The following is a 144,179-nucleotide window of genomic DNA, read 5'->3' as shown; positions in this document are numbered from 1 at the left end:
TAATTGTTTTGATAAATTACATGTGACAAATGTAATATCTCAACTTCACAAATATTTCAAAAAATTAATGGTCAAAATTAACAATCAAAATAAAAAGAGACATTTATAAAATGTGCAATAACTCACACCACAAAATAGAAAAGAACATCCCCATCTTAATCAACCTCATTTAAACTAGTGACTCGCATCTTCCTCAAAACATCATCAAAAGCACTCTTAAGCTCATCCATCTTTTGCTCAAACATAGACGCATCACCACAAAGATGATTCCAATCCAACCATTCAATTGTCAGCTCAATTGCATTCTCCAACGATCTATTCTCCTCCTTATTAAGCCTATCGCGATATCGTCTTGCCATCAACCTAACCTCCTCGATGTAATTCTCTAAGTCGGTCTTAGCTTTTACCGCCCTTTTGAACTCATCGTCATGAGCTTTGTACATCTCACCCTCTTTCACCATCCTATCGATCTCGTCCTTTGTTAGTCTTCCGCTATGCTCGGTGATAGTAATCTGGTCCTTGTTATTGGCGCCGATCAGGTTAGCTGACACGGTCAGGAGACCATTAGCATCGATCTCGAAGCAGACTTTGAACTTAGAGGCGCGTTCGGGTCCTGGTGGTATATTGTACAAATTGAACACGCCCAAGAAATTGTTGTCTTTGGCTATGTGTCTTTCACCCTCATAGACAGGAAAACTCATTGCAGTCTGGTTATCATATGCTGTTTCTAATTTCCCAAACATCTTAGTTGGGATTGTTGTGTTTCGAGGAATAATAACAGTCATCGATTTATCATAAAGCTCAATGCCAAGTGATAAAGGAGTAACGTCGACAAGCACGGTATCCTTTAGATCACCAGCACCAACTATAATTGCAGCATGAGAAGCGGCTCCATAGGCAACCGCCTCATCCGGGTTGATACTCTCACAAAGTTCTTTACCAAAGAAGTAATCTCGCAACAATTGTTGAACCTTTGGGATCCGGGTGGACCCTCCGACCAGGACTATATCATGCACATCAGTTTTTCCCATTTTCGCGTCCTTTAAACATTTTTCCACGGGGATTAGACATTTTTCGAATAAATCAAGATTTAGCATCTCAAACCGTGCACGTGTTACCGTTGAACAAAAGTCTATCCCATCGAAGAGACAATCAATCTCGATTGATGTTTCAGTAATCGAAGAAAGGTTCCTCTTAGCCCTCTCACATGCGGCTCTTAACCTTCCAAGGGCCCTCGGATTGTCGCCCATTGTCTTCTTGTGTTTCCTCTCAAATTCGGCCACAAGGTAGACCACCAATCGCGTGTCAAAATCACCTCCACCAAGGTGGGTATCACCACTCACTGCTTTAACCTCAAATGCATCTTTTCTGACCGACACTAAAGAGACATCGAAGGTCCCGCCACCAAGATCAAACACCAAAATGTTTTTTGCCACCTTATTTTTGTAGCCAGTAAGCTCCTTGTCAAGACCATAGGCAATTGCAGCAGCGGTGGGCTCATTAATAATGCGTAGAACATTGAGCCCAGCAATTACTCCGGCGTCTTTAGTCGCTTGGCGTTGTGCATCATTGAAATAAGCAGGAACGGTAACAACAGCATCCTCAACTTCTTTACCTAGGTAGGTTTCGGCAATCTTTTTCATCTTCTCTAGAATCATTGACGATATTTGTTCTGGGGAAAATTGCTTCTCTTCATCCTTATAGGTCACCAAAATTACAGGGTTGTTACCATTATTAGTATCATTAGGCTCGGAAATGACTTTAAATGGCCAATACTTCATATCATCCTGAACTATAGGGTCATCAAATTTTCTTCCAATTAGTCTCTTTGCATCTGTCATTCATTCATACGAATGATTAATCATCAAGGTTATAATATGAAAAATTTAGGGCTCGTTTAGAATGGGGGTGATGATTAAAGGAGTAATGAAGGGTAAAATTTGAACAAATGGGACGAGATTGGTAGTTAGTGGTGGTTGTGACTTGTGAGGGTGGAAATAGAAGGTAAGGGAGGAATTATTATTAACTCCGGAGCTAGGGAACTATTATTCCCCTTATGGAAGGACTATTACCCTATCTTCCCCCATTCCTATCTACAACGATACTACCATCACTTTCCTTCTTTTTTTTAGTTCATTTAAGCTCCATTTACTCACGTAATTATTTCTCCATCCCAAACAAGCCCTTAGGTTTACATTTTAAGTGAGAAAGACTTCTCAGGGCCAAGGTTTGCAGCAGCAAGAGCGGTGTCGCTCATACTAGTGTGAACAACAAAAACTAGGGTGTACAACGGTAAAGCAAAGCAAAAGGCTTAATCAACATAAGCTAGTCCTTAATCGATTGCATTCTCGCTTTCCTATTTGACACGGTAGAATGAAAAATTACCGAATGACTCTGTGAGGTGGTTAGCTGAAAGCGAAAGATTAACTCAAAATGGAGAAGGGGTGCCCCCACAGGGATAAGTGTTGAGCTCTATTCCCATGTGGGGGGAAAAGTCACACATCGACGGATTAATTAGTGAGAAGACATGTTTATAAGTTAGTAGGCTACTCCTGTTATCACCAAGAAGCTCAGTTGCTTGTGGGTCTGTGTCTCACTTGTTCAGTAATCCCGTTGTGAAGGACGTCAATAAGTGGTATCAGAGCCGATGGTTCGGCTTGGGCGACACCTATGTCAGGTGATGATATGACAATGATGCCTCCCCTTGGGTTAACCAGAGATGATGCGGATCGAGTAGACTGGTTAGCCGGGTGCGGAATAACTATCGAGTGAGGAGGTGTTTACCAACACACATGGGGCAAAAGTCGCACATCGACGGATTAATAGTGATGAACATGTTTGTAAGCTAGTGGAACCCCACTTGCTAGTGGACTTGTCCGTCTCCTCCGGCCTTTTAAATTGGTATGTATTGTAGAGAGTTTGACCAAATTTGGTATTGAACCCCATTTATATTGTCCCTTGGACTAAAAAGTTGGACACTTCTTTCATCCCATGCATTAACAGAGACAATTAAAAAGCATCGATAAAACATACTTCACTATTCCGGTCATTAAATTATGCTTGTTTTTGGCCTAAAGACGAAGAACAGAGAAGGGGGTCAATTATTGGATGATAAGTGGGCCAAATTGATTGAGTTTAGAGAATCAAATTGCCTATCAAAGGCATTCCAAAAATAGAAAGGTAAATATTTGATTGAAACTCAAAAATGGAATAGGTAAACAAATGATCGGGACAGAGGGAGTAGTATTTGTCACAAACGAAGGTCTCGGGTTCAAGTCCCGGGAATGCAACAATGTTAAAACTCATGAGGGAGTGCTTTACCGTCCTAGTGGTCCTATCCGGCTCGAATCCGAACTAAAGCGGATGGTATACCAAAAAAAAAAACGAAGGTAAAAAGTGAAAACACGAGATTAAGAACAAACCAAAGATAGTGTTGGTAGGGTTCATGGCGGCCTGGTTTTTTGCAGCTTCGCCAATGAGGCGATGGGTTTGAGTGAAAGCGACCCAAGACGGTGTCGTGCGGTTGCCCAAGTCATTAGTGATGATCTCAACCCGACCGTGTTGCCATACCCCGACACATGAGTAGGTGGTTCCAAGATCGATCCCAATAGCAGGCTGATTTTGGTTTCTTTTGGGAGTTGTCCTCTTATTCCACCAACTCTCATCTTTCTTCTTCGAAGTTGAAACTGACAAACTCATCTCCTTCAACTCAATTTCAATACCCCTTCGTCCCCGTATTGTTTACCTTTTTATTCTGTATGATTGGAATGAACGGAGTAATTGTTTTCTTATCTAGAAATGGAGAGAGTTGCTGGTAAGCTTTTAGAATTTAAGCGTGGGATTGGTATATAAGTTGGATTAGTAGTTGGTTTTCTTTAGACTTTGTCAATTATTTGTCGAAGAATCATATATACTCTGTCTTACCAATTGATTTTAGAGCACCTGGTCTCTAGCAATTTACTCCGTCGAAGAAATCATTAAGATTTATTAATTCATATATTGAATTGGTAGGATAATCCATTAGTAATAAACTCCATAATAACGTCACTAATAACAAGACTAATTCAATAAGAATATGATCTAACTTAGTCTAAGATAATGTTATGCATCAACATGAGACTGATGAACGAGAATAGTCGTCATCTAGCAATAAAACTTAAACTTTTAGTTTGGATTTCATTCTGTGTCGAAATTCGATTCTCATGAGTTTGGGAGATAACCAATACTATATATTAATTCCAGAAATCAAGGGACTTCAATGTAATTAAATAAATCTATACAAATTAATTATACTATATAGTTTTTAATCACTAGCGCCGTGTGATGGACCTGAACAAGGGACTTCAATGTAAATATTATATAGTTTTGGGTTGAAGTATAAATTTAAAGAACATCAGAATATGGTGAGTTTCTTTAAATAAACAGGCTCTACTTATGATATTAATTAGTATAAAGATGTTAATTATTTAACATACACAAATATAATATAAGTCGTTATATTTTGGATATTATTAAAAGGTAAATAAATCATTTTAGATTTCCAAAAAATATAATATTCCAGTAATTCATTAGATTTGTAATTTAATTAGTAAATAATAATTGCTCTTAAATAATATTCTAATCTAATATTTCAGATTTCTTAAAGTATATAACTTTAATACAACTATATAATCATCAACTAATATGATAGTAACCACCCATGTAAGTAGTAAAAGCAACAATAGTAGAAACAGTAGTGAAAGTCATACTATTAGCAACGGGAGTAGTGAAATTAACAGTAATAAATGTGGGAGTTGTGAAAGAAAAAATAATGAGGGCGGGAGTAGTGAAAGTAATAGTAGTCACAGCATATGCAAGTAACAATAGAAACAACGGAGAGAGTATGAAAAATTAATTAACAATTCGATTATTAATTTATTTAAATATATGAGTTTGACAAAACTAACGGATTAACCGTAAAAATAGTAGGTAGTTAAAGAAACAACCGTAACCGAAAAAGTACTGAACGTAATAGTATTAACAGGGGATGTAGTGAAAGTAATAATATTAACAGCGGAAGTGGTAATTGTGTCTCATAATTTGTTGATTAATTTTACATCTCATCATAATTTCAAGATATAAATTGTAAATGTATGTGTTAACAAATTTAGTGAATCATATTTCATATAAAATAAATTTTAAATGGTAAATAAAGGTAGCCCGGGCATAGCCGGGCATCAAACCTAGTGTTATGTATTATGAACGATGTATAGGAATATAAACGTGATTATTAGTGTAAATATGTAAATATTTAATACCGTATCTTTAGTATTATCGTTAGCCACGTATTTAGGAAACGTATATTGATAATATTGTATATTGACAAGTATATATATGAAGTTTAGCTAATCACCCTAATTAGGGGATTACACATTAACATGGTATCAGCTAGGTTATGATAGAAACCCTAGATCGATTGCCTCCTTGCTTCGGCAGTTTTCTTTTTCTTCCCCAAAATCAAACAACCTATTTCGATGGGTGATAAATTAGAAACACCACCAGCCACAAAGCCTCCTCTCCACCCCGTGTTTACTGTCTCCAATATACAGCACAAGATCCGTGTTCTCGACGGAATCAAGGTCACTTATGCGTCATGGGTTCACCTATTTACGCTTCATGCCAAGGCTTAAAAAGTCGTATCTCATATCGACGACACCAAGCCACCCGCTTCTGATGCCGCCGAATACAATGATTGGTGTGAAATTGACGCTCACGTCCTCCAATGGATCTATGGGACGATGAGTGACGACCTTCTTCCCCGAGTCCTTGAAGACGAGTCCACGGCGTATAAGGCATGGTTGCGTGTTCAAGCGATTTTTCTTAGCAACAAGGGTGCTCGGGCCGCTGCTTTGGAAAGCGAGTTTAACAACATCAAACCTGCTAATTTACCTTCCCTTGATGCTTATTGCCAGCGTTTGAAGAATCTTGCTGGCCAATTAAAAGACGTCGGAGCAGCTGTGAACGATCAGCGACTCGTATTGCAGTTAGTCCGAGGTCTCCCTTCTTCTTACGACACCGTCACATCATATATCAACCAGACTCTGCCTACTTTTGAAACGGCCGGAAGTATGCTTGAGTTGGAGTTGCATCGACAAAGTGCTCGTGATGATGTTTCGCCCTCCTCTGAAGCGTTAGTCGTCTCAAATCCGCCCTCCTCTAATTCTTCGGGGTGGGGTGATTCGTCAAAGCCGTCACAACAAGCACCTCGCTCGTCTAATTATCGAGGTAATAATTATGATCCAAATTTTAATAACAATAATTACAATCGTCGCCGTGACAATCGTAATAATAATAATTACAATAAGTCACGGCCTGACCTGGGTCGTCTGTCTCTGCCCCGTCGTGGCCATCTGCCAGCCCCTGGCCGTACCCCTGGAACCTCCCACCATGTCCTTATCCTACTTTTCCAGGTTGGTCGCAGCCATGGTAGACGTGGGGTGCTCCTCGACAACCGCGACAGATGCGACCTGTTGGTCGAGGGAATTCTGGGCAAGCTCATGTCGCTGAAACTGAAGCTCCGCAAATGACTGACATTGGGCAAGCCTTCCAGACTATGGGGTTACAACAGCCGAATGACGGTCCCTGGTTTATGGATACTGGTGCCCCATCCCATCTCACATATGATGCAGGTACAATAACTTCTCCTTCTAGTGCTAGTAATATTCGTTCTATTTTATAAGTCGGCAATGGTAATAGTATTCCAGTTCAAGGCTCGGGGACCGCGACCTTACCTGCCACAGACCGCACTTTATATCTTACCAATGTCCTATACACACCCCATATAATAAAGAATCTGATTTATGTCCGACAATTAACAAAAGATAACAATGTCTCAGTTGAATTTGACCCATTTGGTTTTTCTGTGAAGGACCTTCAGAGTGGGACTACGATTATGAGGAGTGACAGTACTGGCGAGCTTTATCCCGTTTCTTCCGAGTCCACGTCATCCTCCCCTGCCCACGGTTTTAGCTTTATCACTCCTTCCAGCGATGTTTGGCACAGCCGTCTTGGTCATCCCGAGTCAAACATTCTTCAGTTTTTACGGAGTCGGTCTTTCATTAATTGTAATAAAGAGTCAAATAATAATAGTCTTTGTCATTCATGCCAAATAAGTAAGCAAAAACGATTGCCGTTTCATGATTCTAATTCTGTTACTTTTGCTCCATTTGACATTATACATGCTGATTTATGGACGAGTCCAGTTTTGAGTAAAAGTACTTACAAATATTATCTTGTGCTTATCAACAATTTTACACAGTTTGTTTGGGTCTAATCCGTTATCTGCTAAGTCCGAGGTCTACCAAAAATTCACTCAATTTACGTCCTATGTCCGCACACAATTTCAATGCCCTATTAAACAATTTCAATGCGACTTGGGTCGGGAATTTGAAAACAATAAATTTAAAGATTTTGCGCTTAAACATGGCCTCCTCTTTCGTTTTTCATGCCCACAAACTTCCCCTTAAAATGGTAAAGCTGAGCGTATGATCCGTCGTCTCACTGAAATCGTGTTAGCTCTCCTTTATCATGCCTCTATTCCCCCGTCTTATTGGGTAGATGCCCTTCATGCAGCTGTCCATCTACATAATATCCTACCCACAAAATTACTTCACTTCCACTCACCTACTTCCGCTCTCTTTGCTAAGGAACCATCTTATGACCATCTCCGTGTGTTTGGTTGTGCTTGTTACCCGAATTTATCCGCCCAACGTCCACATAAATTAGCTCCTAGGTCCGTCAGGTGTGTCTTTCTTGGATACCCTCCGCAACATCGCGGGAATCGCTGTCTTGACCTATCCACGGGTAAGCTCTACATCTCGCGCCATGTCACTTTTGATGAATCGTCGTTCCCATTTAAGGAGGTCTCTCCAGCTCAACCCAACACCTACTCCTTCCTTGACCCTCCCCTGAACCCAGCCCTGTTCGACGCCTTTACCCCTCCTTCACCCGCACCCAACCAGCCACCCCTGCCACGCAACAACAACCCACACCCCACCAATCTCCTCCCTCGACTCCTTCCCCGAACCGCACCCCTACTACTCCTCCCTCGCCTAACCAGTCATCTGGTCCCTCCACAATCCAGCCACCCGACACCCCTGCCACACCTTAGACAACCTCCCCTCCTCCACCACCACCACCCCCGCCTCCCCCAGCTCCTCCTCGACCATCACACTCCATGACAACCCGTGGCATGAACGGTATTTTCAAGCCAAAGCCGCCCAAATCAGCCCTCATTACCCACGCTATTCCCAGCACCACACCTCTTCCCCCTTTACCTAAATCACCCCACGAGGCTCTCCGGGACCTGAAATGGACTATTGTTATGCAGAACGAATTTCGTGCACTTAAGGAAAATAATACTTGGGACTTAGTACCTCGGCCTCATAATGCAAATGTGATTCGGTGCTTATGGTTATTTCGGCATAAATTTAACAGTGATGGTTCTTTACAATGGTATAAAGATCGTCTTGTAGTCAATGGAAAATCGCAACAGGTTGGTGTCGATTGTGATGAAACTTTTAGCCTTGTTGTTAAACCGACGACAATCCGTACCGTACTTAGCATTGTTGTGTCTCGGTCTTGGCCCATCCACCAACTTGACGTCAAAAATGCATTTCTTCATGGTGATTTGGCCGAGACGGTGTATATGCACCAACCCCCCGGGTTTGTTGATAACTCCGCCCCGTATCATGTCTGTCGCTTGCGAAAGTCTTTATACGGCCTTAAGCAAGCTCCCCATGCCTGGTTTCAACGTTATGCGATATTTGTTATTTCACAGGGTTTTACGCGTAGTGTATGCGATACATCTTTATTTATATATCGTTCCGGTGCTGACACTGCTTATATTTTATTATATGTGGACGACATAATTCTCACTGCCTCTAGTACAGCCCTGTTGCAGCGCATTATTAAATCATTGTCGCAGGAATTTGCTATGACAGATTTGGGGGTTCTTAATCATTTTTTGAGCATTTCTGTTACGAGGACGGGCACTGGTCTTTTCTTGTCTCAGCGGAAATATGCTGAAAACATCCTTACACTACTACAGATACAGGCTATAACAACGGTCAAAAACCGTTGTTATATAAAAAAGCGGACGTTGTTAAAGCGTCCGTTGTAGAAGGTTTTAACAACGGTTAGTTTTCTTAAGGAAACCGTTGTTAAAACTATTAACAACGGTTTTAAGTATAAAAACCCGTTGTGGAAAGTGTGACTCAATTTTGGGGGGAAAGTTATAACAACGGGTTTTAATATACAAAACCGTTGTTATAACTAAAGACAACGGGTTGTTTTAAAATAACCGTTGTTGTTTGTTCTTAAAAAATAAAAAAATAAAAAATTAAATATTACTAGATGCATGCATAATTACGGCCTGTTAAAATTCCGATGCATGCATTATTACTGACATCACTGTACATATGAACGGATAATATGGAATGAGAAGGGTTAGTAATAAGATTTGAAGCAGCATTATTGAGAGATATGATGATGATTATGGCACAACTTCCTAACATATATATTAATTAAAAAGCAAATCAACCCACACATTGCTTAGTATATAAATACATTGCATATCTCAACTAACATTTCCATTATCTCAATATATTCATATCTCCAAACCCTAATCTCTAAAACAAACTCTACTTAATCTTTCAAAACAAACTCAAAAACTCCAACAAAATGAATGATTTCATCCTTAAGACTCTTACCATGATCGAGAACAACAACAACTTCATCCGCCTGCCTCCTCCATATTGAGGAAAGTTTCAGAGCTACCTTGCGGATGCTCGATCCGCACCAAGCACGCCAAAGAAGATGGCTTGACGGAGCAAAGAGCTAGCTTGCGGCTATATGACGATATAGCAACTGCTGAATGGAACCTCCAAATAGCCAAGGAGGAGAGGACGGATACGATAGAGCAGAATAAGATCCTCTATGAATATATAAGAATTGCATTTTTACATATGTAATTTTTTTTTTAATTTATGTATTTATAAATATATATATATATATATTAATTATGTTTATCTTACTTCTTCATCTTGCTTCTTCATTGTTTTACTAACTAATTATGCGAACAATACTTAAACAAATAACATAATGGTCGATACAAACACATACATGCAAAAGAAATAAATAGAAAAAGAAAATAATGACGATGAAACTAACAAAGTGATTTGCGAGATTTACCTGATAAATACAGAACGTAATAGACGATGAAATCACAGTGACGGCGAGAAGATAAAGGGACGATGATAAAGAGAGAAAGAGAGAAAGAGATAAAGAGAGTGTGTATGTGTTTTGTGTTTGTTTGTCTGCTGTATTTGTGTTTGTGTATTAAGGGTTCTGTTTTGTGGCTGCAGCAGACTTCTGTTTGTGTGGTTTATAGTATGGAAAGTATTGACAACGGTTATTAAACAACAACCTTTGTGAAATATGTTTTAACAACGGGTTGTAAAAAACACCCGTTGTTAAATAAGTTTTAACAACGGGTTTCAAAAATAACCGTTGTGATTACTTTTCACTAACTTTGCGCCAAATTATTAACAACGGTTGTGCATGTGTGACCCGTTGTTAAAACTAATAACAACGGTTTTTATAACCATACCCGTTGTAATTTATTTTAGTAAAATTCGCGCCATACATTCTACAACGTCTATTGTGATTTTCGTGAATAATCGTTGTTAAAGGGGCGTTGTAGTTGCCTGGATTTGTAGTAGTGTTAGCCGCGCCTCTATGACATCTTGCAATCCTACGACCACTCCGGTCCAATGTAATTAGGATCGGGATTCTACTTTGAATCGATGGGGATGGTAGGATCGAATCGGTAGAATCGGATCGTAGAATCATAAGATTCTACGAACTCACTAAATATAATTTTTTATTTGATAAAAACATATATTTGAAGATCAAAACACTTATTTAGTAATATTTATTCATAAAATATTGGTAATTAATGATTTTGGTATCATTGTAAAAACATATTTCTACAACTTATATGAAATTTGGGTTTTACGGTGTCATTATATAAAAATATATATTAATATTTTTGTTATGGAATCAGATCGTAGGATCGTAAAATCGTAGGACCGTGTTATGATCCCATCTCTAGAAATTTTCAAATTAATCGGATCGTAAGATTCTACAACCATGATAAAATCGTAGGATTCAGGATCGGTCAAGCATTTTTGGATCGTAAAGTCGTAGAATCGTTGGATCGAATCGCGATTCTGACAACAATGCTCCGGTCGATGTTGGGTCCAAACTAAGTGCCACTGCAGGTCCGCTAATATCTGATCCGTCTTTATACTGCAGCCTGGCCGGAGCCTTGCAATATTTGACTATTACTCGACCTGACATTGCGTATGCCTTTTAGCAAGTTTGTCTATTTATGCATGCCCCGCGTGAGCCGCATCTTCATTTTCTTAAACGATTGCTCCGCTACGTTAAAGGTACACTTGCTTATGGTCTTACTATTTCTAAATCCAAATCATTGACCATCACCGCATACTCTGATGCCGGTTGGAGTGGGTGTCCCGATTCCTGTCGATCGACATCAGGTTACTGTGTTTTTCTAGGAGACAATATTGTTTTTTGGTCCTCTAAACGTCAACCAACCTCTAGTGCTGAGGCCGAATATCGTGGTGTTGCTAATGTCGTTGCTGAGACTAGTTGGCTATGGAACTTGTTATTTGAGCTTCATATTCCCATCGTCCGTGCTACCTTAGTCTACTGTGACAACATTTCTGCTGTTTATTTGGCCGGCAACCTGGTACAACATCAACGCACTAAGCATATTGAGATAGATATTCATTTTGTGCATGAAAAAGTTCAAGTTGGTTCTGTTCGGGTTCTTCATATCCCCTCGGAGTTTCAGTACGCTGACAAATTTACAAAGGGGCTTCCTCGGTTATTATTCAATCGGTTTCGATCCAGCTTGAGCGTCCGACCTCCTCCCGCTCCAACAACGGGGGCGTATTAGTGTAAATATGTAAATATTTAATACCGTATCTTTAGTATTATCGTTAGCCATGTATTTAGGAAACGTATATTGATAATATTGTACATTTGACAAGTATATATATGAAGTTTAGCTAATCACCCTAATTAGGGGATTATATATTAACAGTGATTGTATTGATTTCAGAATTGTGCGTGTTTGTACAAGGTTTAAACTATGCTATATATACATTTGAGAAAATACGGTATTTACGGAAATAAATCAACCAAGGAATAAATCATAGAAGGCAATCCTGCCTTGTAGAGAGATAGAGCCAACGGCTATATGATCTTGAGCTAATACCCCCCACCCCCACCAAGTTGGAGTGTGAAGACTCGAGACATCCAACTTGGAAAGAAGCTTGTCAAATGGAGCACGGCCGAGGGCTTTCATGAAGAGATATGCAAGTTGAGCCTTTAGGTGAACGTAGCTAGGAGCAATGGTGCCTTTTAGTATCTCATAACGAATAAAGTGACAATCGAATTCTATGTGTTTTGTACGCTTGTGGAAGACCGGATTCCGCGCAATGTAAAGTGCGGATTTGATGTCACAAAGAAGTTGTATTGGTTTAGGGTGGGGAATACCGAGTAAATTGAGCAAGCCTTTAAGCCATTTGAATTCACATGCCGTGTATGTTATAGCTCTATAATCGGGTTCGACGGATGATCGAGAAACCGTTGCTTGTTTCTTGGTCTTCCAAGAAATAGGTGAGGAACCCAATAAAACGAGGTATGCAGAGAGTGAGCGACGGCTAGTTGGACATGTGGCATAGGCAGCATCACAATATGCATTAAGAGTTTGTCAACAAATTAAAAATACAATCATTACATTAATAAGTACACATGGGTTTCCGTCTTTGTGAACACGGTGCATGTAATACTCTTCGCCTGAGGATATATGATATTGTGGGAGACAATGAATTGTGTACAATAAATTAAATATAGCAAACAATAAAAAATGTAACGATGAATGTGCTTAATGTTAAAGTTGTACTTACATTTGATCAAAGTCTCTCTAGCGTTCTCAAGTTCATTCTCTGCATAAGATCGAGTTTGGCAACAAATTAAAAATGATCATGTGTATGCAATGATAAGGTAAATGATATATGTATCTTATAACTTGGACATAAGTTGAACAAAGTAGTACTACCTTTACCGAAATACGGGGATGATCGTGTGTTACTTATACGAAGGCTCTCATATTGAGTGTTAGTAGTATCCACTAATTGTGACCGTGACCCTGACCCTTCACATATTAAGGTAAATGTTCAGAATTGAATAAAGATATCTAGCAAAGCAGTGTACAACATCATAGTATCATGTCCGATAATCCGCCGTAACTATTAAAACTACTTGTAGCAAGTATAAGGATGTACATATTAATTAGAACCTGTAGTGTTACTATTTACAATGTACTGTTACCTGGAGTGTAAAGATTTGTAATGTTTGACAGCGGTGATCGTGTGTGACTTATACGAAGGCCGTCATGATCAGCAACTGTTTTAGTAGTATCCAGTAATTGTGAACCTGACCCTGCACATATCAAGGTAAATGTTCAGAATTGACATAGCTCATCTACCTACATAAATGTAGTGGATTAACTTAGTTTACGTATTGCATTTATTTTACCTGGTCGAGAGTTTGTTGTTCGTTGATGTTTCTGATTGGGTACATCTTTCCTGGTGGACATATCCTGCTTTGATTTTAGTTTATCCATGATCAACTTAAGCATGCACAATTTTACCTTTCTGCCAGAAATTAACAATCTCTACCATCTCTACATTAATGAGATTATAAACAGTTATTCTAAACAAATATAACTGTATTAGGGAAGGATAATAATTTTCTTGATTTTTGGCTCAGAAAAGGATAATTGCATTAAAAGTAATAATATTCTGCTGTCATTGTTTAATTTGGTATATTTACAGAATATATCATATGTTAATATGGGGAAGGATAAAGATTTTCGTGATTTTTGGGTGGAAAAGGGTAATAACATTAAACGTAATATTTTTGTGTGTCATTGCTTCATTTGCTATATTTTATTTTATTTTATTGTAAATAGCGTGGATAATGACTTCCTTGATATTTTGGCCCGTGGATAATAATTTCCTTCATATTTACCTCATTAATGTCATGTTTTTTTTAGGATCAAACTGAGGTAATTAGTTGTTAGATGGAGTTAACGGATGAATTTGGAGAATCATGGTTGCTGTTATGAAGGCACATTATTTCATCATAACATAGTCTGATAAATTTCTAAACTCAAAACCGATAACTTTGATAAATCCATGGAAGATCATATAAATTGTGTCACAATAATAAATCTAAAACAGCAAATATCAGACTCATTAACCGAAATGTGGTGATTGGAAATAATCACTTATTAAATTTAAAGTTCTTACTAACTTCTTAAAAACTCTAGACATCCTTTTCGACCTTAACAACAATCCTTGGCATAATGACTGAGCTCTGACCTTCCTCGCCTAGTATATATAGTTCACCGGGGACAACCTCTTATATTCCTCTCTTATGTGGGGTTATGTTGCAGGCGTCGCTTGAATTCATCTCACTATTATCACCAATGACACACACTTTCATTTTCGTTGATGAATGAAATAGTTTGAGACGTTCCAGCAGTAGCAGTAGCAGCATCACTGACATTGTAAAGCTATAGGAGAATAGTAAAATAATTAAAAAGAATAGTTTAAGATGTGACGGTAGCCAAAATATTAATATCTTTCTATAACGAAACCTCTTCTGTTTGTAAGAGGCAAAGTGTGCACCCAACAACTCAGGATCATCGTTTCTGCGAGTCTGCGACTAACCGTGTACACTTTGTAGTTTTTTGATAAGTTATATTCACTAATGTTAAGCTTGAACAGGAACAGTTTCTCCAGAAGGTCATCAAACTTAATATGAAAATGTACCTCCTCGCCATTCTGCACAATTTGAATGATAAAGGTATAAATTATTTAATTATTTTTTTAGTCATGATTTAGAGATAAAGCTTCTGGAGTAAAGGTGTTGGAATAGCAAACCTTGATCAAAGTTTCACGTAATTCTGCAGCCGACCTTTGTATCAATTGTATCATTTCGCGACAAAACATCAGTAAGGATGTTGAACCACTGTCATCTTCAACCTTAAATACAACCTTGTATCTACAATTTTTTCAAATAATTGGATGAATATGTGTAGTGTATTTAATTGGGTAAAAGTGGATTAACATATCATATATGCTTACAGTTTTAGTATTTGTTAAGGTAGTTGATCAAAGATATTTTGAAAGGAAACCATTTAAAACCAAATTTATCAATTCCTGTGGGTGGGCAATATTTTACAGATGTGTTTCTGTTAAAGTTGATCTTCCATTTATTCTTGCGTGTTTTCAACTTGTCATTATTTTCCAGTACCAAAAAATTGGAAATGGTATAAAGTTCACCCTTATGAATGAGAGGTTGATATACTCTAATCAGCTTGTCCTTCACAGATGCCTGAATCTTGTCATTCTGAAGCCATATAAATGATAAGTAGAAATTAATGTATTGAATCAAAAAATGTTGTTTATTGAATAGATATAAGTATTACCTTTTCATCTAGAAGTATCATTTTAATACGACATATCTCTTTGAAATTATTCCATGAAGGTACTTCATATAGTCTAGCTAATTTGACTCTGATTTTCCAGGTTTCCTTGCTATTGTCAATATGACCTATGAGATCGAGAAGTCAGGCTTGAGATGTCATTGGTAGAAGTTGAAAAAATATTGAAAAAGTATTGAGATATGCATGGAGTTGTGGTGGTATTGTTATAGAATTGTGATGGTTATACAGTTATATTAACATATAATAATGTGAATGGAAGACAATTGAATATATAAAACTTGCCTTAGATATAATATAATGATGATATTTTCCTATAATTGATAAAATTAATTGATATGTTGTGACTGAAGATTTTCTGGATTGAGAGTTCCAGAATGGCATATATAATATTGTAAAGTTTTCATAATTCATAGTTTAATTGATATGTTGTAAAGATTGCATAATATATTAGGGGTAAATGATATGATTTTATTTTAAAAATTGCATAATATATTAGGGGTAAATTATGGGTAAATGATATGATGTTATTTTGTTTGGATTTTATCTCTGATGAATTGATATGAGATATTGTATATTGGGGGATAATTTATTGTGATTCGAGATATTGTGATTTGAGATTTTCGAAATAATATTGTTAGCATTGCCATAATTTGTGGGGTAAATTATAGTTTGTTTCCATACATGATTGTATAATTAGAAAAGTCAAAGCATAATTTATTTTCATGTATAAGATTTCAAGAACAACAACTCTCCTATATGACCGTCCTATAGCATATGACTGGCCCAATAAGAGAATAGCCCACACTTAATAGTTAATTATATTTGCATTTTAATTTTATTTTGATAACTCAATATCTTAGGATGAACTCGGACATATTTAAATGTGCAAGTTATCAAAATATAATATTAGGTTATCAAATATATTAATTATTTTAGTTGGGCCTTTTGTAAATGGCCGGACTAGTCTTATTCATAAAATGGTCCTATAGAATAATTTGTGTTTCAAGAATTATCACGTTAGAATGTTAGTAATGATGCCAAATCAATGCAAAATCAATTAGTTTAAGTTGAGGGCCCAACTTAGAATGTGTTTTGTGCTGTTTACAATCCATAAGGCAAACCCATCAAAGTGGGAAGACACATGGGCGGGAAACTTCTAAGAGAATTTTATTCTCTTAGTAGGGGATTTCATATTTTTTTTTTAGATTAATCCTACTTATTAAACCAACAACCACAGAGTCTACGTGGCGCTCTGTGATTGAAAGTCAATGATAAGTCAAAGCATTTTTTTCTTCCTGATTTTCAGGACCACGTTCTATAGATCAATTAATTACACCAGAGTATTGCTATTCTTTTTTTTTATAAAGAGACAGTATTGCTATTCAAGAAGCAACAAAAGGCTAAACTTTTGCAGAAATTTACAATTCATAATGATTGATTTTGTTTTGGTCATTAATGAATTTCATTGATAATAAATTAATAAAAATCTTTATTTAAAAAGATAATGACATTAAAAAAATATAGCAAAATCAACAAACGAAAAATTCCAGTGCTACAATGTAAAAATTACCAGTTAGAAACGAATTGGGTAAACTTTCGGGCCGGCCATATTAATTCTTGTCAATTCAGCTCATGAATATGCTCTGAGTCCTCAATTCATAGATTGTATAGATAGATTACCTCAAAAGATACTTTCTGATTTTTAAGATAAAAATATTAAGAAATCTTTATTATAGGTGATGTATTGGGAAATGTATATATATCACCTATAATATTGGATATATATGGTCATAATTTCCTAAATAATAGAAGTATTAGTGTATTACTAAACTATCAAAGATACTCCGTATATCTAAAGACGTGATACTTTACACTTCTAAATTCCCGCTTAATTTGTGCTTACTTGCATTTCCTTGCAATTCTCCTTGTATAACAAAGGTATGGCAAAAATGGCGGATAAAGCCGTAGGAAACTGGCCTGCTGTAGGAATCGATCTTGGAACCACGTACTCGTGTGTAGCGGTGTGGCAAGATGACCGTGTTGAGATCATTACCAACGACTTGGGCAATCGTACAACACCGTCGTGTGTCGCTTTCATCGAACACCAGCGGCTTATCGGTGAAGGCGCTATTAACAAGGCTACCATAAACCCTACTAACACCATCTATGGTTTGTTTTCTCTTCTTTTATTTAACCTAACCATTGTATTTTACTAAATAGACGTAGTATTCTTCGCTCCGTTTCGTTCCAATTTTATTCCTTTCCATAATAGATTTTATAAGCCGATAAACATATGAAGGAGTCACAAATGTAAACTATTAACTGCGACAGAGGGAGTACTTGAAAACGAGAGTGTAGATGCACCAATTGAACCCCTTGAAAACCCTATAACGCTAGTAGATATTCCGTACTTATTATTACATTGATCTCGTTCAGTTCATTAAGCAATATGTTCACATTTTGAACCGGTACAATTACTTTTTTCGTACCGATCTTATTTCTCGTAAATGTGCGTAGTTTTGCTAATATAATTACTATATGATGATGTTTTGAAATCTCGATATATGTTACCGTACAGTCCAGGTCAATGTTGTTAGGATCGGGATTCTACTTTGAATCGATGGGGAGGGTAGGATCGAATCGGTAGAATCGGATCGTAGAATCGTAAGATTTTACAAATTCACTAAATGTAGTTTTTTATTTGGTAAAAATATATAATTGAAGATCAAAACACTTATTTATACACAAAATATTGATAATTAATAAGTTTAGTATCATTTCATGAACATGTTACTACAAATTACAAGAAATTTAGATTTTACGATGTTTTTATATAAAAATATATTTTAATATGTTTACTACGGAGTCGGATCGTAGGATCGTAAGATTGTAGAATCGTATTATGATCCTACCTCTAGAAAATTTCGAATATATAGGATCGTAAGATTCTACAAACATGATAGAATCGTAGGATCCGGGATCGGTCAAGCATTTTTGGATCGTAAAATCGTAGAATCATAGGATTGAATCGGGATTCTGACAACAATGGTCCAGGTAGCATCATTAATTGGTGTATACTATGAAAATCGTCTTAAACGCACTTACGGGAATATAACTTGCCTTTTTTTTTAATAGATGCAAAGAGGCTCATAGGCCGACAATTTAATGATCAAGTGGTTCAAGATGATATGAAACACTGGCCATTTACAGTCATTGCTCAAGATTTTGGAAACGGCAACAAGAAGCCGATGATTGTGGTTAATTACAAGGATGAGGAGAAGCATTTCTTTCCTGAAGAGATATCGTCTATGATTCTCTCGAAGATGAAGGACATTGCTACAGCGTACCTTGGCACTGAGGTTAAGAATGCTTTTTATTATTCTTGTCCCGCTTATTTCAATAATGCGCAACGTCAAGCTACTAAAGACGCTGGCACCATAGCTGGGTTGAATGTCCTACGCATCATTAATGAACCGACAGCTGCTGCCATAGCATATGGTCTTGACAAAAAGCTTACTAGTGGAGATAGTGAAACGGCGAAGAATGTTTTGGTTTATGACCTCGGTGGTGGAACATTTGATGTTTCTTTAGTCGCTATTGGAAAAGATGCATTCGAAGTGAAAGCTGTCAGTGGAGATACACACCTTGGTGGTGGGGATTTCGATAAACGAATGGTAAGCCACTTTATGTCGGAATTTGAGAGGAAACACAATAAGAGCATGAGTAACAATCCAAGAGCTCTAGGGCGGTTGCGTGCTGCTTGTGAGAGGGCCAAGAGGAACCTCTCCTCGACCCCTGAGACATCTATCGACATTGATTGTCTTTTTGAGGGGATTGATTTCTCGACGACCATAACTCGTGCAAGATTTGAGAAGCTGAATATGGATTTGTTTCAGAGTTGTCTAGAACCCATCGACAGGTGCTTGAAAGATGCAAAGATCGAGAAAAGTGACGTCCATGAAATCGTCCTTGTTGGGGGATCATCTCGAACCCCAATTGTTCGTCGGTTGGTGCAAGACTTCTTCAAAGGAAAGGAGCTCGCCAAGGTATTAACCCCGACGAGGCCGTTGCATACGGGTCGCTTGTCACGCGGCCGTAATAATCGCACAATGGGTTTGAAAAATCATGTACTTAGTGATGTTACTCCTCTTTCTCTTGGCGTTGAGATTTACTCCGGGCACATGAAAGTTATAGTCCCTCGGAACACAACTATACCCACAAAGATGAGTGGTACGATTACCACCGCACTTGATAATCAATTGGCCGTGTTATTTCCGGTGTACGAGGGAGAGAGGCCAATTGCTGTTGAAAACCACTACCTTGGACAGTTTGCACTAAAGGGAATTCCTCCAAGACCGAGGGCGTTCCAAAGTTCGATACTATATTTGATATCGATGTGATGGTATTCTCATTTGTATCAGCTTAGAGGATTTAGACACAAAAATAAGAATCAGGTCACAATAACGAATCACAGCGCGAGATTGCCCAAAAAGGAGATCAATAGGATGGTGAAGGAGGCAAAGAGGTACAAGGTTGATGATGAGGCGTTTAAGGAGGCGGCCGTGGCAAAGAACAAGTTAGAGAATTATGTGGATGAAGTTAAGAAGAAGGCAAGAGAAAATATGTGGAAAATCGATTTGAAGGACAAGAGAAAGATCGATGATGTTATTGAGCAAACAGAGCAATGGCTTGATTGGAACAACATATTTTTTTTTTTGGAATGAAGAGAACTTAAATTAAAAGCCACACACAAGAACAGGGTTTCAGTTTACATCAAGGAGGGGGGTCGGGAGGAAGCGGCTCAATGGCCGTAACAAAGTCAGTAGTACATAAACGAAGAACGAAAGGAGGGGCAACGTCCCAATTAATACAACCATTACTAGGACCACTATCAACTAAACCAAATTTTGCAAGAGCATCCGCGACGGCATTGGCCGACCTCTTCTCAAAAACAATCTTCAACCGGGGGGAGCTTCCCAAGAGGTCCCTACACTCAAGAATAACATTAGCAAATTGGCCACAAGGCTGAGCCTTGCTCAAAATAGTAGTAACCGCATTAAGACAATCCGAGGCAATAATAAAACTATCCATGGACGCAAGGCCAGCTCTTAGACCCTCCCTAATGGCTAAGACTTCACTAACAAAGGGGGAAGGAGCAAGTAACCGACAAGACCAACCCCGAACCCAAGACCCAGAATCATTCCTGACCACACACCCAATACAAGCAAGGGAGGAGAGGGGGGAGAAAGCCGCATCAACGTTGATTTTAAACCAACAAGGCGGGGGAAGGGCCCAACTACAAGAGTAAGAGGCAGAGCTAGTCACGGGAAGGGTGGGTGGTAAGCAATGGGACGAGGCAGAGGTCCAGGAAGAAGCAAGAGAGGCCGTGGCATCTCGAAAGAGGAGGGGCGGTCTGGGAGGGGTAGCTTTAAAGGTGGAGTCACACCGTTGGACCCAAAGACGCCACAAGACGAAGGAGAAAAGGGTAGCCCAAGACGAGTTACGAGAGGTACAATTCTCGTGGATCCAAGGCTGGAGATCAGGGGAGAAGAAAGAATGGTCAACGTTAAAGAGGGACCACACGGAGGTCGCGGCACTACAATCACGAAGGATGTGGATAGAAGATTCCTCAAGGGAAGGATTAGGGCACAAAAGGCAAGACGGGGAGGGGATGATATTCCTTTGGAAAAGAGTCAACTTGTGTGGTAACTTGTCCCACCACACAAGCCAAAGGAAGACTTTGATTTTTGGAAGGGTAGGGAGGTCCCAAATCCACTCAAGGGAAGGAGTGAAGGAAGGGGGGTGGTTGTTCAGGTTAAGGAGGGAGGAGTAAGCAGAACTAATCGAGAATTTATCTTTAGGGGCAAGGGTGGTGGTGAGGAGGTCAGGTTTGCAGGCGGAGGGGAGAGGAATGGCAAGAATGGCGTTAAACACGACAGCAGGGAGGACAAAGTCAAGGCTATCAAGATTCCAAGCGCCATTAGAGATGATAGAATCCAGTTTAGCAATGGAAGAAGAGGAGGTGAGGGGGCCATGGATAACCGCACGGAGGGGTCCAAGGGAGGACCAACAATCAGTCCAGAGGCAAATGGAAGCACCATCGCCAATGGACCAAATGATGTGGTCACGAAGGAGGGGGAAACCTACGCCCACATTTTTCCAGATGTGGGAGCCTTTACGAAAGGAATAGGGAGAAGGAGTCGGGTACTTGCTTCGAATAGCAACGGAGGCCACGGAGTTCTTGTTCAGAAGGAGGTTCCAACTAAGTTTAATAGAATAGGCATCGCTGAGAGGCCGAGCAGCCTTGACACCAAGGCCCCCATGGGTCAGGGGAAGGGTCACCAGGTCCCAATTGGAGAGGTGAAGTTTTTTGGAGGAGGATCCCGACCAAAGGAAGGACCTAGTAATCTTATCAATATCACTGAGGATGGAGGAGGGGAGGCGGACACATTGCATGGAGTGGGAGGGAATGGCGTTAATAGTGGAATTGATGAGGCAAAGCCTCCCAGCTTTAGATAGGAAGTTGGCTTTCCAGTTAGAAAGTTTGGATTGGATCGCATCAATAATGTGTCTGAGATCAGCTTTTTTAGGTTTGGTCCCTTTGAGAGGGAAGCCCAAGTAGGTGCCCAGATTAGAGGTTGCTTTAATTCCAAGGGCAGTTTCAAACATGTTAATATGATCGGTTGAGGTGTGCTTGGAGAAAAGGAGTTTGCTTTTGGAGAAATTGATTTTTTGTCCTGAGGAAGAGCAGAAGGTGTGGAGAGTGTCCTGAACGGCACAAAGGTTCTTTTCGGAAGCCCGTCCAAAGAGGAGGATATCGTCAGCAAAGAGAAGATGGGAGAAAGAGGCTCCACCTTTGCCCAGGGGGAAAGGGGACCAATCCAAATCGTCACAGGACTGATGAATGAGAGTTGAGAGTGCTTCCATGCACAAAATGAAGAGATAAGGGGAGAGGGGGTCCCCTTGCCTAATGCCCCTGGAGGGGGAAAAACTCGAAAGGAGAGTCCCGTTAAGAGCCACCTGGGTAGAGGAGGAGGAGATACAGTGCATGATAAGAGAGATAGTATCATTATCAATCCTAGCATTGGAAAGACAAAGGCGTATGAAGTCCCATTCAAGGCGGTCAAAGGCCTTTTCAAGGTCAAGCTTGAGGGCAAACCAACCAAGTTTGCATTTGGAAATGTGCATAGAATGGAGGATTTCGGAAGCAATGATGAAATTAGTGTCAGTACCGCGGCCGGGAATGGAGCTACCTTGATTGGGGGAGATAATTTTGTGCATGAGAGGTTTGAGACGGTTGACAATGATTTTGGTGATGATTTTGTAGGAGGTATTACAGAGGCTAATGGGTCGGAAGTTCTTGATGGTTTGGGGTGAGGGAATCTTGGGGATAAGGGAGATGGCCGTTCTGTTGATGCACTCAGGGACGCATTTATTGAGGAAGACACGTTGAATGAAGGGGATGAGATCAATTTTGATAATATGCCAGCAGCTTTTGTAAAAGCCCGCGTGAAAACCATCGGGTCCAGGAGCCTTTTTGGATCCGAGAGTGAAGAGGGCGAGGCGTATTTCATCCTCAGAAGGAACATAGTGGACAGTGATGGGAGTGGGAGAGGTGTGGATGACACGGGTGGTGAGAGTTTTCCCAGTGGTGTAAAGGGAAGTAAAGAACTCAGTGATGTGAACAGCGAGGCCATCATGGCCAGAGATGGTATGGCCGACCTCATCAACTAAGGAGATGATACGGTTAAAGCTACGCCGAAGAGTAACCGACTTTTGGAAGAAAGCAGTGTTTCTGTCGCCGTCAATGAGCCAGTTAATACGGGCTCTATCTTGCCAGTACGAATTTTCAGTGTCAAGAACCCGGTTGAGTTCCTGGGTGAATGTTTGAGCAGAAAATTCAAAGGTTGGTTAAAATTTCTGAGCCTATTTTTAAGAAGATGCGTAAGAGTGATGATGACACAGAGATTGAAATATTGGAGCTTGATTGAGTTATAATTTGTTCTTTGATGGTTGTGGTTATTGTTGTTTGTTAGAGATATTACGGTATATCATATTATACCGATATCGGAATAATATATTAGTATTTATAGTATAGTATCTCGGTTACTAAATATGGAAGATTCAAGATATATTATTAGTATTATATGATCTACTATATATAGTCTCATATGTAATCGATAGAAGTTACGAACAATTATCAATAACATTACAAACGCTTTATGAATTCCTCCCCACTCTATTTCTAATATTGTTACATTAACTTCGCAACTTTGAGGATATTCGGGAATATATCTTTAGTGTAAAACCTCAAGTTAATTATTTTGAATATATCCCTAAAGTAACCACCAATAACAAGTTGTTTATTAATTTTACATAAGACTCTTTCAAATATAAACTTTATATATACATTGCATCCATTACACGAATTTATACTAGTTTCTTTTACACGGTATTAAAGTCCTCCAAATTTAATACATTAGGACCTTCTCCATTTCTTTTAGAAAACGAAAAAATCTATTTCCTCTCCCATAGTCCCATGCATATTCGTTTAATAACATTTTTCATTTTAACTTCCATTATTCGTTTAATTTTATACATAAATTTAGAACCGCTATATGTTGTCAGAATGCGATCTCAACAGAATTTGTAATATACGAAATAATAGACCCAAGATCAAATGAACCTGAACTGTTTCAACCTGAATTATTTTAATCAGAACCGAAATATACCTGGACCGATTTTAACCCGTGTATTAATGACTGAAACCCAACATTGAAACCCAAAATGACCCGAACGTATCTAGGCGTCACCATCCTGGGTGTCTTTTTATACATGAGTGTCACCCATTTGACATCTCTGAATTAATATTATATCTTAGTTATAAAAAAACATTGTATATTAATTAATACATAAAATTGTTTGTATTATATCCGAAGTTTTGAATAAAGACCTAATCCCTTGACATCCGATCCGAATATGACCCGATTCAAATCTCATCTGCTCTTAGATTGGCCCGACTCGAACCTTATTTGCTCCGATATTGACCCGACTCAAACCTGCATCGACTCGAAATATCTACAACCGATTAAAAGTTGAAACTGAATTCAACTTGAATTGAACCGAACTACAATCGAAAATAAAGGTCCACCGAAACAATCCGATCTGAAAGAAACCCAACCGAAACTGATCTGATAGACCTGTTTGCCACCTTTACGCTCTTCTAATTAGAGCTAGCAAGTCTGACCCGACCCGAGTAATCCGACCAGAACTCGAGCAAACCCGACCCGATGGAGCTTGAGAATTTTGCGACTCGAAACAGACACGACCCGATAAGCAGTGACCCAAACCCGAACCACATCCAACCCGATTTTGACTCGACCCAATATTGACCTGAGTAAATTGATGACCCGATAATTATTAAGCTTAATATTGATAAAAATGAAAGTGATTTAGTGTTTGGATTGATAGATTTGACTTAATACTGATGTAACTAAACAAAATAATGGTGTAAAACTTAATTTAATGGTAAGAAATTGAATTAATGCGATAAAGTAACCGGACCCGATAATGACCCAACCCAAACCCGAGCCGATAAATCATTTGACCCAAAATGAGCCGCAACCGACCCGAAAAAGTAGGCTGACCCGATATAACCCGAATCTGATATGACCCGAGCCGACTTGACCCTGACCCAAACCCGACCCGACTGATCCAATTGCCACCTCTACTTCTAGTTCTTGAAACCATGGTCAACATTCAGATCGGACGAATTGATTCAGGTCAATTTCGGTCATAGGTCACGTTCGGGTCATCAATTCATAGATTGTAAACTACATCAAAACTCAAAAAATACTTGCTCATTTTTAAGATATTTTTAAGATATAATAATATTCGTAAACAATCTAAAGACGTGATACATTGCACTTTAAAATTCTCCGTATATCTAAAGACGAGATACATTGACCCTTTTAAATTCTAAACTCCCCCCACATAATTTGTCCTATACTCGCAGTTCTTCGCAATTCTCTGTGTATACCAAAGGTATGGCAAAAATGGCGGATAAAGCAGTAGGAAATTGGCCTGCTGTAGGAATCGATCTTGGAACCACATACTCGTGTGTTGCGGTGTGGCAAGATGACCGTGTTGAGATCATCACCAACGACTTAGGCAACCGTACGACGCCGTCTTGTGTCGCTTTCACCCAACACCAGCGGCTTATTGGCGAAGGTGCTATCAACCAGGCTTCCTTGAACCCTACTAACACTATCTTTGGTTTGTTTTCTATCCTTAGTTTAAATTTTCTTAATAGGATAATAAGAAAACAAATGAATGAGTTGTTTAATCGAAGGCAAACAAATGATTGTGACGGAGGGAGTACTAAACATACCTAGTATTCTAAACTCCGTCTCGTTCCATTTTTACCTTCATTTTCCTTTCTGTATGGATCAATTAAAAACGATAAATGAATGAGTCATAGAGGCAATTCCAAGATTTAGTTGGCTAGGGGCGTTTATTAAATGTTTGAAATGACGGATCTAAGTTTCCGATGATGAATTTCGAGTTCATAAATTACAAAGATTTCCGATAATTGAACCAAATGACCTCCTAATCATATATACTATCCGCAAACACTTATTTTTGAAAATGGAGGCGCAGATGCGCCAGGTGAACCCTTTAGAAATGGCCATGACGCTAGTAGATACTCCGTACTTATTACTCCGTATTATTTTTATCTCGAAGCCCTAATAATTTCAGTAATTGGTGAAATTGTCCCGCTAATTTTGTACTCCGTATTCAGTTATACTCAATTTAGAACTATGTTCATAATTTGGAACCGATACATCAATTACTTTTTTATGTAAATACTGTCTTATTTCTTGAAATCTTGGTAAATGTTACGCCGTAACTATTATTATGTTGACCTTATAATCAAAGTAGCATCATTAATTGGAGTATATTATTATGAACTATGATGACTATGATGATCTCTGCATAAGTAAGTATTACATGTGTGCTAGATCCGGTAATGACTTGCTTTTTTCTTTTGACAGATGCAAAGAGGCTCATAGGTCGAAAATTTAACGATCAAGTGGTGCAAGATGATATGAAGCTCTGGCCATTTACAGTCATTGCTCAAGAGGTTGAAAACGGCAACAAGAAGCCGATGATTGTGGTTAATTACAAGGATGAGGAGAAGCATTTCGCCCCTGAAGAGATATCGTCCATGATTCTCTCGAAGATGAAGGACATTGCAACAGCGTATCTTGGCACTGAGGTCAAGAATGCTGTTGTCACTGTCCCGGCTTATTTCAATAATGCGCAACGTCAAGCTACTAAAGACGCTGGCACCATAGCTGGGTTGAATGTTCTGCGCATTATTAATGAGCCGACGGCTGCTGCCATAGCGTACGGTCTTGACAAAAAGCTTACTAGTGGTGACAGTGAAACGGCGAAGAATGTTTTGGTGTTCGACCTCGGTGGTGGAACATTTGATGTTTCCTTAGTCGCTATTGGAAAAGATGCATTCGAGGTGAAAGCTGTTAGTGGTGACACACACCTTGGTGGCGGAGATTTTGACAAACGGATGGTAAATTATTTCATTGCCGAGTTTGAGAGGAAACACAATAAGAACATGAGTGATAATCCAAAAGCATTAGGCAGGTTGCGAGCAGCTTGTGAGAGGGCGAAGAGGAACCTCTCCTCGACTCCTGAGACATCTATCGACATTGATTGTCTTTTTGATGGGATTGATTTCTCGACGACCATAACTCGTGCACGATTTGAGAAGTTGAATATGGATTTGTTTCAGAATTGTCTAGAACCCATCGATAAGTGCTTGAAGGATGCAAAGATCGAGAAAAGCGAGGTCCTTGAAATCGTCCTTGTTGGGGGATCATCTAGAACCCCAATTGTTCGTCGGTTGGTGCAAGACTTCTTCAATGGAAAGGAGCTCTGCCAAGGTATTAATCAAGACGAGGCTGTTGCATATGGCGCTGCCTGTCACGCGGCCGTATTAACTGGCACAATGGGTACGAAAAATCATGTACTTAGTGATGTAACTCCTCTTTCTCTTGGTGTTGAGGTTCACTCTGGTGATATGTTGGTTATAATCCCTCGGAATACACCTATACCGACAAAGATGAGTAGAATAACTAGAACAGCGAGTGAGAACCAATTGTCCGCGTCATTTATGGTGTACGAGGGCGAGAGGCGAATTGCTGTCGAAAACCACTACCTTGGAGAGTTTACATTAGAAGGAATTCCACCAGCACCAGTGGGAGTTGCTAAGTTCGACACAGTATTTGAGATCGATGCTGATGGTATTCTGAATGTATCAGCCGAGGATATAGTTACAAAAAATAAGAATCAGGTCACAATAACGAATCACAGCGCGAGATTGCCCAAAAAGGAGATCAATAGGATGGCGAAAGAAGCTAAGAGGTACAAGGTTAATGATGAGGCGTTTAAGAAGGCGGCAGTGGCAAAGAACAAGTTAGAGAATTATGTGGACGAAGTTAAGAAGAAGGCAAGAGAAAATATGTGGAAAATCGATTTGAAGGACAAGAGAAAGATTGACGATGTTATCGAGCAAACAGAGCAATGGCTTGATTGGAACAACATATTTGGTAAAGCTAGAATGTTTGAGCAGAAAATTCGAAGGTTGGTGAAGATTTCTGAGCCTATTTTTAAGAAGATGCGTAAGAGTGATGATGACGAGATTCAAGTATTGGAGCTTGATTGAGATTTAATTCGTTCTGTTAAGATAACATCTTGATGTTTTAATGGAGAAAACTTGATTAGTTTCTTCTTTGATATTTGTGGTTCTTGCTCTTACTTTAGCAAACATGCACCAAATCAATGCTCATGATTGGTAGGGATTGAATATACACAAATTGAATTGACAATGATAAAACCACACCGAATTGACTTCACTTCCTTAATAGAACAATTCGACCTTTATATTAGTGCCTGGTTTATTCCGAATTTTCTATTGAGATAAGACGGTGTCCTCGGTTTTTGGCACAAAAATGGAGATGTAATTTAGAAGTGTTTGTATGTAATTTGTTAATTTTGTTCAAGATGCAGAAAATGATTGATGTTTTTCTTGTTTTTAATCTTCTGATCTCATGTCTATTTATATAGACAAGGAAGAGGGAACAGGGGAGTCTATGGTGAACGAAAACTATACCGTCAATAGTAAATAATTTTGCAAGCGCACACTCCATACTTCCCGAACTTGCATAATATTTTATCGAATTTACCCATCTATGAACCAAACCCCTAGTTACGCTAAATAAACCGATAATTACACTTAAATCACCAACAATGATGAGAGTTTATAAAGCGGTCATGGAAAAGAACAAGTTGTGAACGCATACAAGCAAACTAAGAAATCATAAGTGCAAATCCAGTAGAACAATTAATACGCGTACATATATTCCAATCCTTAGTTCGAGAGATTAATTACCGGTTACATATTAGTGAGACTTGATGTGTCCGCTGAACGACGTTGAGTCCTTAGTTGTCCGGCCACACCATAGTCGTCAAAATCCAAACAAATAATACGCGTACATATCTTCGAGAGATAAATTACTAAAATTAACGATCAAAGTAAACAGTAAAACGACAATAATTTCGAGGAAAAATTACCAGAGAGTAATGTATAGTAAAGAGGTGTGGAGCACAGACAACAAAATGGAAAAGAACACGGACATCTTAATCAACCTCATATACGTCAGTGATTCCAATCCTACGCATATTTACCAAAACATAATCAAAAACTCTCCGAAGCTCGTTCTTCTTCTCCTCAAACATAGATGCGTCACCACAATGATTATTCCAATTCAACCACCCCGTTGTCCGCTCAATTGCATCCTCCACCGATCTCTTGTCTTCCTCATTGATTGTATCGCGACAACGTCTGACTATCGACCTAACCTTCTCTATGTAATTCTCTAAGGCAGTTTTAGCTTTTACGGCCTTTTTTTTTTTTGGAACGAAAGAACATAAATTAAATAGAAGTCAAGTTTAAGAGAGATACATCAAGGGGGCGGGTCGGGGGGAAGCGGCTCAATGGCCGAAACAAAGTCCTTAGTACACAAACTACTAACAAAAGAAGGGGCTAAGTCCCAAATAAAACATCCATTACAAGAGGTGGTATCATATAAAGAATACTTGGCAAGAGCATCCGCAACTTCATTAGCTGACATTTTCTCAAACATTAGCTTCAAATGAGGAGAGCCTTCCAAAAGATCCCTACACTCAAGGACAATGTTAGTAAAAGGACCACAAGGTGGGGCACTACTCAAGATGTTATTGACCGCAATAAGACAATCCGAGGCGATAATACACTTATCCAAAGATTGAGCGCAAAACCGGAGACCCTCCCGAATGGCAAGGATCTCACAAACAAATGGGTTAGGGGCAAACAAACGAGACGACCAACCCTTAACCCAAGACCCAATATCATTCCTGACAATACACCCAATACCAGCTAAGGAGGAGGAAGGGGAGAAGGCCGCATCCACGTTGACCTTAAGCCAACTATGCGGAGGGAGAGCCCAGCTACAAGGGTAGCAAAAGGCGGAAGGAGGGGCACATACCGGGACTGGTGGGCCAGAGTTGGCCGCGGTCCAGGCAGCAGACAGAGCAGAGGTGGATCCACAGACGACGTGGCAAGGGGTGGGCGAGGGGGTCGAGAACAAAGAATCGCACCTCCTGGTCCAAAGACGCCAAAGGAGGAAAGAGAAGTTGGTGGGCCAAGAAGGGTTATAAGAAGTACAGTTCGAATGAATCCAAGGCTGAAGGTCAAGGGAAAAAAAAGAGGGCAAGACATCAAACTGGGCCCAAACAGATAAGGCAAAACTACAATCGCGAAGGAGATGGAGAGTAGATTCCTCAAGAGAAGGGCTAGAGCAAGTGGAGCAGGAAGGAGAAAGGATAATGCAGCGTTTGAAGAGATTAAGGTTTTGTGGAAGTTTGTCCCCCCAAGCAAGCCAGAGGAAGAACTTGATTTTTGGGAGGGTGGGGAGGTCCCAGAGCCATCCCAAGTCGGGCGTGACAGAGGGCGGGCAAGGGGAATGGCTGCAAAGGGTGGAGTACGTGGAACCAATAGAAAATTTATTTTTGGGGGCGAGAGAGGTAGTGAGAATGTCAAGACGACCGGGGGAGGGGAGGGGAATAACTAAAATGAAATTCATGATATCACAGGGAAGGACAAAATCAAGGTTCTCAAAGCTCCACGACCCATTGGAAATAATGGAGCAAAGTCTGGCATCACTAGAACTCTCATTGAGGGGGCCATGGATGACACTCCTTAACGGTCCAAGAGAAGACCACCCATCGGTCCAGAGAGAAATAGAAGTCCCATCTCCAATGGACCAGATGAGATGGCTTTGGAGATTAGGAGCACCAATGCCCACATTTTTCCAAATGTGGGACCCGATCCTAAAGGAGGTCAGGCGGGGGAAAGTGTATTTACTACACAAAGCACTGGAGGCAAAGGAAGTTTTATCAAAAAGGATTTTCCAAGTCAGCTTGGCGGAGTAAGCATCATTAAGGGGGCGGGCGACTTTAATCCCAAGACCTCCAAGAATCAAAGGTTTGGTAACCAGATCCCAATTAGAGAGGTGAAGTTTTCGAGAGGAAGTGCCCGACCAGAGGAAAGTACGAACACATTTATCAATGTCGTTAAGGGCGAGGGCAGGGAGGCGGATACATTGCATGATATGAGAGGGGATGGCATTTAAAGTAGATTTAATAAGGCAAAGTCTGCCTGCCTTAGACAGGAAGCGGGTTTTCCAATTTGCTAACTTGGAATGGATATTATCTAAGATGAATCTGAGATCAGACTTCTTGGGTTTGGTTCCTTTAAGGGGAAAACCAAGGTAATTACCGAGGTTGGAGGTGGTCTTGATTCCGAGGGAAGTCTCAAACATATTTATATTCTCCACAGAAGTGTGTTTAGAAAAGATGAGTTTGCTTTTAGAACAGTTAATTTTCTGTCCCGAGGAGGAACAAAAGCTCAGGAGAGTGTCTTGGAGGGCGCAAAGGTTGTTCTCAGAAGCACACCCAAAAAGCAGAATGTCATCCGCAAAAAGGAGATGTGAGAAAGAAGCACCCCCCTTGCCAAGGGGAAACGGGGTCCAATCATGATCAGAGCAGGACTGATGAATGAGGGTGGAAAGGGCCTCCATACAGATAATGAAGAGGTAGGGAGAAAGGAGGTCACCTTGTCTAATGCCTCTGGAGGGGGAAAAGCTAGGCAGAAGCGTCCCATTGAAGGAGACCCGGGTGGAGGGGGAGGAGATGCAGCTCATAATAAGGGAGATCATGTCTCTATCAATCTGAGCCTGAGAGAGACAAGAGAGGATAAAGTCCCATTCGAGACGATCAAAGGCCTTTTCAAGGTCAAGTTTGAGAGCGAACCAACCCTGTTTGTTTTTTGAGGTGTGCATAGAGTGAAGAATTTCAGTAGCAATGATATAGTTAGTATCCGTTCCCCTTCCAAGGATAGAGCTACCTTGATTGGGAGAGATTATCTTGTGCATCAAGGGTTTCACCCGGTTGACAATGATTTTGGTGACGGTTTTGTAGGTGGTGTTACACAGGCTGATGGGCCGGAAGTTGGTAATGGTTTGGGGGGAGGGGATTTTTGGGGATGAGAGTAATGGCAGTTTTACGGCCTTTTTGAACTCCTTGTCGTGAGTCTTGTATATCTCACCCTCTTTAATCATTCTACCGATATTATCCTTTGTTAGCCTTCCATTGTGCTCGGTAATAGTAATATGGTTAGGAAAACTATATAAGAGGATTGTATTGTTGCGTGAATTTACAGAATAAGGCAAGTAACCATTTAGGAAATTAGGAAACTTTCTTTAAGTTAGTATTTAAACTAGTGTAGATCCCGTATTATAATACGATATTTTTTAGATTTTCTATTTATATAGAGACGTCGGTAGAAAAAAGAAAGATTACTACAATAATAAGACATTTTAAGTTGGGTTATTTTTATCTTAACCTATTACTATTATTAAAAATAATGTTATATAATTACATCCAACTAATTGTACTTTTTCAGATACGCATTTTACTCTTTCACATACGTCTTTTACAATTAATATAGAGGTAACTTAATGGGAGAGATTTTTAATGATATATTTCTCCTTATTTTTATAATTATATCATATGACTGTATACAAAATTTAAGAAGAAAAAAATATCATAAAAAAGAGTGATTTTTTTAATTATTTATTGATGTTACTCCCTCCCTCTCGATCAATAGTTATCTATTACTTTTGACACAAAGATTAAGGAAATATATGAGAATGTTTTTGGACTATACAAATTATTTATCTCTCACTTGCACCTGGAGAGACGCACAAAAATATGCTAAAAGTGAAAATAGATAACTATCGACTGATACACCAAAAAAATAGATAACTATTGACCAGAACTGAGGGAGTAGTTTTGAAGACAATAGAACTAACTGAAGAGAACTACGTAAAAGAAATGTTTGATAGCAGATTAATGAAAACTAGTATAGACCCCGTGCAATGTATGCGCTATATTTATAACGTTTTACTTTTCAGTTATTATTTGGGAAATTTAAATTGACAATTCATCATTTTTTCATGTTTCTCATCATTGTATTTTGATTTGAGAATTAAAAAATTAAATAGTAAGAAGTCATTAAATGAGTATTTTTTTTCAATTTTTTTTACCGAGAAATCAATGACGTTACTTTACAAATATTTACTAATAACAAATTTTTTTAAGCGGCAACTTTTTATCATAAATAATCAATGAATTTTTATCATAAAGTTCTTAAGAAAAAAATAAATAATTTCTTTATCATAGAAAGATCGGAGATAAATTTATGCAGAATGTGAAATATTGAATGTTATAAATATTCAAATCTAAAAGATTATACTCATTTATAACCCGTCATGTAAATACCAATAGTATATGCTAAAAATACAAATCTCTATTCTAGGAAACATGTTTTAGGCGGGAAAATTTGGAGTTTCGCCTATTCATTTAGTAAATAGGGGATTATTGTTATTGATAGATGAACCAACTCAACCAAAATCTTAAGGTGATGGTTGAGGCTCAACTATTATAAATATTCCTATTACGCTCCCTCACTCAAATGCCCGTTGGGCTTGAAGAGTGGTTAGTTGTGCATCGGCTCCCCCGTACCGTATGCTAGGTTTCCATGATAGATGAACCAACTCAACCAAAACCTTAAGGTGATGGTTGAGGCCAACTATTATAAATATTCCTATTAAATAAATCAACTCAATTTGCTCAGGAAAACTATATAAGAGGATTGTATTAGGTTATTTTCCATTCAGTCAAGAAATAAGAAAAAGCTAACGTTGCTTGCAAACTGTGTTCCGAATTCGACGCGTTCTCGATCCAAATTTCAGGTTAGTGTTTGACGCGATCAAACTATTAATGGTAATAGGTCTTACGAATTGATCATCATTGAACAATCGATCTATAGGTCTAGATTGCTCAAATATCCCTCTGTTTCGTTATTGTTTTTAGTTGTAGACTCGTGTTACTGTTGCTGCTGCGTTATTGTTTGTTGTTCTCGTTAATACTATTAATATCATTGTTATTGGGTTGTTGCGTTGCGGTTTTCTGTCATTGCTATTGTGGTTTGAGCCTGGTAGAATGGCTTTTTATCTCTACCAGTAGGTCTGTTAAGAGACCGCCCCACAAATTTAGTGGGGGACATAACGATGTGAAAGGATATAAAAACTACGTCTTCTATGGCTTTATGTAGTTCTCTACGGCCATCTTAACTTTTATCGCCCATCTGAACTCCTCGTCGTGAGCTTTGTACATCTCACCCTCTTTCACCATTCTATCGATCTCGCCCTTCGATAACCTGCCTTTGTTCTCGGTAATAGTGATCTGGTCCTCGTTATTAGATATTAGATTTTTTATTTTTTTGAAGGGAAGACCCAGAGGTCTACTGCATTAAACGAGAATAAAAAATAACAGCATTGTTTGCACTCGGTGGTAGCTCCTCCAACCACACCGACCTACCAACTAATCTAGGAAATAAATGAGCTAAAACATGTGCTACGCTATTGTTCTCGCGACTAGTAAACGACCAAACAACAGAAATAAAAGAATTACACAAGTTTAAAATATCCGACAACACCAAAGCTAGCATATTTTTTCCAATGGCCTTCTTCCTGAGCGCTTCCACGATCACCAAGCAGTCACTCTCCATGACGATCTCTTCATGCCCCCGTCTTGCAGCCTCCTTCACCCCTTCCAACACCGCTACCGCTTCCGCGATCTGAGGCTCCCAATACTGGTCCTGAACCTGCGCAAAACCCCACAAAACACTCCCCGAACTGTCTCGACATACTGCTCCCCAGCTCACTCCTTCCCCTTCCTTTGCCCCCGCGTCTACGTTAATCTTGACAACCCCGACCTTAGGTGGCTCCCATCCTCTCGTCTCTACAACCCTCACTGTCCTCCTACTCGTCTTATCCCTCTTATCCACCACGAAGCCCCCTCCTTCCGTTTCCTCCATAACATCCAAGGCACGTTTAACCACCCGCCAATGATCCACCTCCCATCCATCGAAAATCACCTTATTTCGGTGTTCCCACAAGGCCCAGCAACACACCATAAACAAAGCTTGTTCCCTACCCCCTAGGCTTCTCCATCTAGCTTCCACCCATTCCCTCACACAAGCTCCCCCATTCTCCTCCTCACCGAGACCCACTTCTTCCCAGACCCGCTTAACAATGGCACAATCACGAAATAAATGCAAACTAGACTCAACGAAAGAATTACATAAAGAACAAAAGGCAGGCTCACCTCGAACTCGATTAGCAATGTTTGCTCTTGTTGCCAATGCCTCGCTGCACAGTTGCCAGAAGAAAAGCTTCACTCGGGGCCACACCGGGATTTTCCAGAGCCTATTCCATAACCATTTTTCCTTCCCCCAATCCGACACCCCCCCAGCTCCAACGTCTCCCTATCCCCAGCCAAACGTCGATAAGCGGACTTAACTGTGAACACACCATCTTTCTCCCCCACCCAGAACCAGTCATCAGGTGGTCTTGAGCTACTAACCCGTATCCTCTTAATCCTTTCGCACTCAAAAGACAAAAACATCTCGGTTAGCAGAGGCTCATTCCACTCCCCACCATTCTCAAGCAGCTCAGCTACCGTCATTAGTTCCTTCCCCGGGACCAGTGGACTCAACACCTGCCCCGTTTGAGTCTCGGGAAGCCAAGCATCCCTCCACACCCGAATACTCAAACCGTCCCCAACTCTCCTCCTCCAGCCACCATCCAAAACTCTCCTAGCTTCCACAATTCCTCTCCAAGTATAGCTTGGAGCACTAGCCAGTTCCGCCGTCATAATATCCCCCTCCGGGTAATATTTAGCTCTCATCACCCGCACCCAGAGCCCCTCCGGTTCAGTCAACAGCCGCCACACTTGCTTGCCAAGAAGCGCCATATTGAAAAGGTAGAAATCACGAAACCCCATACCCCCACGACATTTCGATTGACATAGCCGACTCCACGCCACCCAGCTAATGCCTCTTTTCCCCTCCTCAAAGCCCCACCAAAACCGCGATATTAAAGATTTAAGCTCATCACAAAAGTTAACGGGAATTTTGAAAATACTCATAACATAGGTAGGGAGAGAATTTGCCACAGTCTTTATAAGCACCTCCTTACCAGCCCTAGACAAGATTTTCCCGCGCCATCCACTCAGTCTCTTGCTCAGCTTATCTCTTAAAATATCCGTTAGGACTTTCTTTGACTTACCCACCACCGTCGGCAGACCCAAGTATCTTTCCTGCTCCTGCACCTCAACAATCCCCAGCCGTGTAGCCAAATTACTCCGCTTTTGTAAAGGAATTCCCTTACTAAAGGAGACCGTAGTTTTAGAAAGGCTAACCAACTGTCCGGATGCATCCTCGTATCGCCGCAAAATGGAGTTAATAACATCAGCTTCCTCCATTTTTGCTCGCGTAAAAAATATACTATTGTCGGCGAAGAGTAAATGTGAGACTGGTGGAGCATCATTCGCGACCCTAATTCCGTGTAAACTGCCCATCTCGACCGCTCTCCGCATCAGACTAGACAACACCTCAGCACACAGAATAAAGAGATATGACGACAGTGGGTCACCTTGTCGTAATCCTCGCGAAGGGTTGAAGGTTTCCGTAGGTTGCCCATTAACAAGGACCGAGAAGGACACCGTAGTACCACAAGCCATCACCCGGGAGACCCACTCCCTGTCGAAACCCATAGCAAACAAAACCCTTCTAAGGAAGCTCCATTCCACTCTATCGTAAGCTTTTGCCATGTCAAGTTTAATCGCCATATACCCCTCTCTGCTTCTCGACATCTTCATGAAATGGAAAAGCTCAAAAGCAATCATCACATTGTCCGAAATTGATCGACCCGGAGTAAAAGCACTTTGGTTTTCGGAGACGATCTCCCCTAGGAACTCCTTCAACCGATTGGCTAACACTTTGGACATGAGTTTATAAGCAACATTACACAAGCTGATAGGCCGGAAATCACGTATACTCGCTGGATCTTTCACCTTGGGAATAAGTACAATGTTGGTTTTATTCAATCCTCTTGGCGAGGCCTCACCACGCAGAATCGCCAGAACCGCATCAAGAACCTCCTGCCCCACCTTCCCCCAATAAGTTTTGTAAAACAAACCATTCATCCCATCCGTACCGGGCGCTTTCAACGGATGCATTTGGTGCAAAGCATCAATCACCTCATCCTCGCTGTATGCCCGTCGCAGCCGAGCATTCATATCATCGCTCACTCGCCGTTCGATCCCGTGAAGAATATCCTCGGGTATCAGTGGGTTCGAGGACTGAAACAAACCTTGAAAATAATGGGTAGCAACACCCGCAACCGCATCATCTCCACTTCGAATTACTCCCTCATCATCAACAAGCTGGGCAATATGATTTTTCCGTTTCCTTTCTCCTGCTCTTGTATGAAAGAATTTCGTATTCCTATCTTCGTCCTTCAACCACAAAGCCCTCGATCTCTGTCTCTAATATTGCTCCTCTTGCTTTCTCAAACCCGCTATCTCCGCAACCAGTTTATGCCGTCTATGAACAACCTCTTCGGATCGTTCTTTATCATCCAGCGCATAGAGCTGTTTGTTTTTAGTCCCGATGCTTCTCCTAATCTGGTTTATACTAGTCCCCTTCCACCTCTGCAGTTCTCTAGCACACTCCTCCAGAACCTGTACCAGGTTGCCCCTACCCCTAGCCACTCCACGATCAATGGCTTCACAACACTCCTCCTCGCCCACCCAAATTTGTTCGAACCTAAAACATCGCTTCCTAGACTTCTCTTCTTCCCGGCAGTTCAGAACTAGCTTCAACGGAGCATGGTCTGACCATTCACGTGTCAAATAAAACAAACGGGCATAAGGAAAAAGATCGACCCAACTTGACAAACACAAAGCTCTATCTAGCATACATTGTCGATTAGCATCCCCTACTTGGCCATTATCATAGGAAAAATTATAACCCTCCCAAGGCACATCTCTCAACCCACATTCATCGACCGCAACACGAAAATTGTTCATTTGCCATTGTGGTCTACTCCCCCCTTCATTTCAGTAGAGAACAAAATCTCGTTAAAATCACCAATACAAACCCAAGGCAAGTCCGACTGTCTACCAAGAAGTCTAAGCAGCTCCCAAGAAAGGTGCCGATCAGACACCACTGGCCACCCATAAAAACCCGTAATTCTCCACTCCCCAACACTACTCTTTACTACAAAGTCCATGTGGTGAACAGAAGCAGATGCAAAAGTACAGTCGATCTCCTTCTGCCACAACATAGCAAGCCCTCCGGATATCCCTACACTATCAACCTCCAAACCAAAATAGCCATCCAACCTCTCCTTCACCCTCCTGAACTCACGACCACTCAGTTTCGTCTCACACAGAAAAAGAATGGCCGGGGCCTCCCTCCGTACCAGAGCACGGAGTGCTGATACTGTATCGGGGTTGCCCAAGCCCCGACAGTTGATACTCATGATATTCATTGGGCCTGGCGGGGTTGATCTTTGTCGACCTCCGCCTCAGGTATTAAGACGCCCCCGTCTATGGTAAGTCTCGCTTTCTTCTAAGCTTCCTCCCCCATCACATCCTCCCTTCCCCGCTTATTCACCTCCCGCCCCTTCAACTTCGATCCCCCCTCCGTACCTGCTCCTCTAATACCAGACCTAGGAATGCGAGTCCACCCTCTCCCCTCACTCTCCCCTCACTCCCCCCCTCCTCCAGCACTGTTCGAATTCATCGCCATCACTACTCCCTCCATCCCCTCCTCCATCTGGCTCACATCATAGGAACCGCCACTCGCCTTCACCACGTCACTCTCCCCCTTTAAATTGCTCCCCCTCTGGGACTCCAGCTCCCTCTCCCCTGAGTGTGTCAATAACTCCACCGTGGCAACAGCTTCCTCCCCCACAATCACCCCTGAGCATGTCGAGGCATCCACCGTAGCATCAGCTTCCTTCCCCACATTCTCCCCACCACCTCCCTGTCCTCCTATCATCGCCTCATTCACCTCACGCATAGCTTGCACCTGTTTCTTCGTACGTAGGTCAATAGCAATGCTTTTAAATTTCTCGATCATATTCGAAATAGTTTCTTCCGAATTCTTAGCACTTTCCTCATCAAAATGCGCTCTGAGGTTCCTTGCAGCCTTTCCCGTTTCTTCCTTAACCGTTTTCACCACCTTCCATGGTGAAGCCCTTAGCCAATCTCCAAATTTAAGATCTTCCTCCTCATATGGTCCTTCCTCGCAATCCTTTTCCCCATGCCCTAAGAGACCACACCCATAGCAGTACGTAGGTAGCCTCTCGTATTTGACATTAAATCTAAGCGTCCTTCCATCACGAATCTGTATCGGGATATCAGTCTTCAAAGGTTTTCTAATGTCGTACAACACACGCACGCGAATTGCCCTATCGAGTTCAGGATTAGGGCCATGTTCAAAGTGCATAAACGTCCCCAATCGGTTTCCCAAATTCTTAGCATTCGAAAGACTGGTGCGGCCTGATAAAGGTAGGTCATAGATTCGCGTCCAAATCGGGAAAAAGAACAAAGAGGAATCAGTAGCTTTACCCGACAGAGATGGTTCATCAAAACACCACATGAACTTGTCAAAATGCCATGGCTGACCCTCTAGAACCCTCGCCTTATCCCTTGCTGCCCCAAAACGAAACATGAAAGTCTTCTCTTTCGCATCGATGACATTTCCCAGCGTAGGTTTAGATGGATTCCACAACTTGATCATTGTATCGATCGCCGCCTTGACATTAATAGCCCTCGAAGCCCAAAGCTTCCCAACGAGGAGAAACTTGCCTTCTCCTGCCGCCTCCGTCACATCCTTCTCCTGCCGCCTCCGTCACATCCTCCTCCCATTCAAACACCCCATCACACTCTCCCATAGGCTCTTTCCCCTCCCGGTGAGTCCCCGATGATCCACTCTCCATGGCTCTTGCACACACGAAACAAAAGAACAAACAAAGAAAAACGAACAAAAAAGAAACCTAACTCACGACGAAGATCATGAGCAAGGCCCCGAGAAAGAGGAAAATCGAAGAAAATTAGGACGAGAGACAGAGAAAATCAGACGGGAAACCCTAGGAAACCCTAGACCAGATATTAGATTATTAGTCTACACAAAATCTCATTATAGACGACGACCCGTCTATAATTAAAGACGGGTCAAGTAACATACCACATTACGTATAAGATAAACAACAACTTGCGTGGTGGGGCCCAAAATTATCACCACTTTAAAGGTATTTGACCCATCTCTTACTATAGACGGATATATCCGTCTATAACAAGACTTGCTTATTAGTCTAATAAATTAAAGTAGTATAATGCTAACACAAATAAACACAATGCATGGTATTAGACGTCTAAGTACATCAGGAAACAACAATATAATATAATTTACTTTATTTTTGATTATTTAATATTATTCATAAAATTATCAAAATTTATCGTTGAAGTAAGTATTATCTTTTTATTATTATATACATAATTTATTGAACAACAGTAATAGCCAATGAAATCGCTTGAAAAGTTTATTTTTATTTTTTAAGTATATATATTGATTGATTGATATTGGTATTGATATTGATTCTCTTCTCTTTATTTCACATTTGGGCACATTTTAGAAAAACTCTAATTTTAATTCCCTTTTCTCATATAATTTGTGCCTCTAGCAGTTCCTCGCTTCAATCTACCTAGTATAAAAGCTAGGTTTTTCTTTTCATTCCTATTGGTTCCTTATATTCAGGAGTGGTGGGCCCCTACGAAATTTTGGGGAATTAATTACTATCTCTCCACAATTTAGGGTCTCATCAACTATGAAAAGTTACAGTAATCAATACAATACAAAATAATTCAAAATATTAAAAAATAATAAATTACAAAAAAATAAGAAAAAGACTACAAATATTGAAACTATTGGGAAAAAAATGGGAAAATTGTAGATACGTAAAAATCGCAACAAATATATTCTAAAAAAAATAGAAGACGACATCAAATAATAAGACCCAAAATAATTATAAACGAGTAAATTTTTCGGAGATTAATTTTGACAAATAACTAAAATAATACTTAGTTTAAAACATTTTTAAAAAAATTAATAATTAAAAAAGAATGAAAAGTCGTTTAAACAAACTCACTACGATTAACAAGAATATTTAAGGAAAAAAAATTAGGGATGCCTTGAATGCTAATAAAAGAAAATGACCTACAAAATTAAAGAGGAGAAAGACAAAAATAATTTTGTTAGCAAATAAGGAGATGGATATATTATAAAATAACTAAAAATAATCCAGAAGAAAAATAAGAAGGGTATATTCTAAAAAAAGGTATACAAAACTTTATATTAAATTGAAAGATGTAAATGAAAATTAACCGTTATAAAATGGCTAATGATCGAAAGGCATGAAATTAATGTACCGCGTTATCACTTATCAATGGTGGTGGCTTTTAATTTTTATACAAAAATATCAGGAGGGAGTGATATGAGGGAGATGACTAGATGAGGTATTAATGTTTGGGAGAGAGAGGGGTTATGTTAGTGTAGGAGGCGGAAGTATAAGGTTAGTTAATAGTTAGTATTAGGAGAATAGAAGAGGTTGGGGACTTGGAGTCATATTGGAGTCTTAATGGAATAATGAGTTAGTTTGATGAGTTGTTTTTGGCTCATCTAATTTTGTTTAGATTTGGGCTCATATTTTGTTATTGGATCTTAAGATTAAGACGGGTTTATCAAAACACAAATTATAGAATAAGAAGGGGTAGTAAGACGGTCAATATTTGTAGCTATTTATCAATGGGACTGTCTTACGGTGTGCGACCGTCTTATGCAATAACTACTGAAAAGTTATTATTATTATTATTATCATATGTCACTGACATTATTATCCGATACGCTTTTACCTAACTATTGAAATTTGAAATTATCTAATATGGAACACGTATGTGTATTAACTGTATTACGTCTAATTATATTTGTATTAATTAATATAACATATTTCGTATATTATAATCTTAAAACCGTGCATTTTCTGCACGGGCATAAAACTAGTTGAATAGCAAAGACGTGATAAAAAAAATGGCGGCTGACAAAGCAGTGAAAAATTGGCCTGCTGTGGGAATCGATCTCGGAACCACGTACTCGTGTGTAGCGGTTTGGCAACACGACCGTGTTGAGATCATCACTAACGACATAGGCAATCGTATGACGCCGTCTTGTGTCGCTTTCAACCAACAACAGCGGTTTATCGGCGAAGGTGCTATCAACCAGGCTTCCATGAACCCTACCAACACTATATTTGGTTTGTTTCCCTTGTTTTATATTTCTTGATTTTGAAAATGAAAATTGGATTTATTTATTCCGGAGAACTAAATTTACTCTGTATATAATGCCCATCTCATTCAATTGTTTACTTTTATTAATTTTTGAGTTCTTCTACGATGTAGCCACGCTAGTAGATAGAAGTATTTACTATGTCGATCACGTAGCCCTACTTTTGGTAATTGGTGAATTTGTGCTGCTAATTTTGAACTCCGTATTCATTAATTTTATTTTTAGCGGTATGATTTTTATTTTCGAACCGCTTCAATTAATCTTTTGGGTTCTAAATTAATTTTGTGGTCAAGTTAAGGTAACGATTGTGTTTTGCATAAATTAGTTTGATAAAATTGCTGTAGGCTGTCGTAGAAATTACTTTATTCCAAATGGCTATTTTAGCAAAAGACCTTAATTTATACTTCGTAATCATCACAGGAAACACAGATTATCATCGCGAAAATAAATTTTGTATCATCTTATTCAGTAGTTCATACTTCAAAATTAAGAGAATTATTTTCCGGAACTCTTCATGACTGGTGTTATTAGTTATAGGACGAGAAAATGAGATTATATCCGTATTCATTAATTAAGAGAAAATGACTTCGTTTTTTTTACAGATGCAAAGAGGCTCATAGGTCGAAAATTTAACGATCAAGTGGTGCAAGATGATATGAAGCTCTGGCCATTTAAAGTCATTGCTCAATCTGATGCAAACAACACAAAGAAACCGGTAATTGTGGTTAATTACAAGGATGAGGAGAAGCACTTCTCCCCTGAAGAGGTATCGTCCATGATACTCTCGAAGATGAAGGACATTGCTACGGCGTACCTTGGCACTGAGGTCAAGAATGCTGTTGTCACTGTCCCGGCTTATTTCAATAATGAGCAACGTCAAGCTACTAAAGACGCTGGCACCATAGCTGGATTGAATGTTCTGCGAATAATTAATGAGCCGACAGCCGCTGCCATATCCTATGGTCTTGACCAAAAGCTTACAAGCGGCAAGGTAGAAACTAAGAAGAATGTATTGGTTTTCGATCTTGGTGGTGGTACATTTGATGTCTCTGTGGTCGCTATTGGAAAAGATGCATTCGAAGTGAAAGCTGTTAGCGGAGATACACACCTTGGTGGCGGAGATTTTGACAAAAGAATGGTAAATTATTTTATTGCGGAGTTTGAGAGGAAACACAATAAGAACATTAGTAATAATCCAAGAGCTCTAGGGAGGTTGCGAGCTGCTTGTGAGAGAGCGAAGAGAAACCTGTCCTCGACCCCTGAGACCTCTATAGAAATCGATTGTCTTTTTGATGGGATTGATTTCTCAACAACCATAACTCGTGCACGATTTGAGAAGCTGAATTTGGATTTGTTTCAGAATTGTCTAGTGCCCATCGACAAGTGCTTGAAGGACGCAAAGATGGAGAAAAGCGAGGTGCATGAAATCGTCCTTGTTGGGGGATCAACTCGAACCCCAATGGTTCGACAGTTGGTGCAAGAGTTCTTCAATGGAAAGGAGCTCTGTCAAGGTATTAATCCAGACGAGGCTGTTGCATATGGCGCTGCCTGTCACGCGGCCGTATTAACTGGCACAATGGGTATGAAAAGTCATGTACTTAGTGATGTTACTCCTCTTTCTCTTGGCATTAATCTTCACTACGGTAATATGAGATTTATAGTCCCTCGGAACACGACTATACCCATGATAACACGTTATTTTACTTGTTTTTAACCCATATTTTATCTCGTATTTGTTCAAATTAATAACATGATTTAGCATTATGTACTTATTTTAGGACTTAGTATCATATTAACTAGTTTACATGATAATGTGTTATTTTATATATTATGTCGGAATTTGTGGTACTGCTTTTGTCGTTTTGTTTTATAGGTACCAAATGGAGCGGAAACCGAAATAAAGTAGACGGATCAAAGTCTAAATTTAATGGGTGGAATTCACGTGACTAGCCCATGAGCTATGTCCTCTTATTCCCAACTTGATTTTTGTTTGAAGGCTCCATGTGATTGGGCAATAACTCAACATTTCTTGCTCCTTGGCCCAATCAAAAAGAATACCACCAGTCCACCAATCATTGAGCCCGAGAAAAAGGAAAAAGCGGAGAGCACAAGGGGGTGCGTAACAAAGCAGCTTCATTTTTGTGTCTTTGGTTGGGGGGCAGCTTCACTGGGAGTTTTGCAAGGCAGAAAGACGGAAAACAGGAGAGAAAGAGTAGAGTAGATAGCTTAGGGTTTTAGTTCATTCAAAAATCAATAAAATTGTTCCTCTTTAATTATTTCTAGTTTAGATTTAGTTTATCTTCTCAAATTACAATATTTATATGAAGAATTTCTCATCTCATTCCATTTTAATCTAAGTTGGGTATTATTTTCTCTCCTTCCTTTTTCTTATTGTTATTTACTTATTGTTATGTTTTTAATTAGCTTAGTCATTTTAATTAATTAAAGTTTTAGTCTTTATTATTCTTGTATGCTTAGTCTTAATTTATTTATTTCTAGTCATTTGATTAGTTAAAGTTTCACTCTTTATCACTTTACTTTTTTTAATACCATGTTTAGAGTAGTTATTTATGTGTTTTGTGTTAGATTAGTAATGATTATTGAGTAGTATTTTCACTAGGGTTTGATTAATCCCTAACATGCCAAGTTTACATAATTAAATCACATTTTGATTAGTTGTTGGGTAATTAGTTTGAGTTAATTAAAGGATTTGACTTGTAATGTTTTATTTGGGATTGTTGTTGACTTTTGACCCTTGACCGTCAACGGGAGTTGGCTAGGTTGGGAGTCGGCTCACCTCAATTAAACTAGTTGCCAACTTGAGTTGAACCCGGGAGGGAGAACTTGAGAAGGGTGCCTTTAATTTTCGGTTTGAAATCGACCCTTGGGAGAGGGAGTGGGATGACCGGGAAGATAACGTGGGCTTATTGACCTTAACTTAGAATAAGGGAGTCCGAGTCACGAACCCGAGAGGGAGGTGAGTCGGGATTGCTAGTGTCCTATTATGAGCCCGGGAGGGAGTTAATAGGCGAATTAGAGACGTTTTCCCCCTAACTATTACCCAATGACTTGTTATCGGGATTTATGGGTGTAAATATGGTGTGTTGGAGGAGAAATCGGACCCTAGCCTTTCCTTTATTGTTTAAGACCATTATTCTTTTACTTGTTTACTTAGTTTATTAGTTTTAGTTAGTTTAGTTTAATTGTTTAGCTTAAATTCAATCATATTTCTTGATCGCGTAGCTAACCTATAATTTAAGACGAAACTAGTACTCAAACTTGATCTCCTTGTGGTTCGACCTCGACTACCCTACTACATTAGTTGAGTTATTTGTTTGATTTGGGGAGTGCGACAAACCCACTATCAACCCACAAAGATGAATGACATGGTCTACACGGCATATGATAACCAATCGTCAGTGACATTTTGGGTGTACGAGGGCGAGAGCTTAATTGGTGACGAAAACCACTACCTTGGAGAGTTTACATTAGAAGGAATTCCTCCAGCACCAGTTGGAGTTGCGAAGTTCAACACTGTTTTTGAGATCGATTCTGATGGTATTCTGACTGTATCAGCCGAGGAATTAGACACAAGAAACAAGAATCAGGTCATCATAACGAATCACAGCGCAAGGTTATCGAAACAGGACCTTGTTAGGATGGTGAAAGAGGCTAAGAGGTACAAGGCTCATGATATGTCATTTAAGGAAGCGATCGAGGCAAAGAACGAGTTAGAGAAATATGTGAATGAGGTTAGGAAGAAAGTAAGAGTACATGGAACGAACATCGACAAAGATGACAAGAGAAAGCTGGGAGATGCCATTGAGCGGACACAGCAATGGCTTGACTGGAACAACGTTTTTGGTGAAGCTAACAAGTTTGACAGAAAAACTCAATTGTTGAAGAAAATTTCAGAGCCGATATTCAAGAAGATGCGTAAGAGTGATGATAATGTTGCCACAAAAATTGAAGTAGTGGAGCTTGATTGAGCTGTAGTTTGTTCTTTGAGATACTTTAATTATTTGTTTGTCTTTTTAAATAATTAGGCCGGAGGGAGTACAATTGTATACGTAAAAAGTTTTTATATTATGGTATTAAGTATCGAGTTACATTTCAGAATTAATCAATGTCTATTCATCAAACTGCTTGTACAAATTCTTGCTTTAAAGTTTTACAATCAATGTCTATTCATCAAACTTCACCTCTCTAATTGGGACCTTGTGACCAAACCTTTGATTCTTGGCGGCCTTGGGATCAAAGCTGCCCGCCCCCTTAATGACGCCTACTCGGCCAAACTTACCTGGAAAATTCTTGTGGACAAATCCTCCCTTGCCTCCGTTGCTCTGCTTAGCAAGTATGCCTTCCCCCGCCAAACTTCTTTCAGAACTGGCTCCCACATTTGGAAAAATGTTGGCATTGGTGCTCCCATTCTCCATGATCACCTCATGTGGTCCATTGGAGATGGGACTTCTATCTCCCTCTGGAATGATAGGTGGTCCACTCTTGGACCATTAAGGAGTACCATTCATGGTCCTATCAATGTGAGCTCTTATGATGCTAGGCTTAGTTCTATCATTTCTAATGGGACTTGGAACTTAGACAACCTTGATTTTGCCCTTCCCTGTGACATCTTAAACTGCATTCTTTCAATTCCCCTCCCCTCTTCGGGTCGTCTCGACATCCTCACTACCTCTCTTGCCCCCAAAAATAAATTCTCCATCGGCTCCACCTACTCCTCCCTTTGTACTCCGTGCCCCCCTTCTTTCACACCCGACCTGGGGTGGCTTTGGGATCTCCCCACCCTCCCAAAAATCAAATTCTTTTTGTGGTTAGCCTGGTGGGATAAACTCCCACAAAACCTTAATCTCTTTAAACGTTCCATTGCCTTTTCTCCTTCTTGCTCCCTCTGCTCTAGTCCGTCTCTTGATGAATCTACCCTGCATCTTCTCCGTGACTGTAGTTTTGCTTCGTCTGTGTGGTCCCAGTTTGTGGTCCCCCCCTCCTTTTTTTCTTTAGACCTTCAACCTTGGATCCATTCTAACTGTGTGTCCTCTAACCTGAATTGGCCCACCACCTTCTCCTTCCTCTTATGGCGTCTGTGGACCAGGAGGTGTGATTCTATCTTTTCTCATCCCGCTCCCACCCCCAGCCAGGCCCTCGGTAGACTTGCCTCTGATTTGTCCGCGGCCTGGGTCGCGGCTCAGGGTACCATCCCGACCTTCGTTTGTGCCCCCACCTCTTCCTGCTGCTACCCTTGTAGCTGGGCTCTCCCTCCGCATAGTTGGCTCAAAGTCAACGTGGATGCGGCCTTCTCTCTCTCCTCCTCCTGTGCTGGCGTTGGGTGTGTTGTCAGGAATGATATTGGGTCTTGGGTGAAGGGTTGGTCGTCTAGATTGATTGCCCCTAACCCCCTTGTTTGCGAGATCCTCGCCATTCGGGAGGGTCTCCGGTTCGGTGCTCATTCTTTGGATAAGTGTATTATTGTCTCGGATTGTCTTATTGCGGTCAATAACATTTTAAGTAGTGCCATTCCTTGTGGTCCGTATACTAACATTGTCCTTGAGTGTAGGGATCTCTTGGAAAACTCTCACCATTTGAAGCTCTTGTTTGAAAAGAGGTCGGCTAATGAAGTCGCGGATGCTCTTGCCAAGTTTTCTTTAAAGGATACCACTTCTTGTAATGGTTGTTTTATTTGGAAATTTGCCCCTTCTTTTGTTAGTAGGTTATGTACTTTGGACTTTGTTTCGGCCATTGAGCCGCTTCCCCCCGACCCGCCCTGATAACGCGGGGCTTTGTCGCACTCCCCCGATCAAACAAATAACTCAACTAATGTAGTAGGGTAGTCGAGGTCGAATCCACAGGGAGCATGGGTGATTATTAATCGTTTTAAATTCTTATGCTTAGCTAAGTCGGAGAAAATAAGGAGGGTGGTAACAAACTAGCACTTAAACTAACAAATTTAAAGGCTATAAACTAGACAAGATAAGAACAAGCTAAAAGATAAAGGATAGATCAAATAAAGAGAAGGACTAGAACTCGGTTCTCCCACAAATATAAGTAATTCCACATACTAATCGTCTCGGCTAATCAAACGGGGTAGAAAGGTAAGGGGGAGATGGCTCTAATTCGCCTAGAACCTCCCTTCCGGGTTCGCAAAAGGACACTAGCTACTCCAACTAACCCCCCTCCCGGGTTCGAAAGTTGGTATTCCTAACTCAAAACCCAACAACCACGAAAACATGCATTTTTCCAAGGAGGTCAAGAATTTGGTCAAGATCATTAAGTACTCATCGTATTCGGGTCATCCCACTCCTCCTTCCGAGGTCGATTTCAAACGCTAGTCTAGAGGCACCCTCCTGTTCTCCTTCCGGTCTCAACCTTAGTTGGTGACAAGGTCAAATTTCGGGTATCCAATTTACAACCTAACCAACTCCCGTTGGTGGACAAGGGTCACAAGTCGACACTACCCAAAAGCCAAACCTTAAACATGCAAATTCCTCTAAACTACCCTCACCAATTTCCCCAAATAATTTGCCTTTATGTGAATCAATTAATGAAATTACTCATGTTGGGTCAAACCGAGTCCTAGTAAAAGACTACTCACAAATCATGGTACCAAGAGAAATAAAAATAACAAAGATGGTTTCTTTATGCATAATCATGATGGAAGTGTAAATTCTATTACTAATCATGCAAATACCCAACTCAAATTACAAGGAAAGACAATTTAATTCAAGAGACAATGAAGATTAAACTTAAAGGCACAAGCTTTAAGTCAATAAACACAAAGACTCAATCTTTAACATGAGAAATCAAAGATTCAATCTTGTAAACAACAATGGTGAGAAGAGAAAAGATGAACAAGAGAGAGAATAACAACAATCTAACATAAACAATTAAGATTAAACTTGAAAGAAAAAAACAAATGTAAACAAATGAAATAAGGAAGAGAAATTATACCACTTAATTGCAAAAGGTGGAAACTTTGGATTGAAAGAATGAAAGGATTCTTCAATTCCCCCAAATACAACCCAAAATTACTAATTGTAAACTAATGGGAAGAGAAGAATTAAACTAATAATTAAAGAGAGATAACAACTTTTTATTGAATGAAAATAAGAGAGGGAATATGAGGGTTTTACAATATTGAGAGAGAATAAGATGAACTAGTCTAATTTCTAAGGTAGTAATGTGTAATTCTAATGTCCTGAGGTAGTCTAATATATTCTAATGTGGTCTTTATATACCACTTTACTAATAAATCCACTAATACCACTAATAATAATAATAACATTATTAATAATACACTCCCCAGCCAAAAGTAATCCACGCATTCCCCAAAAACTTGAACAAAAGTAGACAAAAAAGGACAAAATAAGGAAAAAGGACGAGCAGGGGTTCTTTGCCGGTCCACCGGCGGCCGGGCTTGATGCTTGGCAGCGAGGCCATTGAAGAAAGAGCGAGAAAAAGGATGGGTGTGCGTTATGCGGCTCTGTCGGCAGCCGGGGCACCGGCATGGAGCACAAAAGTGATGCGAGGTAGTTGAATTGGTGTGTTGTGCCGGCTAGACGGCCGCCGGTCCCTATACTTGGCAAGCGAGACCTTCACAAAAAGGAGGAAAAATAGGTGTGTTCTGCGGTTGAGGGTGTCGATTGCCGGGCACCGGCATGGAGCACAAAGCTTCATGAAAGCTCGGTTTCGATCCCGAGTTCGAATTCAACCTTGAATATTTCAGTGATGGTGCAAGGTGATGCAAACTCGAACTGTTAAGCTGCTCGTTGGTGATGACTGATAGAGGATTGATGTCGTGGTGGTAATGACTTGTAGAAGACGACAATGGAGTCGGTGGTGGTTGATGGGTACGGCCATGGAGGTGAGTTAATGGTGATGGAGGTTAAGGACGACAATGGATTCGGGTTTCTGGGTTGTTGATGCGGAATGAATGGGTGCGTGGTAATGATTGATGAAATGGTGAAAGGTTGGTGAAAGGTTGAGGGATGTCGGGTTAAATGGTGAAGAGAGTGATGGTTGTTATAAAGTTGGAGATTGACGGGGATGGAGATGCGAACTCGGGTTTCAATTGCGAGCTCGGAATTGAAGACGGAGGATTGTTGTTGTCTTGATTGAAGATGGCAGGGGATGGGATCGAAAATGGTGGCTGAGGAGAATGATGATGATGAATGATGAAGGTAATGGTGAATTGCAGGAAGGTTGAAGGTGATGAAATGGTGGTCTAATGTGGAAATGGATTAGTAAAGATGATGAAATGTCGTGATGTTGGTGTTTGTTGGTAACATGGAAATGGTGGAGTTAAATGAGAAAAATGGGTGTGTTGGTGATGATGACACAGTCTTTGTCAAAGTCAATTGTTGACTTGTCATTCTCTTATTGTAATAAGACTCGTCTTGACCCGCTTTGCTCTTCAATTTCCGTATCCTTTTACTCCCCCTTCATCTCATTATTTCTCCTTGCCTACACATTATTGTAATAAAGTAATATTAATAATAACATTAAATAAATATCCGACTAATTAATAAATATGACTACGACGACAAATTATTATAATTAGTAAATTAAATGAGCTTTAGTTCGATAAAAGCACACAAAATCGAGTCGAATAAAAGGTTAAAGTATGAGTAAAATGTCGCTAAAATATGAGTTATCAAATCTCCCCACACTTAAACCTTACTCGTCCTCGAGTAAGCTCATTTAAATTAAACTATGACCCTTAATATAGAAGAATAGCTAATCTAATAATATCCGATGAGAGGCAATTAACGGGCCTTCTCCGTCCCTTCAACTCACAATGGAACACAATGAGGTATGTGCTCCTTTGCAAGGCAAGTGGGGGCTTGCGGAAAATTTTGACACATCCATCATTTAAGCACAATTCAACAAATAAGATGCATCACAAAAATCAAACCGCTTTCCTCATCTAAGCGGCCGTTTTGTTTTCAAAAACCGAACAAAGAGAGTCATTAGTGGAGGATGCCATCTCCGGGTCTTACCAAGGTATCAAATCCCTAATTCTATCTCAAGTAACCAAAATAGACAACACGGGGTGCCTAAGAAACAAATTCTAGGCGGGAAAGTGGAAGTACTTCGCTATACTCCCAAGATTGACACGACACACGCAAGATTCAACTCCATATCAAACCCTTGACTAAAAGGAGACCAAAGGACGACTCTCACGGGTTTCACTAGTCACTCAAATGAAGAACCGGGTGATTTTTGTGACAAAAAGTAACCAAAATCACTCTCCTAACTCGACTTGCGAAGCATGCCCGCAATCTAATATGGTACTATATCCAATATCCGCAAGAGAAATGCCAAATGATGCGCAAACAAGAGACAATCGGGTTGTAATGGGGCTTGGGTTCGGTGAAAAGGGGTTGGTGCAAGCACCGTTTTATGACATGTGAGGCTATCGGATTGAGTAGTCGCCACATCCAACCAATTCACTAAACCGTACCAATGCAAAAGAATTCTTTCACAAAATATGGCAAGATTGCCATCTCCAAAAATCATTCAATTCTTTACAAAGCAAGACTCGATTTGCAAATTACCAACCCTTTATTTGGCACCAAATATACATTCTTTTCTTTTTGTTTTTCATTTTATTTTTCTCTTTTTCTATTTGTTTTTCTTCTTCATTTTTTTTTCTTTTTTTTTTCTTTTCTTCTTTTTCTTGTAACCTCTTAATAATGCAAAAAAATTGGTCAACCATCAAGCTTCATTTCACTTTTGTGATATTTCGGACCGTTCACCTCAATAAGAATCAAATTTCCTACCCAATTATATACTCCTCCAAACAACTACAAAGACGAACTACTCAACAAGGTGAGATGTTTATGGAATGTAGTTATTTTATTGGCAATTGAAATGATAAGACTTAGGCACAAATTGGGTAAACAAAAGGGAAAGATGATCAAATGGGTGAAAAATAAGCTTATTTGGCTATGAGAGGCTACTTTATTTGAACAAAATTGTCTCAACATGTACATCGACACTTCTACGGAATCAAGGAACGAGCACCATACTTATGCGTTTTGACATAACATACCACGTAAGGAGAACTACTCTCATGACCTAAACAGGACCGGTTTGATGGACCGGCCATAAGGAGGCTCTATCCTCACATTTTAGTAGCTATATCGGACCTAGGCCAAGTCTCGGGCCTAATACGGTCTCACAAGGTGGTCGCAACTTGGTTGTTAAGCTAGACTTCCGGGTTTTTGCAAGCAAAAACCCTAACATGTGTCATCAAAAGGCACGAGCTATCAAGAGGGAAATGGCACGGGCAAAACAAATTATCATCATTGGCAACATATGCCCTCCACATTAAGACCCTCTATGCAAATATTTACAAACAAGATGTGACGTGTATGAAATGCAACTAAACATATGAACAATCTACGTGAATGCAAGAGTAAACAAATATATACATTTCTAATCTAAATGCATACAAGTTCTAGTCCTAACAACACACCAACAACACAACCATATCCAAAACGGTTCCCAAAGGGAACACCCACATCACATATCCCGTCCTCCTCCATGCTTATATACAAAAAGAAAAGGAAGGATAAAGGAGAAAAGATTGGAAGAATTTTACCAAATGTCTTCTCCGATGCTCTCATGTGTTGTCAATAAAAAAGGTTAGGACAAATGCAATATATATAATATAATATAAACAATGCAATATTTTTGAAATTTTTCAATTTTTTCAATTTTTAGGCATTTTGTATTTTTCTCAAATTAACAAGCAAATATATACAATTATAAACAATATGCACAAAGTGGATATTTCCCTCCCCACACTTGAAATTTACATTGTCCTCAATGGAACAAAGTATAAGGAGAGAATAGGAAGAATAAATAACATATTTTTGTGTTTTTCAATTTTTCAAAATTAAGAACATGTTTTTGTATTTTAGAAATATTCATTTTTTTGGATTTTTTTGATTTTTTGAAAGAAAGGTGCAATAAAATAAATAACATGTTTTTGAATTTTTTTGAAATTTTTGAAATTTTTATGGTTTTTATATAATGAAATAAAATGCAAGTAAAGTATAAGTAAGGGAAGAGAATAAATACAATTTAGTGGTTATTGAGGGACTCCACCAAACCTCTCATGCAAAATTGTCTTGCTTGAATCTCCACTTAGCATGATCCATGTCACTCAAGGCACGGAGAAGACGGTCAAATGCTCTATCAAAACCTTCAACTAGAAACAAGGAATGCCAAGCTATAGAAAACCGCACCCGACCTCTCTTCCAACGCTTCCTCCCATTCTTCCTCTTGCTCCTCTCGGTATTGTTTCTAGGATCCTCTTGGTGTATAGGATCCTCAATTTCAATGTAGTGGCTAGAAGGAGAGAGAGACGGAATCTCATAAACCTCATAGAATGAGGAAGCATCCTCATGGTCATCAAGACAAGGAGAGTGGTGAAGAATAAGAGGTGGAGGAGTCAACATCTCAACATTGAGGTTCATAATATCATCTTTTTTATCCAAATTCTCTTGACTCTTCAATTGAACCGAATCACTACCAAAGATGAGAGCTTCAATTTCTTCCAAGCTAGAGTTAAAACTACAAGGGTCGTAGTTTTTCTCATGGCTCCTCAACTCTCCCAAGATGGCAAGTTCGAATTCATCAACCTCCATTTCCCAACTTTTTCCTTCTTCCCCACACTTGTCATTGACAATCACTTCCTCTTCAAATATTTCGGTAGGAGGTGGTAGAAGGGAGTCTTCCTCATTATCATAAACATCCCAAATAGGGGCACCAAGCTTTTCATAACTTCCCTCCCCACACTTATCATTTTGCAATGAGTCTTCATAAGTGTCCCATATGGGAGGGCCAAGTTCATCTTCCTCACAACTCTTGGTATACTCCATTCCACCTCCATTAAGAGCCATCTCCAAGGCATCAACTTGAGCTTCCCAAGAATCATTTGAAGAGTCATCTAGCCAAGATCCAACATCAAGTAATGATTTTGGGGAGTTCAAATACAATTCAATTTCCTTCATAATTTGAGGTTCAAACTCACTTTCCCTCAAACCATCCTCATTAAAATCTTCTTTCATATCAACATCCAAAACATCCACTATATAGCAAGAGTCACTCATAGAGGGAAACTTCATGGACTTGTTGAATTCAAACTCAATCTTCTTATGCAAAAGCTTACACACTTGAAGGAGCGAGTTAGCAAGACAAACGGCACACCAAGGTGTGCAAAGCAACTTAGACTTAGTCTAAACTAGAACAAAACAACTAATATCATGCCAATGCTCCCCGGCAACGGCGCCATTTTGATATTTGAAATATTCATTTTTGATATTTGATAACTCATATTTTAGCGACATTTTACTCATACTTTAACCTTTTATTCGACTCGATTTTGTGTGCTTTTATCGAACTAAAGCTCATTTAATTTACTAATTATAATAATTTGTCGTCGTAGTCATATTTATTAATTAGTCGGATATTTATTTAATGTTATTATTAATATTACTTTATTACAATAATGTGTAGGCAAGGAGAAATAATGAGATGAAGAGGGAGTAAAAGGATACGGAAATTGAAGAGCAAAGCGGGTCAAGACGAGTCTTATTACAATAAGAGAATGACAAGTCAACAATTGACTTTGACAAAGACTGTGTCATCATCACCAACACACCATTTTTCTCATTTAACTCCACCATTTCCATGTTACCAACAAACACCAACATCACGACATTTCATCATCTTTACTAATCCATTTCCACATTAGACCACCATTTCATCACCTTCAACCTTCCTGCAATTCACCATTACCTTCATCATTCATCATCATCATTCTCCTCAGCCACCATTTTCGATCCCATCCCCTGCCATCTTCAATCAAGACAACAACAATCCTCCGTCTTCAATTCCGAGCTCGCAATTGAAACCCGAGTTCGCATCTCCATCCCCGTCAATCTCCAACTTTATAACAACCATCACTCTCTTCACCATTTAACCCGACATCCCTCAACCTTTCACCAACCTTTCACCATTTCATCAATCATTACCACGCACCCATTCATTCCGCATCAACAACCCAGAAACCCGAATCCATTGTCGTCCTTAACCTCCATCACCATTAACTCACCTCCATGGCCGTACCCATCAACCACCACCGACTCCATTTTCGTCTTCTACAAGTCATTACCACCACGACATCAATCCTCTATCAGTCATCACCAACGAGCAGCTTAACAGTTCGAGTTTGCATCACCTTGCACCATCACTGAAATATTCAAGGTTGAATTCGAACTCGGGATCGAAACCGAGCTTTCATGAAGCTTTGTGCTCCATGCCGGTGCCCCGGCAGTCGACACCCTCAACCGGCAGAACACACCTATTTTTCCTCCTTTTTGTGAAGGTCTCGCTGCCGGTATAGGGACCGGCAGCCGTCTAGCCGGCACAACACACCAATTCAACTACCTCGCATCACTTTTGTGCTCCATGCCGGTGCCCCGGCTGCCGACAGGCCGGCATAACGCACACCCATCCTTTTTCTGCTCTTTCTTCAATGGCCTCGCTGCCGGCATCAAGCCCGGCCGCCGGTGGACCGGCAAAGAACCCCTGCTCGTCCTTTTTCCTTATTTTGTTCTTTTTTGTCTACTTTTGTTCAAGTTTTTGGGGAATGCGTGGATTACTTTTGGCTGGGGAGTGTATTATTAATAATGTTATTATTATTATTATTAGTGGTATTAGTGGATTTATTAGTAAAGTGGTATATAAAGACCACATTAGAATATATTAGACTACCTCAGGACATTAGAATTACACATTACTACCTTAGAAATTAGACTAGTTCATCTTATTCTCTCTCAATATTGTAAAACCCTCATATTCCCTCTCTTATTTTCATTCAATAAAAAGTTGTTATCTCTCTTTAATTATTAGTTTAATTCTTCTCTTCCCATTAGTTTACAATTAGTAATTTTGGGTTGTATTTGGGGGAATTGAAGAATCCTTTCATTCTTTCAATCCAAAGTTTCCACCTTTTGCAATTAAGTGGTATAATTTCTCTTCCTTATTTCATTTGTTTACATTTGTTTTTTTCTTTCAAGTTTAATCTTAATTGTTTATGTTAGATTGTTGTTATTCTCTCTCTTGTTCATCTTTTCTCTTCTCACCATTGTTGTTTACAAGATTGAATCTTTGATTTCTCATGTTAAAGATTGAGTCTTTGTGTTTATTGACTTAAAGCTTGTGCCTTTAAGTTTAATCTTCATTGTCTCTTGAATTAAATTGTCTTTCCTTGTAATTTGAGTTGGGTATTTGCATGATTAGTAATAGAATTTACACTTCCATCATGATTATGCATAAAGAAACCATCTTTGTTATTTTTATTTCTCTTGGTACCATGATTTGTGAGTAGTCTTTTACTAGGACTCGGTTTGACCCAACATGAGTAATTTCATTAATTGATTCACATAAAGGCTAATTATTTGGGGAAATTGGTGAGGGTAGTTTAGAGGAATTTGCATGTTTAAGGTTTGGCTTTTGGGTAGTGTCGACTTGTGACCCTTGTCCACCAACGGGAGTTGGTTAGGTTGTAAATTGGATACCCGAAATTTGACCTTGTCACCAACTAAGGTTGAGACCGGAAGGGAGAACCGAGGGAGGGTGCCTCTAGACTAGCGTTTGAAATCGACCTCCGGAAGGAGGAGTGGGATGACCCGGAATACGATGAGTACTTAATGATCTTGACCAAATTCTTGACCTCCTTGGAAAAATGCATGTTTTCGTGGTTGTTGGGTTTTGAGTTAGGAATACCAACTTTCGAACCCGGGAGGGGGGTTAGTTGGAGTAGCTAGTGTCCTTTTGCGAACCCGGAAGGGAGGTTCTAGGCGAATTAGAGCCATCTCCCCCTTACCTTTCTACCCCGTTTGATTAGCCGAGACGATTAGTATGTGGAATTACTTATATTTGTGGGAGAACCGAGTTCTAGTCCTTCTCTTTATTTGATCTATCCTTTATCTTTTAGCTTGTTCTTATCTTGTCTAGTTTATAGCCTTTAAATTTGTTAGTTTAAGTGCTAGTTTGTTACCACCCTCCTTATTTTCTCCGACTTAGCTAAGCATAAGAATTTAAAACGATTAATAATCACCCATGCTCCCTGTGGATTCGACCTCGACTACCCTACTACATTAGTTGAGTTATTTGTTTGATCGGGGGAGTGCGACAAAGCCCCGCGTTATCAAAATGGCGCCGTTGCCGGGGAGCATTGGCATGATATTAGTTGTTTTGTTCTAGTTTAGACTAAGTCTTAGTTGCTTTGCACACTTTGGTGTGCCGTTTGTCTTGCTAACTCTCTCCTTCAAGTGTGTAAGTTTATTGCATGAGAAGATTGAGTTTGAATTCAACAAGTCCATGATGTTTCCCTCTATGAGCGAGTGACTCTTGCTATATAGTGGATGTTTTGGATGTTGATATGAAAGAAGATTTTAATGAAGATGGTTTGAGGGAAAGTGAGTTTGAACCTCAAATTATGAAGGAAATTGAATTGTATTTGAACCCCCCAAAATCATTACTTGATGTTGGGTCTTGGTTAGATAACTCTTCAAGTTATTGGGAATCTCAAGTTGATGCGTTAGAAGCGGCTCTTAACGGAGGTGGAATGGAGTATACCAAGAGTTGTGAGGAAGATGAACTTGGCCCACCCATATGGGACACTTATGAAGACTCCTTACAAAATGATAAGTGTGGGGAGGGAAGTTATGAAGGGCTTGGTGCCCCTATTTGGGATGTTTATGATAATGAGGAAGACTCCCTTCTACCATCTCCTTTCGAAATATTTGAAGAAGAAGTGCTTGTCAATGACAAGTGTGAGGAAGAAGAAAAAAGTTGGGAAATGGAAGTAGATGAATTCGAACTTGCCATATTGGGAGAGTTGAGGAGTCATGAGAAAAACTACGACATTTGTAGTTTTGACTCTAGCTTGGAGGAAATTGAAGCTCTCATATTTGGTAATGATTCGGTTCAATTGAAGAGTCAAAAGAAATTGGATAAAAATGATAATATTATGAACCTCAATGTTGAGAGGTTGACTCCTCCACCTCCTATTCTCCACCACTTTCCTTGTCTTGATGGCCATGAGGAGGCTTCCTCATTTTATGAGGTTTTTGAGATACCGATCCCTTCACATCCTAGCTACTTTTTCAAGAAGAAGGGTCCAAGGCATCAAAAGGGTCCAAAAAATGGTGCAAAGAAGAGTAAAAGGAAGAATGACAAGAAGTGTTGGAGAAGAGGTCGGGTGAGGATTACTATGGCATGGCACTACTTGTGTCAATTTGAGGCTTTCGCTAGAACATTTGACCGTCTCCTCCATGCCTTGAGTGACATGGATCATGCTACTTGGAATTTCAAACAACAAAATTTTGCATGAGAGGTTTGGTGGAGTCCCTCAATAACCACTAAATTGTATTTATTCTCTTCCCTTACTTATACTTTACTTGCATTTCATTTCATTATATAAAAACCATAAAAAATTGAAAAATTTGAAAAATCTCAAAAACATGTTATTTATTTTATTGCACCTTTCTTTCAAAAAATTCAAAAATTCCAAAAAATGAATATTTCAAAAAATACAAAAACATGTTCTTAATTTGAAAAATTTGAAAAACACAAAAATATGTTCTTTAATTTTCCATTCTCTCCCTATGCTTTGTTCCATTGAGGACAATGTAAATTTCAAGTGTGGGGAGGGAAATATCGACTTTGTGCATATTGTTTATATTTGTATATATATTTGCTTGTTAATTTGATAAAATCACAAAAATGCCTAAAAATTAAAAAAATTACAAAAATTTCAAAATTATTGCATTGTTTATATTATATATATTGCATTTGTCCTAACCATTTTGATAGGCAACACATGAATCATCGGAGAAGACGCTTGGTAAAATTCTTCCAATTCTTTGTCCTTTATCCTTCCTTTTCTTTTTGTATATATAAGCATGGAGGAGGACGGGATATGTGATGTGGGTGTTCCTTTTGGGAACCGTTTTGGATATACTTGTGTTGTTGGTGTGTTGTTAGGACTAGAAATTGTGTGCATTTAGATTAAAAGTGTATATATGTGTTCACTCTTGCATTCACGTAGCTTGTTCATATGTTTAGTTACATTTCATACACGTTGCATCTTGTTTGTAAATATTTGCATAGAGGGTCTAAAAGTGGAGGGCATATGTTGCCAATGATGATAACTTGTTTTGCCCGTGTCTTTTCCCTCTTGATAGCTCGTGCCTTTTGACGACACATGTTAGGGTTTTTGCTTGCAAAAACCCGGAAGTTTAGCTTAACAACCAAGTTGCGACCACCTTGTGAGACCGTATTAGGCCCGAGACTTGACCTTAGACCGACATAGCTACTAAAATGTGAGGATAGAGCCTCCATATGGCCGGTCCATCAAACCGGTCCCGTTTAGGTCATGAGAGTAGTTCTCCTTACGTGGTATGTCATGTCAAAACGCATAAGTATGGTGCTCATTCCTTACCGTAGAAGTGTAGATGTGCATATTGAGACAATTTTATTCAATAAAGTAACCTTACAATAGCCAAATAAGCTTTTGTTATGCCCTTGAGCCAATCATTTCCTTTTGTTAACCCATTTTGAGCCTAAGCCTTATCGTTTCTATTGCCAACAAATTAACTACATCCCATAAACAACTCACCTTGGTTGAGTAGTTCGTCATTGTGGTTCTTTTGTGGAGTATATTTGGGTTGAAATTTTGACTTATCTTGAGGTGTATGATCGAAAAGCCACATGAGTGAAGCACAACTTTTGTTTAATAAGACGTGAATAAGTCGTGAAGAATGTAAGAAAGAAAATCAAATAGAAAAGAAAAAAAAATGAAGAAGAAAAACAAATAGAAAAAGAGAAAAATGAAATGAAAAAGCAAAAAAAAGAAAAGAATGTACATTTTTGTCTCAAATAAAGGGTTGGTAATTTGCAAATTGAGTTTGTTTTGAAGAGTATTGAATAATTTTTGAAAATGACAATCTTGTCATATTTTGTGAAGGAATTCATTTGCATTGGTTGAGTTTAGTGAATTGGTTAGATGTGGCGACTACTCGATCTTTAGCCTCACATTTCCTAAAAACGGTGCTTGCACCAACCCCTTTTCACCGAACCCAAGCCCCATTACAACCCGATTGTCTCTTGTATGTGCATCATTTGGCATTTCTCTTGCGGATATTGGATATAGTACCATATTAGATTGCGGGCATGCTTCGCAAGTCGAGTTAGGAGAGTGATTTTGGGTACTTTTTGTCACAAAAATCACCCCGTTCTTTCATTTGAGTGACTAGTGAAACCCGTGAGAGTCGGTCTTTGGTCTCCTTTTGGTCAAAGGTTTGATATTTGGTCGAATCTTGCGTGTATCGTGTCAATCTTGGGAGTATAGCGAAGTACTTCCTCTTTCCCGCCTAGAATTTGTTTCTTAGGCACCCCGTGTTGTCTATTTTGGTTACTTGAGCTAGAATTAGGGATTTGATACCTTGGTAAGACCCGGAGACGGCATACTCCACTAATGACTCTCTTTGTTCGGTTTTTGAAAACAAAACGGCCGCTTAGATGAGGAAAGCGGTTTGATTTTTTGTAGATGCATCTATTGCTTATTTGTGTGCTTAATGTTGGATGTGTCGAAATTTTCTGCAAGCCCCCACTTGCCTTGCATCGGAATGTATACCTCATTGTATTTCCATGTGAGTTGAAGGGACGGAGAAGGCCCGTTAATTGCCTTTCGTCGGATATTATTAATTTAGCTAGTTCTTTATATTATGGGTCACAGTCTAGTTTAAATGAGCTTACTCGAGGACGAGTAAGGTTTAAGTGTAGGGAGATTTGATAAGTAGTAATTTAGCGTAATTTTACTCATGCTTTTATCTTGTATTTGACTCGATTTTGTGTGCTTTAAATGTTAAAAAGCTCATTTTGTTAATTAATTTGAAGTAATTAGTTTTGTTACATTTACCGGGAATAATTATTTTATATCAAGTATATGGTACTACTCTCGTATTTTTGTAATTATAGGTACCGAGCAAGTGAGAGTGGGTAAATAAGACGGAGTCAAATGATATTAAAAGAAGATTGAGATCAATAGTTGACCGTTCCCAATTAATTCACGTGGCAAATTCATGGCACTTTGTTCATTCTCAAAAGTTTTACTCAAACAACTCCCCTGCTACTTTTGTTTCGTCATCATCATCAACAATGGCAATTACCATCACCATTTCATTCCCAAACCAACATCACCATTTTTTAACCACCTTCAACAATTCATTTACCCGACAACCATCTTTATACATCCAACCACCACCATCCATTTCACCCTCCTCCTCTGACCCACGATCACCATTAATTCAATACAGCCCAGAAACCCGACTCCATTGTCGTCCTTAGCCACCTTTCATTCTCACCATTACACACCCACTTCAACACCATCCGTCACCAACATTGCCGCTCACCTCAACAATCACCATTTTCACTCCCCTGCAATTCAACCATCATCATATTCAGTCACCATCCGTACCCGCATCATCATCAACTCGCATCATCGGGTATGAACTCGGAATCAAAGCAACAACAGAATTGAAGACGAGAATGAAGAATGTTGGCCCACTCAAATCGATGAAAACTGATGAAGCTTTGCCCTGCCGGTCAACCGGCAGCCGACATCCTCTACCGGCAGAACACACCCATTTATCCTCCTTTTTGGTGAAGGTCTCGCTGCCGGTATAGGGACCGGCAGCCGTCTAGCCGGCAAAACGCACCAAATCAACTACCTCGCATCACTTTTGTGCTCCATGCCGGTGCCCCGGCAGCCGGCCTACCGGCATAACGCACACCCACTTGATTCCTGCTCTTTTCTCAATGACCTCGCTGCCGGCACAAGCCTCGGCCGCCGGCGGGCCTAAAACACACCCCCTTCTTTGTTTTGCCTAGTTTTTGACGGGATTAGAAAAATGTTGTGCGTGATTAGTTTTGGTGCATTTAGTTAGTGGGTTAGTTAGTGGATTATTACTTTTAGACTATTATTATTATTAGTAGTAGTAGTAATTAGTGGTAGCATTAATTAATAAATTAGTATAAAAAGACTTACTCACATTACATTAGACATGAGATATTACCCATTACACTACCTTAGAATTAAATTAGACTAGTTCATCTTATTCTCTCTCAATATTGTAAAACTCTCATATTTCCTCCCTTATTTTCATTCAATAAAAAGTTGTTATCTTTCTTTAATTATTAGTTTAATTCTTCTTTTGTTCATTCAAGTTCTTCTCTTTTCATTAGTTTACAATTAGTAATTTTGGGTTGTATTTGGAGAATTGAAGAATCCTTCCATATTTCAATCCAAGTTTCCACCTTTTGCAATTAAGTGGTATAATTTCTCTTCCTTATTTCATTTGTTTACATTTTGTTTTTCTCTTAATTCTTGTTTAGTTGTTCATGTTAGAATACTATTTCTTGTTGTTTAATTGATGCTAATCTCTCTCTTGTTCATCTTTTCTTTGCTTTCCATTGTTGTTGCTCTCAAAGATTGAATCTTTGAGTTGCTATTGTTAAAGTTTGTGTCTTTTTGCATTAATCTCTTTCCATCTTAGATTAATTTGTCTTTCCTCATAATTTTGTTGATTAATTACATGATTAGTAGTAGAATTTATTCTCCCATCATGTTCATGATTAAAGAATCCATCTTTATTATCTCCTTTGTCTTAAGAAACATGATTAGTGAGTAGTCTTCCACTAGGACTCGGTTTGACCCGACATGAGTAATTTCACTAATTGAATCTCATAAAGGCTAATTATTTGGGGAAATTGGTGAGGGTAGTTTAGAGGATTGATTTGGGTTTATGGATTGATTTTGGGTAGTGTCGATTTATGACCCTTGTCCACCAACGAGAGTTGGTTAGGTTGTGATTTGGATACCCGGAATTCGACCCTATTGCTAACCTAGGTTGAGACCGAAAGGGAGAACCGGGTAGAGCACCTCTAAATTAGCGTTTGAAATCGACCTCCGAGAGGAGGAGTGGGATGACCCGGAAATTGATGGGGGCTTAATGACCTTAGCAAATATTAGACTACCTTGGGAAAATGCATGTTTTTGGGGTAGTCGGGTGTTGAGTTAGGGATTCCGACCTTCGAACCCGAGAGGGGGGTTGGTGGGTAGTGCTAGTGTCCTACTTCGAACCCGAGAGGGGGGTCTTAGGCGAATTAGAGCCATCTCCTCCTTGCTTGTCTACCCGAGTGATTAGCCTAGGGAATTAGTATGTGGAATTACGAATTGTTGTGGGAGAACCGAGTTCTAGGCCTTTTATTCATTTGATTTACAATTTATTTCTCTCTTGCTCATTTATCATCTTTTGTTAATTTGCATTTTATTTTATTTAGTTTAGTTGTTTAGTTTACAATCTCATCTTATATTGCCGACTTAGCTAAGCACGAGAATTTAGACGATTAGTAATCACCCATGCTCCCTGTGGATTCGACCTCGACTACCCTACTATATTAGTTGAGTTATTTGTTTGATCGGGGGAGTGCGACAAACCCCGCATATCACGCCCCCTTGATGTATTTCTCTTGAACTTGACGTTTATTTAATCTTAGTTCTCTTTTTCCAAAAAAAAAAAAAAAATGTGTTGCGGAACATAAATACTTCTGTAATTAAGGTGGTTTTACTTGAGTTTATTGTAAAACGGATTCTTTCCATAATTACTTTTACCGTTATATTTGAAAATTTGAATCCGTTTTATGCTATTTTGTGTAAAACCGTCTTACACTCTTACATGAGATTAACTGGTTACGGAAACATTCAAATCTTTGTAAAAGACAATGTAAGATGCTGAAAACACACACAATAGAATAGAAAGAACATCCTCGTCTTAATCAACCTCATTTAACTTAGTAAACCCAGTCTTACCCATCTTTCCGAAAACATGATCAAAAGATTCAAAAACATTCTGAAGCTCAACCATCTTTTGCTCAAACACAGCCCCATCGCCACAAATATGATTCCAATCCAACCATTCAATTGTCCGCTCAATTGCATCGTCCCCCGGGGTCATGTCGACCTCATTGCTGTTATCACGATATCGTCCTACCGTCGACCTAACCTCCTCTATGTAATTCTCCAAGGCGGTCTTAGCTCTTATCGCCCTTCTGAACTCCTCGTCGTGAGCCTTGTACGTCTCACCCTCTTTCACCTTTCTATCGATCTCGTCCTTTGATAACTGTCCGCTGTGCTCGGTAATAGTTATCTGGTCCTGGTTATACGTCCCGCTCAGCGTAGCTGACACGGTTAAAATACCATTTGCATCAATCTCGAACCAGGTATCAAACTTGACAGTGCCTTTAGGTCCTGGTGGTAAGTCGTACAACACAAACTCGCCCAAGAAGTTGTTTTCTGAGGCTATGCGTCTCTCACCCTCATAGACGGGGAATACCGTTGAAAGTTGGTTATCTAATGTTGTTTGTCTTTTCCCTAAAATCTTTGTTGGGATGGTTGTATTTCGAGGAATAATAACATGCATGGATTTATCATAATTTTCAATGCCAAGCGATAAAGGAGTAACGTCGACAAGCACGATATCCCTAAGATCACCATCGCCGGCTAAGATTGCAGCATGAGAGGCGGCTCCATACGCAACTGCCTCGTCCGGGTTGATACTTCTACATAGCTCTTTCCCATCAAAATAGTCTTGTAACAACTGCTGCACCTTTGGGATCCGGGTTGAACCCCCAACAAGGACGATATCATGTACATCACTTTTCTCCATTTTTGCATAATTCAGACATTGCTTCACCGGTCCTAAACATTTCTTGAACAAATCATGATTTATCTTCTCAAACCGTGCACGACTTACCGTCGTACAAAAGTCTATTCCATCAAAAAGGCAATCAATCTCAATTGATGTCTCTGTTGTCGAAGAAAGGTTCCTCTTAGCCCTCTCACAAGCGGCTCTCAGCCTCCCTAAAGCCCTAGGATTATCATCCAATTTCTTATTATGTTTCCTCTCAAATTCGGCCACAAGGTAGCTCACCAATCTCGTGTCAAAATCAGCTCCGCCAAGGTGAGTATCGCCATTGACGGCCTTAACCTCAAATGCTTCCTTTTGGACCGCCACCAAAGAGACATCGAAGGTCCCACCACCAAGATCAAACACTAATATATTCTTTGTCACCTTATTGTTGCTGCCAGTAAGCTCCTTGTCTAGACCATAGGCAATGGCAGCAGCAGTAGGCTCATTAATTATGCGTAGAACATTGAGCCCGGCAATGACTCCTGCGTCTTTAGTTGCTTTGCGCTGCGAATCATTGAAATAAGCCGGAACAGTAACAACGGCATCCTTGACTTGTTTACCCAGGTAGGCTTCGGTAGTCTCTTTCATCTTCACTAGAATCATTGACGATATTTCTTCAGGGGGAAATTTCTTTTCTTCATCCTTATATGTCACAACGATTACAGGATTGTTATTAGTATCCGCAATGACTTTAAATGGCCAGTGCTTCATGTCATCCTGAACGATTGGGTCATCAAATTTTCTGGCAATTAGCCTCTTCGCATCTATTATTCAAACGAATGATATTAATTATAGAAGTTATGAAATATAATGCGATTAATGCGGCTGTAACTAGTTCATTCTTGTAATTTAAACGAATGATTAATGCGAGGTTATAACTCCTAGCTAGCTAAGCAAACTAATTAACGGAGTAAATCGCAAATTAGTAGTTCTGATCTTATATCAAGCCTCAAGTTGTCCGTAATTCTCTATGGTGATTTCTCTTGATTACAACGGCATAGTATTCACACACAAATTAGTAGTGCTGATCTTATATCAAGGCTAAAGTTTGATGCGAACCAATTGATTATAGAATTGATAAACATTTGATTTCGTGTCAAATATAAGGCCGTGTAATACAGGACTCGTCAATAATAGCTATGTGCTCGTTTATAGGTGGTAAAAAGCACGAGCACAAGACAACAATTAATTATGGACATTGAGAACATGAAATCACTTAACAATCGCTCAAAGGTCGTAAATCTTTAATCTAAGGAAAACAAATGATTAAGACGAAGAGAGTAAATCTTTTCTCGTATAGTAACGGAGAGAGTTTCGGGTTTTTCTTGTAGACTTTATTGTGGCCTGGGATGTGCATATAAGATGGATTAAAGCTTTGCTTTAGACCACGTCCAATTATTTGTTGGAAAACATACTCTAGGAAAGTATCTTTCTATTTGAGTTTACCAAGTGATTGAATAAAATTATTAACCATTCTATTCATACTCTAGGAAAGTATCATTAACGTGTGCGCAACGTGTGCCCAGTTGACACACAGTCGATGAAATTTACATCGTCATGGAAGTAAAATGGAGATAGTAGTATACACAATGAATCTTACTAGATGGTAAGATTGTGGCACTTACGACGCGGTCTCATTGAAGTGAAGGTTGAATACTAGTAATCCCAAATTATTTGCCAGCTACGTCGATCAAGAATTGGTAGGATAAATCATTATTAATCAACTGCAAAATAATCTTACTTATAACAAGACTAATTCATGAAGAGAATGGTCTAGTTAAGATTAATTCATTAAGAGAATGGTCCTAAGACTAATTCATGAAGAGAATGGTTTAGTGTAATGGTATCATTATGGATCGATCAACGAGATTAATTCTCATCTATTAAAGTCGAACTTCTATTTTGGATTCTCTAAGTCGAAATCCAATACTCATCGCAATTCAACTGAGTAACAATTAATTAAATTGGTTAGGATCATTATACAAAAGTTCTCATGAATTCTGGCTATCTTTGTGAATAATAAGCCCTATGTTTTTAACCTTCTTATGCTGTTATTGAAAATATCGGAAGAAAAAAAAATTAACAATTATATATAAGATCAAGATCGACTCAAGCTTGAGTTTAAGCTCGTAAACTTCATAATGAGCTCAAGTTTTTCAAACTCAACTAAGCTCAAGATAGACTCGAACACCAGTTTTGCATCATGAGCATAAGCCGAGCAAGGCCAAACTCGTGCTAGACTCAGCTCGTTATCACAAGCGGGAGGGAGTATGTGTTGTACTGATTAATTTGTCTCTTACAATTATATTATATATAGGATCAAGATCCACTAGAGCTTGGGTATTAGCTCGCAAACTTTATAATGAGCTAAACTTTTTCAAACTCGGGTGAGGTCGAGATAGACTCAAACACCAACTTTGCTTCATGAGCCTAAGCCGGACAAGGCCAAGCTCGTGCTTGACTTGGCTCGTTATCACCCCTAATCATATACAAGCGGATGGAATATGTGTTATGCTAATTAATTTGCCTCTAACATTCATATATAGTTCTTTTTTGGTCAACATCCATCTATAGTAGTAGGAAGCATCTATTAACTAAGTTGTTTATTTATGTACTAGTGAATAACCTTTCAGAATTAATCAATATCCACTCATCAAACTGCTTGTACAAATACTTCCTTTACAGTTCTACAATCAAGGTGTAGGACCGTCTTACACAACTTTATTGTAAAACGCATTGTTGTCAGAATCGCGATTCGATCCAACGATTCTACGATTTTACGATCAAAAAATGTTTGACCGATCCTGGATCCTACGATTCTATCATAGTTGTAGAATCTTACGATCCTATTAATTTGAAAATTTCTAGAGATGATATCATAATACGATCCTACGATTTTACGATCCTACGATCCGATTCCATAATAAAAAGAATTAATATATATTTTTATATAATGACACCGTAAAACCCAAATTTCGTGTAAGTTGTTCATACAATGATACTAAAATCATTAATTACCAATATTTTATGAATAAGTATTAATAAATAAGTGTGTTGATTTTCAATTATATGTTTTTACCAAATAAAAAATTATATTTAGTGAGTTTGTAGAATATTGCGATTCTACGATCCGATTCTACCGATTCGATCCTACCCTCCCCATCGATCCAAAGTAGAATCCCGATCCTGACAACATTGGTAAAACGGATTCTTTTTATAATACTTTTGCCGTTATATTTTAATCCGTTTTACGCTATTTTTGTGTAAAACCACCTTATATAAGATGCTGAACACACTAATCAACCTCATTTAACTTAGTGACCCCGATTTTACCCTTCTTTCCCAAGAAATCATCGAAAACACTCTGAAGCTCAATCAACTTTTGCTCAAACACAGCCGGATCACCACAAAGATAATTCCAATCCAGCCATTCAAATGTCCGCTCGATTTCATCCTCCACCGAAGTCATGTCGACCTCCTTGCTCCTATCGCGATATCGTCCTACCGTCGAGCTAACCTCCTCTATGTAGTTTTCTAAGGCGGTCTTAGCTTTTACCGCTCTTTTAAACTCCTCGTCGTGAGCCTTGTACATCTTACCTTCATTCACCATTCTATCGATCTCGTCCTTTGATAACTTTCCGCTGTGCTCGGTAATAGTGATATGGTCCTCGTTACACGTCCCGCTCAGCTTAGCTGAGACAGTAAGAATACCATTTGCATCAATCTCGAAGCAGATATCGAACTTAGCTGTGCCTTTAGGTCCTGGTGGTATGTCATGCAACGAAAACTTGCCCAAAAAGTTGTTGTATATGGCTATGTATCTCTCACCCTCATAGACACTAAAAGATACTGCAACTTGGTTATCTGATGATGTCTTCCAATTATGCTGAAACATCTTAGTAGGAATAGTTGTATTTCGCGGAACAACAACACCCAAGGACATATCATAAGACGCAATACCAAGTGATAAAGGAGTAACATCGACAAGCACGATATCCTTAAGATCGTCATCACCTGTTAACATTGCAGCATGAGAGGCAGCTCCATAGGCAACCGCCTCGTCCGGGTTGATACTTCTACATAGCTCTTTCCCATCGAAGTAATCTTCTAAAATCTGCTGCACCATTGGGATTCGGGTTGAACCCCCAACAAGGACGATATCATGTACATCCGTTTGCCCCATTTTTGCATCCTTTAGACATTGCTTCACCGGTTCTAAACATTTCATAAACAAATCTTGATTTAGCTTCTCAAACCGTGCACGAGTTATCGTTGAACAGAAATCAATTCCATCAAAAAGGCAATCAATCTCAATCGATGTCTCAGTAGTCGAAGAAAGATTCCTCTTAGCCCTCTCGCAGGCGGCTCTTAACCTCCCTAAAGCCCTAGGATTGCCACACAAATTCTTCTTATGTTTTCTCCCAATTTCAGCCGCAAGGTAGCCCACCAATCTTGTGTCAAAATCACCTCCACCAAGGTGGGTATCGCCACTTACGGCCTTAACCTCAAATGCATCCTTTTGGACCACCACCAAAGAGACATCGAAGGTCCCACCACCGAGATCAAACACCAATATATTTTTTGCGGCTTTATTATCGTAGCCAGTAAGTTCCTTGTCGAGGCCATAGGCAATGGCAGCAGCAGTAGGCTCATTAATAATGCGTAGAACATTGAGCCCGGCAATAACTCCTGCGTCTTTAGTTGCCTTGCGTTGCGAATCATTGAAATAAGCCGGAACAGTAACAACGGCATCCTTGATTTGTTTACCCAGGTAGGTTTCGGCAGTCTCTTTCATCTTCACTAGAATCATTGACGATATTTCTTCAGGGGAAAATTTCTTTTCTTCATCCTTATATGTCACAACGATTACAGGGTTGTTATTAATACCCGTAATGACTTTAAATGGCCAGTGCTTCATGTCATCCTGAACTACAGTCTCATCAAATTTTCTGCCAATTAGCCTCTTCGCATCTGTCATTTACGAAATGATTAATCATCAAGGTTATAATGCCATTAATGCGGATTAGATTCGATTGGAAATTTTATCTATTCAATCTATAACTAGTTCAGGTTATACATCCTAGTCCGTACTATGTAGTATGTACTAATTGACCGTCTTATAGAACTGCTAAGTGCTAAAGTTTGGTTTCGTGTAAAATATAAGGCCGTTTAATAGAGGCCTCATCAATAATAGTTATGTGGATAAAAGCACGAGTACAAGACAACAATGAATTATGGACATCGAGAAAACGAAATCACTCAACAATCGCTCAAAGGTCGTGAAAAACGACAGGATTTGACGTATGAGGTAAGTTGGTATATCGCCGGTTACACAATGACAAATACGAAAAAGCTTTAATGAATTTTTTAATTTTCAATGCATCATATAGTGACAGTGAATTTGTTCCAAACCCAAATATGAAGAGAGTAAAAGGTGGTAGTCCTCCATCCACTTTCCCAAAAAATAAGATGGAGAAAGGCGGTCCGTTTTTCTTAAGACCATTGCTTTTGGTCTGACATAAGACGGGTAATATGTCATCATTTTATAATAAAATGTTGTTATTTTTTTATAACATGTTACCATTATTGTTCACATCATTTTCAGGGTAAAAAATGACACCTCTAGTCATACATTTTGTGAATTAATTGGTTACATTTTCTTAAAAAATGGCAACATTTTATCCGTCTGACAAATAAGACCAAAAGTGTCGGTCTGAAACAAGAATTTGTGAAAGGAAAAAGGTGTGGCGAACTGATGTTCAACTTGCAAAACTGGTCATAGCTCTACAACTTGTAAATTGACGAAGAAAAGAAAAGCTGAAGTATTGCAAAATGAAGGTATATATATTTATATTATTAGTCATTATGTGTTGTTTTTTTTTGTTTTTTGTTATTACATTCACAACGTATTTTCATTCGAGAAATTCTTGGGTACACCGGATGTACCATGTCATCGTACCCCTACCCCTATTTTGGTTTATTATCCTATGCCTAGTGGGCATAGGTTAGAAAAAATGAATAAAATAAAAACCAAGGCATCTCATTGGCTAGGGTGTACGAGATTATTGTACACCCGATGGACCATAGAATTTTTGTTTTCATTTTTATTGGCAGGTAGCTTGTAAAGAGCATCCACAATGGTAAGCAACAACCCTACTAGCTTAACTCTCCACATCACACTTTTAAGCTACAAACTTCCCAATGGTTAAGCTATAAGAGTTGTTGCTTAAATTGATTTATATACATTTATTTAATTGACACATATCTCTAGCTAGTTCATGTGAAGCTCTCCAATGGTTGAGCAACTAGCTTGAAACTTTTAGAATTTGCAAGCAAGTCCTTTTGTTCAACCATGTTGATGACGGTTCTTAATTAGTTGGCGATGTCTACAAGTTAGCTAATTGAAGACTATTTTTTTTTTCTATTCTAGTAGCATGCTAGCTATTATATTTGCAAGTAGAAACTATCCTTCTTGTTTGAAAAAAGCCATCATTTGGTAGAACGATTCTGGAGTCTAATTATTTTTTTTATGTTTTTTAGATTTTGGATGCCGGATAAATTATCACAATTTTTATTAAAAGTTGGTTCGAGTTTGTTATTGTTGATTTTCAATTATCAAGTCTTCATATACTCCCTCCTATTCTACATAACCCTCCCCTTTCATGGAGGGCGCGGGAATTAAGGGAGGGTAGTATTATATGATAAAGTATTGGAGTGGGGTAGGAGATTGGAGAGAGGGAAGGTATTGTGTGATTAAAATAAGTATTGTTGTGGGGTAAGGTGATTAAAATAAGGATTGTTGTGGGGTAAAGTGGTTAAAATAAGATAAAATATGAGTATTGTGGGGTATTGTTGTGGGGTGGGGTGATTAAAATAAGTATAAAAGTTTGTCAAATAAGAAAATAAGGAGAGTATTGTGAATAGACAAAAAAGGAAATAGGGAGAGTTATTTAGAATAGGAGGGAGTATATTAATTGAATGTTTGGATTTTGGAAGATTATGTTATGTGTTGTACCACAAAAAAATTGATAGATATATTAATGTTTGAACCAACCAGAATTTGTCTTGGTTAAGTAATTTTGACTTTGGTTTTTGGTTCATTAAACCAAACGAACCATCTAGATATTAGGGTTAATTAATAGGAATACTCTGAACTATGGGAGTCCTTCTCAAAATACTCTAACCTATGAATTAACTATGAATATTATCAACTAATGTACCTCCTCTCTCGTAACAGAATTGACCTCTTTTTCACCTGATACAATAGGTAACCTTTGATGTGGGGCCCTTTTTTTTATTTTTTTTTTATTAACAACTCCATCTTCTTTCCTTCCCAAGTCCATTTTCTTCCCTGTACAACAACCACCTCCAATTACTCTTCTCAATTTTGTTATCATATGCAAAATTTCAATTTCTCCTCTTAGACCCTAATTTCCTCCGGTCCCCGCCTCAATCAACCACACCCAAATCCCGATTTCCCCCCTACAGCGCCACCACCACCTGGAGTTCAACCGGGTTAATCCAATACCCTACCCTCAAATTCGAATCCGTCACCAAAACTTGTCACCGCAACCTCCAAGAAGCAGCACCGACATCAAAAACGAAACCTGACCAAGTCCTTAAACATGTCGCTGCCAAAGCTCAAGTTTCTATTGAATTCGTCAGGTTAATTAGCAATCGAATCCGGCGGAAGTTTGGAGCTTTAGTACTGTTCGGCGTGAGGGAGTGTTGAGGGGGCTTTATGGATCCCGAATCACCGGTACTTAAACAACTTAATCGCTTCATTACTTGGTTAATTTTTTTTTCGCACCGTTAAATCTGTTCGATAATTAACGCCACGTATTAACTTAGTAATAGCAAACATTGCGATTTTTCTGCATAAATCTGAAATTTGTCCCCCGAAAGTTGAACCATGGACCAAAGTTGAAATCCAACGTTAGCCCATGGTCCAAACGTTGGAAATCAACGTTCACCATGGACCAAACGTTGGAATCCCACGTTTGGCCACGGTGAATTTTTTTTTTTTTTTTTTTTTTAAAAAAAAAAAAAAAAAATTCACCTTATTCCAACGTTTGTCCATGGGCAAATGGCGAAAACTATCGTTCCTCCATGGCCAAACGTCCAAAATTCATGTTTCACCATGGATGAAACAACCAATTCTCACGTTTCATCCATGGTGTCCCCTTCCCCATTTTTTTCGATTCAAATTCGACATTAACAACACTATTATTCGACATATAATTGACTTATTTTACGCAAACAACTATACAATTACAACTAATTAGCAAAAGATTGGCAACAAAAACAACAATACAATTACAATAATACAAACAACAATCTATCTTTCAAAACTAATTACAAAGCTAATTTTAAAAAAAAAAAAAACGGATATGAACAGTAGCGGTGGGGACGGTAAACGGCAGTGGCGGCGTGGTAGTGGTGGCGTCTGGTGGCGGTGTGGTGGTAGGAGGTGGTGATGGTGTTTGATGTTGGGAATATTTGGGGATTTTTGGAGTTAGAGAGAAAAGAAGAGAGTTAGTGAGATGTGAAGGGCAAAATTGTCTTTCGGAATGAAAACGTCGTCGATGTTTACTAAAACATCGTCGATATTTACGAATTGGGTATTCTATACTCACTCAGTTGACTATTGATCTCCCTCTCTTTCACTAGCTCTCTTAACGTCCTCTAAGGCTACAAAACAGCCGCTTAAATTCAATGTACCAATTCATTAACCCATTATTAATGGAAGAAATGAATCAAACATCATTGCCTAATTAAATTTCTAGCCTATCCCTTCATCACCCATCATAAATATTGTCCCATATATAGATTTGATCTCTGAAAAACTAGAAACGTTCAAGTAGATGTCTTTGTCTCTTCTTTTCTCTTCATTCATGGTACTCTTATTTATAGTGAATTGAAACGCTTACCATTAATTAAAAAATTGTTCTCTACTTAGCCCTTTAAAATGGAGCAGCTATGATGAAGAAACGAACCACCGCATCATCGACAAGCTACAAACTTCTCTATTGCGGGCCTCGATTTTGATTGGTAATTTCCAATTTCTTATTTTGAATTTTCTCAGTAGTAGTATTTTTTCAATTCGAGGTAGAATATCCGCTGGTGTGTGGTAGATATTATGGGGATGAATTGCAAAAACATCAATCTTGAAAAAAACACAAGAGTGTTGAGACGAGAAAGAATTACGGAGTACTTCCTCCATTCAACTCCACTCTACCACTTTCTTTTTTCACGTTTGCCAACGCGTGTTTTACGCACCAAGTATCGTTAGATACGTATTTGCAAAAATTATAAAAGTTAGATATTTTTAATATACTCGTAAAGACGAATCAAACAAGATCTCACATGAATATATTTCCACTTACGTATCAAGAGAAAATCGAAATTGAATACACTATCGTGAATAGTGTACAAAAGTGAAATAGGTAGAGTGGAGTTGAATGGAGGAAGTAGAAGTTAAAAAAATGGAAGCATTAAAAACATCAGATACTAGCCAGTGATGTGTAGTTTACCAAAAATTTCTGATTTCTATGTTTATTGATGAAATTCATCTATCCGATTTATACGGATACAAATATTAATGCTTTGGATGCAGATTGATGAAATTTCTGATTTCGGAGGTACTCCGAACTGTTTCTATGCATCTCAGGGAAGAGGTACGTAGGAGTGACTCAGGCTATCGCTATATCTCAAATACGGGCATTTAAGCTATTATCTTACCTTTGATAACATTCATCTTTACATTCCTTCTTTTAAAAGGAAAACTTATCTTATTGCTCATTCCAAACATTTTGATTGCTTTATAGGAGTAATACATATATCTTCTTTGGAGAAGTGGGGATATCGGCTTGGCTTCGTTTAGAGTTTGCTTTATATGCTTGGAGTGTTTTGCGAGTTGACCATTGATGTAATATTGTAACCTTATATGGAATAATTTTACATTTTAGAAAAAAACCCAAGTTTCGCTCTAACTGTCAACCTTCACCTTTTTTGGCCCATTGTAACCGTAAATATTCAAGCGAATCCAACAAGGATCACCTTTTTTGGCCCATTGTAACCGTAAATATTCAAGCGAATCCAACAAGGATTACGACGTTTAATGTTAAATTTAACAACGGGCGGCCTGGGCCGCACCCAAACGGAGGAGAAAGAGTCTACAACATAGGCCCAAGGGGATTCCACTCTAAAACCAATTGGCAGTAGAGGGAGTAGCCCCTTGCCTTATAAAATGGTAATTTTTCTCCTCTTTTATCAATGTGGGACAACCCTATGTGAGGCCCACTTTTCACACCAGTCTGGACAAATTCAATTGAGCAACTTTGCTCGTCCAACTGTAATTTATCAATGTGGGACAACCCTCACATGTGGGACTTTGGGTTTCTTCACACTCCCCCTCACATGTGAGGCCCACTTTTCACACCAGTCTGGACAAATTCAATTGAGCAACTTTGCTCGTCCAACTGTAAACTTGGCCCATGAAACCCAGGTCTTTAGCCATGGGCTCTGATACCATGTTAAATTCAACAACGGGCCTGGACCACACCCAAACGGAGGAGAAAGAGTCCACATACAACAGGCCCAAGAGGGTTCCACTCTAAAACCAATTGGCGATAGAGGGAGTAGCCCCTTGCCTTATAAAGTGGTAATTCTTCTCCTCTTTTATCAATGTGGGACAACCCTCACATGTGGGACGTTGGGTTTCTTCACATTTAACACGAGCCATGTTACTTAATTCAAGATAGTTAACTTACTTAATAAATAATTAAATAAGGTACTGCACCTAAAGTTTAGCTACTATATGCATACAACACAATGGCTTGAGGAGATTTTGTCCTCGCGGTTATTGTTGATTGACACATAGGTTCACACATTCAGTGAACATTTTTGTTCATCCAAATTATAGATTCTCATTTCTTTTATACAATACTACCGCTCAACTGTTGCATATTTTGATGATGACATTTAACAAATATAGTGGCCTTTTTCTCCTATGATACATTGAACCACTCCATAAACTCACTCGTAACAATTTTTAGAGTATAGCATTTGACATACTAACCAAATAAGTCAAATAAGCTAAAACATTAGTCAAACAAAATGAAAAATGAAAATTAAAGCATGTAGATCATACTATGTTGAGTATGTTCATATGCTCGAAAGTCTATGAGCATATCGATGTAATGCACCTAAACAACGAGATGTAGAGACAAAAGATTTAAACTAAGACAACCAAACTCGTATACTGACACATCAAAACCATTCCAAAAACACCAACCATAAAAACTCCGTGAATTTCACGGGTAATAGAACTAGTTGTTTAATAGAAAAATAAATATTTGAACCAACCATAATTATTTATTGGACACAAATGGGGGGTCACCCTCTCACATAAATTCTTAAATGAAGGGGTCCCCACTCACCCTTGTAAGAGGGTGGAGGGTGGCGCCCAAATTGAGTGCCACCGGGACGCCTTTCATTTTCCTTATTTATATTGGGTTCACAAATTTTATTTGACAACTTTGTTAATTGAATAGCCATTTTAGTAATAAAAGGCAAATTTAACGAAAATAACCCAACCTTTGTTAATTCTTCTAAAAATAACCCAACCTTTCAACTTAAACAATAATAATCCAAGCTTTACGTTTTCGTTACTAAAGTATCCCATTATTTAATTAAATTACATTTTTAGCAAATCAAGCAACATTATTTTGTAAAATACTTTAATAAATATGATATTTTACTTAAAAAACAAACAAAATCAAAATTTTTAGATTTTTTGATATTTTCTCAAGGAAAAAAAAAGGGTTTGCTCTTTAAAGTTTTTTCTAGGGATTTTCTTACTTCCACAAATTCTCTCCGGAGTTCATATTGCTAATGTAATCTTTATATGGTATCGTCTAGTGGATGAATGTTCATTACTTGCCGGCTCATCAATTGAGTTGGTAAAAAATTATGAGTGTCAAGTTATGGTGTGTTTTACCTTTTCTTTTTACAAATATAAAAAAAAATTACTTTTAATTAAATTTTTTTTTACTTAACATCAGATTTTAAGGATTGATAAAAGTTTTTTTTTTCTTTTTACAAAATATCATTATTTAACAAAAATGCAATTTAGTTGAGTAATGAGATATTTTTGTGACGAAAATACAAAGGTTGGATTATTATTGTTTAAGTTGAAAGGTTGGGTTATTTTTAAAAGACGTGACAAAGGTTGGGTTATTTTCGTTAAATTTGCCTAAATAAAATTGCAATTTTGTTATAAATGACTAGTTTGGTAAACGACCCTCTGTCCCTCTTATTACAAATAAGATTTTCTTTCATTTGGTAGCCACAAAACATCAGTAAGATATAGTAGCCACAAAAGAAAGAAAAAACACAAGCTTAGGTAAAGAACAAACCAAAGATAGTGTTGGTGGAATTCATGGCACCCTGGTTCTTAGCAGCGTCGCCAATAAGCCGATGAGTTTTGGTGAAAGCGACCCAGGACGGTGTTGTACGGTTGCCCATGTCATTAGTGATGATCTCGACACGACCGTGTTGCCAAACCCCGACACATGAGTAGGTGGTTCCAAGATCAATCCCGATTGCAGGCTGCTTTTGGTTTCTCTTCTCGGTTGGCTTCTGAGACAAATTCATCTCCTTCAAGTGAATACTCTCTTTGTCTGAATCAATTGTTTACCTTTTTATTCTTTGTGAGCGATACTTTAATCAAAGGTAAATTAATGATTGAGATAAAGAGAGTAGATCTTTTCTCGTCTAGTAATTGCGATTCTACGATCCGATTCTACCGATTCGATCCTACCCTCCCCATCGATCCAAAGTAGAATCCCGATCCTGACAACATTGGTAAAACGGATTCTTTTTATAATACTTTTGCCGTTATATTTTAATCCGTTTTACGCTATTTTTGTGTAAAACCACCTTATATAAGATGCTGAACACACTAATCAACCTCATTTAACTTAGTGACCCCGATTTTACCCTTCTTTCCCAAGAAATCATCGAAAACACTCTGAAGCTCAATCAACTTTTGCTCAAACACAGCCGGATCACCACAAAGATAATTCCAATCCAGCCATTCAAATGTCCGCTCGATTTCATCCTCCACCGAAGTCATGTCGACCTCCTTGCTCCTATCGCGATATCGTCCTACCGTCGAGCTAACCTCCTCTATGTAGTTTTCTAAGGCGGTCTTAGCTTTTACCGCTCTTTTAAACTCCTCGTCGTGAGCCTTGTACATCTTACCTTCATTCACCATTCTATCGATCTCGTCCTTTGATAACTTTCCGCTGTGCTCGGTAATAGTGATATGGTCCTCGTTACACGTCCCGCTCAGCTTAGCTGAGACAGTAAGAATACCATTTGCATCAATCTCGAAGCAGATATCGAACTTAGCTGTGCCTTTAGGTCCTGGTGGTATGTCATGCAACGAAAACTTGCCCAAAAAGTTGTTGTATATGGCTATGTATCTCTCACCCTCATAGACACTAAAAGATACTGCAACTTGGTTATCTGATGATGTCTTCCAATTATGCTGAAACATCTTAGTAGGAATAGTTGTATTTCGCGGAACAACAACACCCAAGGACATATCATAAGACGCAATACCAAGTGATAAAGGAGTAACATCGACAAGCACGATATCCTTAAGATCGTCATCACCTGTTAACATTGCAGCATGAGAGGCAGCTCCATAGGCAACCGCCTCGTCCGGGTTGATACTTCTACATAGCTCTTTCCCATCGAAGTAATCTTCTAAAATCTGCTGCACCATTGGGATTCGGGTTGAACCCCCAACAAGGACGATATCATGTACATCCGTTTGCCCCATTTTTGCATCCTTTAGACATTGCTTCACCGGTTCTAAACATTTCATAAACAAATCTTGATTTAGCTTCTCAAACCGTGCACGAGTTATCGTTGAACAGAAATCAATTCCATCAAAAAGGCAATCAATCTCAATCGATGTCTCAGTAGTCGAAGAAAGATTCCTCTTAGCCCTCTCGCAGGCGGCTCTTAACCTCCCTAAAGCCCTAGGATTGCCACACAAATTCTTCTTATGTTTTCTCCCAATTTCAGCCGCAAGGTAGCCCACCAATCTTGTGTCAAAATCACCTCCACCAAGGTGGGTATCGCCACTTACGGCCTTAACCTCAAATGCATCCTTTTGGACCACCACCAAAGAGACATCGAAGGTCCCACCACCGAGATCAAACACCAATATATTTTTTGCGGCTTTATTATCGTAGCCAGTAAGTTCCTTGTCGAGGCCATAGGCAATGGCAGCAGCAGTAGGCTCATTAATAATGCGTAGAACATTGAGCCCGGCAATAACTCCTGCGTCTTTAGTTGCCTTGCGTTGCGAATCATTGAAATAAGCCGGAACAGTAACAACGGCATCCTTGATTTGTTTACCCAGGTAGGTTTCGGCAGTCTCTTTCATCTTCACTAGAATCATTGACGATATTTCTTCAGGGGAAAATTTCTTTTCTTCATCCTTATATGTCACAACGATTACAGGGTTGTTATTAATACCCGTAATGACTTTAAATGGCCAGTGCTTCATGTCATCCTGAACTACAGTCTCATCAAATTTTCTGCCAATTAGCCTCTTCGCATCTGTCATTTACGAAATGATTAATCATCAAGGTTATAATGCCATTAATGCGGATTAGATTCGATTGGAAATTTTATCTATTCAATCTATAACTAGTTCAGGTTATACATCCTAGTCCGTACTATGTAGTATGTACTAATTGACCGTCTTATAGAACTGCTAAGTGCTAAAGTTTGGTTTCGTGTAAAATATAAGGCCGTTTAATAGAGGCCTCATCAATAATAGTTATGTGGATAAAAGCACGAGTACAAGACAACAATGAATTATGGACATCGAGAAAACGAAATCACTCAACAATCGCTCAAAGGTCGTGAAAAACGACAGGATTTGACGTATGAGGTAAGTTGGTATATCGCCGGTTACACAATGACAAATACGAAAAAGCTTTAATGAATTTTTTAATTTTCAATGCATCATATAGTGACAGTGAATTTGTTCCAAACCCAAATATGAAGAGAGTAAAAGGTGGTAGTCCTCCATCCACTTTCCCAAAAAATAAGATGGAGAAAGGCGGTCCGTTTTTCTTAAGACCATTGCTTTTGGTCTGACATAAGACGGGTAATATGTCATCATTTTATAATAAAATGTTGTTATTTTTTTATAACATGTTACCATTATTGTTCACATCATTTTCAGGGTAAAAAATGACACCTCTAGTCATACATTTTGTGAATTAATTGGTTACATTTTCTTAAAAAATGGCAACATTTTATCCGTCTGACAAATAAGACCAAAAGTGTCGGTCTGAAACAAGAATTTGTGAAAGGAAAAAGGTGTGGCGAACTGATGTTCAACTTGCAAAACTGGTCATAGCTCTACAACTTGTAAATTGACGAAGAAAAGAAAAGCTGAAGTATTGCAAAATGAAGGTATATATATTTATATTATTAGTCATTATGTGTTGTTTTTTTTTTATGTTTTTGTTATTACATTCACAACGTATTTTCATTCGAGAAATTCTTGGGTACACCGGATGTACCATGTCATCGTACCCCTACCCCTATTTTGGTTTATTATCCTATGCCTAGTGGGCATAGGTTAGAAAAACAGAATAAAATAAAAACCAAGGCATCTCATTGGCTAGGGTGTACGAGATTATTGTACACCCGATGGACCATAGAATTTTTGTTTTCATTTTTATTGGCAGGTAGCTTGTAAAGAGCATCCACAATGGTAAGCAACAACCCTACTAGCTTAACTCTCCACATCACACTTTTAAGCTACAAACTTCCCAATGGTTAAGCTATAAGAGTTGTTGCTTAAATTGATTTATATACATTTATTTAATTGACACATATCTCTAGCTAGTTCATGTGAAGCTCTCCAATGGTTGAGCAACTAGCTTGAAACTTTTAGAATTTGCAAGCAAGTCCTTTTGTTCAACCATGTTGATGACGGTTCTTAATTAGTTGGCGATGTCTACAAGTTAGCTAATTGAAGACTATTTTTTTTTTCTATTCTAGTAGCATGCTAGCTATTATATTTGCAAGTAGAAACTATCCTTCTTGTTTGAAAAAAGCCATCATTTGGTAGAACGATTCTGGAGTCTAATTATTTTTTTTATGTTTTTTAGATTTTGGATGCCGGATAAATTATCACAATTTTTATTAAAAGTTGGTTCGAGTTTGTTATTGTTGATTTTCAATTATCAAGTCTTCATATACTCCCTCCTATTCTACATAACCCTCCCCTTTCATGGAGGGCGCGGGAATTAAGGGAGGGTAGTATTATATGATAAAGTATTGGAGTGGGGTAGGAGATTGGAGAGAGGGAAGGTATTGTGTGATTAAAATAAGTATTGTTGTGGGGTAAGGTGATTAAAATAAGGATTGTTGTGGGGTAAAGTGGTTAAAATAAGATAAAATATGAGTATTGTGGGGTATTGTTGTGGGGTGGGGTGATTAAAATAAGTATAAAAGTTTGTCAAATAAGAAAATAAGGAGAGTATTGTGAATAGACAAAAAAGGAAATAGGGAGAGTTATTTAGAATAGGAGGGAGTATATTAATTGAATGTTTGGATTTTGGAAGATTATGTTATGTGTTGTACCACAAAAAAATTGATAGATATATTAATGTTTGAACCAACCAGAATTTGTCTTGGTTAAGTAATTTTGACTTTGGTTTTTGGTTCATTAAACCAAACGAACCATCTAGATATTAGGGTTAATTAATAGGAATACTCTGAACTATGGGAGTCCTTCTCAAAATACTCTAACCTATGAATTAACTATGAATATTATCAACTAATGTACCTCCTCTCTCGTAATGCAAATTGACCTCTTTTTCACCTGATACAATAGGTAACCTTTGATGTGGGGCCCTTTTTTTTATTTTTTTTTTATTAACAACTCCATCTTCTTTCCTTCCCAAGTCCATTTTCTTCCCTGTACAACAACCACCTCCAATTACTCTTCTCAATTTTGTTATCATATGCAAAATTTCAATTTCTCCTCTTAGACCCTAATTTCCTCCGGTCCCCGCCTCAATCAACCACACCCAAATCCCGATTTCCCCCCTACAGCGCCACCACCACCTGGAGTTCAACCGGGTTAATCCAATACCCTACCCTCAAATTCGAATCCGTCACCAAAACTTGTCACCGCAACCTCCAAGAAGCAGCACCGACATCAAAAACGAAACCTGACCAAGTCCTTAAACATGTCGCTGCCAAAGCTCAAGTTTCTATTGAATTCGTCAGGTTAATTAGCAATCGAATCCGGCGGAAGTTTGGAGCTTTAGTACTGTTCGGCGTGAGGGAGTGTTGAGGGGGCTTTATGGATCCCGAATCACCGGTACTTAAACAACTTAATCGCTTCATTACTTGGTTAATTTTTTTTTCGCACCGTTAAATCTGTTCGATAATTAATTTACGTCACGTATTAACTTAGTAATAGCAAACATTGCGATTTTTCTGCATAAATCTGAAATTTGTCCCCCGAAAGTTGAACCATGGACCAAAGTTGAAATCCAACGTTAGCCCATGGTCCAAACGTTGGAAATCAACGTTCACCATGGACCAAACGTTGGAATCCCACGTTTGGCCACGGTGAATTTTTTTTTTTTTTTTTTTTTTAAAAAAAAAAAAAAAAAATTCACCTTATTCCAACGTTTGTCCATGGGCAAATGGCGAAAACTATCGTTCCTCCATGGCCAAACGTCCAAAATTCATGTTTCACCATGGATGAAACAACCAATTCTCACGTTTCATCCATGGTGTCCCCTTCCCCATTTTTTTCGATTCAAATTCGACATTAACAACACTATTATTCGACATATAATTGACTTATTTTACGCAAACAACTATACAATTACAACTAATTAGCAAAAGATTGGCAACAAAAACAACAATACAATTACAATAATACAAACAACAATCTATCTTTCAAAACTAATTACAAAGCTAATTTTAAAAAAAAAAAAAACGGATATGAACAAAGAGCGGTGGGGACGGTAAACGGCAGTGGCGGCGTGGTAGTGGTGGCGTCTGGTGGCGGTGTGGTGGTAGGAGGTGGTGATGGTGTTTGATGTTGGGAATATTTGGGGATTTTTGGAGTTAGAGAGAAAAGAAGAGAGTTAGTGAGATGTGAAGGGCAAAATTGTCTTTCGGAATGAAAACGTCGTCGATGTTTACTAAAACATCGTCGATATTTACGAATGGGTATTCTATACTCACTCGCCTGACTATTGATCTCCCTCTCTTTCACTAGCTCTCTTAACGTCCTCTAAGGCTACAAAACAGCCGCTTAAATTCAATGTACCAATTCATTAACCCATTATTAATGGAAGAAATGAATCAAACATCATTGCCTAATTAAATTTCTAGCCTATCCCTTCATCACCCATCATAAATATTGTCCCATATATAGATTTGATCTCTGAAAAACTAGAAACGTTCAAGTAGATGTCTTTGTCTCTTCTTTTCTCTTCATTCATGGTACTCTTATTTATAGTGAATTGAAACGCTTACCATTAATTAAAAAATTGTTCTCTACTTAGCCCTTTAAAATGGAGCAGCTATGATGAAGAAACGAACCACCGCATCATCGACAAGCTACAAACTTCTCTATTGCGGGCCTCGATTTTGATTGGTAATTTCCAATTTCTTATTTTGAATTTTCTCAGTAGTAGTATTTTTTCAATTCGAGGTAGAATATCCGCTGGTGTGTGGTAGATATTATGGGGATGAATTGCAAAAACATCAATCTTGAAAAAAACACAAGAGTGTTGAGACGAGAAAGAATTACGGAGTACTTCCTCCATTCAACTCCACTCTACCACTTTCTTTTTTCACGTTTGCCAACGCGTGTTTTACGCACCAAGTATCGTTAGATACGTATTTGCAAAAATTATAAAAGTTAGATATTTTTAATATACTCGTAAAGACGAATCAAACAAGATCTCACATGAATATATTTCCACTTACGTATCAAGAGAAAATCGAAATTGAATACACTATCGTGAATAGTGTACAAAAGTGAAATAGGTAGAGTGGAGTTGAATGGAGGAAGTAGAAGTTAAAAAAATGGAAGCATTAAAAACATCGATACTAGCCAAAGTGATGTGTAGTTTACCAAAAATTTCTGATTTCTATGTTTATTGATGAAATTCATCTATCCGATTTATACGGATACAAATATTAATGCTTTGGATGCATTGATGAAATTTCGATTTCGGAGGTACTCCGAACTGTTTCTATGCATCTCGGGAAGAGGTACGTAGGAGTGACTCAGTTATCGCTATATCTCAAATACGGGCATTTAAGCTATTATCTTACCTTTGATAACATTCATCTTTACATTCCTTCTTTTAAAAGGAAAACTTATCTTATTGCTCATTCCAAACATTTTGATTGCTTTATAGGAGTAATACATATATCTTCTTTGGAGAAGTGGGGATATCGGCTTGGCTTCGTTTAGAGTTTGCTTTATATGCTTGGAGTGTTTTGCGAGTTGACCATTGATGTAATATTGTAACCTTATATGGAATAATTTTACATTTTAGAAAAAAACCCAAGTTTCGCTCTAACTGTCAACCTTCACCTTTTTTGGCCCATTGTAACCGTAAATATTCAAGCGAATCCAACAAGGATCACCTTTTTTGGCCCATTGTAACCGTAAATATTCAAGCGAATCCAACAAGGATTACGACGTTTAATGTTAAATTTAACAACGGGCGGCCTGGGCCGCACCCAAACGGAGGAGAAAGAGTCTACAACATAGGCCCAAGGGGATTCCACTCTAAAACCAATTGGCAGTAGAGGGAGTAGCCCCTTGCCTTATAAAATGGTAATTTTTCTCCTCTTTTATCAATGTGGGACAACCCTATGTGAGGCCCACTTTTCACACCAGATCTCGACAAATTCAATTGAGCAACTTTGCTCGTCCAATCAATTTATCAATGTGGGACAACCCTCACATGTGGGACTTTGGGTTTCTTCACACTCCCCCTCACATGTGAGGCCCACTTTTCACACCAGTCTGGACAAATTCAATTGAGCAACTTTGCTCGTCCAACTGTAAACTTGGCCCATGAAACCCAGGTCTTTAGCCATGGGCTCTGATACCATGTTAAATTCAACAACGGGCCTGGACCACACCCAAACGGAGGAGAAAGAGTCCACATACAACAGGCCCAAGAGGGTTCCACTCTAAAACCAATTGGCGATAGAGGGAGTAGCCCCTTGCCTTATAAAGTGGTAATTCTTCTCCTCTTTTATCAATGTGGGACAACCCTCACATGTGGGACGTTGGGTTTCTTCACATTTAACACGAGCCATGTTACTTAATTCAAGATAGTTAACTTACTTAATAAATAATTAAATAAGGTACTGCACCTAAAGTTTAGCTACTATATGCATACAACACAATGGCTTGAGGAGATTTTGTCCTCGCGGTTATTGTTGATTGACACATAGGTTCACACATTCAGTGAACATTTTTGTTCATCCAAATTATAGATTCTCATTTCTTTTATACAATACTACCGCTCAACTGTTGCATATTTTGATGATGACATTTAACAAATATAGTGGCCTTTTTCTCCTATGATACATTGAACCACTCCATAAACTCACTCGTAACAATTTTTAGAGTATAGCATTTGACATACTAACCAAATAAGTCAAATAAGCTAAAACATTAGTCAAACAAAATGAAAAATGAAAATTAAAGCATGTAGATCATACTATGTTGAGTATGTTCATATGCTCGAAAGTCTATGAGCATATCAGTGTAATGCACCTAAACAACGAGATGTAGAGACAAAAGATTTAAACTAAGACAACCAAACTCGTATACAGACACATCAAACCATTCCAAAAACACCAACCATAAAAACTCCGTGAATTTCACGGGTAATAGAACTAGTTGTTTAATAGAAAAATAAATATTTGAACCAACCATAATTATTTATTGGACACAAATGGGGGGTCACCCTCTCACATAAATTCTTAAATGAAGGGGTCCCCACTCACCCCTTGTAAGAGGGTGGCGCCCAAATTGAGTGCCACCGGGTGACGCCCTTTCATTTTCCTTATTTATATTGGGTTCACAAATTTTATTTGACAACTTTGTTAATTGAATAGCCATTTTAGTAATAAAAGGCAAATTTAACGAAAATAACCCAACCTTTGTTAATTCTTCTAAAAATAACCCAACCTTTCAACTTAAACAATAATAATCCAAGCTTTACGTTTTCGTTACTAAAGTATCCCATTATTTAATTAAATTACATTTTTAGCAAATCAAGCAACATTATTTTGTAAAATACTTTAATAAATATGATATTTTACGAAAAAACAAACAAAATCAAAATTTTTAGATTTTTTGATATTTTCTGAAGGAAAAAAAAAAGGGTTTGCTCTTTAAAGTTTTTTCTAGGGATTTTCTTACTTCCACAAATTCTCTCCGGAGTTCATATTGCTAATGTAATCTTTATATGGTATCGTCTAGTGGATGAATGTTCATTACTTGCCGGCTCATCAATTGAGTTGGTAAAAAATTATGAGTGTCAAGTTATGGTGTGTTTTACCTTTTCTTTTACAGAAATATAAAAAAAAATTACTTTTAATTAAATTTTTTTTTACTTAACATCAGATTTTAAGGATTGATAAAAGTTTTTTTTTTCTTTTTACAAAATATCATTATTTAACAAAAATGCAATTTAGTTGAGTAATGAGATATTTTTGTGACGAAAATACAAAGGTTGGATTATTATTGTTTAAGTTGAAAGGTTGGGTTATTTTTAAAAGACGTGACAAAGGTTGGGTTATTTTCGTTAAATTTGCCTAAATAAAATTGCAATTTTGTTATAAATGACTAGTTTGGTAAACGACCCTCTGTCCCTCTTATTACAAATAAGATTTTCTTTCATTTGGTAGCCACAAAACATCAGTAAGATATAGTAGCCACAAAAGAAAGAAAAAACACAAGCTTAGGTAAAGAACAAACCAAAGATAGTGTTGGTGGAATTCATGGCACCCTGGTTCTTAGCAGCGTCGCCAATAAGCCGATGAGTTTTGGTGAAAGCGACCCAGGACGGTGTTGTACGGTTGCCCATGTCATTAGTGATGATCTCGACACGACCGTGTTGCCAAACCCCGACACATGAGTAGGTGGTTCCAAGATCAATCCCGATTGCAGGCTGCTTTTGGTTTCTCTTCTCGGTTGGCTTCTGAGACAAATTCATCTCCTTCAAGTGAATACTCTCTTTGTCTGAATCAATTGTTTACCTTTTTATTCTTTGTGAGCGATACTTTAATCAAAGGTAAATTAATGATTGAGATAAAGAGAGTAGATCTTTTCTCGTCTAGTAATGGTGAGAGTTTCTTGGTTTCTCCTTCAGTTTCTTGGCAAGGGATTTGAATAGGGTGATGCTCATTCATGGACATGATTTACTCAATTATGGACATGAATGACTACTTTACCCTCATATTTTAACATATTCATCAGTTTTACCATTATTTTAATTTTATATTCAACTTCCCCCTTACACCACTTAACCACCACCCCAACCACCGACCAAATCAGCTCCTGTCGCCGGCAAGACCCACCACCGCCCTATCCCCCGCCTGCAAGAACGCCCATCGTCCCAACCCTTGCAACCACCGTCCCCACCTCTACCACCCCTTCCCCACCTTCCTCACTCGCCTTCCCTAAACCTCCTTCCGACGCCCTTCACACAAACACCAGGCCTCCGCCGTCCTACCCATCTAACTCCACCGCCCCTCCCTTGACCATCCGTCACATCCACCCCAGCCGGCCATCCCCGCCAACGCAGCCACCTCTCCCCCTTCAAAACCCTAATATGTATAAAATATTACTAAATTAATTTTAAACCCCAATAATTAGATTAATTCAAAAAATTGATGTGTAATGATTGAAAATAGAGTTATTAAACTTGATTAATGTATGTATTTGATTAAACTTGATTAATGTATGTATTTGAGTTGATTAAATTTGAAAGGTATAGGAAGAGAGAGAAGAGAGATTTTTTGTGTTGTTTTCTTAGATGAAGGATAGGGGTGGAAAAATTATGAAAAATTGCCCATGAAAGAGTAAAACTTGTACATGAAAGAGCAACTACGATTATGGTGGATTAAAGGTCCAAGTGATTTTTCCATTATTTTTTATCATTAACGTGTGGCCAGTTAGGTCGATCATGAATTGGTAGGACCGTAGGACAATCAATTTTTAATCAAGTGCAAAATAATACTCCATCACTAATAGGCTAATAGTCAGACTAATTCTTTAATTAAGAGAATGGTCTAGTTAAGACTAATTCATTAAGAGAATGGTCTAGTGTAATGGTATCATTATTATCGATCAACGATCGCACCAAAAAAAATGAATCAATCAACGAGATTAATAATTTTTGTTTATTAAAGTAGAACTTCGATCCAATTCTCATCGCAATTAATTAGTTTGATTAGGATTTATACAAAAGTACTAATGGATAAGAACCTACCATTATGGCTATCTTAGTAAAGAATTAATATACATAAATTCTCATTTAAGACGGTACTATCAATCTTAAGCTTAAAACGGGTTGAGTAATGACCCATTTGCATAGATAGGACAAAGAGCTTGTTATTCCCAAGACATTTCCATTTTGTCTTATCCTTGCAAGTGTATACTACTTAACCCGTCTTAACTTATATTCCCTCCATACCACACCAATGGTAACATTAAGAATCTTGACACTATTCATGATCGTAGGTAATCTTTGATATTATTCTTAATTTATAAGACAAAATATTGTCTTGTAAGATCTTGTTTGATTTATCGTCATGAATATTATAAGAATATTAATTTTTTATAATTTTTAATTATGTGTAACTAAAGATATTCACATTACAAAACGTGTCTCAACAAGTATGAAAAAATCAACGTTACCATTACTGTGATATGGAGGGACTAAGTTATGGACTAAGTTATGGATTAAGAAGCTGCTTCACCCATTGTCAACTTATATCAAATGTATATCTTGTTTTGGTTTAAGAATTGAATATTCTTTTCTTTTGGTTCCGTGTAACTTGGGGTATTTACCGGGGACCCGCTATCACCCTTTAAAACTACCGTGCGTATTGCTTTAGACGGGTCTCTTTGATCTGAAATAATAAGACGAGATTTTGTAATCAATTTACAGTTAAATATGACCACTATTGAAAAACCAGTTACCATAAGCTGTAACACTGCCTATACCATTGTGGTTAAATTTAACTATAAAATGGTCAGATATGTCCGTCTGAAAAATTAGACGAAAAGTGTCCGTCTGAAACAAGAATTTGTGTTAAAACTAAATACTTTTAATTTGGTGAACCCCATCGTATGAAAACGATTTATATTGGTGATAATGAGACTAGACAATGAGCAAGTCGATCTCGCCTCGGTCAAAGCCGGGCTTGAGCTTGAACTTGTGTAATTACATAATATCTCGCTCTTATTTATAAACGTATTATTTTATCAAAATTATATATATTTGTAAGACCATTTCATTAAATTAGCCCAATATTTTAATATATAACCTCCTTATCCCGTTCTGGAAATTAAATTCATCTCATTCAAGTCAACAATCTCTTTATCCAAAACAATTATTTACCTTTTTATTCTTTGCAAGCATACATTCTCAAGTCAATACTCTCTTTATCCAAAACAATTTATGTTGGTAATAATGAGACTAGACAATCTCACGCGCAGCTCGAACTTGACTCGGTCAAAGCCGGGCTTGAGTTTAAGCTTTCGAGGAGCTTGAACTTGTATAATTACATAATATCTTGCTCTTATTTATAAACACGTATTATGTTATCAAAATAATATATTTGTAAGACCATATCAATAAATTAGCCCAATATTTTGATATATAACCTCCTTATCCCGTTCTGGAAATTGAAAATATTGTAAGACAAAAAAAAAATTAACAATTATATATAGGCTTGAGTTCGGGTTTAAGCTCACAAACTTGATAATGAGCCCAACTTTTTCACATAATGCCTCTCATGTTCCAAATGATAATTTCATTTATCTTCTCTTCATACTTAAAGAATAACTCATTCGCCTAAAATAACCAAGTTTGAGCAACGAAATTAGAATAACGAATTAACGCTTTCTAAATCATCATCCTCTAACGAATGAAAGGAATCAAGATCATCAAACTCATCATCCTCTAACGAATGAAAGGAATCAAGATCATCAGACTCATCATCGACCTCAATCTTAGGAATTTCCTCAACGAAAACATGATCAGAAACACTAAGAAGCTCAGCCTTCTTTTGCTCAAACAAAGATACATCCCCACATTGATGATTCCAATCCAAACATCCCATTGTTCTCTCAATTGCATCCTCAACTAATCTCTTTTTATCTTCACTGATCGTATCGGGACATTGTCTTACCTTCAATCTAACCTCCTCTATAAAGCTCTCTAAGGCGGTCTTAGCCTCCATTGCCTTTTTGAATTCTTCGTCTTGAGCCTTATAAATCTCACCCTCTTTCACCATCCTATCGATCGCATACTTTTTTAGCCTTTCGTTGTGCTCGGTGATAGTGACTTGATTCATGTTATAGGTACCAACTAGGTGAGCTGACACGGTCAGGATACCATTAGCATCCATCTCGAAGCAGACATCAAACAAAGACGCGCCTTTAGGTCTTGGTGGTATGTCATGCAATATGAATTCACCCAAGAAGGTGTTGTCTTTGGCTTTGAATCTCTCACCCTCGTAGATACGAAAAATTGCGGCAACAAGGTTATCATATGGTGTTTCCAAATTCCTAGCATACATCTTAATAGGGATGATCGTATTTCGAGGAACAACAACAAGCATGGATGTGTCATACACCTCAATACCAAGTGATAAAGGAGTAACGTCGAAAAGCACTATATCCTTATGATCGCCGACACCTGCAAGGATGGCAGCATGAGAGGCGGCCCCATAGGCAACCGCCTCGTCTGGGTTGATCCTTCTACATAGCTCTTTTCCATTGAAGTAATCGCGCAACATTTGTTGTACCCTTGGGATTCGAGTTGACCCACCTACAAGCACTATATCATGTACATTGCTCTTACTCATTTTTGCGTCTTCTAGACATTTGACTACGAGTTCCAAACAGTTGTCGAACAAGTCGATGTTTAAGCTCTCAAACCGTGCACGAGTTATAGTTGTACAGAAATCTATCCCATCGAAGAGACAATCAATCTCAATTGATGCATTAGTTGTAGAAGAAAGACTCCTCTTAGCCCTCTCGCACGAGGTTGTCAACCTCGCTAAAGCCCTAGGATTGTCACCCAACTTCTTATTATATTTCCTCTCAAACTCGGCCACAAGGTAGACCACCAATCTCCTGTCAAAATCACCTCCACCAAGGTGAGTATCACCAGTCACCGCTATAACCTCAAACACATCCTTTCGAACAGTCACAATAGAGACATCAAAGGTGCCACCACCAAGATCAAAGACTAAGATATTTCTTTTCACCCCATTGTTATAGCCAATAAGCTCTTTGTCGAGGCCATAGGCAATAGCAGCAGCAGTTGGCTCATTAATGATGCGTAGAACATTGAGCCCGGCAATGACTCCAGCGTCTTTAGTCGCCTTGCGTTGAGCATCATTGAAATAAGCCGGGACAGTAACAACAGCATTCTTAACTTTTTTACCCAGATAATTTTCGGCAATCTCTTTCATCTTTTCAAGAATCATTGCAGATATTTGTTCGGGAAAAAATAGCTTTTCTTCGTCCTTGTAATTTACAACAAATACAGGGCTGTTAGTACCATTAGTAGTATCATTAGGGTCAGCAATGACTTTAAATGGCCAGTGCTTCATGTCATCCTGAACGATTGGGTCGTCGAAATTTCTGCCAATTAGCCTCTTCGCGTCTGTCCATTAAAAGAATGATTAATCATCATGATTATATTGCGAAGATGTGGTTAACTATTAATTAAAAATTTAAGCTATTTAATTTTCAAACTAATTCAGGTTACGAGACTTATTTAAAATAATTCATCATGATATATTTAGGCTCGAGCTGAACTTGAGTTTGGCATGAACTCGAGTTAAAGATTGCAAACTTGATAACGAGCACAATTTTTTCATACTCATGTAAGTTCGAGATCGGCCGAGCTCAAGTTTTGATTCATGAGCACAAGTTGAGCAAGGCCAAAGCCGGCCTTGCTCGGCTCGACAATAGTTTGAAATTGATGTTAATTTGATACATTAAACCGAAAAAAATGACATTGGGGCTAACGAACTCGAATAAAAGTCAACGATCAATCTCAATGTTTGTGAAGAACGACGACCATGTACTCCCTCTCTCCCGGTCATTTGTTGTCTTTTTTTTATTTTAGGGTGTCTAAGTCAATTGTTGTCTTTTTTATTTTAGGATTACATTTGATGAGCAATTTGATCATTCACAGTCAATTTGATCCGCTTATCATCTTATAATTGCCCTCTCCACCTCCCTCCCCTCCCCCCAGTCTTTGGGCCAAAACAAAAGGACAACAATTGACCAGAACGGAGGGAGTACTATTTTGTGCATTATACAGATTAATTCTATATTTCCTTCATCCCATTTATTTATCTTAATAATAAAATTTTAGATTTATAAAAATGGGGTAAAATTACATTATAATACTTCACTTAAGCGACAATAAGAGCAATAAATTGGGGTGGAATGTAATCGTCAAAAACTCGATCTGAATCATATGATCTTATGTAGGGTTGTTAATGAGACGAGACAACTTGCGAGCAACTCGAGTTCGGCTCGGTTAAAACTCGGCTCGGGCTCGGCTCGAGAGCTTAACGATTCAAGCCGAGCAAATGTTAGCTCAGCTCGAAAAGCTCGTGAGCAGCTCGAACTTGTGTAATTAAATGAGATATTACTCATATTTTATAAAAATATTTTGTCATAATTATATATTTGTATCACACATATCAAAAATGTCTTATTGATTTTCCAATATCTGTATATAAAACTTTCGAGCCTTGTTATTGAACATATCGAGAGAGAAAAACGACAATTCAACAATTATATATAGGCTCGAATTGAGCTCGAGCTCGCATTAAAGCTCGCAAGCTTGATAACGAGCACAATTCTTTCATGCTCGGGTAAGCTCGAGATCGGCTCGAACTCGAGTTTTACTTTATGAGCACGGGCTCGGCTCGGCTCGTTAACACCCCTAATCTTATGACTTTATTATAAAAAAAAAAATACAATGATTGATCCCGATGACTGATCGTAGGTAGGATTTTAATATTATAGAATCTTTCGATTCTACTTGTCTTTGAAATTTGTAAGAGTATAATCTTAACACAATATGAAGTGGGCAGTATACAAATTACAAAGTATCAACGAAACATACTCGACACAAACAAAGGTAAAAAAACACAAGGTAAAGAACAAACCAAATATAGTGTTGGAAGGATTCATGGCGGCCTGGTTTTTAGCAGCTTTACCAATAAGGCGATGGGTTTGGGTGAAAGCGACCCAAGACGGTGTCGTACGATTGCCCAAGTCGTTAGTGATGATTTCAACACGACCATTTTCCCAAACCCCGACACATGAGTAGGTGGTTCCAAGATCAATCCCGATAGCAGGCTGCTTTGTTTTTTCATTCCGCCGTCCCACAGATATCTCCCTAGAAGTTGAGGGCGATATATTCATCTCCTCGCACTCAATTTCATTGTTTCCTTGGTCCCAATCCATTGCTTACCTTTACGGTATTTTAGCGTTTGATTGGGACAAAGAGAGTAACTTACCATGAGAAGGTTTCTTGGTTTTCTTTTAGAATTTTAGCGTGGCATTAACTAATAAGCTCAACCGCATCTTTAATACTCTTAGAACATCGCTAGGAAATTTAGTAATGTTGCAAATTGGCAGAGACCGAGTACTCGAAAATCAGTTGAATATTTAGTGTCATACGCGTAATGCCTGATATTACAACTCGCCAGACGGATCGCGTGTTTGAATAAATTTTAGACATAGTCTACGGTTTTTCTAACTTTTATTCATTCAATTTCAATCCTCTTCTTTTCCGTCCATTTCCCCTTTAACGGTGAAAATTTCGTTCTGAGATAATCTAACGGTCAGTTATATGATAAGTTATTCAAGATTGTAGCACTCACGAGGCGGTCTTATTGTAGTAATCCCAAATTATTATTTGCCAGCCGGCATCTGCGTCGATCAAGAATTGGCAGGTCAATCCATTATACCATGGTTACCGGATTCGCTTGGTACCTTACGAATCGCGAATTGTTAAAAGCGAATTCTATCAAGTTTCTTACTGAAAATACATATAACACACATTCTATAAGAGGGAATCGGTAACGGCGTATTCATAGCGAATCTGGTAACCATGCATTATACTATTAGTTAACTGCAGAATAATACTAGTATCACTAATAACAAAACCAATTCAATAAGAGGATAGTCTAGTGTAATATTGTAATAATGCTATAAATATAGACTGATCAACGAGAAATAGTCCCATCTAATCGAGTCCCACTTTTACTTTGGATTTTCTAAGTCGAATTTCAATTCTATTTGCAATTCTAATAGAGTCGTGTTTATGGGCCTTAGCCTAGTATCGTCTTATGACTGTTATGGGCTCGTAGTATTGTAACCCTAGCTATCGATTGTACTATATATATTACATAAACATAATGGAAGAGGCAAGAAATAACGTTTACACAACTTATCATGGTATCAGTGAATTACTAAACACAATGAAAATCCTCAAATCACAAACCCTAGCCGCCATGACAAACGGCGAAGGTAGTACCAAAATCGATGCCTCTTCCCCGTATTATCTTGGTCCACAAGATAAACCGGGTGATTCAATCACCCCTATTCGTCTCACGTTAGATAATTTCGATGAATGGGCTCATGACATTCGTGTTGCCTTGAAGTCTCGTCGTAAGTGTGTTTTCGTTAATGGTACCATTAACGAACCTAAAGCACCGTGTACACCTGATGACTGGGAAACCATTCACTCAATGCTTGTCTCGTGGCTGCGAACCACGATCTCTTCCGAGGTACGTTTGCTCCTTCCCAAATACGAAAACGCGAAACGCTTGTGGGACGATCTCCATGAGCGTTTTTGGCGTTGTTGATGGTTCTAGAATTCAACAAATTAAGGCTGGTATTCGTGACTGTCGTCAAACTGAAAATATGACCGTAGCAATTTACTATGGAAAATTGTGTCAACTTTGGGACGATCTCGATCAGCATGAACCGATCATCGATTGCAAGTGCTGTACCAGTTGCACAAGCAGCAAGCAATACGCTGCTCGTCGCGACTCAGATCGTCTTCATCATTTCTTACTCGGTTTGCTTCCCGGCCCCTATGCTTCCCTTCGATCTGTTATCTTGTCCCAAAATCCCTTGCCCACTGTAGCTAGGGCATTTCATATGATTAGCCAAGAGGAGAGGGTGAGGGGTATCGATAAAGCGAATGAAATTGCCACTGAAATTGCCAATTTTCATGTTAATTCCAAAACAAAACCTCCTGTAAAAGCATCCTCCCAAATGAACCGAACTGAAAGACAAAAACTTCGCTGCACTAACTGTAATCGAGATGGTCACGATAGGAGTATGTGTTTTGACTTGATGGATGAGCGACCTGATTGGTGGTATGAACTAAAGGGTCTCACTAAACCCACTCGTGGCACTGGGTATAGTCGGGGCCGTGGAGGTGGGGCAGGTCGTGGAGGGGGGCGTGGTGGTGGCTACCAGTCTCGAGATGCGGGTAGCAGTACTGAACCGAATGCATCGAAGGGCGAGAGCACCCATAATGTACAAACTTCGTCTGCTGTTAAAGAAACTGAGGCTGCTTCTTTGGTCACCGTGTATGGTACGCCCTCACACACTCATTCTGGTAAGTGGCTTATCGATACGGGATGTTCTCATCATGTCACGGGTAATTTTGACCTTCTTTATAATATTCGAAATATTCTCCACGCATTGTGGGATTACCAGATGGTACGAAAATTGGCGCGTCGAAAGTGGGTCGTGTGCCCTTAACATCGACTATTTTTCTTGACCCTGTACTTTATGTGCCTCAATTAAAGTGTAATTTAATTTCTGCTTCACAATTGAGTGACGACTTGAACTGTGAATTTGTGACTAACTCGGCTATGTGCATTATTCAGGACCGGGCTACGAGGGAGATGATTGGCACGGGTGATCGCCTGGATGGACTATACTACCTACATCAAGCACAGCCTACAGCCGCCCTGAGCACCATAACCGTTTCTGCATCGTTTAACTTGTGGCATAAGCGCCTTGGACATCCGTCTGAGCAAGTTGTTCAATTACTTCCTTTCTTTCGCAGTAATAAACAGTCTTTGTCAAAGCCGTGTGAGGTGTGCCACCGAGCTAAACATATTCGTAGTAGCTTTTCGTTAAGTAATAATAAAGCTTCGTGTGCATTTGAATTGATTCACTGTGATTTATGGGGACCATATGACACTCCGTCGTTCTCTGGTGCGCGCTATTTTTTAACGTTAGTTGATGACTTTTCTCGGGGTGTGTGGATTTATTTGTTGAATAATAAAACTGACGTTCATGCCAAGTTTATGCTATTTGTGGCCATGCTTAAAAGACAATTTTCAGCCGATATAAAAACTGTTAGAAGCGATAATGGGACCGAGTTTAATACATTAAAACCTTATTTCGATAGTCAGGGCATATTGTTTCAGTCGTCCTGTGTTGGGACACCTCAACAGAACGGGAGGGTAGAGCGTAAGCATCAACATATTCTTAATGTTGCCCGGGCCTTGCGGTTCCAAGCCGGGCTTCCTATTGAATTTTGGGGTGAATGTGCCTTAGCCGCTGCGTATTTGATAAATCGTACACCCTCCCGTATTCTCGAAGGTGTGACACCGTATGAGATGATCTTCAGTCAACCCCCTAATTTCGAAAATATACGTGTCTTTGGGTCTCTTTGTTACGCTCACAATCAACGAGCTAGGGGTGACAAGTTTGCTAGTCGGGGTCGTAAATGTATATTTATGGGTTACCCCTCCGGAAAGAAAGGGTGGTATTTATATGATCTTGACCAACGTGAATTTTTTTCTCACGGGATGTAATATTTTATGAAGATAATTTCCCATATTTGGAACCATTGCCCTCGACTTCGACACCCACAGAAACCTCGGATGATATTGTCATTGATTGGGAAAATAGTGAAGAGGGAGTCCGTGACCCTCCTCCCTCATCCTCCTCGGCACAGGCCACTGATCAGGCCCATAATCAGGTCAGTGATCAGGCCGTTGATCAGGCTAGTGACCAGGCCAGTGACCCCACTCCCGCCGTTGCTCTTGAGGTCCCTCCTGCGGATTTGGGCCGTGGACATCGACCCAAATAAGTTCCTAAGCATCTCCAAGATTATGTTGTGCATCTTCCAGGCCATGGTAGTAGTTCGTCCAGTGCATCCTCGCTCACCGTGTCATCCTCTCTCTCTCAGGTACGCCTTATCCTTTAGCTAACTATCTTTCTAGTCACAAATTCTCGTCCAATTATCGTACTTACCTGGCAGCCTTGATGATGCACACGGAGCCTCGATCTTTTAAAGAAGCCGTGCAAAGTGAGGAGTGGCGTAAGGCCATGGAAGCGGAAATGAAAGCTCTTATTGACAATGGTACATGGACCATGGCTCAAATTCCGCCAGGGAAGAAAGCTCTTGGTAGTAAATGGCTATACAAAATAAAATATAAAGCCGATTCTACTATTGAACGATTGAAAGCTCGCCTAGTCGTGTTTGGGAATCACCAAACAGAGGGGGTCGATTATGAAGAGACGTTCGCTCCGGTAGCCAAGATGACCACTGTACGTACATTCCTTGCTATTGCTGCAGTAAAGAAGTGGCCGGTTTATCAGATGGATGTCCACAATGCATTCCTCCATGGCGAGTTGGAGGAAGAGGTATACATGAGGCTGCCCCCCGGGTTTTCAATCCTCGGTTCCAGGGCTTGTGTGTTGGCTCCGGAAATCTTTATATGGGCTCAAGCAAGCGCCGCGGTGTTGGTTCGCTAAGCTAGGTCAAGCCCTAAAGAAATATGGGTTCTCTCAAAGCTACTCAGACTACTCATTGTTCACCTATGTGAAAGTTACTGTCCGATTACATGTGTTAGTATACGTTGATGATTTGATCATTTCCGTAAATGATGTGCCAGCTCTCTCCAGTTTTTAAGAATATTTGAATTTGTGTTTTCACATGAAAGACTTGGGTGATTTAAAGTACTTCTTGGGCATTGAAGTGGCTCGTAACTCAGACGGACTCTTTCTGTGTCAACGCAAATATGCATTAGACATCATTGCTGAGGTAGGTTTACTCGGCTGTAAGCCGGCACCCACCCCACTTGAGCAACACCATCGTCTGAGTTCATCTCAAAGTAAGTTCCTTGTTGATCCTACAAAATACCGTCGACTCGTGGGTCGTTTAGTGTACCTGGCCGTCACTAGGCCGGACCTGTCTTACACTGTAACACCCCGGTTTATGAAGGAGCCTTAGGCAAGACATTCCCTAATAAACCGAACTGTTACCAACTCGGTTTCCCGAGGTAGTGAATAACAAATTAAACTCCAAGGCAAATTATATGAATACTTTAACTTAATTATAACACAACTTCCTTTACATCAAATTACAAGAATTAACATGAATAAAAGTGAAAGTCTTCTAAATAGTGATCTAGCTACTAAGTCTTCCGATCCAGTGTCTCACGCCCATCCAGCTCCCGTCCTATCTCTTAAACCTGTCAAGTCTGCTCGCCAATAATTGGGTCGTCACAGGTGTTCACGAATACACAGGGTCAACCACGAGGTTGAGTAGGGAAAACAATGAAACAACAAAATGTGATATGCATGATGCATGCTCCTCCGTCACCTCCATCTCCATCTCAACTCATATCTCATAACTCATAACCCGGAACGCCCAGCCATACCGATCCCCGGTAGACTATATATATCGACCGTAGTCGATCTGCCAGCTCGCAGCTGAGGACACCAGGGCAGGTCCTGCAGAACCAGCCTGGGCCTTATCACAACATCACATCGTATCTCATCGTCGTCACCACCACACCATCCTCTAACTCCAATGCATATGCAATGCTCAACAGTAGTCAATGCAACATAATATGTATATCAATGAATGAAATCATGCCAGCTATCAAAATAATGAAATAACATACTCAACACGAACGGTTCAGTCACCCACACTCCAGTATATGAAACATAACATAAATCACAACCACGGACAAGTCAACGATCACAGCTTGGTAATATGAAACACAACAAATCAACACAATTTAATAACACCGGTAAGTCAAGTGTATTTCCCTACCTCAAAACTGAAGTCAAAATAGTCGGAAGCTCAGTGATAATCCACAATAATTCGCCCTCTGAAATATAATGAATTGATAACCAATTACTTAACTATTCCCGTTCCACTACTACAAATCCAGGCAACTACAACGCCCCTTTAACAACGATTATTCACGAAAGTCACAATAGACGTTGTAGAATGTATGGCGCGAATTTTACTAAAATAAATTACAACGGGTATGGTTATAAAAACCGTTGTTATTAGTTTTAACAACGGGTCACCCATGCACAACCGTTGTTAATAATTTGGCGCAAAATTGGCGCAAATTTAGTGAAAAGTAATCACAACGGTTGATTTTGGAACCCGTTGTTAAAACTTATTTAACAACGGGTGTTTTCTACAACCGTTGTTAAAACATATTTCACAACGGTTGTTGTTTAATAACCGTTGTCAATACCTTCCATACTATAAACCACACAAACACAAGTCTGCTGCAGCCACAAAACACAAACCTTAATACACAAACACAAACCCAAAGAAGCAACAAACACAAACACAAAACACACACTTTCTCTCTTTCTCATCGTCTCTTTATCTTCTCGCCGTCACTGTTGATTTCATCGTCTCTTTACGTACGTTCTGTAATTATCAGGTTTGTTTCATCGTCATTATTTTATTTTTCTAATTATTTCATTTCCATGTATGTGTTTTTATCGACCATTAGGTTCCGTTCAGCATCTGCTAATTATTTCATTTCCATGTATGTGTTTCTAATTATTTCATTTCCATCTTCTTTGGCGTCCTTCAGTACGGATCGAGCATAGTAAGAGTCTTAAGGATGATATATATATCATTCATTTTGTTGGAGTTTGTTTTAGCAGTTAGGGTTTGGAGAATATATTGAGATAATGGAAATGCATGTTAGTTGAGATAATGCAATGTATTTATACTAATGTGTGGGTTGAGTTGTTTTTTAATTAATATATATGTTAGGAAGTTAACGTTGTGCCATAATCAGCATCATCATATCTCTCAATGCTGCTTCAAATCTTATTGGACAGTGATGGCAGTAATAATCTGGATCTTGATGATGACTGATAGATCTATGGAGTTGAAAAAATGGAAGCAAATCAAACAAGCATAACTCAACACTTTCAAAATGATCATTTCATTTAATTTTAAACCAAATACATTACAGCAATTATCAGAAATCAAAAGATGTATAATAAGCCGGAACAACCCCGGTTAAGCGTAAAAAGCGCTTCTCAACCTGCCACCAATCACGCCACTCTGGTATACCGCTAACTTCCGGGTCATTGGCTTCATATTTTGCAATAACAGATTGAATATATGCAAGGACACGACTTGCATGTGGAGATAAGGTTGGAAGAGTACAACTCAACATATCTCTGGCTGCAGCCAAGTTGCGAGTAACAGGCCGACGAGGGTATGAAGATGATGATGATGATGAGGCTTTGTTGACAAGCCGGACTGCTTCACGCCTCTTAATCCAATAATTCCGTTGATGTTCAAGGGATGCTTTGATTAATGGGTGTTGATCGGCGGGAAGCCCGACGAGAACCTTCCCATCATCTTCAATCGTTTGTGTAAGCCATTCTTCGTTGTTGATAAAATTAGGGTTCATTGTCATGTTGTTTCAATTAATGAATGTTAGTAAAGGATGCTTTAATATGTTGGTAAAGGATGCTTTAATATTTATAGCTAGTAATATTTAATTTAATTTTTTTTTATTTTTTAAGAACAAACAACAACGGTTATTTACAAACAACCCGTTGTCTTTAGTTATAACAACGGTTTTGTATATTAAAACCCGTTGTTATAACTTTCCCCCCAAAATTGAGTCACACTTTCCACAACGGGTTTTTATATTTAAAACCGTTGTTAATAGTTTTAACAACGGTTTCCTTAAGAAAACTAACCGTTGTTAAAACCTTCTACAACGGACGCTTTAACAACGTCCGCTTTTTTATATAACAACGGTTTTTGAGCGTTGTTATAGCCTGTATCTGTAGTAGTGTTCCCAAAATAGAAGTTACTAAAAATAGAATTTCTTAAAATGGAAACTTTCCCGATATAGTAACTTTTCCCTTTTAACAAACCCGACTCAAAATCCGTCTCTAATTATTTTAAAAGACTCGGGAATTTAAATTAAATAAATCATTTAAATGATTCGGGAATTTAAATTAACTACGAAATACGATAATTTAAACAATAAAGAAACGAATCAAAGCCGACTAAAACACGCCCAAACCCACGACTTCCAACCCGTTTCCCGAACTCCCACGCGCCCCTACCACCGTGATGACCCGCCAGTCGGACACCGGTCCGACCTGAGCACCCACCAACACCCTCACCGGGTCGACTCCCGCCGGTGAGTCGACCGTGGCCACGAACTCCCCCCCCGGTTCACTCCACCTCCCACGGTTGCCACCACAAAGAGCCCACAACACACAACCCCACAGCCACCGCTGTTGTCAACAGCACTCCACCCTATCACCACCACTCTGCTCCCCGTATAGCCATGCACACAGACACCATAGCGCCACCGTTTCGACCTCCCCCTAGTCCACGGTGGCACCACCCCAAAACTACCCACCTAAACCCGTCTGAAACCGTAACCCAAAACCCGTTTTGGCTACCCCTGTCGCTGCCGCCTTTCACAACCACCACCACCACCCAAAACCCACTTGACCGCCACCAATAGGAGCGACTCAGACCACCCAACACCATTACCCCGACACCAACCACCCTTATTACCTCCCTGCGACACACCGAGACAACAACCACAACCTGACAACCAACAAAAGAGAAAAGGAATGATGACTGCTTACCTAAACCGTCACGACAACCACCACCAGGGCCGCCTCACCACGTCGACAACCACCCTAAGCTCTTCCCTGCTGCGTCAAATGCCCACGCTCTCTCTCTCTTTCTCGAATTGCGTGAAGGCTGAGATATGGGCCGTTGAAAAGAGGTAGGCGGTTGAGGGAGTAGGGTTTAGGATGTTGGGGTAGAATTAGGTTAAATTTTAGGTTAGATGGTAAATGGGTCATGGGTAAGCGTGATTGGGTAAGTGGGTAAATGTTATGGGTCCGCGTGGTTGGTAAAAGAATTAGTTACGTGATCTCATTCAGTTAAACCCGTCTTGACAAGCTTACGCATAACTCGATTCTACGATATCAATACGACCAGACAATTACTCGACTCGATAAACAATATAAAATACGGGGTATTACAGTCTTCCCTCCTTAAAATGAACTTCGTCCCGAAGTTCGCTCAACTACCAAACAGATTTTCTAGTACAAGGATTCATGAACTCAAGCGGGTGAAACGGAATGTTACATTCTACCCTCCTAAAAAGAAAGTTACGTCCCGGAACTTACTTCATGCAAACCTATCACCACTCATGAACTCATGCAAACTATCGAGCACCATAACAAAGAGCAGCTTTAATTACACAACATAGAGGACTCATTTGTGTGGGTACCACGCAACGAAACATCAGCTTGGTCAAAACTACGATCTACAACTTGATCAAAACCACAATCTATAAACAAGTGGAACATAAACATTAAGATTTTACAATCCTACCCAACTAAAAACATGGTTACGTCCTCGTAACCTCTTCTCAACTTTCATATTCCTATGTAACAAAACACTGTCAACAACATGTAACAGAAAAGAACACATGATAAAAGATTGCGCAGAAACATTAAAGTCGAAAACAAGGTTTTATTATGGGATTAACTGATTGTCAACAAGTAACACTTATTACTTAGCTCATGCTTGACTTAAAACACAACATCAAACTAAAAGAACAACAAGAAGGAGCCAAAGGTTTACACGGTTTCATAACAGGCCGATCATGGTGTTACTAGCCCTAACCTAACGGTCCTTAGGTTGCGCTTCCTCTGATTCTGGTGACTTCTATGTCATTCGCTTCCTGGTTCACCTCTTCCCCGAAGTCTGGCATGGGTGGTTCAGTCGTACTTTCGGCATCAGATACATTAGCGTAAAATTCATATCTCAGGTCACCTGCTATAAAGTCAAAGGTATGCTCGGGCGGGTATCTGGCCCCGCCGCAGTAATTGGGGTCACGGCATAGCCTCATGCAATGGGTGGTCAATTCTCTCATATAGAAACGTTTGTTGTCCTTTAGTATGCCAGAGTCAGGGATAGAATCGATAAGGGTATACGCTCTTAACTGAGTATTAGTTAAGTACTCAGGGTGCCCATTATGGCCATACTTGTCCATGACAGCACAAAGTTTCTCACAATGCTCATTAAAGTCAGCGTCAAGTGACATGTAACAGTCTTGCGGGTGTACATTGTAGGGATTCATCCTACAAAATGGAAAGTTAACAAATTAAGACACAAGGTGTTAAGACAAAGGATTCATCCTCGAGGTTTAAGTGTGCGAAAGCTATATAACAAGTTTTCGGGGTAACTGTTGTAATACCAGGGTTTTGGTCAACTCAAGATCATCACAGTTCGCATTATCTAACAGGGAACAACCACTTTAGGAATATCAACCGCAAGAATACACGTAAACCAGCATACAATCTAACATTGACTCCGCCAAATTCCTCTCCCAAGTCAAAACTATTACCAATTTCGAACAATTGAACCGCCCTACCACTAATAAATCACCAGGAGTATTAAAACATGCGGTACATAAGCACTACTTAACACCTTGAAACCATAGAAAACATAACACGTAATCAAAACCTTTTGACTCATCAGACATACAATATGAATTAACCAATTTGTTTGATATAAATTCTGAAACATACTCGCTAATAAAAGTAACAACATATGATCCCTGACAACAACAACATTACTTCCATATCACACATGTGTTTGACATTTTAGCAATCGGCCATATCGTTCAATTGTGTCCAGCAACTTAGTACAACTCATTTTCAGCAAAACAAACGATATCGCATAAATAGTTTAAACATACATTTGCCATCATATACTTTGTAGAATTCTAGCTATTGTAAAAGATTAGCAACTTGGACAACTTCTCTGATTTGCACGACTTAAATAATTAGGCAACTCGTAGGCTCAATTAAATGCAACTATAACGACTATCATTAAAACCAATGCATATCATGTGAATCATCAAAGGGTTATCCTATTATAATTGTCAACATAGTTATCATAACAATCTTTATTTTAATATAATTGATAGTAACGACTCGAGAATATAAATATGCCAATTGTCGTGTTATATCAAACAGTTTCCTTTATATCGCACCCATACAATTGTAAGAATCACTTTAGCATTTTCGACATTGTAATAACGAACATATTCAATAAGAAATAACAACACTGTTTATTATCATGTTATAGGTTTAAGTTCAACTGAAATAATTTATTGTAATGAAAGTACTAAGTATAACTAGAGGCATACAAATTCGCGTAGAAGACATTGGAACTCAGATGACACCCTACACATGTGAACATTTAGACACAATTATTATAATTATTCATGCGTGTATATTAGAACGATCAATTAACTTTTAACGCCATCAACTTACCAAGATATGACAATATAGTTTTATATTTATATATATACCCGACCACTATGCAAATAAGATGCACACCCAGAGACATTACACCATGCCAAATGTATACAAAGTATGCAAACAACTGGACTCGTATAAACATTTCACCCTCGATTAAGAATCAGATTAAGCTATCCAATTTCATTCATGCTATCATGTCAACAATGTTATCAACTAAGTTTTAAATTTTATCACTTGTTAAGGTATATAGCTACTGAACATGCGTGCTACTACCATCATATAAAACATTATAATTTCACATTACTAAGGCTCATGAATTAATCAATCAACTGTATGAAAACTTAATATAGAACGCACATTTTACAGGTCATGATTCACGTTGTAACTTTCAAAAATCACGAATAAACAGCTGTTCAACGAAAACTTGAGTTACATTACTTTTCATAACATACAGAGAGTTAATAGTTCGTGATAAAAGAATGAGGTCGAAAGTTCAAGAATTCAATTTTTAAAGAATTTTACAACTCAGTTGGTCCAAACAAGTATGTGACATCAATTGGTCCGAAACTTGGGTCAGTTTGCAAAGCTTACCATTTAATATAGATACATCAAGAATTTTCGTGGCTTATCAATTTGAAAACGTATGCGAACCCTCTAGTCGATGGAGTTGGAATTATGCAAAACTCGTTTACACAATTTAAATGAGGAGTTTTAAAAAATCATTGGTCAAAACATCACTGCACAGGAACTTCCCGACCACAGCCCACTAAAACATTTATTACTCCTAATCCGTATATCCTATAAGCATGAAACCAACGCCAAATGAACACTAACTCACGAGGCTATCTCTCATAAAATTTTCATCCATAGAAAATTAACAGAAAAGAAATGACAGCAAGATCAATTACAGAGTAAAATCAAACAAAACGGATTTCAACACTAAATCATTAATTTTCCATGTTCCAAACTCTTACAACCATACTATCGATACTAACTCATCCTAACTTAAATCTCACACTTTTGTATTTACGTAAACATCTATCCCATAGAAGTCCCTTCGCATCCCGACCTACCCCTTACATCTAATCACGATTGCTACGACTAGAAACAAGCAATTCAATGGTGTCACTTATTACTATCACGATACTATACTAGCATGGCTTCGGGGTCACATAACCGCATATCACTAGACATAATAGTACTATCAGCACATCATTCAACATCTATCCAGATAATTATCATCAATTCGCAATTATTTTCACGCTCACGATTACCACAATCCAACACTTCATTGATTATTAAATCAACACGAAAATTTATTCTCATCTCCACGACATCATATGGTCACGTCATCATTCATACAAAACACTTACCGTAACGTTGTCCGGCAGAATGGTTAGAATATATGGGTCTCAAGGTATACATCAACTCGCTTATATCCAAGGTTTTCCTTCTAACTACCCCATTCACTCGTTTTCTCTTGGGTTGCCTGGTTCAAAATCGAGAGGGCAAAAGAGCGCGCATTAAGGGCGCCTTCTTAACCGCACTGTGAGCTCCTAGCAGTTTATTCCCAGGGGTTCATTTTATTTAGACACATCCTACGTTCATTAGGTTCATTGGTTTAGGCCTGAGGATCGTTCGCTCTGATACCACTTTGTAACACCCCGGTTTATGAAGGAGCCTTAGGCAAGACATTCCCTAATAAACCGAATCATACCAACTCGGTTTCCCGAGGTAGTGAATAACAAATTAAACTCCAAGGCAAATTATATGAATACTTTAACTTAATTATAACAAAACTTCCTTTACATCAAATTACAAGAATTAACATGAATAAAAGTGAAAGTCTTCTAAATAGTGATCTAGCTACTAAGTCTTCCGATCCAGTGTCTCACGCCCATCCAGCTCCCGTCCTATCTCTTAAACCTCACAAGTCTGCGCCGCCAATAATTGGGTCGTCACGGTGTGTTCACGAATACACAGGGTCAACCACGAGGTTGAGTAGGGAAAACAATGAAACAACAAAATGTGATATGCATGATGCATGCTCCTCCGTCACCTCCATCTCCATCTCAACTCATATCTCATAACTCATAACCCGGAACGCCCAGCCATACCGATCCCCGGTAGACTATATATATCGACCGTAGTCGATCCGCCACTCCTTGTGAGGACACCGGGCAGTCTGCAGAACCAGCCTGGGCCTTATCACAACATCACATCGTATCTCATCGTCGTCACCACCACACCATCCTCTAACTCCAATGCATATGCAATGCTCAACAGTAATCAATGCAACATAATATGTATATCAATGAATGAAATCATGCCAGCTATCAAAATAATGAAATAACATACTCAACACGAACGGTTCGATCACCCACACTCCAAAGATATGAAACATAACATAAATCACAACCACGGACAAGTCAACGATCACAGCTTGGTCATATGAAACACAACAAATCAACACAATTTAATAACACCGGTAAGTCAAGTGTATTTCCCTACCTCAGAACTGCAGTCAAAATAGTCGGAAGCTCGGTGATAATCCACAATAATTCGCCTCGAAAGATAATGAAATGATAACCAATTACTTAACTATTCCCGTTCCCAAAATAGAAGTTACTAAAAATAGAATTTCTTAAAATGGAAACTTTCCCGATATAGTAACTTTTCCCTTTTAACAAACCCGACTCAAAATCCGTCTCTAATTATTTTAAAAGACTCGGGAATTTAAATTAAATAAATCATTTAAATGATTCGGGAATTTAAATTAACTACGAAATACGATAATTTAAACAATAAAGAAACGAATCAAAGCCGACTAAAACACGCCCAAACCCACGACTTCCAACCCGTTTCCCGAACTCCCACGCGCCCCCTACCACCGTGATACCGCCAGTCGGACACCGGTCCGACTGAGCACCCACCAACACCCTCACCGGGTCGACTCCGCCGGTGAGTCGACCGTGGCCACGAACTCCCCCCTGGTTCACTCCACCTCCCACGGTTGCCACCACAGCAGCCCACAACACAACCCCACAGCCACCGCTGTTGTCAACAGCACTCCACCCTATCACCACCACTCTGCTCCCCGTATAGCCACGCACACAGACACCATAGCGCCACCGTTTCGACCTCCCCCTAGTCCACGGTGGCACCACTGATAGTGGGTTTGTCGCACTCCCCAAATCAAACAAATAACTCAACTAATGTAGTAGGGTAGTCGAGGTCGAACCACAGGGAGATCAAGTTTGAGTATTAGTTTTGTCTTAGATTATAAGTTAGCTACGTGAATCAAGAAATTGGTTGATATTAAACTAATTAACTAAATTAATAACTATTAAAACAATTAAAGTAAGAAAGCAAGTAATAGAAATGGCAATTCAACAAGAGAAGTGAAAATGAGCAAGAAAAGATTAAGTTGTAAATCAAATGATTAAAGGGCCTAGAACTCGGTTCTCCCACAACAATTCGTAATTTCACATAACAATTTCCTAGGCTAATCATAAGGGTAGAAAGGCAAGGGGGAGATGGCTCTAATTCGCCTACTAACTCCCTCTCGGGCTCATAATAGGACACTAGCTCTACCCACCAACCCCCCTCTCGGGTTCGAAGGTCGGAATCCCTAACTCAACACCCAACTACCCCAAAAACATGCATTTTCCCGAGGTGGTCAAGTAATTGGTCAAGGTCACTAAGCACTCATCGTATTCCGGGTCATCCCACTCCTCCTCTCGGAGGTCGATTTCAAACGCTAGCCTAGAGGTACCCTCCCTTGGTTCTCCCTTTCGGTCTCAACCTAGGTTAGCAATAAGACCAACTTCCGGGTACCTAATTTACAACCTAACCAACTCTCGTTGGTGGACAAGGGTTACAAATCGACACTACCCAAAATCAATCCATAAACCAAATCATTCCTCTAAACTACCCTCACAAATTTCCCCAAATAATTAGCCTTTATGAGAATCAATTAGCGAAATTACTCATGTCGAGTCAAACCGAGTCCTAGTGAAAATACTACTCACTACTCATTACTAATCTAACATTAATTACATTTTTAACTATACTAAACATGGTGCTAAGAACAATAGAACAATAAAGAGTGAGACTTTAATCTAATTTAATGACTAATAAACATGAGTAAACTAACATTAAACAAGGTAAGACTAATAAAGACTAAATCTTGGACTAATTAAAGTAATTAAACTAATTAAATACATAACAATAATTAAATAACAATAAGAGAAAGGGAGAGAAGAAATTATACCCATCTTACAATTAAATAGAATGAAATGAGAAATCTCCACACAAATATTGTAATTTGAGATGATAAACTAAAAACAAGGAAGAAAAAAAGGGATTTTTATTTGATTTTATTGTAGAACAAATCCTAACTACTCTACTCTTCTTCTCGGTGCTCTTCTGCCTGGGACACAGCCAAAGAACCCAAAATGACGGCTCCCCTGTTGAGAACCCTCTAGACCCCCCAAAAAATGAATGAGCTGCTTCCCTTCTAGTTTCCTCACGTGCCAGCCCACAACACCCAAATGAAGGCTCCGTCATTTCCTTTTGTTGAGGAATACAAGACAAACTTGAGATTCACACTTGTTTCCACTAATTGTTGTGGACTATTAGTTGTGAAAGCCCACGTGAAGAGTGAGCAAGTAGCATCACAAACAATGCATCGTGGCCCAAACTCGTTAGCTTAATTATTGACCCATCACTCGACTGCTCTGTTTTATTTGCTTTACTCGACTCGGGTTAGTACCTACAAAAATGAAACGTCCAAAAGCAGTACCAATTTCCAAAAAGTAATATAAATTACATTATATAAAACTAGACGACTAATATTTTATTTAGTACTAAAATGGGTGAATTAACTTAACTCGGGTTATTAATTAGACTAAATAAGAGATAAAACGTGGGTTAAAAGTGCGTAAAATATCGAGTTATCAACCACCCCAAAACTACCCACCTAAACCCGTCTGAAACCGTAACCCAAAACCCGTTTTGGCTACCCCTGTCGCTGCCGCCTTTCACAACCACCACCACCACCCAAAACCCACTTGACCGCCACCAATAGGAGCGACTCAGACCACCCAACACCATTACCCCGACACCAACCACCCTTATTACCTCTCTGCGACACACCGAGACAACAACCACAACCTGACAACCAACAAAAGAGAAAAGGAATGATGACTGCTTACCTAAACCGTCACGACAACCACCACCAGGGCCGCCTCACCACGTCGACAACCACCCTAAGCTCTTCCCTGCTGCGCCGTCAATGCCCACGCTCGCTCTCTCTTTCTCGAATTGCGTGAAGGCTGAGATATGGGCCGTTGAAAAGAGGTAGGCGGTTGAGGGAGTAGGGTTTAGGATGTTGGGGTAGAATTAGGTTAAATTTTAGGTTAGATGGTAAATGGGTCATGGGTAAGCGTGATTGGGTAAGTGGGTAAATGTTATGGGTCCGCGTGGTTGGTAAAAGAATTAGTTACGTGATCTCATTCAGTTAAACCCGTCTTGACAAGCTTACGCATAACTCGATTCTACGATATCAATACGACCAGACAATTACTCGACTCGATAAACAATATAAAATACGGGGTATTACATACACAGTACATATCTTATCTCAATTTATGAGCAAACCTCGTGATGACCACTGGAATGCCGCATTGCGTACTGTTCGATACCTTAAAGGTACACCCGGTCAAGGCATCTTCTTAAGCTCTCGTGCTTCCTTGACACTATCAGGTTGGTGTGACTCAGACTATGGTGCGTGTTCCCTTACTCGACGATCTCTTACAGGCTGGTTCGTCTTTCTTGGGTCGTCTCCTCTTTCCTGGAAAACTAAAAAGCAACCCACTGTCGCGCTTTCATCCGCTGAGGCCGAGTACAGGGCACTTGCTGCGATTACGTGTGAAGTTAAGTGGCTCCGTGGTCTTCTCGAATGCCTTGGAGTGACTCACTCCTCTCCGGTTCATATCTCCTGTGATAGTCAATCAGCACTGCATCTGGCTCACAATCCTGTGTTTCATGAGAGAACCAAACACATTGAAATTGATTGTCACTTTGTTCGTGATGCCATTCAGGATGGTCTAATTGCTACGTCTCATGTCTCTACCTCGATGCAACTGGCTGATGTTCTGACTAAGTCGCTTGGTGTGTCTCAGTTTGTACTCTTAGTTAGCAAGTTGGGCATTTTGAATCCCCATGCTCCAACTTGAGAGGGGGTAATAGAGTCGTGTTTATGGGCCTTAGCCTAGTATCGTCTTATGACTGTTATGGGCTCGTAGTATTGTAACTCTAACTATCGATTGTACTATATATATTACATAAACATAATGGAAGAGGCAAGAAATAACGTTTACACAACTTATCAAATTCGACTATTAAATTGTCGAGTGGAGAATCTTAGTTATCTCGGAAGGGGGTCTCACTTCCCAATAATTTAAATCCATATTCACGTTGGCGAATAATTGTTCACTCGGTGGGTCAGCACCCCTTGATTCAGTGGTTGAATGTGAGTATTCATTCATACACGAGATTAAGTGTTCACATATGACCCTCTTTATGGCTTTATTTTTTATTTCAAGATCCGCCATTGGTTGTAAGTAGCCTGGATATCAAGTTTAACTGCAATGATTCTTCGGCCTTTACACATGAGGTACTACTTTAAAGTTCTTCTTTAACATTGCAACATTTATATACATTTCAAGAGTGTATGGTTATATAAGATAAAATGAAAAGATACAAAACAGAAAAGTCGAAAAGAACACCCGCATCATCAAAATATCATCAAAAAGGCCCTCTGAAGCTCATCCTTCTTTCGCTCAAACATAGACGCATCACCGCAAAGATCGTTCCAATCTAACCATCTCAATGTCTGCTCAATTGCTTCCTCCACCGATCTCTTATCCTTCTTCCTGAACCTATTGCGCCATTGTCTAACCATCGCGCTAACCTCCTCTATGTAATTCTCTAAGGCGGTCTTAGCCTCAATTGCCCTTTTGTATTCCTCGTCTTGAGCCTTAAACATCTCACCCTCTAACACCATCCTATCGATCAACTCCTTTGTTAGCCGTCCGCTATGCTCGGTGATAGTGATCTTCTCCTTGCTTTTGGTACCGACAAGATTAGCTGAGACAGTCAGGATACCATCAACATCAATCTCAAAGCAGACATCGAACTTAGCCTCGCCCTTAGGTCTTGGTGGTATGTCGTACAACACAAACTTGCCCAAGAAGTTGTTATCTTTGGCTATGTATCTCTCACGCTCATAGACATTGAAAGGCACTGTAACTTGGTTATCTTTTGCTATCAAATAATTGCACTTGATAATTTTAGTAGGTATACTTGTATTTGGGGGAACAACAACACTCAAGCATCTACTATTAACCTCAATACCCAGCGACAAAGGATTAACGTCGACAAGAACAATATCCTTGTGATTATCTAGAACACCTGCTAAGATTGCCGCTTGAGAAGTGGCTCCATATATAGGCAACCGCCTCATCAGGATTTATACTTCTACATAGCTCTTTCCCATCGAAGTGGTCTTGTAACAATTGTTGCACCTTCGGGATCCGAGTTGACCCCCCCACAAGCAGTATATCATGCATATCCGTTTTTTTCATCTTCGCGTCTGTTAGACACTGGTCCACTAATACTAAACATTTCTTGAACAGGTCTTGATTCAGGTATTCAAACCTTGCACGAGATATTGTTGAAGAGGAGTCTATTCCATCATAAAGACAATCAATTTCAATTGATGTCGTAGTAGTCGAAGAAAGGTTCCTCTTAGCCCTTTCGCAGGCGGCTCTCAACCTTCCTAAAGCCCTGGGGTTTTCATCCAAATTTTTCTTATATTTCCTAGAAAACATGTCCACAAAGTAGCTCACCAATCTCGTGTCAAAATCACCTCCGCCAAGGTGAGTATCACCACTCACGGCTTTAACCTCAAAGGAATCTTTTTGGACCGTCACTACAGAGACGTCGAAGGTTCCACCACCAAGATCAAACACCAAGATATTTTTTGTCTTGGCATTGTATCCAGTAAGCTCCTTGTCGAGACCATAGGCAATAGCAGCAGCTGTGGGCTCATTAATAATGCGCGCAACATTAAGTCCGGCAATAACTCCAGCATCTTTAATCGCCTTACGTTGTGCATCATTGAAATAAGCAGGAACATTAACAACAACATCCTTGACTTCTTTACCGATCGGATAGGTTTCGGCAATGTCTTTCAACTTCACTAGAATCATTGACGATATTTGTTCAGGAGTAAATAGCTTCTCCTCATCCTTTTAGGTTACCACAAATCTAGGGTTGTTACCTTTAGGATTCTCAGGGTCAACAATGACTTTAAAAGGCCAGAGTTTCATGTCATCTTGAACTAGTGGGTCATCGAATTTTCTTCCAATTAGCCTCTTCGTTTCTGTCAATAGAAATTTTTTAATCATGAATACAATAAGGGTTTTTTTAAAATGTGCCCAATAGGCACATTTAAGATACTATAAAAAGAAAGATTAACATCAATATATCATGATAAATTGAAATCCAAACTCATTATTACCATGACATTATGTAAAGGGGTTAACATGTTAGAAAAACCCATTAATTAATGTATATATGTAATGTAAAAACTAGTTTAGATCCCGCGTAATGAATGCGCGGTATTTATAGAGTTTTTATTTTTTATACTCCCTCTTATTCACTATATTCTTCCCCTTTACTTTTTACCCAAAAAATAAGGAAATCAATTTGCACCATACAAAACACACTACCCCACATGCCATTGAATTTGGACCACACAAATCAACCCAAAAAAGTAAATAGGGAAGAAAACCCGAATAACCGAATATGGAAATAGGGAAGAAAACCCTGAATAGGAGGGAGTATTACTTAATCATGCTAAATGGACACCTCTTTAATTTTTTATATTTCACGTCATTATATTTTGATATGAGAAAAAAAAAAAACTTGTAAAATTATTTTAAAAAACTGAGTAAAATTGAACTGTAAAAAAAAAAATACATCAAAGGGTACGATAAAGTGGTCTTCAATAACCGAGAGACCATTTCTCCAAAGTTTGTGTGATGTTTTAAAAACTGTGTAAAATTGAACTGTAAAAAAGGTAATATTATTACGAGTGCATCTTATCTGCACTCGTAATAATATTATACTCCGTAATATACAAATATCAGTTAAATAAAACGAAAAGGTAAGAGAACACAAGGCAAAGAACAAACCAAAGATAGTGTTGGTAGGGTTCATGGGGCCCTGGGTTTTAGCGGCATCGCCAATAAGGCAGTGGCTTTGGGTGAAAGTGACACAAGACGGTGTCGTATGGTTGCCCAAGTCATTAGTGATGATCTCGACACGATTGTGTTGCCAAACCCCAACACATGAGTATGTGGTCCCTAGATCGATCCCAATAGCAGGCTCCATTAGATTTCTACTCGTGGTTGTCTTCTTGCACGAGCTCTCACCTTTCTCCTTCAGAGTTGAGAGCGACGAACGCATCTTTGTCAACTCGATTTCAGTGATTCTTTCGAAATCTGAATAGAAAGAGTTTGTTTATTGAATTATAGCGTGGGATTAATATAGTCGATTATTATAAGTTTTGTATTAGACTTTGTAAACTCTTCTTTCTACAAGAAACATACTCTGTCTAACGAGATTTGGTATTAGGCATTACGTGTGGTATTACCGCACTAATTTTTCAACTTATTCTATGAGTACTAGGTCGCCGCAATATCACCTTCTCACATACCTTTATATCTGTGTTTGCCATACAAGTATGTGGGTGGGTGGGAGGGTGGTTTACTATAGTATCGAGACTCGAAGCCACCCCTCAAAGCAATTTCGAGCATTCCTGTGTTAGTAATTTCACAATAACCTAGAGAAATCGTCCCTCAAAAAACCATTCTTTCGTACCACTTGATGGGTTTCTTGGAGAAACCGTCGCAAAGTATATTATTGAGAGACCACTCTTTCATACCTCTTATTATGGCGTTCCCGCGTTTTCCATGACTCCTTTATTATTAAGATTCGTACCTGTTTGATTATATACTATTACAATTTATTACAAGCTTTTTTGAAGGCAAGCTGTTGATTGCAACACTTACTACAAGCCGGTGCCGGTGCCGGTGCCGGTGCCTTGTAACTTCTACATACATTTCGAGAGTTTATTTATTGTCAAATTATTGATAAAATAAATTAAATAAGATATTAAGAACATCTCGACTTCTTCAATACAACCTCAAACAAACGGTCTGAAGCTCAACCTTCTTTCGCTCAAACATAGACGCATCACAGCAAAGATCATTCCAATCTAACCATCTCAATGTCTGCTCAATCGCTTCCTCCACCAATTTCTTATCCTTCTTCCTGAACCTATTGCGCCATTGTCTCACCATCGCGCTAACCTCCTCTATGTAATTCTCTAAGGCGGTCTTAGCCTCCAATGCTCTTTTGTATTCCTCATCTTGAGCCTTATAAATTCCACCCTCTAACACCATCCTATCGATCAACTCCTTTGTTAGCCTTCCGCCATGCTCAGTGACAGTGATCTGGTCCTTGTTATTGGTGCCGACCAACCTAGCTGACACGGTCAGGATACCATTAGCATCGATCTCAAAGCAAACATCAAACTTAGACGAACGTTTGGGTCCTGGTGGTATGTTGTACAAATAGAACTTGCCCAAGAAGTTGTTCTCCTTGGCAATGAATTTCTCACCCTCATAGACACCGAATTTCACTGGATTTTGGTTCTCATATGCTGTGTATAGCTTCCCATACATCTTAGTAGGAATGGTCGTATTTCGAGGAACAAAAACATTCATTGAGTCATCATCTAGCTCAACACCAAGTGATAAAGGAATAACGTCGACAAGCACAATATCCTTGAGATCTCCAGCACCTGCTAAGATTGCCGCGTGAGTAGCGGCTCCATAGGCAACCGCCTCGTCCGGATTTATACTTCTACATAGCTCTTTTCCATCGAAATGGTCTTGTAACAATTGTTGCACCTTTGGGATTCGAGTTGACCCGCCCACAAGCACTATATCGTCCACATCGGTTTTATTCAGCTTCGCGTCATTTAGACATTTGTCTACGGGTTCTAAACATTTCTTGAACAAGTCTTGATTCAGGTATTCAAACCTTGCACGGGATATTGTGGAAGAGAAGTCTATTCCATCTAAAAGGCAATCAATATCAATTGACGTACATGTAATCGAAGAAAGGTTCCTCTTAGCCCTTTCACAGGCGGCTCTCAACCTCCCTAGAGCTCTGGGGTTTTCACCCAAATTTTTCTTATATTTCCTAGCAAACATGTCCACAAAGTAGCTCACCAATCTTGTGTCAAAATCACCTCCGCCAAGGTGGGTATCGCCACTCACGGCTTTAACCTCAAAGGAATCCTTTTGGACCGTCACTACAGAGACGTCAAAGGTTCCACCACCAAGATCAAAAACCAAGATATTTTTTGTCGCGGCATTGTATTTAGTAAGCTCCTTGTCGAGACCATAGGCAATGGCAGCAGCAGTGGGCTCATTAATGATGCGCTCAACATTGAGCCCGGCAATGACTCCAGCGTCTTTAGTCGCCTTACGTTGTGCATCATTGAAATAAGCCGGAACAGTAACAACAGCATCTGTAACTTCTTTACCCAGATAGGTTTCGGCAATCTCTTTCATCTTCACAAGAATCATCGATGATATTTGCTCAGGACTAAATAGCTTCTCTTCATCCTTGTAATTCACCACAATTCTTGGGTAGTTATCTTCACTGTTCTCAGGGTCAACAATGACTTTAAAAGGCCAGAGTTTCATGTCGTCCTGAACTATTGGGTCATCGAATTTTCTTCCAATTAGCCTCTTTGTTTCTGTCATTCAAATAAATTTTAATCAAGAATAATTCCATCTGAATTGAAGTTATTATTCGTAAGAATATTGATCATAAATACGGAGTACAAGATATGGAGTATAACTAATAGATCACCCCAGGCTTTGTTTGGTAAACTAACTGAAAAGGTAGCTGAAAAGTAAAAAACTAACTGCAATTTGAAAATGTGACCGATAAGTAACTGAACATCAGGAACAGGTAGGGTAATAACTGATTATATAAAATATTTGACAAACTAGCTGAAAAGGTAGCTGATTTTTGGTGAATGGCGTAAAAGGATGGGGACAATTATTTAATATTATAGATTGAAGAGGTTAAAAATGGAAAATAACTTATTTCAAGTATCTGAAATCTCAAATGATAGCATTTTATTTCAAGTGGCTTATTTGGCTTATTTGGACAAATAAGCTACTTGCCAAACACTAGCAAAACCAGGTAGTTGCCTATCTTTAATAGTGTTTTTGTAACTGAAAAAATAGTAGCTAGGCCAAACACTCTAATTTAGGGAGTTTTAAAACTGATTTTAAGAAGTTTTTTTTTTTTTTTTGGTACATACTGATTTTAAGAAGTTAAAAGCTGATAATTACCCCCCAAAAGTAGAAGTAGGTATTTGCTACTTTTACTTCTATTTTTCACATAAAGTGCAAATAATTAGTTGCCTTTTTATTATACTCCAAGAAACCATTACTTCTTTATTTTTGTTGTACCTCCACTTATCTCTCTTCTTTTTACAATATTTGCTTCTCTTCTCTTGCATACACCATTAAAGTACCATAAAGTACCATTTTGTGTAAATTAGGGAAAATGCACGTGGTGCCCTTGAAGTTTCGAATTTTGCCCGAAATACCCAATTTTTTGTTCCGGAAAACTTTAAGCGGCTATAGCTCGTGTCACGAATTCAGAAAGTGATAATTTTTTTTTTTCAAATCGATCATCTTTCCGAGAACTACGATTTGAAAAAAAAAATTGTCGTATTTGGATCCCGTGGCTAGGAGTTTTTGTACGTCAAAGTTTTTTTTACCGTACAAACTTTGAGTGACCATATCTCTTGGTCACGAATTCCAAACACGACAATTTTTTTTTTCAAGTCGTAGGTCTCGAAAAGATAATCAATTTGAAAAAAAAAAATCGTTACTTTCTGATCTTGTAAACACGAGTTATAGCCTCTTAAAGATTTCCGGATAAAAAAATTGGGTATTTCGGGCAAAACATCAAAGTTCAAGGGCACCGCGTGCATTTTCCGAAATTATAATTTTGATTTGCTTCCCTCATGTCACAATATTTTATGACATAACTTTGATTTGACAAAGGTGTCTAAAATTAAAAATTGAAGAGTAAGCATATAGTTTTAGTATGATTGTCGAGTGATTGCATAAAATTTTTAAATGTTATTTTTTATTATTCAAATGATGAATCTACAAATAACATGGTTAATGAAAAAGAAAACAAAAAAAAAGGTATGAAAGTAGTTAGGTCAAACATATAAATTTTATAAGAAACCGCTTTTACAAAAGTATGGCCAAACAATCAAAACTTTTCCAAAAAAGTAGCTTGTGAATAAACTCCTTTTGAAAAGGAAAAGCTATTTTACAGAAGTAAGGCTAAGCAATGCCAAAATTTTGGTCAAATAAACTATTTTGCTCAAATAAGCTACCTGAAGTATCATGGCAAACAGATCCTAACTCAAAAATCAGTTGAACCCAAAATCTTATGTCTAGTACATACAGAAGATGAAACACTAATAAAAAATGATATCTTACTAGACCTGTCAAACGGGTTAGGTGATCGGGCTACGGGTTATGTTATTTCTTGTTTGGATAAAATAGGGTGGAGTCTATTTTGGGTTTATAAAATACGGATTTTTACGGGTCGAGTTAGAGTTAAAAATGGGTAAATTAAAGCCTTTTTATAGATGTTTATTTACTTCAATTAAATTATAAACATATTGTTATTGTTAATTTATATAATTATCTAATTTAATACTTCCTCCATTTTTCTATGTTTGCCCCATTTCATTAAAATATACCTCACATTTCATTATTTTATGGGGCAAACATAGGAAATTGGAGGGAGTATATGATATTATTAAGAATAAGAAAATTTTCATCTAATATATTCAATATCGCAACGTTACACGGAGTATTTGGTTGATCGGTTGTTACACGTGTGTGACAAACAGTATTTATATGTTAATCATTTGATTAATTAATCCCGTGTTAAACTATGCTTTAAAACAAATATAAAAATATTTTATTTCAAAAAATTTTAAATTTATATTATTTAATCATTTTACATTGATTTAATTTGCTTTATATACAAACTAGTTGAAAAGCATGTGTGATGCACGAGGCAACCATTAGGATCATCTATAAAATATCTATTGAAACTGATAAAAAAATCCAACTATGTTTCACCGTTGATGAAACAAAATTTCGTGGCTGATATAATTGATCACCGATGAATTGTTAGTACTTTTAGCATAAAAGTCTTGTCATTCAGTAGTAATGATATTAGTTGTATAAAATCAAGTGGCATTGTTATAGTATGTAGTTAACTTTTTCATTGTTAGATGCACCATGAATTTTTAATTAAATACAAAATGCTATCTTCATAAACATGGTAAGAACCCTTAATAGCTGAGATAGACCTTTATGAATTTTGCAAATGATTTTAACCTACAACTATGTAAAATTGAATGGTGTTACGTAAAACATGTATCAGAATTATATACATTTAGTGTGTGTAGAGAAATTGTACCAAAAAAATAGCGTGTCTAGCAAAAATGTATCATAATTTTAACCTACAACTACGTAAAACTAAATGGTGTGTTTAGAAAAAATGTTAGATCTCTTACAACAGAATTACCGGTCAAAGCGGCAAATTGGCCCCAAACATTTGCTGCTATATGCAATTAAACCCCTTCACTTTTTGAAGGATCAAATTAGCCCCAAGTATTTTAACTAATGTGCAATTAAGTCTACTTATACATTTTCGGCTACATATCACTCGGTAAATCCTACGTGGAACCCCAGACACAACTGGACACGATTCCTTTTTCCCCTCTCTTATAAATTCAATAACTGCTCTTCACCCTGACCATATACGCTTAGCTACCACCAATAAGGCAGTAAGGCTAATATGTTCCCATGTTAATTATCTCTTTGTCAATTCTTTCAAAGCGCACCTGCAGCCATGTTTTTCCACTCTATTACCAATAACATAGTTCACATTTATAAGCATGTTCAACTATAATTCAACATCCTTAAACTCATATCTGAAGTGGAGCTTCCCTGAAATAAGTAAATAATTTTGAGACGAAAAAATGGTTAAAAGGGTTCTCTATTTGCAAATTCTTATTACATGTGTATTAGATAACGGTAGAACTTGATCTTTCTGAGTAGATGTAAGGGACTTATATTTTGTTAAATTAATAAAGCTACTTTCCAGTGCCATCTCGGATTTTTCCGGTAAGTTTAAAGCCAAAAATATGTGAGTGAATCTAATTGCACATTAGCCAAGACGTTTGGGCTTATTTGCTGCTTTTAATAGTTCGGGGATATAATTACACATATAAAGTAGCAAACGTTTGGGGAAATTTTGTCACTTTTTCCGAATTTTACCTTGACTATCTACAATTAAAAGTATTTGCTCTCTATAATCTTCTCGCAAAATCAAATCAAAACTGAATTCCAATAGAATTAGGAGTCTCCAAACAACAATGAAAAATACTTGTGATTCTATTACATTTTATTCTTATATGAAAAGCTAATATTTATTTGAACCAATTGTTTATTTTGTTCTATTCATCATGATTATGAAGTATATACTTACTTACCTTGTGTTATAATGTCTAATTGTTACTCCCTCTGTCTCAACGAATAATTTACACTTGCTTTATTTCCCCTCAGAAAATAAAGCAAGTGTAAATTATTCGTTGAGATAGAGGGAGTAATAATATTCTGAACCAATATTTATTTTATTCATCGAATTTAAAAGTAAATAAGAAATTTAAGATCAACATAACAACAGACTCAAAAGCAACTAAACATGGGCAGAAAACACATCAAAAAGAAATAAACTTGATAATGAAGAAGGTCGGGAGATCATGAAAAATCGCATATTTCAGCTCTATTTGCAAGGCAATTAACCTTAAGCTTATTTGACCATGGTTTCATTTACCTTGTTGTTTATTATAAGTATTTGGTAAGTAACTTATTTACCAAATTAATAAAAGTAGTGTAGCGAATCAGAGTGTATTTTATACGGAAGCGTAATGAAAAATATTATGTGATAAGAGTAAGACGATAATAATAATTTGCACTCTTACAATAATTTTATTATCTCTTAATATAATTAGAAACACACCAATTATAATTAAACACACACTCACTCTTAATTTCACAAATATTTCTACGGACTCAGTAAAGCTTACAAACACTTCTTATTGTTTGCTTTTTTTGTGAATACATTGCTCAGACAAATGCTAGCTATTTATACTACACAACCTACTATTACAATAGTGGCTTTAACACATACACACACTATACTATATAGACTTTTGCCCTGCAAAGTGAGAAAACTTAGGCAGCCATGTTTTACCCTTATTTTCCATAAGCCTATTAAAAGATAGGTAGGCCATTATTCTTGACAATGAGTATGAGCATTTACCGATCCATGTGTGAAAAAATGTGAGTAGTTGTTGAATTTTAACACTCCCCCTCAACGACTACTCCCGCTCAAAGCTAACCGAGAAATCATGCCCAGTTGTTTTCGGAACTTCTCAAACTTTGGTCCACTCAGACCTTTGGTAAAGATGTCTGCGACTTGATCATCGGTCTTGACATAGTCCAGATGAATCTCACCTATGAGAACCTTCTCTCGTACAAAATGGTAATGTACTTCAACATGTTTTGTTCTAGCATGAAAAACTGGATTTTCTGCTAATCTCATTGCTGACATGTTGTCACAATAAACCTTCACTCCAGAATCAACTGGTTGATATAGATCCTTCAAGAGTTGTGTTAGCCACACACACTCTTGTCTTTATACATCCATCGCCGCTCTATACTCTGCCTCTGTACTCGACAATGATACAGTAGGTTGCCTCTTACTACACCACGAAACAGCACCGGAACCAAGACTAAACATATACCTGGTAGTTGATCGACGTGTGTCATGATCACCGGCATAATCAGCATCACAGTACCCGTGAATTTCAGATAACTCACCACATGGGTACAATATTCCATAGTCAAGTGTTCCTTTAATATACCTCAGTATACGTCGTATTGCTTCCAAATGAGACTTCTTTGGATTTTGCATGAAACGACTAACCACACTTGCCGCATAAGCAACATCAGGTCGAGTCAATGTGAGATATTTAAGACTTCCCACGAGTTGTCTATACATCGTCACATCCTCTAAATCTTTTCCCTCTGTTGAACACAGTCTAACATTAATCTCGGTTGGAGTCGACACTGGTTTGCGATCGAGCATCTCGTACTTCTCCAAAATATCCCGGGCGTATTTCTGTTGACAAAGAAATATCCCACCTTTGGTTCTGTCTACCTCTAGACCAAGAAAATGCTTTAGCTCTCCAAGCTCTTTCATATGAAACCTTATTGAGAGATTTGATCTTATTTGATGAATCTCTCTTTCATCGTCTCCAGTGATGATAAGATCATCCACATAAACAAGGACCACTGATAACTTTCCATCTCGAGCTTTCACAAACAAGCTCGAATCTGCAGGAGCAACTGAATAACCACTTTGCAATAAGAATTCAGCTATCTTACCATACCATGCTCGTGGCGCCTGCTTCAATCCATAAAGAGCTTTCTTCAACTTAAATACATAATGTTGATCAGAACTCTCGAACCCTTTTGGTTGATCCATGTATATGTCTCTATCAAGCTCGCCATGAAGAAATGCATTCTTCACGTCCATCTGCCACAATTTCCATGAGTTACTATCTAGCTGCAAGTGCTAGTAAAACACGTACAGTCATAATCTTTGCAACCGGACTAAATGTTTCATCATAATCTAGCCCATATTGCTGAGACAATCCTCGAGCTACTAGTCGTGCCTTGTACCTTTCAATAGAACCATCTGGCTTGGTCTTCACTTTATACACCCACTTGCATGAAATGGGTTTAACATCACTTGGCTTTGGCACTAACTCCCAAGTTTCATTTTGATGAAGTGCTTGGATTTACTCTTCCATAGCCTTCATCCAATCTTTGCTACGAGCGGCCTCATCGTAACTACTTGGCTCTTTGACGGTGTTCTCCACCACTGCTGCATTTGCATATTTGGGATTTGGCTTGTGTGGCCGGCTAGTTCTCCTCACTTGTTGTTGAGTATCCTTATCTTGGATAATGACATCTTCAACCTGATTCGGTCTTACTTCCTCAGGAGTTCTGCGGTGTACTCCTGTTCTCCAAGGACTTTTCTCTTTTGCTAGTGAAGATTGAGATTCTTCACTCTCCGATTCACCATCACTCTCGCTTAACTGATCATTTTCATCACCCATCTTATCCTTGAGCTTTTCCTCAATCTCCTTTGAGTCTGGCAGTAGCACGGCTTGTGGTGACCACCAAGATGATGCTTCATCAAACACCACATTTCTTGACACATGATACTTGTCAGTAGTTGGATCACAACATTTCCAACCTTTTCTTTGATCATCGTACCCAAGAAAGATACAACGAATTGCCTTCTTGTCAAACTTGGTACGAAGATGATCGGGAACAAAGACATAACATACACACTCGAAAACTCGGAAATGACTCACAACAGGTTTTAGCTTCCACAACTTCTGAAATGGAGAGACATATTCTAGTCTCGCTTGTGGTAGCCTATTTGTTACATGTGCAGCTGTCTTCATGCATTCAGCCCAGTAACGTGGGGGTACATTTTTCGCATGTACCATACTTCTACATGTTTCGGCCAGATGTCGATTCTTCCTCTCTGCCACTCCATTCTGTTGTGGAGTGTTCGGACACGTCAATTGACGTTTGATCTTACAATCTTGTAGATATCGTGTGAATTCTGTGGATGTGAACTCTCCCCCATTATCTGTACGTAGACACTGAATCTTGCTGCCAACTTCTTTTTCCACTTTTTCTTTGAAAGTTTTGAACTTGTCAAAAGCTTCTGATTTTTCCTTTAAAAAATCAACCCACACATATCTTGAGAAATCATCAATGAAAGTGATCATGTAACGATAACCACTAACTGATGGTTGCTTCACCGGACCAAATAGGTCAGAGTGAATTAACTCCAAAGGTACCTTCGCCTTGAACTTTGACTCCTCATATGGTAGCTGATGTCCTTTGCCAAATTGACACCCAGCACAAACTACATCTTCCTTCACATCAAGTTGAGGAAGACCATTGAGCATTGATTTACTCATCATGATTTTAAGATTTGTGTAGCTTACATGCCCCAGGCGTGCATGCCACAAATCAGCCGTCTCAATTTTTCTAGCTTTGTCTACATATGCCGTTTGAGCGGACATTACGTAGACAGATTCCAAACGTCGCCCTTCCATGATAGGAGATGAATTTCCTTCCAAACTTGGATACACTTTCACATCATTAGGCCCAAAAACCACATGATTTCCCAAAGCTGCTAGTTGTGACACCGATATTAGATTTTTCGTCATGCCTGATACATGATAGACATTATCAAGATGAACTTGCTTGTTACTATATCTTGGGATAACCATGGCTTTGCCAATATGAGTGATTGGCAACTCTGAGTTATTTGCAGTCACAACAACTCGTCCACGCTTGTACTCTGACATGCTTAGAAACTTCTCTTTGTCTCTCGTCATGTGATTCGAACAACCTGAATCAATTATCCAATCATCTTTATAATTGATTAAGTTGTCACTTTCCACGACTAATGCCATTGATTCGAGCACTATCGACTTCTTGCTTGAACCTTCTTGTTCAACTGAATATGAAGCTTGAACATCCCATTCAACTTCATTATTTTTGTGCTCGTTTGATGTTGCGACATTTCCTTCAGCTGGTTTTGACCAACAATTTCGAGCATAATGTCCTTTTTTACTACAATTGTAGCAAACAACATCTGGGCGCACCTGACCTCTTTGCTGGTCTAGTTGTCGATCTTGACGAGCTCCCCCTCGTTGGAAGCTTCCTCTTCCTTGACCTTTTCTGAGTCCTCCTGGCTTTCTATTTGAACTGCCTTGAGAACTCGACCCATAATTTCTCTTGTCACCTCCTTGGTATGACTTTTTATTGCCAAATAGAGCCTTTTCTTCTTCCTTGATGGATGCTCCAGACATTTGCTTATCTAGAGCTTCTTGGTTGGCTAACATATTTTCAAACTCAATAAGAGTTGGTTGTGTAGCCCAACCTCGAATTGCTGCAACAAGAGTACTGAAACCTGGCCTTAAACCGAAGATAATAATTCTTCGCATCCTGGTATCCGTGATTGGATTTTCAGGATCCAACTTTGTGATTTGCTCACACAAAGTTTTGACTTTGGTAAACCACTCGTTTACCGACATGGTATTCTGTCGAACCGACATTAGCTCATTCTCGAGCAACTGGAGCTGAGAATCATTCTTCTTTGAGAACAACTCTTTTAAAGTGTCCCATGCCTCCTTTGGCGTTTCTGCATCTTTGATGCGGTACAGCATATCGTCCCCGACGGTTGCTGTTAACATGTACATAGCCTTTCCGGCTTTGACCTTCCACTTCTTCAGCTCTTCTACTCTAGCTGGTTTGGCGGTTTCACCACCGCCAACGATGCTCCAAAGATCTTGTCCCAACAGATAGAATTGCATACGTGTGCTCCACGTACTGTAATTTCCACTGTTTAACTTCTCAATACCACTAGTTGCAAAGTTGATATCTCCCATGGTGACTTGATGACGCCCGGCTCAATCAAGTAAGCTTGATCCCCGACCAATTTGCTTCACAGTCCCGGACTGTGCACACTAAGATAATACTGACCCCGGATCAATATTTGGACAAGATAAATAACACTCTGCCTCACTGGCTCTAATGCCAAATGTAGCAACTCAGAGTGTATTTTATACGAAAGCGTAAGAAAAATATTATGTGATAAGAGTAAGACGATAATAATAATTTGCACTCTTACAATAATTTTATTATCTCTTAATATAATTAGAAACACACCAATTATAATTAAACACACACTCACTCTTAATCTCACAAATATTTCTACGGACTCACTAAAGCTTACAAACACTTCTTATTGTTTGCTTTTTTTGTGAATACATTGCTCAGACAAATGCTAGCTATTTATACTACACAACCTACTATTACAATAGTGGCTTTAACACATACACACACTATACTATAAAGACTTTTGCCCTGCAAAGTGAGAAAACTTGGGCAGCCAGGTTTTACCCTTATTTTCCATAAGCCTATTAAAAGATAGGTAGGCCATTATTCTTGACAATGAGTATGAGCATTTACCGATCCATGTGTGAAAAAATGTGAGTAGTTGTTGAATTTTAACAAGTAGCATGTTAGATATAAGCTACCCGTTTTTTATAAATATGAAAAGCTTATTATGTCCTTTATGTCATTTTACCAAAAATCATTTACCTTTCGGCTAGTTTGCCAAACTGTTTTTTTAATTAATTAGCTAAGTTATCAGCTCCTAATTTTTAGTTACCTTATAAGCTACTTTTTTAGATTTCAGTTAACTTTCCAGTTTTACTATGAATAATGAAATTTGAGATATTGATGTGTCAAGATAAGAGTGGCATGGGACAAGAGAGGAGATGAGACACCGTGTGGGACAGAGGATTCTCATTGTACCGAATTTTGATGCGAGAACACAAACTACAAATGTATGAGACCATAAATGGGGAAAAAATAAAAATGATAACTTGAACCATTATGAATGTTTCTTATCTAAACTATATATATAGATATGTGAAAATGAAAGTAAGTGTATTACATATATACACCTAATCAAATTTAATATCTTAAATCTACTTATATTAGGATAGTATAATTTTATTAAAAAAATGTTCTAAATCTTAAGAAATTTATTTTTATTTTTTTAGAAATCACTCTTGTTAGGATAATTTTATTAAATCAACTCTTATTAGGATAATTTTAATAATTTTATTAATATTTGTTTTAAGTTCAATGAATTCTAAAGAAGTTGGACTCTGTAGTATCGCTCGAAAAGTTCCTGCGTTATATATTCATTCTCAATAAATTTACCCATTTAGGGGTCGGGTTACAGGTCGGGCGGGTGTTACCCTTGCGAGTTATTTTCAGGTCGGGTTCGTTTTTGAATTCATCTTATTTTTGGACGGCTTTGGTCGGGTTATTTTCTTTGTAAATGATCTCAATCAGTATTTTGGGTCGGGTCATTTTTAACAAGTCTATATTTGACTCCTATAAATGAGTTGTTATTAGTTGTTTCCTAGCTTGTTTTATTCATACAAACAATAAGACTCAGATTCTTTTCAATAAAGCTCGTGAAATGTATATATCAGGTCAACTCCTTTATTATAAAGCTCCAAATCTATACTACCAGTTGTATACAACTGGTTATGTAGTCTACTAATTCGGAAAATGGTGGTATGGGAGGGGAAGGTTAGAGAATAGAGAGAGGAATCTTTGTTTTTTTTTTTATTGAAAAGTAAAAGATAGGATAAGATTTTGGTAATATAATAATTACTCCTTCCAATTTACTAGCTATATTCTTCCCCATTTCCTTATTCGATTATTCAGGTTTTCTTCCCTATTTCTTTATTTGGACATAAATTATTTCTAAATGGACTATTATACCCACGTCCCAATCTCAAGTTCTCAAGCCGTACCCTTTGTTATGCCCCACCACCAACACTATCACAACCACGGTCCACGGATTTCCAACCACCGTCGCACCACCACTCAACCACCACTCCAACAACTACTCCCTTCTCCCTGATAAGCGGGGTTTGTCGCACTCCCCCGATCAAACAATTTACTCAACTAATGTAGTAGGGTAGTCGAGGTCGAATCCACAGGGAGCATGGATGATTACTAATTGTTTAAATTCTTATGTTTAGCTAAGTTGCCAATAAAGGATGAGATTGTTAAACTAAACAACTAACATAAATGAAATAAAATGCAAATTAACTAAAGATGATAAATGACTAAGAGAGGAATAAAGTTGTAAATCAAATGAATAAAAGGCCTAGAACTCGGTTCTCCCACAACAATTCGTAATTCCACATACTAATTCCCTAGGCTAATCACTCGGGTAGACAAGCAAGGAGGAGATGGCTCTAATTCGCCTAAGACCCCCCTCTCGGGTTCGAAGTAGGACACTAGCACTACCCACCAACCCCCCTCTCGGGTTCGAAGGTCGGAATCCTTAACTCGACACCCAACAACCCCAAAAATGTGCACTTTTCCAAGGAGGTCAAGAAATCGGTCAAGGTCATTAAGTACTCATCATAATCCGGGTCATCCCACTCCCCCTCTCGGAGGTCGATTTCAAACGCTAATTTAGAGGTGCCCTACCCGGTTCTCCCTTTCGGTCTCAACCTAGGTTAGCAATATGGTCGAATTCCGGGTATCCAAATCACAACCTAACCAACTCTCGTTGGTGGTCAAGGGTCATAAATCGACACTACCCAAAAATCAATCCATAAACCATATCATTCCTCTAAACTACCCTCACCAATTTTCCCCAAATAATTAGCCTTTATGTGAATCAATTAATGAAATTACTCATGTTGGGTCAAACCGAGTCCTAGTAAAAGACTACTCACAAATCATGGTACCAAGAGAAATAAAAATAACAAAGATGGTTTCTTTATGCATAATCATGATGGAAGTGTAAATTCTATTACTAATCATGCAAATACCCAACTCAAATTACAAGGAAAGACAATTTAATTTAAGAGACAATGAAGATTAAACTTAAAGGCACAAGCTTTAACTCAATAAACACAAAGACTCAATCTTTAACATGAGAAATCAAAGATTCAATCTTGTAAACAACAATGGTGAGAAGAGAAAAGATGAACAAGAGAGAGAATAACAACAATCTAACATAAACAATTAAGATTAAACTTGAAAGAAAAACAAATGTAAACAAATGAAATTAGGAAGAGAAATTATACCAACTCAATAGCAAAGAAAGGAACTTGGATTGAAATATGGAAGGATTCTTCAATTCTCCAAATACAACCCAAAATTACTAATTGTAAACTAATGAAAAGAGAAGAACTTGAATGAACAAAAGAAGAATTAAACTAATAATTAAAGAAAGATAACAACTTTTTATTGAATGAAAATAAGGGAGGAAATATGAGGGTTTTACAATATTGAGAGAGAATAAGATGAACTAGTCTAATTTAATTCTAAGGTGGTGTTAAGTTGTGCCTTGAGTAAGTTGTGTGGTGTGTCTTTATACTAGGAGTACTAATCTAATTATAATAATAATAATAATAATAATAATAATCACCCTTAATAACTAACACAAATACACGTTCCACAATTGAAAAGGGGAAAAAGTCATTAAATCAAACAAAGGGAGCAGAATTGAAAATCACGCAGCTATGGGATGTCCTGCCGGCCCGCCGGCGGCCGGGCTTGATGCCGGCAGCGAGGCCATTGAAGAAAGAGCAGAAAAAGGATGGGTGTGCGTTATGCCGGCCTGTCGGCAGACGGGGCACCGGCATGGAGCACAAAAATGATGCGAGGAAGTTGAATTGGTGCGTTTTGCCGGTAGGCCGGCTGCCGGTCCCTATACCGGCAGCGAGGCCATCACAAAAAGGAGGGAAAATGGGTGTGTTCTGCCGGTAGAGGATACCCCGGGAGCACAAAACTTCATAATTTGCAGAATTGAATTGGTGATTGATGGGGGGCTAAAATGGTGATGATGAGTGAATGGAGGTGAGTGTGTGGTTGCAGGTTTGAAATGGTTGAATGGGTGATGACGGAGGTGGACGAATTGAGGAGCCCCGATGTCGGATTTCGGTGCCGAATTCGAATTGGTGAATGAGAGTGGAGTTGGTGGTTGATGCTAGGTTGTTGCTGCTGTTAATGTGTTGGTCTGATGTTGAATGGAGGAGCAGGCTGAAGGGTGTCGGGTTTGTTGATGGTGGAGATGCAAAGGAGGATGATGGAGATATTAATGGTGATCATTGATGCTGCTGCTCGTTGTTGTTGATTTCGAATTTATGAATAATGGTGGTGAATTGTTGCGGATGGCGTTGATGGTGACCTCAACTCGGGTTTTGATTCCGAGTTTGGAATTGATGATGAAGTAAGTGAATGAACATGGTGATGGCGAGGTTGATGATGAAGCCGAGTATTAATGGTGGTGAAAATGAAGATGCAGGGGTGATGATGTCCAATTGCCAGGTCGATAGTTGACTTTTCATCCAGTTTTCTTGCCTTGACCCGTCCTTAAATTCCGTCTTGACTCAACTTGGCTCGTGCTTTCGTTTCATTGTCCCTCTAGCTCGAATCTCCTCTTTATTATTCCGCCTCGCCTACAAATTATCACAATAAAGTAATATTAATAATAATATTAAATAAATATCCGACTAATTAATAAATATGACTATGACAACTAATTATTATAATTAGTGAATTAAATGAGCTATAGTTCGATAAAAGCACACAAAATCGAGTCGAATAAAAGGTTAAAGTATGAGCAAAATGTCGCTAAAATATGAGTTATCAAATCTCCCCACACTTAAACCTTACTCGTCCTCGAGTAAGCTCATTAAATAAACTACGACCCTTAATATAAAACGACTAACTAAACTAATAATATCCGATGAGAGGCAATTAACGGGCCTTCTCCGTCCCTTCAACTCACACCAAAACACAATGAGGTATGCATTCCGATGCAAGGCAAGTGGGGGCTTGCGGAAAATTTCGACACATCCAACATTTAAGCACGAATCAACATATAAGATGCATCACAAAAAGTCAAACCACTTTCCTCATCTAAGCGGCCGTTTTGTTTCAAAAATGAACAAAGAGAGTCATTAGTGGAGGATGTCGTCTCCGGGTCCTACCAAGGTGTCAATTCCCTAATTCTAGCTCAAGTAACCAATATTGACAACACGGGGTGCCTAAGAAACAAATTCTAGGCGGGAAAGAGGAAGTACTGGCTATACTCCCAAGAATGACACGACACACACAAGATTCGACTCCATATCAAACCCTTGACCAAAAGGAGACCAAAGACCGACTCTCACGGGTTTCACTAATCACTCAAATGAAAGAACGGGGTGATTTTTGTGACAAAAAAGTAACCGAAATCACTCTCTTAACTCGACTTGCGAAGCATGCCCGCAATCTAATATGGTACTATATCCAATATCCGCAAGAGAAATGTCAAATGATGCACATACAAGAGAGACAACCGGGTTGTAATGGGGCTTGGGTTAGGTGAAAAGGGATTGGTGCAAGCACCGTTTTATGACATGTGAGGCTATCAGATCGAGTAGTCGCCACATCTAACCAATTCACTAAACTCAACCAATGCAAATGAATTCCTTCACAAAATATGGCAAGATTGCTATTTCCAAAAATTATTCAATACTCTTCAAAACAAACTCAATTTGCACACTACCAAACCTTTATTTGAGACAAAAATATACATTCTTTTCTTTTTGCTTTTTCATTTCATTTTTCTCATTTTCTATTTGTTTTTCTTCTTCATTTTTTTTTTATTTGATTTTCTTTCTTGCATTTTTCACGACTTGTTCACCTCTTATTAAACAAAAGTAGCCAAAGTTGCATTTCACTCATGTGGCATTTCGATCATACACCTCAAGGAGAGTCAAAGTTTCACCCCAAATATACTCCACAAAAGAACCATAATGACGAACTACTCAACCAAGGTGAGTTGTTTATGGGATGTAGTTAATTTGTTGGCAATAGAAACGATAAGGCTTAGGCTCAAAATGGGTTAACAAAAGGGAATGATTGACTCAAGGGCATAACAAAAGCTTATTTGGCTATTGTGAGGTTACTTTATTTGAACAAATATGTCTCAATATGCACACCGACACTTCTACGGTAAGGAATGAGCACCATACTTGTGCGTTTTAACATGACATACCACGTAAGGAGAACTACTCTCATAACCTAAACGGAACCGGTTTGATGGACCGGCCATAAGGAGGCTCTATCCTCACATTTTAGTAGCTATATCGGTCCTAGGTCAAGTCTCGGGCCTAATACGGTCTCACAAGGTGGTCGCAACTTGATTGTTATGCTAGACTTCCGGGTTTTTGCAAGCAAAAACCCTAACATGTGTCATCAAAAGGCACGAGCTATTAAAAGGGAAATGACACGGGCAAAACAATTATCATCATTGACGACATATACCCTCCACATTTAGACCATCTATGCAACTATTTACATACGAGATGCAACGTGTATGAAATGCAACTAAACATATGAACAAACTATGTGAATGCAAGAGTGAACACATATATACATGTCTAATCTAAATGCATACAAGTTCTAGTCCTAACAACACACCAACAACACACGCATATCCAAAACGGTTCCCAAAAGGAACACCCACATCACATATCCCGTCCTCCTCCATGCTTATATATACAAAAAGAAAAGGAAGGATAAAGGAGAAAGAATTGGAAGAATTTTACCAAGCGTCTTCTCCGATGATTCATGTGTTGCCTATCAAAATGGTTAGGACAAATGCAATATATATAGTATAATATAAACAATGCAATTTTTTGAAATTTTTCAATTTTTTCAATTTTTAGGCATTTTGTATTTTTCTCAAATTAACAAGCAAATATACACAAATATAAACAATATGCACAAAGTGGATATTTCCCTCCCCACACTTGAAATTTACATTGTCCTCAATGGAACAAAGCATAGGGAGAGAATGGAAAATAAATAACATATTTTTGTTGGTTTTTGAATTTTCCAAAATGTAAGAACGTGTTTTTGATTTTTTTTTTTTTGAATATTTGAAAATAAATAACATGTTTTTGGTATTTTTAAATGATGGAATTTCCTCCCCACACTTATTTATTTACATATTTCAAATGGAAATAAATGTGTGGAGGAAATTTCGAAATGAAATACATGTTTTTGAATTTTTTTGAATTTTTTTTTGAATTTTTTTTTTGTTTTTTTTTTATATAATAAAATTAAAATGCAAGTAAATTATAAGTAAGGGAAGAGAATACATACAATTTAGTGGTTCTTGAGGGACTCCACCAAACCTCTCATGCAAAATTTTGTTGTTTGAAATTCCAAGTAGCATGATCCATGTCACTCAAGGCACGGAGGAGACGGTCAAATGCTCTATCAAAACCTTCAACTAGACACAAGTAGTGCCAAGCTATAGCAAACCGCACCCGACCTCTCTTCCAACACTTCTTATCATAGTCCCTCTTACCCTCCTTGGCTTCCTTTCTAGGGTCCTTTTGATGGTTAGAACCCTTAAACTTGGAATGGTAGTTAGGTGGTAGGAGGAACGGAATCTCATAAGTTTCACTTGTTGGGCAACTCTCTTCTTGGTCACCAAGGTAAGGAAAATGGTAGGGAATAGTAGGTGGAGGAGTCAACTTCTCAATATTGAGGTTCATGATGTTGTCATTTTTATCCCCATTTTCTTGACTCTCCTTTTGAACCGAACTATTTCCATTGAGAGCCGCCTCCAAGGCATCAATTTGAGCTTCCCAATCACTTGAAGAGTTCTCCAGCCAAGGTGTACCTTCAAGAGAGCCTAGACCAAAAGAATCCGGAGAGCTCAAATACAATTCAATCTCATCATCAATTTGGTCTTTAAATTCATCTTTTCTTGAATCATATTCACCCAAATCTTCCTTCACATCAACTCCCAACACATCATCAACTCCATCCCCCTCCTTGGTTTGACAAACTTCAAATGGGTCCAAATATGAAGGCTCAAGATTATGCTCATTCAAGCAATCCTCCAACAAATCCACTCTACAACAAGAGTCACTCATAGAAGGAGATTTCATGGATTTTTCCAACGAGAATTCCATCTTGTCATCACCAACTTGAAGGGAAAACTTCCCATTCTTAACATCAATCATTGCACCCCCGGTAGCAAGGCATGGGCGCCCTAGGATGATTGGAATTTTGGAATCCTCGGGAATATCCATCACATAGAAGTCGCAAGGTATCACAAGTTTTCCCACCTTGAGTGGAACATCCTCCACTAGGCCAATTGGATACCTCACCGATCTATCCGCAAGTTGCAAAGATACTCTTGTAGGTGAGAGCTCAAATCCCTTCAACTTCTTGAAAATCTTGAGAGGCATTAGGCTAATGCTAGCTCCCAAATCACATAGGGCCCTCTTTATTTGAATGGATCCAATTGTGCATGGGATAGAAAAACTACCCGGATCTTCAAGCTTTTGGGGCAACTCATTCATTAAGATTGCACTACATTCCTTGGACAAATTCACCGTTGTTGTTGGACTCAAGGAATTTTTGTTGGAAATCAACTCTTTCAAGAATTTTCCATATGCGGGTATCTCCTTGATGGCATCAATAAAAGGCATGGTGATGTTCACACCTTTCATCATGTGCATGAATTTCCCATACTTTTGCTCAAGCTTTGCCCTTGCCAACCTTTGGGGAAAAGGAATTGGTGGCACATATGTTCTCACAACTTGTTCCTTGGGTTCTTCAACAATATTGGTAGGTTCATCAACTACCATGGGAGTTTCCACAACAACCTCTACAAGATCATCTTCAACCACTTTTGGTGGTTCAACCACAACTTCCGGTTTGCGACTCTTTTTCCTCTTTACGAACACCCGGTCTTCCAACTCCCTACCACTCCTCAAATGTATAGCATTAATGGTCTCGGTTTTACCCGGAAATTTTCCATTCGAGGCTTGAAATTGACTTATTTGAGAAGCCAATTGAGAGATTTGATTATCCGTCATTCTTTGGGAGGCTTGCATTTGAGTCCTTAGTTGGTTGATAGAAGATGTTGTCTCCTCTTGTTTTTGGTTGGAATGAGTGATGAATTGGTTTTGAGAATTCATCAATTGCTCCATCATGAGCTCCATGTTTGATTTGGGTTGGGTTGATAGTGGAAAGGGTTGAGAATTTTGTTGAAATGGTGGGTTGATTGGTTGATTGAGTGGTTGGAATTGTGGTCTTGGTTGGAAAGTGGGATTTTGCTTTTGGGCTTGGAAATTTGGTGTAAATTGTGGATTTTGTTGGAAAGTGGGGTTTTGGGCATTTTGTGAGCCATTGGAAAAAATTTGGTGGGCTCTCATTCCGGGATGGTATTGATTGTTGTTGGAGGCTTGTCTAGCCGGAATTGATTCCCACACTCCATTCACTTGCTCCATACAAATTGCCTCTCCCATCATCAAAGGACATTCATTTGGTGGATGCCCTTGATCTCCACAAATCTCACAACAATACACTTGAGACCTACTTGATGAAGAGTTTCTAGAGGTGTTGCTTGAGTTCAACAAAGCAATTTGTTGCTTGAGTTCTTCTATCAACCCTTTAACCTCAACATTGTTGGCCGACTCAACGGTTATCTTTCCCTTCCTCTTGCGCCTATCATTATTCCAATGAAAAGTTCGGGAAGCCATTTCCTCAATAAGCTCCTTGGCCGTCTTGTGATCAATTTTATCTAATGCCCCCTTTCCCGAGCCGGAATCTAGGTTCATTTTCATTTCATTGCTCAACCCCTCATAAAAGTTGTTGATCAACTCATCATCTCCAATCCCGTGATGAGGACACAACCTTTGGAGCCCCTTATACCTTTCCCATGCCTCGTAAAGGGTCTCATCATCATGTTGGGTGAAGCCTTGAAGCTCACTCTTGATTCTTGCGGTCCTTTGTGGTGGAAAGTACTTGTTCAAGAAGGCCTTGGAGACATCATTCCAAGTTCTAAATGAATCGGACTCACAACTCTTCAACCATTCCTTAGCACTCCCCCTCAAGGAATAAGGAAAGAGTCTAAGGCGGATGGCATCCTCCGACACTCCATTTGCTTTGAACATGTCACAACTATCCAAGAATTCATTAAGATGTTCATTGGGGTTTTCGGTGGCTCCCCCTCCGAATTGGTTTCCTTGGACTAGTTGCAACAAAGTAGCCTTCACATCGAAATTATTTGCTTGTATAGGTGGCTTGACAATACTAGGATTCACCACCTTCTTTGGAGCTAAATTGTCCCTCATAGGAACCGCGGCCATTGTTGCTTCTTCGGGAATTCCAAATGGAATTTCAAAGAACTCAAGATTACCCGGTTCTTCTAAAACACCTTCCACTACTCAAGAAAGGGATTAGTAACAAAGAAAGACCTAGTCTAAACTAGAATAAAACGATTAATATCTAGCCTTTGCTCCCCGGCAACGGCGCCATTTTGATAAGCGGGGTTTGTCGCACTCCCCCGATCAAACAATTTACTCAACTAATGTAGTAGGGTAATCGAGGTCGAATCCACAGGGAGCATGGATGATTACTAATTGTTTAAATTCTTATGTTTAGCTAAGTTGCCAATAAAGGATGAGATTGTTAAACTAAACAACTAACATAAATGAAATAAAATGCAAATTAACTAAAGATGATAAATGACTAAGAGAGGAATAAAGTTGTAAATCAAATGAATAAAAGGCCTAGAACTCGGTTCTCCCACAACAATTCGTAATTCCACATACTAATTCCCTAGGCTAATCACTCGGGTAGACAAGCAAGGAGGAGATGGCTCTAATTCGCCTAAGACCCCCCTCTCGGGTTCGAAGTAGGACACTAGCACTACCCACCAACCCCCCTCTCGGGTTCGAAGGTCGGAATCCTTAACTCGACACCCAACAACCCCAAAAATGTGCACTTTTCCAAGGAGGTCAAGAAATCGGTCAAGGTCATTAAGTACTCATCATAATCCGGGTCATCCCACTCCCCCTCTCGGAGGTCGATTTCAAACGCTAATTTAGAGGTGCCCTACCCGGTTCTCCCTTTCGGTCTCAACCTAGGTTAGCAATATGGTCGAATTAGGGTATCCAAATCACAACCTAACCAACTCTCGTTGGTGGTCAAGGGTCATAAATCGACACTACCCAAAAATCAATCCATAAACCATATCATTCCTCTAAACTACCCTCACCAATTTTCCCCAAATAATTAGCCTTTATGTGAATCAATTAATGAAATTACTCATGTTGGGTCAAACCGAGTCCTAGTAAAAGACTACTCACAAATCATGGTACCAAGAGAAATAAAAATAACAAAGATGGTTTCTTTATGCATAATCATGATGGAAGTGTAAATTCTATTACTAATCATGCAAATACCCAACTCAAATTACAAGGAAAGACAATTTAATTTAAGAGACAATGAAGATTAAACTTAAAGGCACAAGCTTTAACTCAATAAACACAAAGACTCAATCTTTAACATGAGAAATCAAAGATTCAATCTTGTAAACAACAATGGTGAGAAGAGAAAAGATGAACAAGAGAGAGAATAACAACAATCTAACATAAACAATTAAGATTAAACTTGAAAGAAAAACAAATGTAAACAAATGAAATTAGGAAGAGAAATTATACCAACTCAATAGCAAAGAAAGGAACTTGGATTGAAATATGGAAGGATTCTTCAATTCTCCAAATACAACCCAAAATTACTAATTGTAAACTAATGAAAAGAGAAGAACTTGAATGAACAAAAGAAGAATTAAACTAATAATTAAAGAAAGATAACAACTTTTTATTGAATGAAAATAAGGGAGGAAATATGAGGTTTCTGATATTGAGAGAGAATAAGATGAACTAGTCTAATTTAATTCTAAGGTGGTGTTAAGTTGTGCCTTGAGTAAGTTGTGTGGTGTGTCTTTATACTAGGAGTACTAATCTAATTATAATAATAATAATAATAATAATAATAATCACCCTTAATAACTAACACAAATACACGTTCCACAATTGAAAAGGGGAAAAAGTCATTAAATCAAACAAAGGGAGCAGAATTGAAAATCACGCAGCTATGGGATGTCCTGCCGGCCCGCCGGCGGCCGGGCTTGATGCCGGCAGCGAGGCCATTGAAGAAAGAGCAGAAAAAGGATGGGTGTGCGTTATGCCGGCCTGTCGGCAGACGGGGCACCGGCATGGAGCACAAAAATGATGCGAGGAAGTTGAATTGGTGCGTTTTGCCGGTAGGCCGGCTGCCGGTCCCTATACCGGCAGCGAGGCCATCACAAAAAGGAGGGAAAATGGGTGTGTTCTGCCGGTAGAGGATACCCCGGGAGCACAAAACTTCATAATTTGCAGAATTGAATTGGTGATTGATGGGGGGCTAAAATGGTGATGATGAGTGAATGGAGGTGAGTGTGTGGTTGCAGGTTTGAAATGGTTGAATGGGTGATGACGGAGGTGGACGAATTGAGGAGCCCCGATGTCGGATTTCGGTGCCGAATTCGAATTGGTGAATGAGAGTGGAGTTGGTGGTTGATGCTAGGTTGTTGCTGCTGTTAATGTGTTGGTCTGATGTTGAATGGAGGAGCAGGCTGAAGGGTGTCGGGTTTGTTGATGGTGGAGATGCAAAGGAGGATGATGGAGATATTAATGGTGATCATTGATGCTGCTGCTCGTTGTTGTTGATTTCGAATTTATGAATAATGGTGGTGAATTGTTGCGGATGGCGTTGATGGTGACCTCAACTCGGGTTTTGATTCCGAGTTTGGAATTGATGATGAAGTAAGTGAATGAACATGGTGATGGCGAGGTTGATGATGAAGCCGAGTATTAATGGTGGTGAAAATGAAGATGCAGGGGTGATGATGTCCAATTGCCAGGTCGATAGTTGACTTTTCATCCAGTTTTCTTGCCTTGACCCGTCCTTAAATTCCGTCTTGACTCAACTTGGCTCGTGCTTTCGTTTCATTGTCCCTCTAGCTCGAATCTCCTCTTTATTATTCCGCCTCGCCTACAAATTATCACAATAAAGTAATATTAATAATAATATTAAATAAATATCCGACTAATTAATAAATATGACTATGACAACTAATTATTATAATTAGTGAATTAAATGAGCTATAGTTCGATAAAAGCACACAAAATCGAGTCGAATAAAAGGTTAAAGTATGAGCAAAATGTCGCTAAAATATGAGTTATCACTCCCGTCGTTCTCCCTCTTGCAGCCACCACCAACCAACCACCACCGCTTTGACCCCACAAAACCCAAGATAAAACGAGATCTGACCACCACACTACCACCGCACCTCTGACAAACCGCCTTTTTCACCACCACCAACCACTACAATTTCAATTTTCAAAAAAAGTAGTGTAAATCTGACCACCAACCCGCCATTTCTTGTAGATTTGGCCGGAGAAGAAAGGGAGGAAGGAGAAGGCGGTGATAGAAAGGTTAGAGGTCGTCGGAGACGAACCACCAGAAAAAAAATACCAGATCTATAACAAATGAATAGATCCGGCGGGAAGGGAAGGTCGGATGGGCCTGTGGTGGAGAGGCCACCGGTAAGGGAGAAGAAAGAAGAAGAGGAGAGGTCAACGGTGATGACATGATCAATATGGGCCTGCCGTGGAGAGGTCGCCGGCGGGAAGGGAAGGTCGGTTTGGTGAAAGGCGATAGACATGTGACTACCTATTATGTGGGTAACATGAGAGCAAATGGGTAAATTTGCTATCTTTCTTAATTTTTGCCCTCAAAACAATAAAGAAGAAAATAGGGGATTGGAGGGAGTAGTTTATAAGTTTAAGACTAATAAAATTCCTACTAACCTTCCCTCCATATTGACAATTATTCTTTCCATGATTAAATAATAGATTCTTTCACATGTTTAGGTTTTATTGGTAGTGTATAGAAAATTTTGTACACGTGTAACCGTGACATCTTCCCATAATACACACTTAAAACATAGGGTTAAGGTTCCGTTTGGCACGACACTTCAGGTAGCTTATTTGACCAAAGCAGCTTATTTGACCAAAATTTCAGCTACCTGGTTTTTGGAAGTGTTTGGCAAGTAGCTTATTTGGTCAAATAAGGTACTTGAAATGAAATGCCACCTTAGGTCGCATTTGAGAAATCAGGTACCTGAAATGACTTATTTTCCATTTTGTACCCCTTTATTCTATAATATTAAATAATTTTCATATCCTTTTACGTCATTTACCAAAATCAGCTACTTTTCAGCTAATTTGTCAAACACGTTTTTATATCATCAGTTACCTTATCAACTCCTAGTTTTCAGCTACCTTATTAGTTACCTTTTCAGGTTTCAGTTAGTTTTTCAGTTTTCAGTTATCTTTTTCGAGAGTTTTGCCAAACAGAGCCTAAGTGTTGTCTTGAAACCGTATAAAATCAAATAAATTAGCATATCTTTGCAGATAAGATGTACTCGTTAATCGTATTCTTTGGTTTTGGCACAAAGACCAAGGAAAGAGGAAGAGGCCAATTACCAAATGACAAGTGCAAGAAATTAAGGGTGAATGAACAAATTGTTCATCAAGTTCATTCTTAAAATAGAAAGGACATCAACTCACTGAGACACCCCAATATAGAAAAGGCCAACAAATGACCGAGACAGAGGGAGTACTCCGTAATAGAAAAAATCAGTTAATTAAAAGAAATAAGGTAAGAGTACAAACCAAAGATAGTGTTACTAGGGTTCATGGGGCCCTGGTGTTTAGCAGCATCGCCAATAAGGCGATGGGTTTGGGTGAAAGCGACACAAGACGGTGTTGTACGGTTGCCCAAGTCGTTGGTGATGATCTCCACACGATTGTGTTGCCAAACCCCGACACATGAATAGGTGGTCCCAAGATCGATCCCTATAAAAGGCTCCTTTAGATTTCTACTCGTGCTTGTCTTCGTGCACGAGCTCTCGCCTTTCTTTTTCAGAGTTGGGAGCGGAGAGCTCATCTTTGCAACTCGATTTCAGTGATTCTTTTCGGAATCTAATAATGAAAGAGTTTGCTTATTGAATTATAGTGTCGATATGTTATATATAGTACGTCGATTGTTATAAGTTTTGCATTAGACTTTGTCAATTATTATTTGTACAAGAAACATACTCCGTCTTACTAGATTTAGTATTAGGCATTGCGTGTGGGATTACCACACTAATTTTTCAACTCACTTTCTGAATACCAAGTCGCCGCCGCGGGTGAAAATGAGATTCAATATCACCTTCTTGCATATCTTTATACCAGGTCGATGCTGGTGGTACTGAGATCTTGGCTTCTTCCATATCATTATATATGTATAAGAGTTTGTCATATATGTATGTGGGTTGGTTTACATGTATCGAAACTTGAAACGACCCCTCAAAACAACTATAAACAATTGAACATTATATTATTGAGAAAACATTTTTTCGTACCCTTTACACGTTTTTCATGACTCTTTCCTTCATTGTTTTCAATAAATTTGCCATACGTCAATTCGTTGCTGTTTTATTTTCATTGCAAGCTGTTGATTGCAACACATATTACAAGTCTCAATGAATTGAAGTGAAGGTTGAATAGTAATAATCTCAAATTACATAGTCAACTGTTCGATCAAAAATTGCTACGCAAACTAATCATTTTTACTTAATTATGCAAAAAAAAAAACAAAAAAAAAAAAAAAAAATAAAGCTAAAAAACAAGACTAATTCAACAAGAGAAAGTGTAAGACGCTATAATGAACTGAATGAGGTGATCTATTATTGATGGATACGGTTACATATATAGTGAAGTATCTTGGGGAATACTACAAAGAATATTCCTAAAGATAATATCCTCCCTAATATATTATCTCTTGAAAATATATTTTCCTAATATTTTATTTATCTAATATCATATTCTAATATTCTCTAATACACCCCCTCAGTCAAAGCGGTAGATAACGGACACTTTGACTGGACCAACATATAATAGGTAGTTGATGATGCCACGTAAAGGAGCCGAGTTGATGTTGTCGACGCTTGAACCGGATGTAGTGCCTTGCGCTTGTCTTTATCATGCCATTAAAAGAGCCACACATACTAACCTAAAGAAAACTGAATGTGCATGAGAGTCGAAACAACTCGTGAGACGCAACTAAAACGTCAAGGTGCACGAATGCCGTAGCAGCTCGTGAAACACCGACTATAAAAAAACAGAATATAATAAATCGGTGCATGAGGGCCGAAGCAAACTCGTGAAACACCGTAAATGTGAGGGCCGAAGCAAACTCCCAACATTACAAACAAAATAAAGCAATAACACGACTAAACCAAGAATAAAAAACACACGTCCGGGCACTTCGAGTCAGTTGCGGCTGTTGCAACGGTCGACAATGTCGTACTACCCGGCCCGTTAGGCAGGGGTGGTGTCTGGGGCGAACCCGAGACGGACGAAGATTAAGCAAGGACGAACGTGGCAGGGGTTTAGACCGGTGGTGGTTGCCGAAGCAACATGGCAGAGAAGATTGTTGTAGCAATTGTGGACAACGGCAAGTGTGAGACGGTGGCAGCGTGAACACAATCCACTCAACGGTATCGACGGAGGCCCACCAACTTGAACCAAGGAAGAGTAGAGAAATTTATTTATGATGTTCCTAATACGATAATCTAGGGTTAGGGCTTTCGGATTTGACAGGTTGTTGTTCGGAGGTCAGAGAACGGGTAATGTGGTAGGGTTTGGGTTAGCAAGATATGGGTGATGACGGGTGGTTGTGGTTTGAGATCCGATGGTGGCTGGTTGGTCGAAAGGCAGAAGGTTGGCCTGCAGGTTGACATGGGTTTGTGGTGTGAGGAGGTTGAGGGTGATGGCAGGCGGTGGTTATTGGTTTTACGGGGGCTGGTGGCATCTGGTTATACGGTGACGATAGCCTGGTTACGCGGAGGATAGAAGGGTAGGCGAGTCTGTGTAGGGTTTGGGTTTGGGGATGATGACGGGATGGTTTGGATTTTGTGGGTGACAGACCGAGATTATTTTATTGAAAAAAATTGAAAAACGAAAGTGCGGCACACTAATGAATTGTGCGCATGACTTGCTAACTAACGATGTTACGAATACCTGCCGGAGATTATATGAGACGACCATCTCCGGTCGGCAATTTAAACACGGGGTTGTTGCAAAGTGGAAGATTTTCGTGATATATCATAATAACACAAATTAAACAAGTTTTGTATGTTAATCTTTATAACTCGGAAAAACTTTTAACCGATTTGCATGCAAACAACCAAGGCTCTTGATACCGATTGAAGGAAAAGTAGATCTAGATACTTAACATATTCATATATGTTTTATTTTAATTTAATCATAAAATTAATTGGTGATCTTATGCATGCAAACAATAAACAATATAAAGAAGAAATCTTTATCTTACATTGGATTTTCTCTCTTGTTCTTGTGCTTTCCTTAATGGAAGAACAAAGACCCAAGTATAGGATCTCTCCCAAGATATTATACCCAAGGCACACTCTTAATAAAATTAATATTATGTAAACTAGAACAATATTAATTTAGGGAAAAATTGACCCGAAAATATTTTGGAACTCTCTATATTTCGGTTAGAGAGAGGGAAGAGAAAGAAGAGTTTTTATCTCTCTAAAACTCAAATTTTAGATGAAAAATGAATAATTAAATAATACCCTTACTACATTTTAGTGTATATTAGGTAAAATAAGATGAAAAACCAAAGTGATTTTTCATCTCTAAAAACCGGGTGGAAGAGGGGATTAGAGGGAGCCAATGCATGCTTGAGTTGTTCTTCACAATGAGCATTAGGTTTGCATGGCTAGTTTAGTAGGTAATCATTGTGCTTACCACTAACAAAATCAACTTAATTTAAGCCTAATCCTCCT

The 144,179-nt window shown here is 38.8% G+C and overlaps 9 protein-coding genes, 1 non-coding gene and 2 pseudogenes across 10 annotated transcripts; 5 read left to right on the top strand and 7 right to left on the bottom strand.

The window, feature by feature from the left end:
- Nucleotides 1-155: 155 nt before the first annotated feature.
- Nucleotides 156-3,462, bottom strand: LOC141594664 (heat shock cognate 70 kDa protein-like). The gene is made up of 2 exons (XM_074414665.1): nt 3,423-3,462; nt 156-1,834 (listed from the first exon to the last, which is right to left on the bottom strand). Exons 1-2 carry the CDS (start codon nt 3,445-3,447, stop codon nt 156-158), a joined length of 1,704 nt encoding a protein of 567 aa, XP_074270766.1. The 5' UTR covers nt 3,448-3,462.
- Nucleotides 3,463-17,545: 14,083 nt separating this feature from the next.
- LOC141594663 (heat shock 70 kDa protein 4-like) lies at nt 17,546-20,370 on the top strand (annotated as a pseudogene).
- A 5,272-nt stretch (nt 20,371-25,642) lies between these two features.
- Nucleotides 25,643-28,533, top strand: LOC141594109 (heat shock 70 kDa protein 18-like). Its single transcript, XM_074414302.1, has 2 exons — nt 25,643-25,921; nt 26,701-28,533. The coding sequence occupies exons 1-2, from the start codon at nt 25,693-25,695 to the stop codon at nt 28,389-28,391; spliced, it is 1,920 nt and encodes a 639-aa protein (XP_074270403.1). The 5' UTR covers nt 25,643-25,692; the 3' UTR covers nt 28,392-28,533.
- A 13,824-nt stretch (nt 28,534-42,357) lies between these two features.
- LOC141596376 (heat shock cognate 70 kDa protein-like) lies at nt 42,358-46,662 on the top strand. Its single transcript, XM_074416507.1, has 3 exons — nt 42,358-42,552; nt 43,187-44,264; nt 45,952-46,662. The coding sequence occupies exons 1-3, from the start codon at nt 42,456-42,458 to the stop codon at nt 46,571-46,573; spliced, it is 1,797 nt and encodes a 598-aa protein (XP_074272608.1). The 5' UTR covers nt 42,358-42,455; the 3' UTR covers nt 46,574-46,662.
- Nucleotides 46,663-64,510: 17,848 nt separating this feature from the next.
- On the bottom strand, nt 64,511-66,196 carry LOC141594661 (heat shock cognate 70 kDa protein-like; the record flags this gene model as incomplete). Its single annotated transcript, XM_074414663.1, has 1 exon — nt 64,511-66,196. A coding segment is annotated over one exon (1,686 nt), but the record flags the coding sequence as incomplete, so codon positions are not given.
- A 2,430-nt stretch (nt 66,197-68,626) lies between these two features.
- On the bottom strand, nt 68,627-78,189 carry LOC141596375 (heat shock 70 kDa protein 18-like). Its single transcript, XM_074416505.1, has 2 exons — nt 77,848-78,189; nt 68,627-70,399 (listed from the first exon to the last, which is right to left on the bottom strand). Exons 1-2 carry the CDS (start codon nt 78,083-78,085, stop codon nt 68,724-68,726), a joined length of 1,914 nt encoding a protein of 637 aa, XP_074272606.1. The 5' UTR covers nt 78,086-78,189; the 3' UTR covers nt 68,627-68,723.
- A 95-nt stretch (nt 78,190-78,284) lies between these two features.
- On the bottom strand, nt 78,285-88,346 carry LOC141596374 (heat shock 70 kDa protein 18-like). The gene is made up of 2 exons (XM_074416504.1): nt 87,516-88,346; nt 78,285-80,068 (listed from the first exon to the last, which is right to left on the bottom strand). Exons 1-2 carry the CDS (start codon nt 87,751-87,753, stop codon nt 78,393-78,395), a joined length of 1,914 nt encoding a protein of 637 aa, XP_074272605.1. The 5' UTR covers nt 87,754-88,346; the 3' UTR covers nt 78,285-78,392.
- Nucleotides 88,347-90,649: 2,303 nt separating this feature from the next.
- Nucleotides 90,650-94,268, bottom strand: LOC141594660 (heat shock 70 kDa protein 18-like). The gene is made up of 2 exons (XM_074414662.1): nt 93,968-94,268; nt 90,650-92,442 (listed from the first exon to the last, which is right to left on the bottom strand). The coding sequence occupies exons 1-2, from the start codon at nt 94,266-94,268 to the stop codon at nt 90,650-90,652; spliced, it is 2,094 nt and encodes a 697-aa protein (XP_074270763.1).
- A 956-nt stretch (nt 94,269-95,224) lies between these two features.
- Nucleotides 95,225-97,929, top strand: LOC141594659 (uncharacterized). The gene is made up of 4 exons (XM_074414661.1): nt 95,225-95,596; nt 95,700-96,542; nt 96,632-97,565; nt 97,664-97,929. Exons 1-4 carry the CDS (start codon nt 95,225-95,227, stop codon nt 97,927-97,929), a joined length of 2,415 nt encoding a protein of 804 aa, XP_074270762.1.
- A 14,307-nt stretch (nt 97,930-112,236) lies between these two features.
- LOC141594658 (heat shock cognate 70 kDa protein-like) lies at nt 112,237-114,899 on the bottom strand (annotated as a pseudogene).
- An 803-nt stretch (nt 114,900-115,702) lies between these two features.
- LOC141594657 (heat shock 70 kDa protein 18-like) lies at nt 115,703-141,268 on the bottom strand. The gene is made up of 2 exons (XM_074414660.1): nt 140,995-141,268; nt 115,703-117,339 (listed from the first exon to the last, which is right to left on the bottom strand). Exons 1-2 carry the CDS (start codon nt 141,266-141,268, stop codon nt 115,703-115,705), a joined length of 1,911 nt encoding a protein of 636 aa, XP_074270761.1.
- On the top strand, nt 136,103-136,209 carry LOC141597852 (small nucleolar RNA R71). Its single transcript, XR_012523066.1, has one exon. It is a non-coding gene; the product is annotated as a small nucleolar RNA R71 (small nucleolar RNA).
- Nucleotides 141,269-144,179: the final 2,911 nt, after the last annotated feature.

Source organism: Silene latifolia, chromosome 8, assembly GCF_048544455.1.
Source record: "Silene latifolia isolate original U9 population chromosome 8, ASM4854445v1, whole genome shotgun sequence".
Lineage (NCBI taxonomy): Eukaryota > Viridiplantae > Streptophyta > Magnoliopsida > Caryophyllales > Caryophyllaceae > Silene > Silene latifolia.
Note: the sequence above shows the minus strand (reverse complement) of the source record. Positions and strands in the feature narration are given on the sequence as shown.

Excerpts from the sequence above, each read along its gene's own strand:
- LOC141596375 (XM_074416505.1), bottom strand. The coding sequence starts at position 78,085 with ATGAATTTGTCTCAGAAGCCAACCGAGAAGAGAAACCAAAAGCAGCCT. Across the intron at positions 70,400-77,847 it reads TTCCACCAACACTATCTTTG|ATGCGAAGAGGCTAATTGGC; the intron begins GTTTGTTCTTTA and ends CGTAAATGACAG.
- LOC141594109 (XM_074414302.1), top strand. The coding sequence starts at position 25,693 with ATGGCAAAAATGGCGGATAAAGCAGTAGGAAATTGGCCTGCTGTAGGA. Across the intron at positions 25,922-26,700 it reads CCCTACTAACACTATCTTTG|ATGCAAAGAGGCTCATAGGT; the intron begins GTTTGTTTTCTA and ends TTCTTTTGACAG.
- LOC141596374 (XM_074416504.1), bottom strand. The coding sequence starts at position 87,753 with ATGAATTTGTCTCAGAAGCCAACCGAGAAGAGAAACCAAAAGCAGCCT. Across the intron at positions 80,069-87,515 it reads TTCCACCAACACTATCTTTG|ATGCGAAGAGGCTAATTGGC; the intron begins GTTTGTTCTTTA and ends CGTAAATGACAG.
- LOC141594659 (XM_074414661.1), top strand. The coding sequence starts at position 95,225 with ATGGAAGAGGCAAGAAATAACGTTTACACAACTTATCATGGTATCAGT. Across the intron at positions 96,543-96,631 it reads CATTGTGGGATTACCAGATG|TGTAATTTAATTTCTGCTTC; the intron begins GTACGAAAATTG and ends CCTCAATTAAAG. Across the intron at positions 97,566-97,663 it reads TGCTAGTCGGGGTCGTAAAT|ATAATTTCCCATATTTGGAA; the intron begins GTATATTTATGG and ends TATTTTATGAAG.
- LOC141596376 (XM_074416507.1), top strand. The coding sequence starts at position 42,456 with ATGACGCCGTCTTGTGTCGCTTTCAACCAACAACAGCGGTTTATCGGC. Across the intron at positions 42,553-43,186 it reads CCCTACCAACACTATATTTG|ATGCAAAGAGGCTCATAGGT; the intron begins GTTTGTTTCCCT and ends TTTTTTTTACAG. Across the intron at positions 44,265-45,951 it reads GTCCCTCGGAACACGACTAT|ACCCACAAAGATGAATGACA; the intron begins ACCCATGATAAC and ends AACCCACTATCA.
- LOC141594660 (XM_074414662.1), bottom strand. The coding sequence starts at position 94,268 with ATGGATTGGGACCAAGGAAACAATGAAATTGAGTGCGAGGAGATGAAT. Across the intron at positions 92,443-93,967 it reads TCCTTCCAACACTATATTTG|ACGCGAAGAGGCTAATTGGC; the intron begins GTTTGTTCTTTA and ends TTTAATGGACAG.
- LOC141594657 (XM_074414660.1), bottom strand. The coding sequence starts at position 141,268 with ATGAGCTCTCCGCTCCCAACTCTGAAAAAGAAAGGCGAGAGCTCGTGC. Across the intron at positions 117,340-140,994 it reads CCCTAGTAACACTATCTTTG|AAACAAAGAGGCTAATTGGA; the intron begins GTTTGTACTCTT and ends TTTGAATGACAG.
- LOC141594664 (XM_074414665.1), bottom strand. The coding sequence starts at position 3,447 with ATGAACCCTACCAACACTATCTTTG. Across the intron at positions 1,835-3,422 it reads CCCTACCAACACTATCTTTG|ATGCAAAGAGACTAATTGGA; the intron begins GTTTGTTCTTAA and ends AATGAATGACAG.